Raw genomic sequence first — 110,827 nt, 5'->3', positions numbered from 1 at the left:
AGGTAGAGCGGGTTGTCCACGAACCAGAGGGTTAGCGGTTCGATCCCCGGAACGTGCCACATGCTGAAGTGTCCTTGAGCAAGACACTGAACCCCCAGTTGCTCCCAGTGCGTGGCACTGGTGTGTAAATGTGTGTGTGCTTGTGTGAGCGAATGGGTAGATGTGTCTGAGACTGTAAAGCGCTTTGAGTACCAATAGGTAGAAAAGCGCTATATAAAAGCAAGGCCATTTACCAAGATCCAAGATATTTATTTTCGTCTTTAAAGTCTCAATTGTGCTTTCTTTTAAATTCCTGGTTTGCCAGGCTGTGCAATCACATGCATACTTGAAAAAGGCCAGTGTGTCTGAGGCCAACAGTGGGTCAGTCAACATACGCTGTGCAGCCAAACAAATGTGCAACTTTTGTCGGCATAAACAAGACAATGAAGAGTTGGAAGAAGCTGATACTGTCATCCAGTAAGGAATAACATGACTTTAGCTGCCTAAAAACAGAATGTAAATTGCATTGCAAGTCTTCATGTAGAGATTAATAATTTCATAAAAATTAAACTCACTTTTCCGGTCAGCATAGTCACCGATGGTAGTCACATTCACTTGACACGTGCCCATGTTTACTACATGAGGTTAAAATGTAAAATTTCCCTTACACCACAGAATGTGGAACTGAAACAACTCCAGTCTTTAAACTGGCTCAGCACAAATCAGACCTGTTTTGATCTGTTTTTACTTGTAGCAGTAAAAAATACCTACCTTATTGCTAGCAAAATAGCATTAGGATCAAAGCACTATTGTAAGTGTGAGTTTGTGAAAACACGCTAAGCACGCTGAAAACTGTTAATGTCAGCTGAGCCAGAGGTAATACACTCCTGATCAAAATTTTAAGACCAGTTGAAAATTTGCAAGAATTTACATTTTGCACTGTTGGATCTTAAGAAGGTTCTAAGTAGTGCTTCAAAATGCAAAAAGAAGAAATGGGAGTGAGACAAGAAAAATATTTGAGTAAGCAATTTATTGCAAACAACCATTAAACTGAAATAGGCTGTTCATCAGCTGATCAAAAGTTTAAGACCACAGCCTTTAAAACCCCAAATCTTCGCAAAAATGTGGATTCAGTATCATTTTCTGTCAGGTACCCACACTGTCATGACCTCCTGATGGCAAAGGCAAAAAAGCTTTCTCTCTTTGAACGCGGTCGGATTGTTGAGCTGCATCAGCAAGGCCTCTCACAGCGTGCCATTGCTGCTGAGGTTGGAAGCAGTAAGACAGTCATTTTAAACTTCTTAAAAGATCCTGAGGGTTATGGGAAAAAAAAGTCAAGTGGTAGACCCAAAAAAATTTCACCGGCCCTGAGTCGGAGGATCCAATTGGCTATCCGTCAAGACACGGGACGATCCTCGGCCCAGATTAAGCTTGTCACTGGTGCCAACTGCAGTCCCATAACCATTAGACGGCATCCGTGAGAGAAGGGTTTTAAGAACAAAAAACGTCTTCAAAGACCTCGTCTCCTTCAACGGCACAAAATTGCCCGTTTGGAGTTTGCACAAGAGCACCAAACATGGGACAATGAAAGGTGGAAGAAAGTTTTATTCTCTGATGAGAAAAAATTTAACCTTGATGGTCCTGATGGCTTCCAACGTTACTGGCATGACAAGGAGATCCCACCTGAGATGTTTTCTACACGGCACAGTGGAGGGGGCGCCATCATGATCTGGGGGTCTTTTTCCTTCAATGGAACAATGGAGCTTCAGGTTGTGCAGAGGGGCTAACGGCAGCTGGCTATGTGGAGATGTTGCAGGGGGCATCCCTCATGACTGAAGGCCATCGTCTGTGTGGTAATGACTGGGTTTTTCAACAGGACAACGCTGCAGGTCACAATGCCCGCCTGACTTCTTCCAGAGAAATAACATCACTCTTTTGAACCATCCTGCGTGTTCCCCTGATCTAAATCCAATTGAGGACATTTGGGGTTGGATGGCAAGGGAAGTTTACAAAAATGGACACCAGTTCCAGACAGTGGATGCCCTCCGTGAAGCCATCTTCACCACTTGGAGCAACATTCCCACTAGCCTCCTGGAAACACTAGCATCAAGCATGCCGAAACGAATTTTTGGGGTGATTAACACGAATGGTGCAGCTACTCATTACTGAGTCCTTTTTTGAAAATTTTATTTCTGTTTTAGTGGGTTTTGGGGGTTTTTTGAGATGTGGTCTTAAACTTTTGATCAGCTGATGAGCAGCCTATTTCAGTTTAATGGTTGTTTGCAATAAATTGCTTACTCAATTTTTTTCTTGTCTCACTCCCATTTCTCCTTTTTACATTTTGAAGCACTAGTTAGAACCTTCTTAAGATCCAACAGTGCAAAATGTAAATTCTTGCAATTTTTCAACTGGTCTTAAAATTTTGATCAGGAGTGTATGTGTATAACATTTATACATAAAAAAAATCCATAAAAGTTGTTGCAGAGCATGAGCAATAGAGTTTTTTTTCTCTTGTGTAGACATCTAATATAGATACAAAGCAGGGGATAACTTACCTTTCTTCCTTAATAGCTCCCACTTTGTATTGTGTGGTGAGGCTGGTGAGCTGGTATGTATGTACATTTAAAACAATATCTAGATCATGGCAAGTTTATGTTGTTTTTATCATAAAGTAAAATAGAGTAGATTTTTCACTTCCAGAAACCTGTGGCTAGATGTTTCGTTCCTTTGTTGATCCACTGTGATCTGTGAGTTGTAATCCTCATGTGTAAATGATAAATTGAGGGATAATATTGCTGAAATTGCACTTCAGATTGACCACCGGAGATTACAGGATGTAAATATTTTCTTGACACTAAAACAAAGGGAAAAATTTGGATTTGTTGTTATTTAGAGGTTATTATGCTATTACCGGTCTAGTCTGCTTGAGATCAAACCGAGCTGTATGTGGCCCCTGAACTAAAATGAGTTTGACACCCCTGGTCTAAACAGTGATTTTACTTATTGTTTCTACTGCAGCAGTTCCCAGTCTGCAGGTCAGGTTTTAAGATTGTTATAGACCTGCTTGTTGCTTTTTTGCCATGCCTCAGATGATGAACCACTTTGGTATGCCATGATGGCATTCCATCTAACATCACCAGCAGGCAACATTATGACAACTGGTTGATAGCTAATACCTGTGAAATGTATTTTCCTGTTCCTATTATTTTTACAGGTTTGGGGATGTTTATAAATGTTTATGTAGCACCACCATAAGAGCAAATGTTCAGTTAAACTAAGAGAGTGCATCTCAGCAAAGCTAAGTATTTAGGAGCGGCTATTATGGTTGGAGATCTTCAAGTCACTTCTGTCAGTTGGAGTGTTCATTTTATAAAGGAGATGCATTTAGCTCATCTGAAGCTCTATATTTTTACCCTGGTTCACCAGTAGAGTAGCTTTGCATGATTTACAGTTAAAAAGAAAATCCCATACTGCCTGTTAGGCAGCGCCTCAGTTCAGCCTCTGCCTGGATACGGGCAATATTAGTTCCACTCTTTTTAGAGCCCCCTCTCTAAAAGTTTGTCTTCTTCTGATTGTGGAGGTTCAGCTAGAAAACTATAAAGCTACTAAGTAAGATCATGAACATGCGTACCAACAAATATTACAGCTGGACGTCCCTGTAATAAATGTCATGCTAATTGTTTGCTTATTGTGTGATTTAACGGTGGTTGTTTGTATAGTACATTACATGTCTGTCATACTTCTTGTTCTGCAAAGATGTGCTTTCAAAGCCAACTGGAGAGGGCAGGGGGTGTTCAGAGCAGGTGGCCGACTGAAGAAATCTCTGAGACATATGACAGAAAGACAACATGGTGCTTCGATATTGAATAGTGCAATTGCAAGCAGTGACAAGCTGGCGAAAACTGGGGCTGATGAAGAGATTGAACAGGTTATGTGGGTGTCAGAGCAAGATGACATGGAGGAGAAATAAATAGTTTGGACATCTGGTAGGTAGATAGGATGGGACAGGATAAAAAGGTGAGAAAGCAAGTGCAGAAGCTCCAAAAAATATACTCTTTTAAGTGAGCTGCAAAAGAACAAATCCTCCGACTCAGGGCCGGAGAATCTCTGTTCTCTTCTCTCTTTCTTCTGTCTGTACCCGGCTGGCCTTAGGCAGATGGGTCCCTCCATATGAGCTGGGTTCTGCTCAAGGTTTCTTCCTGTTAAAAGGGAGTTTTTCCTTGCCACCGTTGCCTTCAGGCTTGCTCTGGGGGTTTCAGGCCGGGTTTTTGTAAAGTGTCTTGAGACGATTTGTATTGTTATTGACACTATATAAATAAAATTTAATTGAATTGAATTGAACAGGTGAAATCTTTTAAATGATGAAAAAATAAATAAAAATCACGGTTTGAAGATTTCATTTATTTTCATAAGTTAATATAATGATTTTAAATATCTTATTATATAAAACATGGTTTTTAGGCTCTCTTAATGACCATGGAGTGATTACTGACACAACCAGTGTTGTCTTACTTGCCATTAGCATAATTTCCTTATGTTCACTGATTATATCAAATAGAACCAAGAAGTCATTCTAAAGACTAAAATGAATCTCTGGACAAGAAGAGTCAGTGATTCTAGGAAAAAGGCTTGTTGGTGTAAAAGGGAAGGAACTAAGAAAGTGAAAGGCATACAGGAAAGTGAAACCAATGTGTCATGTTGTGCAGCGGCACGTGACGTTGCCATCTCTCTCTATAAGAGACGACTGCTCGTTGCTATACAGCATCAGTCAAGAGTCTGAACTGAAGAGACCAGAGAGAACCTGTCAACAGCTACAACTATGAATTCAGCTGTCACCGTCTTCTTCACCTGTCTGCTTGTCTTCTGGGTACAAGGTACTGTGCAATATATTTATATAGTCAGTATACAGTATGGGGAGGATGGCTGCTGCCATCAAGGAGTGTCATTGCTATGGGGTGGGGGGGCCTGGTCTGGTCTAGGTGGGTGCTACATGTCTAAGTAAAATACTGTAATCAGATGGATATTTGTTTGTGCCTTCTGTTAATAGTTGTGTATGATATTATAAGAGTTGAGGGAACTCTTCAGACCATTTTAAGCCGAGCATCTTTAAGTTCTGTTCTGTTTCGCTGCTGACTGACTCTACAAAGATCATCTCATCACAAGGTTGTGTCTGTTCTTACCACACAGGGCAACCAGCTAACACATCGAGCAAGTGCAAGTGTCCGAACAGTTACGTCGGCAGGATGAGCCCACGGCTGATCAGGGCTGAGCCAGTCATTCACTACCCAAGTACCTTCTGTCCACGTACGGAGATTATGTGAGTTCATGAGATCAACTGAGTTATGAATTATTGACTCATCATTCTGTTGCATTCTTCAGCTCCTCACTAACATGCCACTTTCTTCTCTCTTAGTATCACAATAGCAGAAAATAAGGAAAAATGTGTCAACCCTCTGTCACCCCTTGGACAACTGATTTTGAAAAACAAATCCAAGTAAGATCATTTTACAGCTCTGACTGAATCTGAATACTCAGGGTCTCCAAGCTGAAGTACTAGTGTGAATGTTTCAGACTGCTCATTACTGACAGTATCACATGTTGATTCAGGTATGAGAAGAAAGGAGCTGGGAGCATGACGACGGCTTCTGGTCATACTACAACGTCAGACTCCACAAGACTCCACACGACATCCAAGATGTAGGACAGTGAAGATGATGCAGCGGAACTGAAACACTGTTATTGTCTTGTTCACAATCATAAATATAATAAGTGGGTGTAAGTGATCATATTGCTGTCAGTGGACAATTCCTTGTCTCCACCTATATATACTGTATATATATTAAGCCAACTACGAAAGATTTTAAAACTGACTCAAATGAAATATGGCCTCTGCTGTAAAACTAGTTTGTATTTGTATTAGAAAGTTATAAAATCTGATTTTAAATAAACACAACTGTATATTTTCTAATATCTGACCTCCTGGTGTGCTGTTTTCCATACTCCAAACTATCTGAGTTATTAGAAGTTGTAATTCAAATGAATTCTTCATGTGGTTAAACTGATAACAAAACACATACTTTATTGTTGACATCAAACTGAATGTGAAAACCATTTGAGTAAAATATCAAAGTACACATGAACTTTAAAACTTTCACACATGAACCCTCTTCAACAGTTAGACGTATCCTAGACAGAAATAAAATGAATCTTAACTGGATATAAAAGTTTCTGCAGGCAAACTCCAGAAACTCTTCTTCTAAACCTCATCACTGCGTTTTATGTTAGTTTATGTCACAGGGTGTTTAATTACAGTATGCAGAAGACAAGTCCATTGTGAGAACCTAGAAAAAACAAAGGCTGCTTTGTCTACACACAAGTGACTGATAGACTGATGTCCTAAACATCTCAGAGATTCATTATCTAATCACATGGTGTCTTTGGATGGCATTACCTTGGCCTCCAGTACTACTGTGAAAAACCTTGGTGTTATATTTGATGAGGATATGTCCTTTAAATGTCACATAAAGCAAGTAACCAGGACTGCCTTCTTTCACCTGCGTAATATCGTCAAAATTAGGAACATCCTGTCTCAGAGTGATGCTGAAAAACTAGTTCATGCATTTGTGTCGTCCAGACTGGATTACTGTAATTCATTACTGTCTGGCTGTCCAAATAGCTCTTTAAAAAGCCTCCAGTTGATTCAAAATGCCGCAGCAAGAGCATTGACAGGAATTAGCAAGAGAGATCATATTACTCCAGTTTTAGCTTCTCTTCACTGGCTCCCTTTAAAGTCTAGAATAGAATTTAAAATCCTCCTCCTTACATACAAGGCCCTTAAAGGCCTAGCTCCATCGTATCTTAAAGACCTTATTGTACCATATCATCCCAACAGATCACTTGGGTCTGAAAGTGCAGGCCTACTTGTGGTTCCTAGAATTTCAAAAAGTAGAATGGGAGGCAGAGCTTTCAGCTATCAGGCTCCTCTCCTGTGGAACCAGCTCCCAGTTTGGGTTCAGGAGGCAGACACTCTCTCTACTTTTAAGGTCAGGCTTAAGACTTTCCTTTTTGATCAAGCTTATAGTTAGGACTGGACTGGACCATCCCTTAGTTATGCTGCTATAGGCCTAGGCTGCTGGGGGACGATGCACCAAACACATGTCCTCCTTCTTTCTTCTCTCTCCTCTCTCGCATCCTCCACTTTCTTTTCTCTGGCACAGAGCTCTTGCCCTCTAATTTCCTATCTACTACTAGTCATGCAATTCTATGCTATTACTGTATAGCATGTTAACTGCTGTGTGTGTCCCCCCCCCCCCCCCCCCCCCCTCCTTCTTCTTGTGAGTATCTCTGGCCTGGAGTTGTGTGTTTCCCGTGGAGCTCTATACTACATCTGTTGTCGTGGTCTCATCAGCCTGCCCAGTCTTCATGGAATCCTGCAGTTATCCACTCCTACCTGAATGAACAATTCTCCAACCTGCCTGTGATTCCTCTTACATTTTCAGACTGTCATGTAACATCATCAGTTTGTATCATAAGATTCCACATGTACACTTTAGTCAGATATATGTATCTATGACAGATGTATGTTTATCTTGCTGTTCTCTTCTCTCTTTCTTCTGTCTGTACCCGGCTGGCCTTAGGCAGATGGGTCCCTCCATATGAGCTGGGTTCTGCTCAAGGTTTCTTCCTGTTAAAAGGGAGTTTTTCCTTGCCACCGTTGCCTTCAGGCTTGCTCTGGGGGTTTCAGGCCGGGTTTTGTAAAGCGTCTTGTGACGATTTGTATTGTTATTGACGCTATGTAAATAAAATTTAATTGAATGTCCCTGTGTTTATGAGACATTACACGACACATCTTTCCTTTATTTTTCTACACAGCACTGTCCTCAGTGATGCTCCTCCCACAGACTATATCTGCTCTCAGAATAACAAATTGCTACATTTGTCTTCGTATTTTAAAGCAAAAATTCAGTAACAACTCAATATATACCCATGTCTGAAAGTAACATGAAAAGACCAAAAGGTACATAGACCTCTAAGACACTAGTGTGTTTCACTTTAATTGCTGACCTAGACAATGGTTCAGAGTCATGTTACTTGTCTTCTTGTTTTTAAATGTTCCTAAATCCTCAAGCCTTCTGATTATTTCCAGATTTATATGAAATATTTTCAGTGCGTCAAAAATATGTATACAATTATTTCCCCTAAGAATTATTCCTGTTATTATGATGATGATGATGATGATGATTTTCAAACTACAGATTTAGTCCCTTATTGAACGTCTTAAGTCAAGTATTTTCTCATTATTTAGTTATCATATGTAATGTGCAAACAAATATAACCCACTATACTTTTAGTACACACATGTTCAGCTCTGCTTTTTATTCTGTCATTGATAATACAACACAACAAACCAGCATATCGGTGATACAGAATATGACAGTGTGTTATTACATCCTTGAATCTTTACAGCTGAAATCTTCCCATTATTTTTTCAATAAGACATGATTACCAAGTGTTACTTAATGATAAGACCATGATGTTTTGTTAGTTGCCATTAGTATAATTTCCTTATCTTTACTGTTTATATCAAATAGAACCAAGAAGTCATTCTAAAGACTAAAATGAATCTCTGGACAAGAAGAGTCAGTGATTCTAGGAAAAAGGCTTGTTGGTGTAAAAGGGAAGGAACTAAGAAAGTGAAAGGCATACAGGAAAGTGAAACCAATGTGTCATGTTGTGCAGCGGCACGTGACGTTGCCATCTCTCTCTATAAGAGACGACTGCTCGTTGCTATACAGCATCAGTCAAGAGTCTGAACTGAAGAGACCAGAGAGAACCTGTCAACAGCTACAACTATGAATTCAGCTGTCACCGTCTTCTTCACCTGTCTGCTTGTCTTCTGGGTACAAGGTACTGTGCAATATATTTATATAGTCAGTATACAGTATGGGGAGGATGGCTGCTGCCATCAAGGAGTGTCATTGCTATGGGGTGGGGGGGCCTGGTCTGGTCTAGGTGGGTGCTACATGTCTAAGTAAAATACTGTAATCAGATGGATATTTGTTTGTGCCTTCTGTTAATAATTGTGTATGATATTATAAGAGTTGAGGGAACTCTTCAGACCATTTTAAGCCGAGCATCTTTAAGTTCTGTTCTGTTTCGCTGCTGACTGACTCTACAAAGATCATCTCATCACAAGGTTGTGTCTGTTCTTACCACACAGGGCAACCAGCTAACACATCGAGCAAGTGCAAGTGTTCGAACAGTTACGTCGGCAGGATGAGCCCACGGCTGATCAGGGCTGAGCCAGTCATTCACTACCCAAGTATCTTCTGTCCACGTACGGAGATTATGTGAGTTCATGAGATCAACTGAGTTATGAATTATTGACTCATCATTCTGTTGCATTCTTCAGCTCCTCACTAACATGCCACTTTCTTCTCTCTTAGTATCACAATAGCAGAAAATAAGGAAAAATGTGTCAACCCTCTGTCACCCCTTGGACAACTGATTTTGAAAAACAAATCCAAGTAAGATCATTTTACAGCTCTGACTGAATCTGAATACTCAGGGTCTCCAAGCTGAAGTACTAGTGTGAATGTTTCAGACTGCTCATTACTGACAGTATCACATGTTGATTCAGGTATGAGAAGAAAGGAGCTGGGAGCATGACGACGGCTTCTGGTCATACTACAACGTCAGACTCCACAAGACTCCACACGACATCCAAGATGTAGGACAGTGAAGATGATGCAGCGGAACTGAAACACTGTTATTGTCTTGTTCACAATCATAAATATAATAAGTGGGTGTAAGTGATCATATTGCTGTCAGTGGACAATTCCTTGTCTCCACCTATATATACTGTATATATATTAAGCCAACTACGAAAGATTTTAAAACTGACTCAAATAAAATATGGCCTCTGCTGTAAACTAGTTTGTATTTGTATTAGAAAGTTATAAAATCTGATTTTAAATAAACACAACTGTATATTTTCTAATATCTGACCTCCTGGTGTGCTGTTTTCCATACTCCAAACTATCTGAGTTATTAGAAGTTGTAATTCAAATGAATTCTTCATGTGGTTAAACTGATAACAAAACACATACTTTATTGTTGACATCAAACTGAATGTGAAAACCATTTGAGTAAAATATCAAAGTACACATGAACTTTAAAACTTTCACACATGAACCCTCTTCAGCAGTTAGACGTATCCTAGACAGAAATAAAATGAATCTTAACTGGATATTAAAAGTTTCTGCAGGCAAACTCCAGAAACTCTTCTTCTAAACCTCATCACTGCGCCACTTAAAGCTTTTTGCACCTTTTAGATTTTGATATTTAGAATGATTTTTCCCATCAGTCTACACCCCATAACTCATAACTCCATAACGGACAAAATAAAAAAAATAAATAAAAAAAAAACGTTAAAAGACATTATTGGACATTTTTAAATATCAAAATCTCTCATTTTCAAAAACGTATTCTGCCCCTTACTTTAGTATTTAGAGGCCATGTGGGTAAGAATCTACAAATTTGACCACCTGAGTTTATGTCACAGGGTGTTTAATTACAATATGCAGAAGACAAGTCCATTGTGAGAACCTAGAAAAAACAGAGGCTGCTTTGTCTACACACAAGTGAATGATAGACTGATGTCCTAAACATCTCAGAGATTCATTATCTAATCACGTGGTTTCTTTGGATGGCATTACCTTGGCCTCCAGTACTACTGTAAAAAACCTTGGTGTTATATTTGACGAGGACATGTCCTTTAAATGTCACATAAAGCAAGTGACCAGGACTGCCTTCTTTCACCTGCGGAATATTGTCAAACTTAGGAACATCCTGTCTCAGAGGGATGCTGAAAAACTAGTTCATGCATTTGTGTCGTCCAGACTGGATTACTGTAATTCATTACTGTCTGGCTGTCCAAATAGCTCTTTAAAAAGCCTCCAATTGATTCAAAATGCCGCAGCAAGAGCATTGACAGGAATTAGCAAGAGAGATCATATTACTCCAGTTTTAGCTTCTCTTCACTGGCTCCCTTTAAAGTCTAGAATAGAATTTAAAATCCTCCTCCTTACATACAAGGCCCTTAAAGGCCTATCTCCATCATATCTTAAAGACCTCATTGTACCATATCATCCCAACAGATCACTTGGGTCTGAAAGTGCAGGCCTACTTGTGGTTCCTAGAATTTCAAAAAGTAGAATGGGAGGCAGAGCTTTCAGCTATCAGGTTCCTCTCCTGTGGAACCAGCTCCCAGTTTGGGTTCGGGAGGCAGACACTCTCTCTACTTTTAAGGTCAGGCTTAAGACTTTCCTTTTTGATCAGGCTTATAGTTAGGGCTGGACTGGACCATCCCTTAGTTATGCTGCTATAGGCCTAGGCTGCTGGGGGACGATGCACCAAACACATGTCCTCCTTCTTTCTTCTCTCGCATCCTCCACTTTCTTTTCTCTGGCACAGAGCTCTTGCCCTCTAATTTCCTATCTACTACTAGTCATGCAATTCTGTGCTATTACTGTATAGCATGTTAACTGCTGTGTGTCCCTCCCCCCCTCCCCTCCACTCCATCTTCTTGTGAGTATCTTTGGCCTGGAGTTGTGTGTTTCCTGTGGAGTTCCATACTACATCTGTTTACCCGGCTGGCCTTAGGCAGATGGGTCCCTCCATATGAGCTGGGTTCTGCTCAAGATTTCTTCCTGTTAAAAGGGAGTTTTTCCTTGCCACCGTTGCCTTCAGGCTTGCTCTGGGGGTTTCAGGCCGGGTTTTGTAAAGCGTCTTGTGACGATTTGTATTGTTATTGACGCTATGTAAATAAAATTTAATTGAATGTCCCTGTGTTTATGAGACATTACACCACACATCTTTCCTGTATTTTTCTACACAGCACTGTCCTCACTGATGCTCCTCCCACAGACTATATCTACTCTCAGAATAACAAATTGCTACATTTGTCTTTGTATTTTAAAGCAAAAATTCAATAACAACTCAATATATAGCCATGTCTGAAAGTAACATGAAAAGACCAAAAGGTACATAGACCTCTAAGACACTAGTGTGTTTCACTTTAATTGCTGACCTAGACAATGGTTCAGAGTCATGTTACTTGTCTTCTTGTTTTTAAATGTTCCTAAATCCTCAAGCCTTCTGATTATTTCCAGATTTATATGAAATGTTTTCAGTGCGTCAAAAATATGTATATAATTATTTCCCCTAAGAATTATTCCTGTTATTATGATGATGATGATGATGATGATTTTCAAACTACAGATTTAGTCCCTTATTGAACGTCTTAAGTCTAGTATTTTCTCATTATTTAGTTATCTTATGTAATGTGCAAACAAATATAACCCACTATACTTTTAGTACACACATGTTCAGCTCTGCTTTTTATTCTGTCATTGATAATACAACACAACAAACCAGCATATCGGTGATATAGAATATGACAGTGTGTTATTACATCCTCGAATCTTTACAGCTGAAATCTTCCCATTATTTTTTCAATAAGACATGATTACCAAGTGTTACTTAATGATAAGACCATGATGTTTTGTTAGTTGCCATTAGCATTATTTCCTTATCTTCACTGTTTATATCAAATAGAACCAAGAAGTCATTCTAAAGACTAAAATGAATCTCTGGACAAGAAGAGTCAGTGATTCTAGGAAAAAGGCTTGTTGGTGTAAAAGGGAAGGAACTAAGAAAGTGAAAGGCATACAGGAAAGTGAAACCAATGTATCATGTTGTGCAGCGGCACGTGACGTTGCCATCTCTCTCTATAAGAGACGACTGCTCGTTGCTATACAGCATCAGTCAAGAGTCTGAACTGAAGAGACCAGAGAGAACCTGTCAACAGCTACAACTATGAATTCAGCTGTCACCGTCTTCTTCACCTGTCTGCTTGTCTTCTGGGTACAAGGTACTGTGCAATATATTTATATAGTCAGTATACAGTATGGGGAGGATGGCTGCTGCCATCAAGGAGTGTCATTGCTATGGGGTGGGGGGGCCTGGTCTGGTCTAGGTGGGTGCTACATGTCTAAGTAAAATACTGTAATCAGATGGATATTTGTTTGTGCCTTCTGTTAATAATTGTGTATGATATTATAAGAGTTGAGGGAACTCTTCAGACCATTTTAAGCCGAGCATCTTTAAGTTCTGTTCTGTTTCGCTGCTGACTGACTCTACAAAGATCATCTCATCACAAGGTTGTGTCTGTTCTTACCACACAGGGCAACCAGCTAACACATCGAGCAAGTGCAAGTGTTCGAACAGTTACGTCGGCAGGATGAGCCCACGGCTGATCAGGGCTGAGCCAGTCATTCACTACCCAAGTACCTTCTGTCCACGTACAGAGATTATGTGAGTTCATGAGATCAACTGAGTTATGAATTATTGACTCATCATTCTGTTGCATTCTTCAGCTCCTCACTAACATGCCACTTTCTTCTCTCTTAGTATCACAATAGCAGAAAATAAGGAAAAATGTGTCAACCCTCTGTCACCCCTTGGACAACTGATTTTGAAAAACAAATCCAAGTAAGATCATTTTACAGCTCTGACTGAATCTGAATACTCAGGGTCTCCAAGCTGAAGTACTAGTGTGAATGTTTCAGACTGCTCATTACTGACAGTATCACATGTTGATTCAGGTATGAGAAGAAAGGAGCTGGGAGCATGACGACGGCTTCTGGTCATACTACAACGTCAGACTCCACAAGACTCCACACGACATCCAAGATGTAGGACAGTGAAGATGATGCAGCGGAACTGAAACACTGTTATTGTCTTGTTCACAATCATAAATATAATAAGTGGGTGTAAGTGATCATATTGCTGTCAGTGGACAATTTCTTGTCTCCACGTATATATACTGTATATATATTAAGCCAACTACGAAAGATTTTAAAACTGACTCAAATAAAATATGGCCTCTGCTGTAAAACTAGCTTGTATTTGTAATAGAAAGTTATAAAATCTGATTTTAAATAAACACAACTGTATATTTTCTAATATCTGACCTCCTGGTGTCCTGTTTTCAACACTCCAAACTATCTGAGTTATTAGAAGTTGTAATTCAAATGAATTCTTCATGTGGTTAAACTGATAACAAAACACATACTTTATTGTTGACATCAAACTGAATGTGAAAACCATTTGAGTAAAATATCAAAGTACACATGAACTTTAAAGCTTTCACACATGAACCCTCTTCAGCAGTTAGACGTATCCTAGACAGAAATAAAATGAATCTTAACTGGATATTAAAAGTTTCTGCAGGCAAACTCCAGAAACTCTTCTTCTAAACCTCATCACTGCGCCACTTAAAGCTTTTTGCACCTTTTAGATTTTGATATTTAGAATGATTTTTCCCATCAGTCTACACCCCATAACTCATAACTCCATAATGGACAAAATGAAAAAAAACAAAAAACAAAAAAACGTTAAAAGACATTATTGGACATTTTTAAATATCAAAATCTCTAATTTTCAAACGTATTCTGCCCCTTACTTTAGTATTTCTTCCCTTTTACACCAACAAGCCTTTTTCCTACAAATTTGCCCACCTGAGTTTATGTCACAGGGTGTTTGATTACAGTATGCAGAAGACAAGTCAATTGTTTGAACCTAGAAAAAACAGAGGCTGCTTTGTCTACACACAAGTGAATGACGGACTGATGTCCCTGTGTTTATGAGACATTACACGACACATCTTTCCTTTATTTTTCTGCACAGCACTGTCTTCAGTGATGCTCCTGCCACAGACTATATCTGCTCTCAGAATAACAAATTGCTACATTTGTCTTCGTATTTTAAAGCAAAAATTCAGTAACAACTCAATATATACCCATGTCTGAAAGTAACATGAAAAGACCAAAAGGTACATAGACCTCTAAGACACTAGTGTGTTTCACTTTAATTGCTGACCTAGACAATGGTTCAGAGTCATGTTACTTGTCTTCTTGTTTTTAAATGTTCCTAAATCCTCAAGCCTTCTGATTATTTCCAGATTTATATGAAATGTTTTCAGTGCGTCAAAAATATGTATATAATTATTTCCCCTAAGAATTATTCCTGTTATTATGATGATGATGATGATGATGATGATGATGATGATGATTTTCAAACTAAACTACAGATTTAGTCCCTTATTGAACGTCTTAAGTCTAGTATTTTCTCATTCAGTTATCATTTGTAGAGATAATGTGCAAACAAATATAACCCACTATACTTTTAGTACACACATGTTCAGCTCTGCTTTTTATTCTGTCATTGATAATACAACACAACAAACCAGCATATCGGTGATACAGAATATGACAGTGTGTTATTACATCCTTGAATCTTTACAGCTGAAATCTTCCCATTATTTTTCAATAAGACATGATTAACAAGTGTTACTTAATGATAAGACCATGATCCCCTCATCTCACTAAGAGAAGCACATGGAGTTTGTTGACCTGCAGAAATACTGTATTTGGGATTCTTGCGTCCTGTGTATTTTCCCTGTCAGAAACTCAATCTACTACTGCTACTGTATTTCACAGATTCCAAACCCGTCATCAAAATCTTTCACTACAGAATGACTGTCCTTACATAACACTAAAATTTAATGAAGCACATTAATGTCTGTGTGAAACCAAACCCACTACAGAGCCCGAGTTAGTGAGACTTTTTGCTCCCATGCATTCATCCATACACCTGTAACTACCAGTGATGCAAATGTATAATGTAACAGATTGTTCTTACAGTTTAGAACTATGAGGGAGGCAGCTTTCTGGAACAGAAGAGAACAGTTGAAACCTTTATGAAATATAATCACTACTGAATACTTAGTGGTATTTTAATTACAACATTAAATATATAAAATGTACTCGTACGGTCTGCATTTACATGTATGTAGCTTGAACAGGCCAATAGAGATCTCCAGTGTAGGACTGGCATTCTTATATAACACTGGATTTCACACATGTTGAAGCAGTGTCTTTTCAACATGAGAGTCGTGGAGTAAGAAATGGATTAAACTGTGTTGACGTGCTCCAACAAACATTACAACATATTATCAAATTAGAGCAAATAGTAATGTGTAAAACGTACACAGGTTATTCAGCTTGACAGGACAGCACAACAATTCAGTAATTAAGGTAATGGGACTTTTTCCAAGTTATGTCAAGTGGTGTTATTTTCAAAACTTGAATTTAAGTCGTTAAACATTTGGCCCCTTCAAATCCTTCAAGAAGCTAGTTTTGGAAATGATTTTCAGAGCAATACAATTTCAAACCATCAAATTACTTAACAGTGAGTATTCCGTAGTGGTTAAATTTCACTACTGGGTGTTGAGAATACATACCATCATGGCATTATGGCATAATTCAAAAGAATATATTTTACTCAAATACATGTCGGTTGTGAAACAAGGAAAAAAAGACGACAACTCTCTCACATTCCTTTAAGAGAATGAACTAAAAAAAAAAAAAAAATGCATTTTTAAGTGCCACAAACCTTTTTTCAAGGTTCATTCAGAATGTTGCTCTATTTGTGTATTGTAACAGCTGTATATGAGGCAGCGACAAATTCTTGCAGTGGAAACATGGCTAAACAAACGAATATAATGGGTGCCATATGAAGAGAAAAATAATACTGACATTAAAAGCACATTATTGTTACACATGTGTACATACACACACACACACAGTTGGCGATTAAAGAAGTGAGGACCAGGCAAAATGTCCTCACAACAATGGTGATCAAAAATGAGACCTTCCAAACATAGAATTACACACAAATACAGATCCAATGTAGCTTGAATACAGTTAAATCAGCTTTAGTTAAGGTATATGTTACAATGAAATATGCTCAGTTGTAGCATGCCCATCAGCATCTACAGGCTAAGAAATGTGAGTCAGGCAGTACCTTGGCACAAGGTGATATCTGGGCAGCAGACCTCCTCCTGCTGTGATGCATCTTGGGAAATGGAGTCCTGAGTATCTTATACAGTTCCTGTTGTGGATTGTTGAGCCAGCAGCTCCTCCAGCGGACGCAGGAACACCAGCATCACTGTGATGTTATCACTAGAACCAGCTGCTTTTGCGTGACTTACCAAGTGCTGAGCGACTCTTGACCCAACAGCACCCTCTGCCTGTTCCAGTGAAGCATCTCCTCCTCCTGCAGAGTCACCAGCATGCTGGAGTGCATCCAGAACCAGTTGAGGAACCTCTGAATGTTTGACTGCATCAAAGAAGCCATCGCACGCCAGCAACACATAGTCCTCGTCCCCTGACAGTGGGGTTGTTGAGCAGTCAGCGTCTCCAGATACATAGGGCTTCTGGTCAAAGTCACCTGAAGGACGGAAATGTGTGTGGGGGTAGTCTGCATTTATGAATAACGTAGAAACTTTGACTGCACCTATTTTTACATAACTTTCAAAACATTTAAACAGGGTGTATATTATGTGACAATATAACCTCCAATGCCACTTTTTCATCAATAATGGAACATTTGAAACTTCTGCGTATGTTTCACGGATTTATTGCAAACATCTCAATAAGTATAGGCATGCCAATATGCATAATACATGGTATAGTGGGAGCTGGACAGAATAAGAAGGCCCATGGTAATGCAAAAACTGAATAAGTTAGTTAAATTCATAGCTAAAAAGTACAAACCAGCCAAAGACTGGTAGAGTATCCATTGGATTGACAAAGTCAACATGCTTTTGTTAATATCCATTCACTTAAAGCTGCATGCAGAGGATTTCTGAGGCATACTTAGCAATAATGCTTTCTTTACAACTTTCTTCTATTGTTGCATTGTTTCAATAAGCTTCTGCAATATCACAATTTATTTCCATCCATGGTTCACCAAGATCTTGTATTGATGGTGGGAGAGTCTGACCACTGCACAAAGCCTTCTCCAGCACATCCCAAAGATTCTCAATGGGGTTAAGGTCTGGACTCTGTGGTGGCCAATCCATGTGTAAAAATGATGTCTCATGCTCCCTGAACCACTCTTTCACAATCTGAGCCCCATGAATCCTGGCATTGTCACCTTGGAACATGCCCGTGCCATCAGGGAAGATGGAATAACCTGGTCATTCAGTATATTCAGGTAGTCAGCTGACCTCATTCTTTGGACACATAATGTTGCTGAACCTAGACCTGACCAACTGCAGCAACCCCAGATCATAGCACTGCCCCCACAGGCTTGTACAGTAGACACTAGGCATGATGGGTGCATCACTTCATCTGCCTCTCTTCTTACCCTGATGCCACCATCACTCTGGAACAGGGTAAATCTGGACTCATCAGACCACATGACCTTCTTCCATTGCTCCAGAGTCCAAGCTTTATGTTCCCTAGCAAACTGAAGCATTTTTCCAGTTAGCCTCACTGATTAGTGGTTTTCTTAAAGCTACACAGCTGTTCAGTCCCAATCCCTTGAATTTCCTTCGCATTGTACGTGTGGAAATGCTCTTACTTTCACTATTGATCATAGCCCTGAGTTCTACTGTTGTTTTTCTTCGATTTGATTTCACCAAACGTTTAAGTGATCACAGATCACAATCAATCAGGATTTTTTTTTTTTTACCACATTTCTTCCTGGAAGACGATGGTTCCCCACTATCCTTCCGGTTTTTAATAATGCGTTGGACAGTTCTTAACCCAATTTTAGTAGTTTCTACAATCTCTTTAGATGTTTTCTCTGTTTCATGCATGCCAGTGATTTGACCCTTCTCAAACAGACCAACATCTTTACCACGACCATGGGCTGTGTCTTTCAGCATGGTTGTTCATTGCATCAGTTGGGGTTAAATAACTTGTTGTCAGCTGAAAGATAATCACCTATGCAGTAATTATCCAATAGGAGGCTGGTACCTATTTGCTTAGTTAAATCCAGGTATGCAGGTGATTTGGCTGTTTGCGCATGCTTCAAGATTCTCAAGTATTCTTCAATACTTTTCCATATTGTTCTATTTGAGATGAAATGCCAATTGATTTTCGTGAAGGTTCTGACATGTCGTATTAAAGGTTAAAAATGAATAAACAAATATCAAAAAAAGATTGTTACAATATGCTTAAATAAACAAATAAAGACCCTTTTTTAAATTTGCCTATAGTCTGTGTAGGTCAAGTAAATTAAGGTCAATGTCAAAAGTACTTGGACTGACTTACCTATAGCTCTGGATACAGCATAGGTGCCATTAACACGCCAGCAACCCATGAAGGTAAGACAGCCACCGAGATCTTCAATTCTCTGTTTCTCATCCTGGAGAACGGAGGACAGAAGAGTCAGACTCTATTATCTGGCCACCTTCTCATCACACATTGTATTTTAACATGTGCACTAAGTCTGCTGACCTTTTTTTGCCCTGGCAAAAAAAACAAGACAAACTAGAAAGCCTTCCAGGTGTCTATCCATTTACTGTACCCTTATATGCAAATGTATCTGCTGGCCAAGTAACTTCAAACCAAAGTATTATCAAGTACTTATATTAGCTAAAATGGGGTCGAAAAACACCAATACCACCAGGGAGATGGTCGCTTCATCTCTCTCAGGCTCAAATGTAAGAATAACTAGTGTAGACCCGCTTACAACAAGACATCTCATTTTACAAAGTTATCTATTAGAGCGCCCTTTAAAGAATTCACCCACTTCTGATGACTGATCTGGCTTTGTAAGATAAGTCTCATGGCGTCTCATGAGACATGGCGATATATTCCACACAAATCGATGTGTAGTTGTAACACATCCCTGGAAGCAATAAATATTTAACATGTATTTGTTTTGGATAGTCCCAATTTAGGATATAAAACATCCTTAAATTCCCAGAAGCAAAGAGATGTGTGTTTGTTTGTTATGTTATATTCCAACCTCTCTTTCTGGTTTATGGGGGTCCATGAGTGTAACAACTTGTCCTTTTCTGACCAGTATTGCCTGGGAGTCTCCCAGCCAAGCCACGGCCAGTTCCCGACCCTGGATCAGCACCACCACTCCTGTGCTGCCGCTCCGCAGACGCTGTCAACACAGACACAAAATTAATTCCAAAATTCTTCATCAACCAGTCCATCACAGGGCTAACATCCATTGATACTCACACAAGACCATTTTAGAATCATCAATTAATTTAACATGCATCTTTGTACATCTTTGTCGGAGGAAGCCCGAGCAATTGGAATACGCACAATGGGATTCCTGCAAATCAAGAATGCAATGAATCTTCTGCCAACAACAGCACCACCATGCTCCCTGTTCATTTAATGATTTTGTAATTTTTTGTTAAATGCAAAATATGCAGGATTTTCCTAAAAACAATAACCTCAAAAGTAGGGCTGTCAAAATGAACGCTTTAACGCGGATTAATCCTTGATTGAAACAGCACATTATCTTTATCGGTTCGTTCTGCTGCCTGTCACTACAGGATCAACAGCCCATTTGCGCATGCGTGACAGTAACTGTACTTGGACAAACTGCCCGAAATGCGTTGCCAGAGATGTTCGAAGTCATTCTGCGCTGCAGATGGGTTAATTGCGTTAGAATTTTTAATCAGATTAATCATGATGATGGATTAATCCACTCAAAAGTAATCCATCTCAATCGCCACTTATGACCCACTGGAAGTGTATGGCCATGTATGTTTCAGCAGTCCGTTGCCTCTGGCTTTATTTTCTTATTTGGCTGTGTTTGGGACACAAGGCTGAAACCCTTGGCTAGTGGGCATGTAACCTCCAGCCAGTTACACCATGCAGGATGTAAGGGCCAGAGCATAGCAATGAGATTACATTCTGTCTCTGTCAGTGACTCTGTCAGTGTCACAGCCATTATGTAAAAGAGCTGCAAGTCTCGTGTTTGTGTGAGAGGGCAGGGATGACCTATAAATGCATAGGACAGGATGAAACGTGCGCGTGAGTATGTAGCCTGCATCCACGCAAAATCCACCAAAGCTAATGCAGAAGTGTGGGACTGTTTGTATGTGTTTTAGAATGCTGAATTATTTATAAGTCTGATAAAAACAAAATAACGCTTAATTTCTCAGAGTCTTGCTCATTTGACCACCACTGCTCTTTCTCCATCTCAGTCATTGCGCTGGGAAGGACAGGTCAAGTCTGATGAATGCTTCCAAGTATCTCCTTAATTAGACGTTAACAGTGCAAACTTCTGTAACTATTCTAGTGGCCCTCTCACACTAGAGTAACAGTGCATGAATTCTGTAGGTCAGCTGAAACCAACAAGTACAGGATGTTGTGCAGGTTTCATGTCAATACCTCTCTTTTGGCTTTGCATCTAAACATGTCATCTGTGCGTTTGAAAGCAGTTTTGAACGCTGTAGCTGTGTCACTCCGCAGAATCTCCAGTTTACTCAGAGCCACATGGAGATGGGTGGCAGCGTAGGTGGCAGCCTCCACCCCTCCGTGGCCATCAAATACAGCATAGTAGGCACGATCTACACCATCCTAGACATGGAAGTGAGAGACAGAGAGAGAGAAACATTATTTAAGTGTTTGATAGTTAGTGCACTGACTAGCATGTGAACAGACAAGCACCATATTACATGAGATTTAGCACACTTCTGATGATGATATACAATATACAGAACATGCAAAATTTGTCCAGCTACCTTTGTTTCACATTTCTTTTTGGATGTATAACTATGTACTGTTATTCTTCACCCAAAGTCAGCTGTATTCTTTTATTCCAAGTCAAAATAAAGTTGGGGAATATTACTTGTGCATGAATATTTCTCAGAAAAGTTGCTTATGAACCGCTTTTGAGACAGCTTGTGTAGTTTAGACTCACTACACAAGCTCAATTAAATAATTTTAAAGTTTAACATTTAGCAATTAGCTGAACGTTTCAATCAGTTTATACCAAGGAGTTTTGAAAACTAAGTTGAGGCATTCATTTCGCTTTTTCTTTTTCTTATTTTCACAAGATGAAAAACTGATATGCAGTTTTGGGTGAGTTGTTTTCCACATCACTTGTTTGAGAAGGTGGGGTGAGGTGGGCAGATTTGGAGTTCTGAGTATAAGCCTGATCCGTGGGCTTTAACTTTGCTAGTTAAATACACTGCCTGGCCAAAAAAAAAAGTTGCCACCAAAAAAAAGGTCAAACATTCTAGTATTTCGTTGGACCGCCTTCAGCACACATTCACTGTGGCATTGTTTCAGTAAGTTTCTGCAATGTCACAAGATTTATTTTCATCCACTGTTGCATTCATTTTTCACCAAGATCTTGTATTGATGATGGGAGAGTCTGACCACTGCACAAAGCCTTCTTCAGCACATCCCAAAGATTCTCGATGGGGTTAAGGTCTGGATTCTGTGGTGGCCAATCCATGTTTATATATGTCTCATGCTCCCTGAACCACTCTTTCACAATTTGAGCCCCATGAATCCTGGGATTGTCATCTTGGAATATGCCTGTGCCATCAGGGAAGATGGAATAACCTGGTCATTCAGTATATTCAGGTAGTCAGCTGACCTCATTCTTTGGGCACATAATGTTGCTGAACCTAGACCTGACCAACTGCAGCAACCCCAAATCATAACACTGCCCCCACAGGCTTGTACAGTAGTCACCAGGCATGATGGGTGCATCACTTCATCTGCCTCTCTTCTTTCTTCCGACCACATTTCTTCCTTGAAGACGATGGTTCCCTACTATCCTTCCAGTTTTTAATAATGCGCTGGACAGTTCTTTACTCAATTTTAGTAAATTCTTCAATCTCCTTAGATGTTTTCTCTGCTTGATGCATGCCAATGATTTGACCCTTCTCAAACAGATTAACATCTTTTCCACAAATGTGTCTTTCAGTATGGTTGTTTAAGAAATGAGAAGCTACTCATTGCATCAGTTGGGGTCAAATAACTTGTTGCCAGCTGAAAGATAATCACCCATGCAGTAATTATCCAATAGGAGGCTCCCACCTATTTGCTTAGTTAAATCCAGGTGGCGACTTTTTTGTTGCCCAGGCAGTGTATGTCTCAGTCTTGACTTGGAATCAGTCAGAAGGGCTGAAATGACCATGAAATATCAGTTAAAGCTCCCCACAACGAAAGGTTTTCTGTGAGCATCGTCACCTCCTCTAGTAAAGTTAGATAGACGTGGCATGTTCCACATCTCGTTTTCTTACCCACAGCCACACACTGACAGCAACCCATGTGAAGGAAAAAAATATTGTTTGGTATTGGTTGATATGTAATCAGGATTCCTACAAAACTCAGCAGGGACAATGGACCAGACTTCATTTACCAATCTGACAATGACTGATTATCTTGTTTTTGACTTGAAACGCCACTATTCTTATCATGCATAGAGTGGCAGTGCAGCTGAGAAAGAGAATGGCACAACAAAATCTAGTGGAACTTCCCTTGTCCACTTGCGCACATGAATAAAAATTAACATGGTTTGATTCCATTTGTGATAGTTTATGGATGCCTCCAAACACAACTACAGCTCACCCATGCATTAGCACAATAACAAATAAACAGCAGCAGACAAGGAATACAAAACAGGCTCTCTAACACCCATCAAGGCTGGTGAAGGATTGGGTACAGAGAAGCAAGCACTCCTATGGCCCAATGACAGAACTTCCAAGAATATGAATGTCAGTCTTTGCAACTCATGTGGGACAGTTTGTATATTAATGTATGTAGTTGCAATGTTTGTATTTCCTCTGTTATGGTGGGGAGAACACTAAAGGTCACCATTAGTTGGACTGTCCACATCTCTCATTCCAGAACATTATGATAATAATACAAAGGCTTTCAGTACCTCCCTGTCTGTTATAACACTAAGATGCCTATGTCCACAAAAACAGCAAATTCATTTCTTATAGTGAGCTAATTACAAGGTATCTTAAATCCTCATGGATTTATATGTTTGTTTAATTTTCACTGTGTTTCACTGAGTGCAATGCCTTAGTGTTCATATTAGTACATATGCTATGTTTCAGAATTTCACTTGTCTTGCACACGAGCAGCTTGATGTCAGAAAATTTCCACTGGAAAGATTTTTGGCCTTGACAGTAGTAAAGGTGTCATTGTTTAGATTAAATTTATTATCCTGTGCTACTTATCAGGTAGTTTGGAGAAACTCAAGTGTGTTTCTCAGCACAGTAATTCGAGTTTGAACTGGCCCTATCCCTCCTGAATCTGTGTTTTGATGAATGTTTGCAAAAAACTGTTACAGAAGATGTAAAAGCATGCCGTATTTGAAACCTTACATGCCTCACATGCTAAAGATTCCCCGAGCAAGACACTGAACCCCAAGTGAATGTGAACATGCCTGTGTGAACGAATGGGTAGATGTGTCACTGTGACTGCAGAGTGCAATGAGTACTGATCATGGACTGTAGAAAAGAGGGAGCCATGACAACCGCTCTAAAGTGAAGCCAAAGGTCATAATCTCCACCTTCTGTTAGTGGATGGGACTTGGGCCAAACCAAAACATTGCGTAGACGTTAAATAAATTATTTTCAATGGTGGTTTCTGTCATTTTAGGTAGTTCATATGATGCTGATGTATGTTCAAGTGGCCGTTCTTCTGAGAAGTTTTGTTTTATTTAGTTATTTGACATAAAACATAAAAAAATACATAAAAAATATAGAAACAGGATGTGACATCATGTTGATTGACAGTTGCCACTGACAATCACGTGATGCCACCCCATAGGACTGAGAGTAGGAAAAGATAAATAAATAAAGTGTATAATCCAAAAAATTTTTGTAGTGGAGTAAAGTAGTACCTCCACCAGTTACAAAATTGATCAAATGCAGTATTGATCAAATGCCACCAGGAAGTCTAGAGAAAGTGAGGGTGGGTCATCCATAACACGGCACCACTCTCAAGCAGTACTGTGCAGACTCTAGCTCCATACTAGCAAGATGGCATCGCCCATATCCCCAGGATACTAGCATCAGTGTGGCTAATGGGAGAAGGTGGAGATGCATTGTCCTTTTTTCATACAGTCTATAGTATCAATAGGTAGAAAAGCACTATAGAAATACAAGACAATTTATCAAGACAATATGGATATGTGATATTGAGTAAATTCTGGAGTACACATCTCAGAAAATATATAGACAGATAACGTACCACTGCAACCCCAAATTCTCAAGACAAGACCTCAGTCTTCTCAGTGTTACCAACTGCACACAAACAGTGTTTTGTGTTGTAGTGAGAGGCTTGTACCTGGATTCCGAAGAGCTGGTTGAACTCTGCCAAGGCCACATGTTTGTCCTCCATCTTCCTCCTTGTGTTCTTGATGGCATGGACAGAGCAGTGAGTGATGCAAGAGGGGGATGGGGGCAGCTTGGGAAGGTTTTGGTGCCATGCATGAGCTATGTGTATCAGCTTGTTGAGGAAGAGATGTTGGACCCTGTCCGACTGCAGTACTGACAGTAAGATAAAATACAAATAAATGAGTAATATGGCTTCAGGTTTTGACTTTTTATACAGTATTCACTGCCATTTTGCTTACCTGTTGGTACTGATGTCTTTTTCTCTTATTTTGTTTTTATAGTTTTTGATGTACATATACAGTAAATAGTGTTTAATTTTATTAAATATTCTAGCACATGTCTGGTACATTTACAGTTAATAGTGTTTAATTTTATCATTGTTCTTAATCTATTGTTAATTGCTGCTTTTACATAATAACTTCCCTCTCAGAATCACTAAAACATATGGATCTATAAATCTGCATAGACTAATGGGAAAGGTATTACTGGTAGTGATAAACCCACACAAAATTACCACCAACTCTGCAGTTCATCTCAGCTCTACAGAGCTTTCTAAGCCTCTTTTAGCTAATTGGTTTGGCTTTATGTAACATTCACTGGTAAAGTTCTAAGCTCAAACCTGCCGCCTGCTTAGTGACTTTCAGTAGGGAGTTTGCATTTTCTTCCTTTTCTTGCAAAGGTTATCACCAGGTGATCTAGCAAGCCAAAGACACGCTAGTTACATTCAACATTAAAACTAGCCCTCGGTGTAAGATGGAGCGTGAATGGTGGTTTGTCTCTCAACGTCATAATTAACCATATAACAACATGTTTTTATGATGTATCCAGTCATTTAATTTGTTAATTTTTGTTTAGATGTATTATTTATTTATCATGCTGGATACTTTCAATTGGATTACACAGGATGAATGTTAGTACTAGGTCTTCATGCCTCACATGTGCATAGGCTTTGGACTTGAAATTAATGATAATGTTGCTATCAATGCTCTGTCATTAAGCACCATTCAGTTAATGGAAATGAGCTGCACCGGTTTCTGGTTGTTTACACAAACAAGCAAGTTTCAGCAGAAGTTTCCTACTTAAACCTCAAACTTCCCACCAGTCCCCTAGAACTGAAGAAGCTACTCGGATGAGTAGTGAAACGTCTTCTCAAGAAACTCTATAAGTCCAGTTGCCTTTTTTTAAACGATTTTTTTTAATATACTATGACCTGGATGACTGAGAACCTTCACAGACAGATCATGTTGCTCTGTATCTGCTTGACATGCAAAGAGACAACTTTTTACTGATGTGCCTCAATGCGTAACACAATGCAACTGAAAGCCACATAAACTTACAGACTTCAGTTTGCTCCTCTTCCTGGTTGCCCTCGGCTTCCTGGGGAATTTGGAAGGGTGAAAGGTCCTTCTGCAGCAGCTGGGATACTGCTTCTTGGCACAGGAGGGCACTAAGGCCTGCAGGAGAACCCCTGAACAACAAACACACAGAAATACACATTGGGAGCTGCTGGTAAATGCATAATAACTGTGAATGCAATGGAATGACATTTCTGTGGTAGAGAAGACTGGGGTTAGGAGACAGGAAGTGCAGGGAACAATGGTTTTTCTGGTGACAGGATGTAAAGTAAAAAAAAAACAAAAAAAAAACAAAGCCAGTGAGTTCCTAGATTTTCAAGTTCCTGCTATTTGAGCTTGAAGCTTCATCTGCATGTGTTCTTCAATGTACAGCCATGGACAATCATTGACACAAAATAAGAGATCTGTGTGTAAATGCCTACTTTTGGCATAACATAGGAGTATAGGGATTGTAGCCAGTATAATAAGTGTGGACACACCCATTAAATCAAACACTTAATCAAAAATAATCAACATGATCTCATGATCTAATGAAATGTGAAATGTATCACTCATGTTGGGGCTAAAGAAAATTCCACGGCATTATGTATACCATACAGTCATTGAAAGAAATGATTAGACCACCCTTGTTTTCTTCAATTTTTTTGTTCATTTTAATGCCTGGTACAACTAAAGGTAAATTACCTGAAAAATACAATGAATACGACAAAAAATGCACCTGATTACATAATAATTTATGTCCTATTTGACATGCTTAAGCTTAATTGTATTCCTAGAATATACAAGAGGCCATTTCATGTCATAAGCAGCACTGCACACGCAAAGGTCGAGAGTGGTTTCCTGCTTACATTCAAACCGTAGCACAGCTCAGAAGTTGTCAGGTCTCACATAATGCCTAAAACAAATGGATTATGTGAAGCCACAAAGGCAGCCATCTTGGCACTGCTGGAAAGTGGCATGAGTGAGAGACAGGTAGGCAAAAAACTGAAGATCTCCAAGACAGGCGTTCATTGCACCAAGAAAAAACAAGGCGAACATGGTACTACCAAATTGTTGGTACCCCACGAGATGACCATGCACTCATCCGTTCCTGTGACTTGTTCGGCAAGGACAGTTTGAAACCGACTTCTTGAAGCTGGTCTGAAGTCACACAGGGCATGGAAGAAGCCCTTCATCAACGAAAAGGCAGAGGAAGGCCCGGTTACTCTTTGCTGGGGATCACAAGGATTGCACTGTTGATGATTGGGCTAAGGTTCTCTTCAGTGATGAATCCAACTTTGAGTTGATGCCAACTTACTGGTTAGGAGGAAGCCTGGAGAAGCCTACAAACCACACTGTCTTGCCCCTACAGTAAAACATGGGGGTGGATCAGTGATGATCTGGGGTCGTTTCAGTATGGGTGGAACAGGGCAAAGGCAATTGTGTGAATGGCGAACGAACCAGGTCACATACAGGGCTACTCTTGAAAACAGTCTTCTTCCATCAGCTGGAAAACTCTTTTCTGCCTCGAATGACTGGATTTTCCAACCAGACAATGCCCCCTGCCACACAGCAATGTCAGTTAAGGCATGGATGGAGAACCAGAACATTTGAACCATGCCTTGGCCTGCTCAATCACCAGATCTAAATCCAATTGAAAACCCGTGGAAAATCATCAAACTCAAAATGGACAACCACAAAAACATTCCTGTTGCACACAATTTGTGCAACAGCAATGGGCTGCTGTGATAGCAGAACAATGTCAGAAGCTGATGGAGAGCATGCCAAGACGTATGGCTGCAGTCATCAAAAACTATGGTTATGCAATCAAGTACTAACTCCTGTGTGCATCATGTGACTAAAACAAACAGAAAAGAAAACATGGAGTGCCTAAAAGCACTGTTCTTGGCAGTACAATGCCATAGCTAATGATGTAAGAACTTAAGTGATTTTGGTTATTATCAAGAAAACCATGGAAAATGGCTAGATATCAGCTCTTAAATTAAACTCTTATGAGCTATTTTTGTTGATATCATTATATTTGTCCAAATAAATGTACCTTTAGTTGTACCAGGCGTTAAAATGACCAAGAAATTGAAGAAAACAAGGGTGGTCTAATCATTTTTTCCATGACTGTAGGAAACAGTGAAGACGGTCAACAAATAGAGAACGTATGGCACATCAATGGCAATATGAATGGTTGGAGTCCCTCCAAAATTCCCAAAACTGGGAAGGGAGACTGTCAGGAAGCTGTCAACACTTTTTTGGCAAATGCTGTGTGCTCCCCACTCTACATTCTGTCTAAGCTATGAAGTCGGATGGCAAAGACACCAGCTTTTTCTGAAGAAAAACAAATCCAAGCACAGCTAAAATTTACAAAAACATAGTCTGCCAGAATCATGCGAAAATATGTCATGCTCAAATTGTGAGACCAAGATTAAAATCTGGCCAAAATATGAAAATCTGTAGCAGGAACCAACATGGATCTCTTATATATTCAACCTAGGCCATGTGTGAGTGTGTGTGTGCGTCATGTATGCAGCAGAAATTTGTTCTTCCTCTGTATGTCCGCTTGTACAGACATGACAAAGGAATTTGTAAAGTGGGAGAGTTGAATCTTCCTTCGTGTGTGTGTGACTGTATTGAAAGCTCAAAGTCTGTGTATGTGATCCGTGTCCAAGCCTGGTATTAAAAGGGTCTTGATTAATCCAGTTCCAAGGGGTGCAGCTAAAAGTATGGGTGTGAACACGCCCAAGACACGTCAAGAATGCAAATGCAAATAGTTCTTTTCAAGGCCTGCACAAACTTATAACTCCAACCCTGGAAGCCTCCATATGCACTATAATCTCTGGTAATAAAGTTAAACAAAGTACCTACAGTAGGTAACTTTCAGGTGGCTTCTTTTACTGTACATCAGCATGACCACATCATTAATTAACCACATGCTAACATGCTTTTTAATGACCGAATCATACACAGTGTACTCATATTAAATACTCTCATTAGTTAATTCTTGTGTTGATTTATTTATTATTTAGTTGGTTAACAGCTATTTTGAAAGTCTCTCATTACTAATGAACAGACATGCACTTGCTTTTTCCTTTTCTGGCGATCATTTCTAATAGTGGTTGTGTGTTTTTTTCTGAATGAATGAGGCTAAACTGAGCTGACACAAGCAACCCACTGAGTAAGAGGTCTTGAATGTGACTGAGGACTTGTGTGTTCAGACATTACCAAAGGAATGTAGACAAATGCGACCCAGACCACCTCCAAATCTCAAGCACTGCTTGTGTTTCAAAAACGGCGTCAGGTAGAGGCTGTTTTCATTCTTTATGTTTTTATCTTGTGAAATCTGGAAAGAGGTAAGTGAAAATGCAGGTTTTATTCTGGTGGTTTTATTTTAAGATGATAAGTTGCAAGCCCTGGACTTAAGTAAACTAAGGGGAAAAAATGTTAGTTGCACTATTTTCCCACGTTTGACAGGTGAGTTAATAAAGAAATGGAAAAGGGAAAATTGATCAGCAAATGATAATATATTGCACTTTCAGGAGACTTGGGCCTAACACATTCAGCCAGATGGAAATAAAGAATACAGGAGGTCTCTTTGGTAAGCAAAGTGAGACTGCCGCATTCATACACCTATAAAATACAATTCAATATGGAAGTAATGCAAGTTTTCAGAATACGTTACTCAGATTAAATAATGTAACGGAATACGTTTTCAATTTTATAAAAATTTACATTTTTGGGCATGTATTCTGTAATGAAAGAAAGAAAGAAAGAAGCAGTCAGATTAATTGATGAAGTGTATAGGGATATACTGTCTGCTCAGACTCAGCCAGTAAAGCAAAGATGATTGGATGGTGCGTCATAGCAGAGATAGGCAATGACTGCAAACATACGGTGAAAGCAACCTGGGACAAATGAAGAACACAGAAAATAGCTGTCATTTGCAAGTAGCAAGCCGTGCTCACCAGAAAGAACTGTGTCTTGTTTAAGGTTGTTGTAAGCCTATTGATAGCCTTTTAAATAAGAAATCACAAGAGTCTGGTGTCACTTCAGTTTTCAGTGGCATTGAATGGGTTGTATCTGGAGTTTAAACAGCAGTGCATAGCTTTTTTGTTATTATTGCAATTCTGTACTATTACTGTATAGCATGCTCCGTGTCCCCCCTCCCCCCATCCCATCATCAGTTTGTATCATGTATAAAGACATAATAATCTTTGTGTATGTAAACTTCTGACTTTGAAGAAAGTAATAAAAAATTCTCTAAGAAATTCTCTCTCTCATTATTGTGGCATTTAGCAAATAGAAATAATTTTGGTAATCCTAACTGACCTAAAACAGGAGAGGTTTAGTCTGATTTAACTTCAGACAGTGAGGAAAAAAGGTTTGTGTGTCTTTTAACACAGTGTATGTAAACATCTGGTTTCAGCTGTATGTGTCTATGACAGATGTATGTTTATCTAATTTCTCCTGCTGTTCTCTTCTCTCTTTTTCTGTCTGTACCCGGCTGGCCTTAGGCAGATGGGTCCCTCCATATGAGCTGGGTTCTGCTCGAGGTTTCTTCCTGTTAAAAGGGAGTTTTTCCTTGCCACCATTGCCTTCAGGCTTGCTCTGGGGGTTTCAGGGTAGACTTTGTAAAGCATCTTGAGACAATTTGTATAGTTACTGACACTAAATAAATAAAACTGAATTGAATTGAATTGAATTATTTCAACTGCAAGTCTTGTTGTGTGTGCCTTTAATCTTATGCTGCTGTAGATTTTCTCCTGTGTTCCAGTCATTCAGGCTTACCAAATACTTATAAATAATTATGTGCCTCCTCGGCTCACCTTGCAGCCAGCAGCCTCAGACCCAGTTCCAGGCTCTCTCCATGCAGCTCTTCCATCGAGACTTTGCGGCTCAGAGGGCTGACAGGGAGCACGCTGCCTTCCTCCAGAGCAGCTGGGAACTCCTCCACCAGTTTCTCCAGGAAGCACCGGGCCTCCGACTCCATCTTGTTGAACCCTAAGGCTAAATAAATCATTTGAACAAATGGACTTTTAATGATGGACAACACTGAAAAAAACAAAAAAACTATTACAAACTATCTGATGTGTGTCTTGATTTAACTAATTGGAACACAAACTAGATAAATGATGTTAGGCTGATGCTAAATTATGATAGGTGTGTCTTGTATAAATCATTTTGTTTTTACTATTATTTCACCCTGGCATACTGTGGTGTGCATCACAGGTTAATGCCGCAGTAAGAAAGAACAGACAAAAATTCTGGCTGCATGTATGTCTGTATACAAAGAAGACAGGAGAGCAAAAGTGATTTATATATATATATGAATATCTAGGTTAGAAGAAGCAGTATATCTCAGCCTGTTTCCATACTGTTCTTTACCGTTTAGAAAATAGTAATCAGCAGAGGTAGAACAAAAAGCTACCAAGCAATACTAATTCACAATGTTTTAGTAAGAACATTCATTTACAGATGGACAAATGTGAATGAATGGGATGTGTCATGTGACACCAATACGCTCTAACACAAGACCGTTTCCTATTGTTATGGTGGATATACTGGTGGATATGATGGTATATGCTGCACGCTGACCGGAAGGTGTGGAAGTGTCACTTCCTCTGAAACATAAACGCAGTTTCTTAAAAAATAAAAATTAAGAAAGCTACGTAGGGTATACCAAACGACATGAAGAGTTACCGGAACTGTTAAGAAGGCGTAATATCAGAATTAGAATCAGAAATCCTTTGTTGTCCTTGTACGCAGTGCAACCAGAGTTGAACTCATCTCCTCTGTGGTTTTGTGTAAGAGCAAAATACAACAGATAAAATAAATATGACACTACGGTATGTCGGCTGTGCGGTAGAAACAGCAGGTATTTTGCTACCTTACAACTTACTGAAATGTTTCCTTTTCTGTGCCACATATGTAAAAAATATCTCACAGTTTTAAATGTTGAGTTCCCTTTTTATCTTCTAAAATTTATGCTGACGGCCGCGTTTAAACATTACACTGTGTTGGATGTTGTCGACAACTTGCTGTTTATGGATCCTAATTTCCCCCCCAAAAAGCAAAATGCTCTTTCTCCTTACCTTGAGCTATGTTGGAGAAGTCCCTTAACTCAACTAAACTAAAATAAAGCTGATGAAAACACGGTCTATGGCGACGCGGATAGATTCATGTAAAGCACAAACGCACACAAATCTGGGCTAGTGGACCAGGTTGTAAACTGTGCGATGCTGAAACTGCAGTCAATGTGTGGAAAAGCAGCGGTATTGAAACTGTGCGGAAACGTCAACACCCCATTGGACCGGCGATTTCCTGTGCGTCATCACCTTTCACCACGCGCCCTTCCCGCTTCCGCTACAGATTTAAAGCAACAGGCTCTAGTGATGGGAGGTCCGGCTCTTTTCAAAGATTTGCCTCTTTTGGCTGTTATTGTCCCGCGACTCTTCACAGGAACAAGCGGTTACAGAAGATGAATGAATGAATGAATGGATGAATGGCTGTTATTGTTATTGTTTAACACTTTAATTAAAGCTTTAAATGAACAACTGAACTACAACAAACAAATTAAACAAATACAGGCCAAAGTCTTAACTTTATGACACTTTTTTTACACTAAAGACTATAGTCTTGCCAACCTTTAGTGTAGGTTGGCATTCAGAAATACCAGATGCCTCACCTTGGATGTCCAGGTTTCACTCATTTCTTAATTTTTTCCCGATGCGCTTGCATCTTCCGACTCGCCCGTGTCTCTGTCTGTACCTGACCTGTACCACTACACTCACTATGTTTGGAGCGTCTAGTATAAACGAGATTATTCCCTGTTGCATCATTGGGGACTAAAAATATATATTGATGCACTCATTAAATGCTTCATCGATCAGATCTGTCCAAACAATGTCTAATTTTGTTTCCCCTTCCTGAAGCACATACATTTCTACTAATAATATATTCTTTACTGTCATTATATTTGACGAAGGTCATTAGCCAGGGGCCTTCTATGTCATTTTTATGTTTTGTTTGTAAATGCTGTCTAACTGATTATGACACATATTCATGTTTAGCACATTTGGACCGGTTAAGTTTTCGTTTGTTACTTTAAATCGCTTCAATGATTTTATTTGTCCTTGTCTTATGTCTAAATAATGCCAAATGTTTACTAATGGCAGTCATTCAAATTTCATATTTCATTTCATATACATTTGCAAAAGTATCCATAAGAATGTGGCTTAGATGCCTGGTTCTTGTCAATAATATTGTAGTGAGGAAATGTGGGGGGATTGATGATGTGCCTGACAGAACTGATAATTAATGATTTTCACCTGCGTTAGGAGGCGGAGTTATCAGGTGGGAATAAAAGAGCTGATTCAATGGCCGGACGCCGGTTGAGAGAGAGACAAGAGCTGTGTTGTCCGGGGCTGTGGCTGTGGCACTGGGCGGGAGGGTGCTGTTCGCAACTTTTAGTGTTGCCGGCAGCGAAGACAGGTAACTAGGGGAGCTGTTCCTGCGTTAGGAGGGGAGGCTAGGTGCCTCCTTTATGTAGAGAGGGATCGGGGAGTAGAGTGCCGAGGCTGAGCTTCGCGGGGCTGACAATTGCCCTGACTCCATCGCATTCCACGCCATCACACGGGTTTCTAACAGGCCCGGTTACCTGCTGTCCCTACCGGCTGCAGCTGCAGTGACTGTTGCTGCGGGAGACGCTTCCAGAGTTGTTGGGAGGCTCCATGTTTGTACCCCACGGGGGGGTCTTTTCGCCGGACCGGGCGAGTTAAGTTATCACACTCTCGTGTTTGTCTCTTTGTTGTCTCATCAATTAGTTATTGCCTTTAAGTGTATGTTAAAAAGTTTTAGTGGTTCGACGCCCTTTTGAGTCCTTCCCAGAGACGGCCTGCGGGTTAAGGGGGCTCCCTTCCTCCCCCTATCGGTAAAAGTGGGTTTTGACCTGCCTACAGTTTGGAGTGGTCCTTAAAGTTGCAGTGCATTTTAGTATCGTGTGTCCTTGGGTTGCAGTGTACCGGTTGCTGTGCATTTGATGTGTGTAGTGTAATCCCCCGAGAGTGTTTTCTATTCACTTGCAGTGCTGTGTGTTAATGGGTTGCAGGGTGGCTGCCTGGCCCTTAAAGTTGGTCTCTGTGGGGCTCCTTATTCCAGGGCGTCTAGTTTTTATGAATCGCCCTTCTTATAAATAAAGGCTATATTTTTATTATCTTTGTTTTTGTGTGAGTATTTTCTTGCCTCTGACACCGGACCAGCTATCTTTAAACCCTTAAATAGCTAAGTTTATTACAATATTTATGATCAGCTTAAACAGCTGGCTCTATTAAGACGTCTGTGACCAGATAATCAAGGTTGCTAGAAACGAGCCAATGTGAGTGTAAGCAAAAATTCTTATTAATCCAAATATGTTTTGCTGATGTGTTTCTCATTCTCCAAATATCCTCAAGTCCCATCCATAAACATAAGTGTTTGAGGACACACTCTATTTTTTTGGAGGCCATCCATTTATACTCAGCAAGAACAGTGATACAAATCAAATGATTTGATCCAAAGAATCTGAGTATAGATGATTGACTTTTGATTCAGTATTTGAAATAGTATTAGTATGTTTGTTATTGGTGGCACAACTGTCAAACAAAATAATCCAGTTACTGATTAGGTGATGTCCGGGTTGAGTAACACTAAACTACAGTCTGCCAGGGATATTCAGTGGCTACCTCACTTTGTTATCAGCTGTTTGTTTCACTTTGCTGACGGCTGACATCATCAAAGAACTCTGGAGAAAGTTGAATAATCGTTGGCAAAGTATTGCCAAAATATTTTAGCAGCAGTCATTATTCACAATCATTAACGTTTAATATATGCACCTCGGAAAAAATACCAAGGTCCAGACCACGGGGACCAGTGGTGGTTACAGCAATGCGTGTGTGGGTGCTTTACAGGTGACAGTATTGGTGATTTATTCAAAATTCAAGGCACACTTAACCAGCATGGCTTCTACAGCATTCTGCAGCAACATGCCATCCCATGTGATTTCTGCTTAGAGGGACCATCACTTGTTTTTCAATATTGACTCCAAACACACCTCCAGGCAATTAAGTATTATTTAACCAAGGTGGAGAGAGATGGAGTGCTACATCAGACGGCCTCCACAATTAAGATGAGGATGAAGGTGAAGCAGTCAACAGGTGATCAACACCTCTAAAAACCCCTTCAAGACTGTTGGAAAACTTTTCCAGGGGACTACCTCATGAAGTTGATTGAGAGAATGCCAAGAGTCTGCAAAGCTGTCATCAAAACAAAATGTGACTAATTTGAAGAATCTAAAATATAAAACACATTCTAGTTTGTTTGACTTTTTTTTTTGTTTACTACATACAAACATATGTGTTCCTTTACAGTTCTGATGTCTTCGGTATTAATCTATCATTTCAGAAAAAATAAACAAAAACAATGAATCAGAAAGTGTGCCCTAAAACAGAAATTATACAAAGTAAGCTGCCAGGGCAGCCATTTTGTCCTTGGGTTTTTTGGGATTGCCACGACGTCCCCTGCCTCGCCCACGTCCTCCTCCTCTTGCATTCCCACTCCGGTACATGGAGTGCCTCATGGTGGCGTGCTTGAGCTCCACCAGGTCCTGAAAGACAGAATCACAGAAAACGCAGCCGGTGTGTTGGGTCTCCCCAGCAGGAAGAGGAGTGCGAGTCTTGTTAAAGTCCACCGCAACCAGAGAGGCATCACAAACATCGCAGCTTTCTTGGGCAACCTAAAAAAAGAGAGAAGAAACTTAGGGATTATGAAAATTTTGAAGGAATTCTAATTTTCTCCTGTTTAAGTGATGTTTGATAAAAACTAGTGAACTTTTTGGATTGTCATTTTCCATTGGAGCCAACAGACTTAGGGCTTTTTGAGGGCCAGTTGGAGGGCCTTGTGAGACGAGAAGCATATTTAATAATCAAGTCCAACAATTTGAATGTATGCCTGAAGAGACTATTTGTAAATGTCACTCGTTATGCTGTTACTTTATGGTGAAAAGACTAAGACAAAATGTATAACAATTTTCTTACCTGCACTTTATGTGCATGTTCAAAGAAGTGCACTACCACATTGCATTTATTACAGGCCATCTTCCATTTTGGTCCAGAAGTAGGATCAAGGACCAGAACCCCACAATCACACTCCACACACTGTCCAATTCCCAAAGAGTTGAGAGAATGCTGACAGGAAGGGTGGGTACATTCATTACATCCCATGGCTGGGAAAAGCAGAGATGAAAAAAGGATCAGAATGGCCACAAAGCAATAAAACACAGATCTACTAATAAGATGGTATTATGCAGATGTACACTTGTTTTCGGATGTAGTTTGTGGTTGTCAAGATTAAAAAAAAATACAAATGAGAACATATAATGCAGTGTAATATTCCTGTAGTTCCTGATGTTTGTGGCTCAAGTATTTAACAAAACACTGGTTAGGGTGATAGGGATCATGGGTCGGTTTTGCAGGTGTACCATTAAACACATGAAACTATGGGCAAGAAAGTGGGCATATTTCATTGCTGCTTGGCTTGCAAACCTGTAAATTAATCAATAAATAACTATAATAAGAATAACAACAACTCTAGTTACTTGTCTCTTTTTTAACTGTTTCAATGAAAAATAAATGTTAAAGAATGTTCAGTTAAACCTCATGATGCACAGACATAAAACAACGCTGTTCTTGGTTTTGGAACAGCGGTTGAGATCCATTAGAGACAACAGCTGTTAAAATATTCTACGTTGCCCCAGATGATGTCAGGGTTTATGAAGCATACAGCGCACAAAACTGAGATCAGATCTGGGGACGCAGTTTGGAGACGCGCGATCGGACTGCTCAGATCAGATCTTAATGCAAGGTCTGAAACTGATGCAAAGTCTGAACTAAGAGTAAAGAGTAAACGTTCAGGTTTTGTCTTACCTTTCCTCATGTCTCTGAAAGGTGGGTTGCTGAAACAGTAAGGGCATAAGGGGTAGCTCTTGCCCCGGGACCCTGAGGTCCATAGCACAAGTTCAAAGTCATCCAGTGGACAGCGGAGCTCCTTGTACAGCTTGATAGCTCCATTCTGGGGAAGACTGTAGGTCTCATCACAGTGGGAGCAGTGTAGTCTGATGGGCTTGGCCTGCAGACACATGTTGGGTTCAAAATTAAATTAAGGATTATTCAAGAACCTCCAGACTGGACAAGTGAAACAGTGGCAGCATCTAACCAATTGCAGACCAGTGAAAGTCTTGCACTGTGGCTGTTTAATAATAAAGAAAAAAGAAAATGGCTAAAAATAATTTCTAATCGGTGTTTGCAACAACTGTTATTTGCAGTTAAATGCAGCATGCACTGGAAAGGTAAAAGAAGTTATATCTTTGACTAGGTTTATTTGAAAACTTGAACTCTCAATGCCCCATAAAGTTTTAAGTATAGGTTCTACATTGGTTCCATTGTCTGTTATATAAGAGGACGTTTGTTTTCAATATAAAACTTTTTAAAAGGGAACAGCAGAAATGGTTCTTTCTGCTAAACACCATCAAATCAGTCCTCTGCTCAGTTCTTTCCTATATATGCTTGCAGCCCTGACAATAAGGTGGAGTAAAATGATGTTCATTTCTACACCTTTACTCCAATTTGTATGTGAATAATCTCAAACTAAATCTTGAGTCTTGAATATGTTTAGGTGAACAGATAAAATTAAAAAGAAATAGTCACTGTTCAAACATATCAGACCAAAACAATATACATACATACAAACTGTGTATTCTATAATTTTAATACAGTAGGCTGACTCTGGTTGTAGGCTATGTTGAAAACCAACAAACAAGACTGGTTTATAGAAGTATCTAAACTTTTGTGAAAAAGTACTTAATTTGTAAAGAACTGAATTTGCTGTATACGCCAAAACCAGCCCCTCTGGCTTTTCTATTCATAAACATTGTTTCAATTTTTCTTTTAGAAAAATATATTATATTTAAAAATTAAATTTGCATGTCTGAAAAAGTTACAAATTTCCTTGAAACTTTAATGACGGCAAAGTGATCAAACCTTTCAAAGGGCACATGGAGCAATCTAAACACGTGAAGTCTGTATCTTCTGTAGTGCCCAGAGAATAAGGGTTATACAACGGTAACCTCGTGTTTTCCACCAGAACACTCCACTTAACAGTCATATGTAATCCACTGCACATATATTCAGATATTGTAAGAATTACAAAATGCACAGTGGCCTCATGATTCATTCATGAATTTAGAAGTGGTACTGTCATCAGGTAATAATGGTAAGGGTGCATGTCAGCTGAACTTTGAAGGCCAGAGCTCAACAGCCAGACATCATGTAGTCCACAAAGGAATATAAATTGTGTTTTGGTCATTTCAAACAGAAAAGTTTAGTAAAAAGTGTGATTATCATTATGTGTACAGATTGCCATATTGCAGAATTTTCAAAGACAGAAAACTGTTCATAAAAAGGAAAAACTTTCAGATTTCTAACTCTGTACTCCTGTTCCGTGGGTTGGTATGGTCCATATTGTGTTCTGTTATTTTACAGAAATCTATCCATTTTTCTGTGCACTTAGGCCTCTACCTGGACTCTCATGAGACAATACAATCCTGTAGGAATCACTGAAACAGTGAAACACACGTCATTTGCTTTATTTAGGAAAATCAGTGGTTGGCTATTTTAATGAAAATTCTCCATTCTCCCTAATCACTTGAAAATAGGCATTCATTGTGCCTGCTTCTTTTCAAGCTGAAAACAAAGAATTACTAAAATTATAATTTTTAATGTCCAAGAACCCAACTCCAAAAATATTTTTGAAATTCAATGCATTCCAGTACTGATCCAATTTAAATGCAGTTTTAAAAAATGCTTTGCTCACTGTTCCAACTTCCACCTACTTGTGATGTTGACGGTAATGCTAGCATGGACCCATTGATAAAATCTTGATGGCTCGAGCCACTTATCACTGCTTTCATTCTTCTATAAAGGATGGTCACTAATACTGTAAAAAAAATATCTTGGGCCCTGTTTAGGCCTCGTCTTGACATGTGCCTTGGATGATCAGATCACCAGCGGGAAATTCTAAATTAGTCACTTCACACAAGGCATCAGAATCCATGTACATAATAATGTAATAATAAGAAACTGCACCATATAGGGCCCAAACCATCTCTAGAATGTGGTTTAATCAATCGAATCTCAGTGGCCCTGTCTAAACCTGATATTAACATGTTGTGTACTAAGTTATCTGATCACAACTGGCCAGCTTTAAGCACGCCAAAAACACACTGAGATTCGATCAGTGACACCATAGTTGGAGGGGGTCTGGAATAATAGTTTCATGTGGGTGCTGTCATTGAGAGTGAGGCACTTTACAGCATATTACACAAATTGTATCATACTGCCATTCTGGGGTGCATACACAACAGACTCTGCTGTTGGTGGTTCTGAAATAGTATTAGGTAGAGATCCATTATACTATAAATTATTCTTCTACACCCCAAATGCTGTAGGCTACATGTCACATGTATAAGAGGACAAAACTGAGATAGGCTTTCAAAGTAGTTTGAGACCGATTTTAATGCTAGGTGAGTCTGGATGTATACACATATTTAAAGCTGGCCAGTTGTGGTCAGTGTGTTTTCAGTGTGTATGAATATGTACTTAGAACTGTTCACTTGTCAGTGGATTTTGTTAATGCTGGTGTGAACAGGGTCTTGTTTTCGTGTGTCTGCACTGTTCATGTTTTACAGTGTTCTTTCCAAAATTCACAGACATTCCAGAGTTGTGTTGATGATCAAATCTGCAGTTAAAAGTAGTTTCGATTTTTCTGCTGACCTGGATGTACTTCATGAAGCGGTGGCATTTTCCACAGCGGGACAGTGGCTTCCCGGTGGCAGCAATGGGGGAAAAGGAGACCTCCATCAACTCATCCATGCCTGTAAAACACAACATAGAAATAGCATGGGCCGATGTTACATAGATCCAAACTTCAACACACATTATTCATTAATTCATCTTCTGTAACCGCTTGTTCCTTTGAATGGTCGCCGGGGGGGGGCTGGAGCCTATGTGCTATCAAATTATCAGACATCTTGAGTTTTGATGGCACTGCAGCTTTACCATTTTAGCTTATTCACTGTCTGGAATAAAATTGAAAACAAGATGATTTGTGTCCAGTTTAGGGTTCTGTTACAAACGAGAATCCATTGGTCCTTTAATACAGTTGGCTTGGACACTCCAAAATGCTTTACTTTAATAAAAAAAAAATACTTTCAAATTTGCTTTCCATCAAATGTCGATCCATTGCTACTTAGTATTTCATAAAATAAAAAAAAAAACATTAATTGTGGCATGTACAAAAATGTAGGGGCTCTGCTAAATCAGTCCTTAGAGGCCATAACTCAAGTAGATAGTACAGGCTGCAAATGCTTGCTGTAGCCAGCTAAAGCTGAATTTATGTTCTCAGACAGGTCTGTGATTATTCTCAGTCATCTGTGTCATGGGCAGCCAAAACAAAAGCAAGTGGACATGTTTGAGGTTTCTTTACATTTCACCATATCCAATTAACTTCTTTAGTTCAAATACAAAATAGTAGAGTTTGGCAATATTCACTCTCATCTACCTTTAAATATACCAACCTACATTTAAATGTAGAATACTCAATAACAAATATAACTAACACTCTAGACCTTAAGGCTTAATCTTAAAGCCAGACACATGAACATTTTGAATCAGAAAACCATGCTGAATTTGTACTGAAAATCATTTCTAAAGCTGCCAATAAGGTAATACAGTCACCAACAAGTACTGCAAATTATTACAGAGAGATTCAAAAAACCAGTAACATATTCTCTTCTCCTTCTGACAAGACCATATCAATGATGCTTTGATTCTGAACATTATCACATTATAAAACAGTGCACAAATACTGTACATTCATGAAGAATTCCTTCTGGTTTACAAATTGTACTTTCAGTTGTAGAAATTGAATCTTTTATAGAATCTTTTATTTTAACTGAGGCTTCCTGTAGTCTTCTAGTAGTATATCAGTTTGTTACACTGTACCCCCATAACTACAGCAAACTTACTGGGGATGGAATCCACAAAGAAGTGAAACTTCCTCTTGAAGATATCCAGTGTATGCTGCAGAACCTGCTGGAAGTTGGCCTTACCCAAGGCAATAAGGTTCAGCTGCTTCTCCACAGCGCTGCGTATGGTGGGCAGCACCAGCTCTGCATCTGCAAGACAACCACACAGCCAGACATTGTTATTTTAACCCTTTATCAGGGAGGAATAATATTTGGGAACTCTGGCACACATTTTAAATTGCCACCTATTTTCTGTTGTATCACAAAAACCCCAGCTCATATATTTAATGAACTGCTTTTTGCAAATCTGATCAAATGGCTGCAATCAGGGAAACTGTCAGGTGGGATATCTCAAGCCAAAGTTAATGATGAAGGACATTTATGTTGTGGTTTTGTATGTAATTTTATTAGAATTTAATTTGAATTACTGGTGTTCTAATTTTATTTCCATAACTGGGATGTGTTAGCTCCACAGTCATTAAAAGTTGCTGCAACTTTTGTTTAACGCGGCTGAAAGTATTATAATATTTCCCCCACCTTATCTGCTTTCTGCCTCTGAGCCTGAGCCTGTCATCTATCCTCTTTGCTTTTAAAGGCGCAAACTTGTGCGTAACTTTGTTGCATTATATTGAAAATGTTAAAGTGTTTCAGTTTAATTCAAATGTGAGAGCACATTGTTGTGATCGTGATTATTTTGTTATATGTGCGTTCTGGTCATTTGAGCATGATAAAACATGCCACCTTTAATATGGCTATAACAAAGCTTGTTGCGTTATTATTATTCTTATTTTATTTTTTTTAACGTGTGGGGGATTGGGGGTGCGTCAACCCGGGTGGGACATAGAAGGGGTGTGCGCGGCCAGAAAAGTTTGGGAACAGTTGTCTATTGTTAAGTGAAGGAGAAAATTCAAGATCACTATATAACTAAAACAGTTTTCCTAATTTTGACCTAAAATCAGTTATCAATTTACTAAAACATGTAGTAATAATGTAATAACCATTTTTTTTTGCTGAAAAAGCTCCAGAATTTAAGTTTTACTTACTAACCACATGAGTCATTTCTAGTGTGGGGCTAAAGTCCCGCAACAATGAAAAAGGCTACAGTCTATCCTCGTCCACACGTACGAAAACAGTCTTTTCCCTCTCCGTTTTCGAGGGCATCGTTTCAAGAAATATCCGCGTCCACACAGGTCCGTTTCAGCACGACCGAAAACGCTACTTCATATTCCAGGCCTATAGGTGGCGCTGTTTCAGTTTCAGAAATTAACCAAAAACGGAGAGGAAGAGGCGGAAAACTTATGCGTTTCAGCCTTTTTGCGTTTCCGTGTGGACGGCCCCTATAAGTAGAACGACCTTGTTGCAGAGGTGCCTTATGGTCTGGCAATTCAGAGGGAAAGACTCTGGGCCGTCCACACGGAAACGCACAAACGCAGAAGTTTTGCATCGTTTTGGCCGATCGTCCACACGTATCCTGTAAACGCATTGCCCTAAAACGCACTTTTCTGAAAACGGGTCCCAGGGTGAAGAAATTCGCAAACGCAGCTCTTGCGTTTCTGTGTGGACGGCGAAAACGGCGAAAACGGCGAAAACGATGATGTCATCGCCACACTCCCGAGCAGCCTTCCACCTCCCGCAAGACGTCTCATAACAACATCAACAACAATGGCGGACTACATGCTAGTTTTCCTGCTGGAGAAGATATTGAGCCTATTAGGGTTACTAGGGCAACATATCATGCTCCTGTGCCACCACGCTGAGCAAAAAAGGCGATTTGTAAACAGCCCTCAAGATTTGTGCGCATGCTCCGCCTCTTCCTCTCCGTTTTTGGTGAATTTCTGAAACTGAAACAGCGCCACCTATAGGCCTGGAATATGAAGTAGCGTTTTCGGTCGTGCTGAAACGGATCTGTGTGGACGCAGATATTTCTTGAAACGATGATCGAAAACGGAGAGGGAAAAGATCGTTTTCGTACGTGTGGACGTGGCCATAGAGTACACCCAAGCACCCAACAGCAATAAATAGAATTCTCCCACTATTGGTTAGCAGTAAAAATGTTTTGCAGCTTTGGTTTTTCACAGCACACAGCTAGCTTTCAACAGCTAGCTACCACAAGGACATATTGTATATAATTTTGAATTTGACAAAAGTGAATTTATGTCACATTTAAAGTGGATTTATTTTAAATACTTTGGAGATGTGTTTAAACCCATAACAGACTCATAAGCACTCAGTTACACTGCTCTCAAGATCTTAACATGATTCTTTGTATTGTGGAAGCACAAAAGTTTTTTTTCACAGTTGTATACATTAGAGAAGGCGTTACCTGTCTTGTAGTAGCCATGTACCAGGACAATGCCCAGATTGGTTGGCTTCAACTTGCGTCCATTCTCTACTGTCACATAATTCCTCTGGCAGATGTTATTGATGTGGACAGGGATGCTGGCATCAGTACCTGGATGGGGAAGGATGGAGTAGAACAGTTTCTGTCCTTCCTTTGTAAATAAATGCTATTATGCACATCCATGTGTGTTGCAGACCCACTACTTTATATACAGTACAATGATTTAAGATATATATGGTTGCTAATAGCTTGCTGATCCAAAATCAAGAATGAACACAAAACCCGTTTTAAGCTTGCGGGAGCCAAAATTCACCCTTTAAAGTACTATGACTACATTTCAGCTTTTTCACTGAGAACATTTATATGCTGCTGAGAGTATCTATACTGCACTAGACAGTCCAGAATATGAAAACAATAAGTTGAGAGATGCCACAATCTATGCAATGAACGAAACTACAGAGTAGCATGGTACAATATGCTGATCCCATTATAATGTCCACCAACAATTGTGCAGTTAGTTATCACATGTTTTGTCTGTATATGCAAAAATGTGTAAATCTTGAAACACACTGAACCATGTTCAATTGTAAATTGAGGCATCAAGGACACTTATCATTATATAAAGGGGATTTAAAACCTTAAAACCTAACCCAGGTAGGATTAAAATGAAATTAATTGTGTGAGGAAATCTGGACCTTACGTTTAGGAAGAAAAAACACAAATAAAATATGTTCAATGGGGAATGTTGAAGTATACCAATGCCGTGTTTCTCCATGAGGGTGATGAGTTCTGCCTCGGTCAGGTAGTCTGGTGGGCTGGTCTGTTTTTCCACCAACTTGATCTCATCCACTGTAAAAGTGTCTCCGTGTTCGCAAGCTGGCATTTCTTCTTCCAGAGGGATACCTTGCCATGGCATCACAGTTGTGTAACCTTGAAATAAAATGTATACTTAGCCAGGATTAGGTTGCACCAGCTATTTATAAATGAATTACTCAAGTTGTGGTCTAAGGTTTTCTTGAAATTTGAGGAGCTTGTGGGTCTATCAGTTGCAGATAAATTGTTAACTGGCTTTGAAGAATCAAAAGAAAAAATTCTAACTCTGCCACATCATCAACAATCTAATCATCATCATCTCAGTCATTTCAATAACTCAGGTATCCATATATCCATTAGCTTTTTAAATATACTTACATCTTTGAGGGAAAATTTAATCGTCTCAAAGCTATTTAAATTCTGCTTATTGTAAAAAGTTGTAATATTATTGGTGAGCTTTGTAAGCTTTGCAGTCATTCACAAATTGAAATATATTGAGCAAATTGAATATAACAAGGTAGTTCTGCATAACAAAGCAAAAACATCTATGTTCATAATATCTTTACTACGACTTTTAAGGGATTGAAGATCCAACTGGACCACTAGTCCAAAGGTCTCACCATTTGGAGCTACAAATGTACCAAATGCACAGTTGGCTTTACCTGGTGATATGAGGGTTTTTCCACCACATGAGAAGGCCTCTGTGCCAATGTTGAAGTCTATTGTGGTTTGTAAATACTTGCAATCCTGACTAACAGTGGCAATGAAATGCCGTGTGATGTACTCATACAGCCGCCAGCTATCACTTCCTGTGGAATAGCAAAAGAGGAAAAAACCTGGGTTAGATCCTTTATCCTGATGTGCAGAGAGTGATTAGCTTTTCCATGGAAGTTTGGAAAGGAGCTGTGGCTTTATTTTTGCTTTAATTCATTTTTTCAATTCAGTTTTCTCGTCAATAACAATAACAAGTGTAAAAGATATCCAGAACCCAGAGTCTGAAATCCCCAGAGCAAGCAGCAAGGCGACAGTGGAAAAGAAAAACAGGAAGAACCATTGAGCAGAACCCGGCTCATATGGGGGCACCCCTCTGCTTAAGGTCAGGGTTTAGACAGAGAAAGTGGGAGAAGAGAAGGCATGACATACTAAATAGTAGTATAGTATGGATACTGAGAGAGAAGAAAACAGAAGATAGGTGCAATGCCTACAGCGGCATAACACTAACTATAAGCTTTTGCTGAGTAGCCTTTAAGTTATGTCAAGGTAGGACTCATCTATTGTGGATATTGTGCATAAAGTAGATGTCATAAGTGACATCTGTGGAGTGGTTAAAAAAACCCCTGTTTTAATGACTTCCGTCTACGTAAATGAACTTTCAACTTCAACAGTATGTTTCATTATTTGTATTGTTCTTGTTGTAGATGTTTTGTTTTCTATCTGTTAAAAAGACATGCTGTCAGTCACCACTAAAAAACAATAAATCATGAATAAGTCATCCAGAATATTGATTTGTCCAATTAGTATGACTCACCCAGTTCCATTTCTGATGCAGCACGCATGGGAGTAATAGGTGGATGGTCTCCAGCATCAGTTCCTTTCCTGGGTCGGTTTAATCCAGTTGCAAGCAGGGCTTTCACCTGATGAAGGTCAGAGGTAATAATCTTTTGGATACTGATAACTGACTTCCTATGATGATGAATACAATGAATAGCTTTATATATGCATACATATTGAATGTATAAAGGCATTAATGCTTTTATGTGTGCTTGAGCCCACAGTGACCCTCACCTCGTCTGCCCAGATTGGAGTGTTGGTCTGCTGCTTCAGTGCGCCTTTCAGGTCAAAGTTCTCTGGATAGTGGGTTGTCTCAGTACGGGGGTAGCTGATGTATCCCTGTGTATAAAGGCGCTCTGCAATCTGCATAGCATGCTGGGGTCCCACACCTCAAATATCACAAAATGTAATATTCTTAATGCCTTACACAACTGCAAACCAAAGCTTATTACCTAATCTTACCTAATCTGTTTCTCAGTTGAAATTTGTGTAATGACTGAACTGACTGAACACACATTAAGACACATTTTATTCTGTAGAACTTGAGGTGCATTGTTCCAGTGTTTTTCAGATTTTCCTACAAATGGAAATTATATCCAAGAATGAAATATATAAAAATGGAAAATAAAATTTTTTACATTAATTTTTATTAATTACCACTAAAAACTTTTGTCCTTTTCTATATACTTAAATATAGAAACTAAACGGCCATATGGACACCCGCGCTAGTTGCGTCAATTAATTAATCAATTGTCTAGCAATTTGTCATCAACTCAGTTTTACAGTACATATTTGTAACGTTCACTAAATTCAGCCTCTCAGTTGTGAGATCAGCTTTACACTGTAGTAAACCGAACATTTACATCATTAATAGACTCTAGTCAGTACATAAAGTATATAGTTGAAGCACTAATCCAAAAAGTAAAACAAGTAATGCTAAAAATCAGAACTAAACCAAGACCGATTCAATAAATCATATTACATGCAGACATATATTCTCAGATAGTATCTCTCATTAATTAAATACCTAAGGCAGAGCTGGCCACTCTTAACATCTCCACTGTGTTCAAGGCCTGGGGCCTCTGCTTGGTCTTCTCCTTCTTACTCACTGACACCACCTGGATTAAGAGAGAGCTAAATGGTGTGTTTTGCAGTGTTATTTGACCATTCACATACACTCACACGAGTCACCTGCCATGCAAGAATCTTTCCTGTCATTGGCAGGTTCTACTCTTACTTCAATCTTACATCAGAGAAATACTCTGTATCAAAGTGTATAAAGTTTCAATGATAACCAGTAGCCGTCAGCTTGGATTAGTACAAACACGGGAATAAAGTCCAAAACAACAGCCTGGCTCTGTTCAGGTTGGTCTACCTTGGAGTACTTCTAAAGCTTACTGGTTAACACATCTGTCTTTTGTTTAATGCACATTCTCATTTTTTTTGTGAACCAACATTAAAATTGCTGACATCATTATCAGACTCTAACACATCATTTAGGATATAATTTCATAGTTTTAACCTTTACAAGAATGTTATAATATAGTATTAAATAACCATTACTGTGGAAAAGTGGATTTATTGACATAAACACATGCACTGTGTGAAAGCGTACCTGGGCTTCCCTGGATGTCTTGGCCAGGTTGACAAACATCTGAGCTACATCTTTGTCAAAAACCCTCACTCTGTTCCAGTCCAGTGTCAGAGGGCTGTCCTTTCCTTTGAAAACCTGATCAAAACACAGCATGTCTGTCAGTACAGCACAGAACAGAATCAGTGTGCCAGGGGAGTAAACTGGATATTTACCTTTGCCTGGAGAACCCAGTAAGTCTCTGGTTTAAAGGACTGGATCTTGTCATGGCGTTCCACACAAAAGCCAAGTGTTGGGGTCTGGCATGGTCCAAATGAAATCAAGGAGGAGTCTAGATTGCCGTACTTGCCCTGAAAATATTTTGTCTGGAACCTGAAAAATTGTTCACCCAAAAGAGAGGCTCAGATGACATTTATTAATACTGTCAATTAGTTGCAATAATACAGTAGAGGATGGAATCAACCATACGTTGAACTTTAGTTTATGATTTTTTTTATGATCCGCTAACACCTTGGTTCATGGACAACCCGTTATGTACCTTTGCACAGTACATAACAGCTGTTTATCTGAGCAGTTTAACCAAAACTTTACCCATTTACAAAGTCACACACACACATAAATGGCTTAAGAGCTGGGGTCCAGTGTCTTGAACAAAGGCACATGGACAGGAGGACCCAGGTATTAAACTACTGTGTAACTCAACCACTGTATGTCACTGGTGGACAAACTGCTCTAGCATCTGAGCCACAGTTGCCAAAAACACCCCACCCAAGATGACTGTGTGTATCAATGCCAGCGTGAGCAGTGTACCGAGTGAAGGCACAGCCAATGCGCAGATCTAGCTCCTGACGGGCATCAACTGACAGGGCTTCATTCCGGTTGGGCTCTCCCAGGTGGTTCATTGCGTTCCAGATGTCAGTGTCAGTAATGGAGCTGAATTTGGCACGATATATGGTTTGCTCTCTGACACCCCCTTTGTTCATCACTGGCTGGATGGCATCCAGGACCTAGGAGGCATGAGAAATCCTGAGTGTGACGTATATAGAGTAACGACAAAGTAACAACTTTCTACATGATTTAAGGTTGTCACATTTGACTTTGGAAAGAGGAAATGCATAGATGGACTGATCTCTATGCATCTCTTGATTTTCACACCCAACATTACATAGGCTCTGTTATGCAGGTGTAGAGAAGTACAATAATGCAACATTCGCAGTGCACCACATGGTGTAAACATAGCCTGTTGCTTTCACAAGTGAGAAGTGCCAAAATTCCCAATCAGTCTGAATTATGAACAGCACATACTGTGAACAGTTTAGGGAATGTTTCTTCAGAAGGAAGTAATAAGGATGATCCAACGCTTCGTGCTTTGAATGACCACATTACTATATGTTATCTATTAAGATGGCTTCTTACTCAGTGAGGACAAAGACATAGAGTATATTTAAGGTGATGTATGTAAAAGTAGCCAAAGTAAACATCGATATTACTCTGGATATGGAAACTTTCAAGTTGACTTATAATCGGAAATAGCGAATGTCAAGGTGTATATAAATAAGTAATAACTTGACATGAAATGTCAGTGATTGAGAGAGATTCCATATCATACTGTGTTACAGAATGTCTATTGTATCCCCAGGTCAGAGTACACACTGGTAGCTATATGTTAGAGGCTGTAGTTGTTTGAACAATATTCCACTGCACATCAAATGATGTCTGTGTTTATCAGCACGCATAGCGCCAAACTGTGATCAAATATCTGGCTTGAGACGCATGTGGAGACACATTTTAAGGTGTGAACACGCGTACCTAGATTAATTTGTAATTTGCATACTAAACTTCCATCCAGGTGTAAATGCAAAGATTCACGGATAAGGTGCAATTATTTAGATACCGATTCCATGCTAATACCCAAGTAAATGGGGCCTGAATTACCTCAAAACAAATGTTTTCGCCTTCTTTATCACAGTCCAACCATAAAACCACGTAGTCACATCCTCTGGCCTCCACCTGACATGATGACAAAAACTTGGGGTGAGCAACAAAGAAACAAGGTATGACAAGGCATCGTCATTTGCACCTACTACAGAATGTAGTAGGTCACTAGGTGAACATACCTGGAGGAACTTGACCATGTTTAGTTTGGGGTTGGCTTCCTTTTTTTCTGTGGGAGCTTTGCTAAAGAGTTCTGCAGGGTCTACCTTGTCCCAGTTGTTGTATTTCCCTTGAAAAAAAATAATTGAAATAAAAGAAAAAAAAACAATTGACGGAGAAATTCTAATCCACCAGCATGTTATTTCTAACACAAAAATGTTTATGCATTTAAAATGTATTTATCACAGCAAAACATTTAACTTTATAAATGTATAGAATTCATTACAACTATCCTCATTTCCTAACACAGTTTATGGTAAAATGTTCCTCAATATATGAACTAATGTATGATACACGATACTGCTCACTACTGGAATGGAGAAATGTTGTACTGAATGCCTCAACTGATATATTGAGATATTTTAGACATTATAGAAATTAATGGAGCGCTGTCTCCATTCCTATAGTCAGATAATTAATAGGAGTAAGAGTATAAGACTATTTAATTTTAAGGATCCTTTAGACTGAAATAATTTACATTCAAAGACATATTTTTAATGTGACCTTCCTCTTCCACCAAAAACCATTCATCCTCGAGTGTAAGCAAACATATGTCGTAGATGTAATTAAATATAAATAGAATTTCACATTGTTTTTGTCTTCTCTATTAATTTATTGACTTGTTTTCATTTTTTGTCTTTAATTTGTCTTTGCATGTATGCTAGGACCACAAAATAAGATGCATTGTCTTGAGGTTTTAATCATTCTTATTTCTTTCAAAATTAAATGGTACCTCTACAACAACACTTTGCAACTACTGACAGAAAATGTTAGGCTTCTACATATTTTAAATATATTGTTCTATTTAGTTCATGTCATTATAATGTATTAATCCCTATTTTTAAGGATATTAAAAATACAGTTTTAAAAAATGGAACATGAAAAACATTTGGGTTTGTTGAACATCCTTGCCCTTCACAACACTATTGTTTAATTTGGATTATTCAAACTATGTAAATTAGGTGGAATAAATACATTTCAATCAAGTACATGATATGACTAGGGGCTCTACTATGGATAATACTCACCAACAAAATCCAGACTCATCACATGTCCACAAACAGAAGTCATTTTAAAGCGTGCAGTTTGGCCCTGGAAACTGCCGGTGTATTCATGCACTGAGCATGCTCCATTGAGCCCCTTGCGATTTGTGCAATTCCCTGAGGGCCAAGAAATACAGATGAGTATTAAGAATTAAAAAACAATTAGTCATTTAAATTACAGCCATTTTACACTCATTTACAGGCATCGACTCGTAAGGTGATACAAAACATTTCAACCATTTCAATGTTACAGAATGATAAAGAAAGGGATATTCAGAGGCAAAACAGTGTTTTGGGTGTGTACAACTATGAACAATGTTGGCTGTTGTCAGATAAACAGCATGAACAGAACTATGAACTTGGCAAGATACTATAGCGAAGATGGATATTTCTTAGTTAAGAGACTGTTTGCTGGTACATGGGATGTAACAAACATAAACTAAACAACTGCCAGACTTATTTTCTGTAACATTTTCTCACTGAAATACAACTTATGTTGAAGTAAACATACTTTTATACATTATGGATACAAAGCCTTTATATAGTTACACTGATTCTTTCAAAATTTGTTTTGTTAAATGAATTAAATGGTAAACTTCAGAAACTCCTCATTAAAATTACCTATATTTTGTCCTTTTTTCAAACTAGAGCCTCTTTGTTGATGAATCAGATATGTTAATTGACAGGACGTCAAAGTGGGGACTAAAACAGTTTTTGTAAGCTAAAAGGCACTGCCAGTCCTCCCATTGGTTACTTGGGCTTAATGCTAAATCTTGACGTCCTTTCTAAATAAAAGGACAAGGCTGAATTTTAATGGCAGGAACATGGACAAACTATTATTATTATTATAATAAAGGCAACCAATATGTCCCCACCCCCATTTTCATTTCCACATATACACAAATGCAACTCCCAACCTCTATGACGTGGACAACCCAATCCCCCAGTTCTTCCACCAATCCAGAAACAAAGGCCTGTAGAACTCCCCACCAGGAAAGGGCATATAAATAGATGCAGATCTAGATGCAGGTTGCACATCGACTCAAAGCAAAAGGACAAGCAGAAGAGAAAAAAAGAAGAAAGGCAGAAAGAAAACTGCAGCACCTATCAATAGACCAAAAACAAAAATAATAGAAGCTCTCTTGCACAATATCTCGTCATAAACTCCAACTATGGAACAGATCCAGGTAAGGAACCTGTCTTTATCTTTGTAGTGATGATGATTGCTTGACTATCACATTCAAGAGTAGCCGAGTATTGGATTAAAGGATAGGATGCTTTTTCCAACTTTGAAGCAACACACACACACACACACACATACAGTATTTGTTTTGAGACAGTTATTGTTGATAAAATACTTCCATCCACAGTTGTTTGTCCACTGCATCCAGTAGCCTTTTCTCATAAACATGTCAAGTTTTACTCATGAGAGGCCGTGCTAATGTTCATACTATTTTATTTCACCTGATTACTAGGTTACTACTGATGTTGTTAATGCCACCTGTACTAATCCAGCTAAAACAAGTCTAAACATCAGCCCCCACGGCCACAACAATATTGTCTGTAAAAAAACATTAGCATTAAGTCAAACTAATCATATTTGCAGTAGAAGTGGATGCAAAAATAGAATAAAATATTCATATTCCCTCATAATTCAGAGACTCTGAACACAAGGTCCATCTAATATCTTAAGCACTCAAAATATTCTGTACCAGTGTATAAAACTAATCATTTGCATGCACAAGATTTAAAAAATCCTTTACCAAACAGTGGGATGTTGTCTACCTTGACTAGACTTGTTTATGTAGTATAAATAGTAGTACCTAATCTAAAAATGTATATTATACTAACTTTCAAAACAGATACAGCATTCTAAGTCTGTCAAAATATATGTCATATGGTCAGAAATTAGATGATGGCTTACTGTACATGAGTTTTTGAAATGACAGTCATTTCAAAAACTCATGTACAGTAAGCCATCATCTAATTTCTATGACCAAAGAGATGCACACTGAGCATCTCCAGGAAACTGACACCGAGAAGTCCACATGAACATAATCCTGGTTATTCTCTGTGTCCAGCTGCTACGTGTCTTTCTGCTGTGCCTGCTAACTCTACACCAATCTCTGGCAATGCCACTGGGCAACCAGTGTTTGGATGAATCCTTTTGCACATACAACCTGCAGGACTACTACAGCCAGTTGGTCAACCTGCCGAGCCGGATCAACGAGCGCAGCATCGCGACCTGGAGCTATGTGTGAGTGGACATGGCATGCATCACTTGTCATTTAACTTACATCCTCAATCAAAGAGCTAAGTGCTGAAATGATCAAGAATCTATTAATTAACTGAAAATCTTAAGAACTGCTAACAAAGTCTGGCTTTAGCTTATCAAACAAGCTACATTGTTGACTGTTTAGCTTTTTTTTTTTTTTTTACGGCAAATCAAACAAAAATAGAAGAATAGAAGTTCAGAAAATGGGACTAACAATTTGTACGTACTGTCATTCCAAGCAAAAATAAACGGTTCCCATTTTATATCCTTGCAAAAATGAATATTCTGGGGTTTTGGACTGTCTGGCAGAATATAATCTATCTATAAATCATGTGCACAAATCAAATCACATCATCACACCAGGCATTTTATAGACAAAACAATTAACTGAGCATAAGAGCAGAATAATAATAATAATCAATGGCTCGCATATGTTAGATTCTGTGGACAGCAGAGGGATAATAAATTGCAAAAGCAACATCTGACTGAGGCAAAGGGAAGAGAATATCAATTTGAACAAAAGCACCACATATAAACAAGGTCTGGAAGATGTTTTTGTAACATTTATTTTTTTTCTTTTCAATTTAATAATTGCCTTTTTGTTTTACAAAAAGCCACACAATTCAAGCAGTAGGCCAACTCCTATAGAAGGACATTTTCTACCTTCGTGGGCTAAACAAAAAGGGGAAAATATGCGTCACGTCACAACAACAGACAGACTGTAATGTTTGGTTAGTGTGAGATCTCCACAGGTCTATTTATTAGACCGGATGAATCAGTTCCTCAGAAATTCAATGAACACCAGTTTATTTAGCCAAGGACTGTGTAACAGCTATATAGTACTGTTTATGTGACTGCTTGTCAAGCATGTTATTTATGAAAAGAACAAATGGAAGAAAGCTTCTCAATGCTCCTCATCTCTCACCAGGGAGAACATCGACTTGAACCGTGTGCCTCAGGTCATCCATGAGGCCACCTGCCACACCAGCCACTCTTGTAGGGGTCTTGAGAACGCTTTTGGACTAGAGACCATTCCTGTATCACTGAGGATGCCGGTCCTCAAGAAAAACCCCAGCTGCTTCCCAACTGCTAGCTACTCCCTGGAGTTTGAGCTCATTACTGTGGCGTGTATATGTGCCATCTCCAGGCAAAGTTGAACTGACTGTGCTAATGTCAACTTAACACTAGCAAACATCAAAAATATGTTTATTCAGAGTATGAGGTAAAGATTGTGGTTACATTCCCTTTCATTCACTGTAACTGTTTTTCAGTATAAAATGTCACCATTCAATATGTGCCTGTTGCTTATCATAGTAATTAAATACATTAATTAAATTAATTAAATACACATTAAATGGTATCATTATTGCATCCATTGTTTTGGTAGCTTGGTTGTCACAACATTTTCCTGTATTACTTGGGATCCAGTATGTATAGGGTTTAAAGGGTGGGGAACAGGGTAACTGTAAATGTATTTTCCCCAAGGTAGAGGAAATGGAGGAGAATGGTTCAAATGCGCTCCAGTCAACTGGTCACAACCATTATCGGCTGATATTGTTGAAGAATACCAATTTAAGATCATCATTCTCCGCTTCTGTCAGTCTGATGAATACACATGCTTCATTACACCGTTGCTATTGTCCAGAAAGTCACATCCACATGTGACTTTAGTAAATATTGTCTGGGCTGTCTCTGACCCCCTAGAGTTTTAGCCCTTAGATCTCATTACCTTTAGCTATCACCACCTGTATACAGACTTGGGAGTCTCATGGCCTTCTGTTATTGTGGAGACTCTACAAGAAATTGCAATTTACATATTAATCCTTACACCATCCTTTGTTCACAGCAGCACTTTGGAATAAAGGACTTTCGATTTTCCTCAACAATTTGGTGCCGTGACCCGGATGGGGATCAAATATTTTGATTGGCAACCTCTAAAATGGTGTACTATCAGTGTCCATGAGTAACTATAGAAAAAAACATATTATAGTGAGTGTAACCACATTTGGGTAAGTATTTTTTGAAGAAGCTTCAGGCAGACCCTGTGATTACCAATAGCACTTCTGGAAAAACACTTTTTGGAGCACAAAGAGAATACAAAAAGGACAAGCAAACAGTTTGGCCAAAGATGTAAAGGCAGTGCTCTACAACAACCTAAGACTTACATTAAAAAATGTATATTTGCCTGGAGTCAAATAATCAATTTAGACGAGAGATTGCCCCGTAGACCCAATACTAATGATAACATGTTTGAGCAAATTGTGAAGTAAGTGTAGTAAATAGTAGTAAATCGACCACAGATTTGCAGTTAAAATAACTAAGACCTCAACTTAACCCTTTGATGCACAACATGGGTCAAAAGTGACCCGACTGAGTTTTTAAGTGGTGTATCTTTGCAAAAAAATAATTTCATCATATAGTATTCCAGGAATTCCTCAATTAATTTGTTTTTGATCATAATACATCCTTATTTTATTTTTTACTTTTTTACTTTTTTAATAAAAACACATTTTGTGTCACTACCCCTTTAATGCGCAACATGGGTCAAAAATGACCCATATTGATTTCCTATGTTATTTCATGTATCGCTGAGTGTTTCTATGCTGAATGTTTGGAATCAATGTATTTTATCATTCACTATTCCAAGTATGAAGTACATTTTATTTGTTTTGTTTAGCACAAATCATCATCATCACTTTTATTTTCTTCCTTTATGACTAAGCGTAGCTTTTGTATGTCTACATGAAATTTACACACATGGGTCAGAAATGACCCACATGAATTTAAGTGTGAACCTTTAAAATTTGTGCATATTTGCAACCAGGAACATATCTAGGCTGCAGGTGAACATCTGGAACATCATTATAATCACCTGATTAGACATTTGATGACATCTGAAAGATAACAGTGCATAATTATTGATTCGGATTTGAGAATTTAGTAGCTACATTTCTTTTCAGAAAGGGAAATATTTTCAATGCTATTAGCTAGATAGCTAACTGTTGACATTTGATGACTTGTGAAGTAAATGTATAATAATTGATTAGAGTTTAAGTTGCCTTGAGAATTAGTCATACAATCTATGGAATAAGTAGCTAGACTACTTGTCAGAGAGGAAATAATACTGTTAGCAGGCTAGCTAGCTACTGTAGCTAGTTTGTGAAAAATGCAGGCTAACTTAGTGTTGTAGTACTCGAGACCGGTCTTGGACCGGCATTTTCAAGGTCTTGGTCTTGTCTCGGAATCGACTGCATTTGACTCTCAAGTTATGAACTTAGCTTGGAGTGAGATTTTCTTTTTTTTTGCTTTTTGACAGGGGCGAGGGTGAAGTGTGTTTGAAGATTGGCCAGTTGGCCTTACCAACAGTTTGAAATTAATTTATTTTTCAATATGACAAATAGACTAATGCTTCTGTTTATTCAGTTCGGTCTCGGTCTTGGACTTGGTCTCGCCCCTCCTCGGTCTTGGTCTTGATTCGGTCTCGCCCCCTCAAAGTCTTGGTCTTGTCTTAGTCTCGGTATGCTCTGATCTTGGTCTTGACTCGGTCTCGGGTTAGGTGGTCTTGACTACAACACTGGCTAACTGCGTGTAATAATTGTTACAAATTATTGTTATATTATAAAGTAATTTAATTCAAAATCACATTTGGATACATGGGACCCATGTATGTAAACTAGGTGTAATAACACAAAAACTATATTTTTTCATAAAATAAAAAAGGGACAGTGGAAGCATGACCTTGTACTAATCAAAAACAAGATATTAAAAGAATAATTGGGATATTTAATCATAATATCAATTGATCTCAAAAGATACAACAAAGAAAAACTCACCTAGCATGAAATCACATGGAAAATGAATGCGGGTCATTTTTGACCCATGTTGTGCATTAGAGGGGGTATGCATATGTTGTGCATCAAAGGGTTAATTAAGGGTCACAACCATAGACTGTATAAAGATGGATCTTTGAACGTCTCCTCAAAAGTGAAGCCAAAGCAAGTAGAGCTCCCCCTGGTGGTTAGCAGCAGTATACGTCACAAGCACAAGCTCCATGTTAGTGGATGGGATTTGGGTCAAACTAAAAGGATGATTTCTGTCATTTTAGGTAGTTAATATAATACTGATGCATACTCAAGTGCCCATTTTTCTTATAAGTTTCATTTTAGTTAGTTGTTTGACGCTATAGAAACAGGATGTGACATCATGATGACTACCAGTTGCCATGCCAATCCGTAAAGTGGCCCCATAGAACCATGCCAGTAAGGGAAAAAAAAAAAACATTAAGTACAGTGTACAGTCCAATATTTCTTTGTAATTGGTGGAGGTAGAGTAGAACGCATTAATCAAATGAAAACGCAAGTGAGTCTGGAGGAAGTGTGGTCATCGATAACGCAACTCCGCGTGGCTCTAAACTCGCAACATTGAGTCGCACGTACCCCGGAAAAATAGCGTCAGTTTTGACCAATGCAAGAAAGCTAAAGGCAACTCAACACTGAACTTACAATTGTGAGTTTTCTCCTGCACTTGCTTTATATGGGCATTTACTCAAAAAATAAAGCATCATTTGTTTTTTCTGTAAGCCTTTCTTAAACAAATAATGAAAAGTTTAGTCACTTTTTGATTAGCAAGTACAGTAGCAAATGAACAAACTGTACAGGGTCCACTTAACAGAGCAAGTAGGAGATTTAAAGCAGATTAAAACAATTTAAAAAGACGTTTATCAGTAAGACCCTAGAAAAGATCTGCGTGGTAACAACAGAAAAGTTGTGTTAGAATGTGTTATTTAAGCAGTCCCATATGCTGATCCAGACTGAAGATATGTATACTGAAAATGTATTCATTAATAACTGTATGAAGTGGTTTACCTGAACTGTTCTTATCTAAATCAAACCAAATCATAAGATCCAGTGGCTAATATTGGAGAGTCGACCCAGGCCAGATTAGCAGTGTAGCATAAAATGAACTCTTAGTCTGTAAAATGCATAATTTTGTTAGCATTGCTAGTTTTTTTTTTGTTTTTTTAATTCTTTGCTGAATTAAGCTAATACCATGCTTATGAGGGACAACAATTTATTATCTAGAAGTCGGTCCTAAAACCTGATATTTTTCAATAGCAGGAAACAGCATAAGTGGTGGTTTGGATTAAGCCATTTTCATTTAAAAAGATTTGGTCAGATGATGTAGCATGCAGTCTGCATTTACTGTATATCTCCAATCAAATTTTAGCTTTCTCTGTATATTCAAAACAAAGTGCTAACAAGGAGAGGTCCCCCTGTTAACCAGTTGCAAGTGTTGATGCCATTTGCAACAGAACATTCGTAGATAGTGTATAATTATCATAATAGTTCTTTGTGTTATTGTCATAGTTGCTGCCTACCAAAAAAATATTTAAATTACGACAGATTTGTAAGCTAAACACATTTTGATTTTCTTGTCTGGTACAAAAATGGGCTCTGGCTCCCCATACCGATTTTCGCAATTTCCACATTTTTTTTTAACTGGTTCTGCTCCAGCTGGACTGGCAACAACAACATTTATGCTTAAGCTAACTTTACTCTTACTGTCCAAATGCCCCCTCACACGACACTATTTATATGTATTTATCATTTATTTATAGTTTATATTGTTTGTAACACTTTTTTGTAATCTTTTATGTTTTCAGTTTTCACAAACCATATTTCTGGTGGGCTACGGAGGTACTTAAAATTAGTAGTCATTTTGAGACATCTGAAGTCGCACGTAACCTAGTGTAAGTCATTCTCTTAGCACTATGTTTGTCCTTGTAAATTCTCCATCACTTCAGTGAACATGCCAGCAACATTCGTTACATCAGTGGAAATTATGTGGTGGGAGAAGGGATCACTCTTCCCTATCATAATAAATCACTGTATAACATAACACATAACAGTATAATTTGAAATAATATAACAATATGGACCGACTATAACTTGTGTTAAGGCAAAATAAGGCAAAAGTTTCCAAAGGGTGCATCCCCCTCTCATATGCCTCCTTCCATCCCCAGACACACTAAGCTGTGTCTAACGCTTTTTATTTCTACCACTAGAATACAGGCCTCGTAAGCATATATAAGCATTTTAGTTTTTCACTCCATTGCCATAGTTAATATTTTTCTTCTTACAGTATGAAACAAAACTGCATAAGTTTGCCAACTAAAGTTTTGATCTAAACTTTTTCAAATAAAATCGGGATTGTGACAGCCCTATTTATAGTTACATAAATGTATCAGGAAAAAAAAACTTATTACTGAAACCATCTGATACAATGATGGTTTACAATGGATGGTCTGCTTGATGAGATCAACATTCTCAGGAAAACTACACAAGTACTACTGGCTCATACGATCCCACAAGTCATTCATTATTAGTTGAACAGACAAAAACCTGTATTGGCTACTGGACAGATAAAGAATGCTGCGACAATTCTAATTATTAATTATTATAATAATAATAATTATTATTGTTGTTGTTATAAGTCTTGTATTATTATTAATGCTATGATGGCAAAACATTTGAATATACCCATATAAGCCGTTAGTTAGTGAGGTTTCCTCCGTACACTATAACGCAACAGTACTTTATTTCATGTATTTTCATTTTACATGTATTCGAGAAACTTACGTGACTTTTAACTATCGTAAGCTTAAACGTGAACATGAGATGAATTTCATGCAAACATCTCAATTAAAACTCCAAAGTTAAAATGACAAAACAGATGAGCATTGTACCACAATAAATATTATAAACGTTTATAGTATAAATTATATAACATAGATATATTCGTACACACCTTTTGAGAGGATCTTGGCAATCGACTGAGCCAAGGAAGGTTTCTCTGCCACCATCAAAACAGTTCTCATTTTGGAACTCCCAGGTCCTCTAACAGCTTACCCAGTAATACCGAAGGAGCACCCCCCTGCCGAACCGTGACTGTGTCTAACCTGAACAACGAGTGCTATTAAAAACAATTTTGCTAATAACAAAACGTTAATTTTGCAAACCCTTACTAACAGGCTATACCACGAATCGTAAGAACTGCCATGACACTTGACTTACGATTCAATTCCGGTGTCACTGCGCATTGAATTCTTCTTCGGGGTTTTCCGATAGTTGGCATCGAGGATGTTGCATTACTGCCACCTATAGACTGTATATAAAAAATCTATAGGCTATCAACGATGTTTATTTATCCCACTGCGTGATAAATTAAATGATTATCCTAGATAAAAAATGGATCTTAATTTTAAAATAACAATTTTAATCCTACCGTCTATTTCTTTTGGCCTGCATCTTTGCATTAAATGTGTATTTTACAAACAAAAAGCCAGCCTAGCAATGAGCTAGTAAAGTAACTACACTTTTGTACTAAACTTTCATATTAAAAAAAATAAGATACATGTGTGTTTTCCTGTTAAGTTTGTACTCCTGCGGCTGTTTCTCACTTGTGTCTACCTGCAAACAAGAGCCAGGGACTCCAGAGTGGAGGATGACACAAGATTGACACGTACTTGAACGCAGCTCTGGACCTGTTTGGTGGTGAAGACGGACTGTGTCATTATAGATGTTGAGATGGTAAGACAGCTCCTTTCTTTCTTCCTTCAAGACCTTTCTCCAAATAAACAACAGTTGTCAACCCAATAGAATTAACAGACATTCTCTCTTGCACATCCAAACCACAATTTCCATGTACGTACTTGAGAACTTTGGAACCATTGTCTTCCAGGAAGAAATGTGGTAGGAAAAAAATCCTGATTGATCGTGATCGGTGATCACTTAAACATTTGGTGAAATCAAATCAAAGACAAACAACAGTAGAACTCAGGGCTATGTTTAATAGTGAAAGTAAGAAGATTTCCAGCTGAACAGCTGTGTAGCCTTAAACCACTAATCAGTGAGGCCAACAGTTAGGAAAAAAGGCTTCAATTCGCTAGGGACCATAAAGATTGGACTCTGGACCTATGGAAGAAGGTCATGTGGTCTGATGAGTCCAGATTTACCCTGTTCCAGAGTGATGGGGGCATCAGGGTAAAAAGAGAGGCAGATGAAGTGATGCACCCATCATGCCTAGTGACTACTGTACAAGCCTGTGGGGGCAGTGCTATGATCTGGGGTTGCTGCAGTTGGTCAGGTCTAGGTTCAGCAACATTATGTGCCCAAGGAATGAGGTCAGCTGACTACCTGAATATACTGAATGACCAGGTTATTCCATCTTCCCTGATGGCACAGGCATATTCCAAGATGACAATGCCAGGATTCATTAGGCTCAAATTGTGAAAGAGTGGTTCAGGGAGCATGAGACATCATTTTTACACATGGATTGGCCACCACAGAGTTCAGACCTTAACCCCATTGAGAATCTTTGGGATGTGCTGGAGAAGGCTTTGTGCAGTGGTCAGACTCTCCCATCATCAATACAAGATCTTGGTGAAAAATGAATGCAACACTGGATGGAAATAAATCTTGTGACACTGCAGAAGCTTATCGAAACAATGCCACAGCAAAATGTGTGCTATAATAATCAAAGCTACAGGTGGTCCAACGAAACATTAAAGCGGATGAGCTTTTTTTTTTGGTGGCAACTTTTTTTTTGGCCAGGCAGTGTATATTTTCTTAATAACTGCAAAGTAATAGAAATACAATATACAGTATATATATATATATATATATATATATATATATAGTATATACAGTATATCTATCTATCTATCTATCTATATATATATATATATACATATATATAGTGTTGTCAGTAATTTTTATTCCCTAAAACTCACATTCATTCATTCATCTTCTGTACCCGCTTATTCCTGTTAAGGGTCGCGGGGGTCTGCTGGAGCCTATCCCAGCTGTCATCGGGTGAGAGGCGGGGTACACCCTGGACAGGTCTACCAGTCTATCGCAGGGCTAACACAGAGAGACAGACAACCATTCACACTCACACACACACTTACGGCCAATTTAGAATCACCAATTAACCTAATGAGCATGTCTTTGGATGGTGGGGAGGAAGCCGGAGTACCCGGAGAGGTATATTATATTATGTGATGACTGTAAAGAAAGAGGAGAGGCATCTTGGTGGGTAGTGTAACTTGAAGCTATCAGCAGCCACAACCTTAATATAATGTACTTAAAGCACATCCAAAACATTTATATCATTATCATCTAACAACATAATGCACATAACATTTTTCATACTTACTTTTGGTACTTATGGTTTTGCTTTAGATTTCCATCTGCCTTCTCTCAATAACCCAAAGCAACAATGTGAAATCTCTGAAATTTTTTTAATAGAATTAACCTCAATAAATGTTCAGAACTGAAATCTCGAATCTCCAAAAGCATTCAGAGTCTTTGCTGTGACATTCTACGTTTTGTTCTCATGTATCCTGTTTCCTTTATAAAGCCTTATGATGTTGTTTTTTGTTGTTGTTGTTTTGTTTTGTTTTACAACACTTCTGCTGACTGTGGTTTGTTAATTTAGCACACAGTCTTTTTATAGTCCATCGAGAAGGAATGCGGTTGAAACTTATTACGTTGTCAGACACTTTACACAACTTGTACTCCCCGTCTCTTCCAGGTCAGACCATAAAGGCAGACGGAGAACCTGCATGTTGACTACTACATCACTGGAGATTTCAAGTCAGAGTTCAATGGCTCAGCACTGCAGCAAATTGAGAAAAACGTACAGGACTATGTATCTAATGTCAGAAATAACTGCTGGATTGAGACACAGACAAGTAAGTAACCGTGTTTGTAAAGTACCTTTAGCACTGCCTTACTGAATTCAGAAATAGATTTTATTTTTGTAAATCTCTGACATTGTTTCTTTGCTTGTCTCATTCAGAAACAGGCCTGCTTTATGCTGCTAAGGTATACAGGAATGATCAAATGTGCAAGAAGGCAGAGTTCATGACCATGGATAACTGCAGGGAGCTGGACAGTCTAAATAACCTATTCAGAGGCGGATGAGTTGGATGCTTATAGATGATGTAAATGTACACTACTGGTCAAAGATTTTAGAACACCACACTTTTTCCATTTTTTTACTGAAAATTATTAAGTTTAGTGTCTCATTGCACTCTGAAATGAAAGCATAGAATAAATAAGCAATTTGAGTTGAAAAAGAAATCATGGAATCAATTAATCACTTTATAGACCAAAATGTATTCTAAACTTTTGACTCATCAAAGTAGCCACCTTTGGCAGATATAACAGCTGAACACACTTGTGGCATTCTTTCTACAATAGAAATCAAATATTCTTCAGAAAGTTCTTCCCAAGTCTGTTGCAGAAGTTCCCATAAATGTGTGGCGCTTGTAGGTTGCTTGGCTTTCACTCTTCTGTCCAGTTCATCCCAAACCAGCTCGATGGGGTTTAAGTCTGGAGACTGTGCTGGCCATCTTACCATCTTGTTCTTTTTTCCTGAGGTAGTTCTGGCATAGCTTGGACTTGTGTTTTGGGTCATTATCTTGCTGTAGGATGAACCTCTGACCAACTAGGTGCATACCAGAGTGTATTGCATGGTGCTGCAGAATGCTGTGGTAGCCGTTTTGGTTCAGGGTGCCTCTCACTCTGTACAAGTCACCGACCCTGGATCCAGCAAAACAGCCCCAGATCACACTTCCTCCTCCATGTTTGACAGTTGATGTCACACACTGTGGAACCATCCTCTTGCCTACTCGACGGTGTACAAAGATCCTGCGTGATGAACCGAAGATTTGAAATTTTGATTCATCAGTCCATAATACCTTCTTCCAGTCTTCAGTAGTCCAATGGTGGTGTTTCATGGCCCAGGTGAGCCTCTTTGTCTTATTCTGACATCTTAGCAATGGTTTTCTTGCTGCAACTCGTCCCGTCAAACCTGCAGCTCAAAGTCTTCTCTTCACAGTTCAAACTAAGACTTGCTTACTACGACCACTATTAAGCTGTTGTCCTGTGAGGACGCCAGGACGCCTATCACGCAAGCTGTTAACTCTCAGAAACTTGTCCTCCAGGACGCCTATCCTTGACCCTGAATGGGTAAATAAAATCAAACCTTTTGGCTAGTAATGCAGTGCTGAATGATGCCTCTCCTTAGCAACACTGATACTGATGCCACACTTCCATTACCATGGAAACCCGAATTGAAATGATACAACTTTAAACTTTTTTCGTCAGTGAAGAGGTGTTAAAAAATATATCAACAGCAGGTATGGAGCTCCGCTAGCTGATGTGACCATTTACCGGCAATCACATCACTGCCATATTGGCAGGAAAACACACTTTTCGAATTACTATTCTATATGTCAGAATAGTCGGGGACAAGCAAAGGGGAAATCGTTTTAAAGGATTCCCAAAGATCCGCAAGACAGCAGATGTGGATTACTGCAATAAAATGTTCAAGAAGCAGGCACAGAAAACGGAGCGGTGGGATCCCTCAAGAAACGGATATGTAGCGATCACTTTAGATCAAGTCCAGAATCCAGTATTTAGTACGTTTTTAACTGACATGTTTTTAACAGACAAACTCCAAAGCTGGATGTGCATCACGAAGCCTGACTGCGTCCATTTGAACCCGGCCTCCAAGCTCTTGTATGGTTTCAGTGATTCTCTGGAGTAGGACCAAGGAAAGTTAATGAGGTAGTTATATCCAGATACTGCAGGTTAGGAATGTTGTCCACGCCTGCTGTTTAGGGTGCTTTAAAAAGCACACCTGGGGCACGATAAGGGTCCGTGATATATAATCTGTCGAGTTTTGCCTTGGACTGGTCAATTTCTGTCTGTTTAAAGTGTGCAGTAAACTCTGACGGCCTGAAATCAGCCCTGGCTGGCAAAAAAAAAAAAAAAAAAAAAGTTCTAGCTCTATTGAATTCTGAAGAGCGGGTTTGAAGCTCTGACCTTCTTTTTTATTATTCTCTTTTTGTTCTATCATTTTTGTGTTTTTATTTTGACAATTTTATTATATGATTTATTTAAGTTTGGAAATTTTATAATATATACATTTTATTAATATATATCTTATTCTTACAGAGAAAAGAAATTGAAGCACAAACAAAAACAACTGATAGTGTGTAGGCAAAGATAAACAAGCTGCTTGGCTGGGGGACATTTCATTGTGAGCAGAGCTGCAGTACTCATTTGAAGAAGACACAAGCTTCAAGGGGGAGTCTGACATGGAACGCTCACTGGAGTCATTCACTTCTGAGAGTGCCTCTGACCCTTCCTCTGAAAGTGGAGAGGACACTGTGGATCCTGCCCATCCTAACAGTGAGTGAATAATATATAACAATAAATATTCACATTGATGAATCAGATGTTGATTTAAAAATGATTGCACACATACAAAAAAAAATGGTTGTCACGCAGCTCCATAATATAGCTGGCAAATATAAAAGAATTTCATGCATCGGCATACAATGGGAAAGCGGTTGAATATGGTGGAACCCAGGCCATGACTTTACACAAGCACCTTTTCAAAGACTCATGAAAAACATCCCTCAAAAGAAGATGCTCTTTTATCAACCCTGAAATGATCAGTTCATGCTACAGAGTCACACACAGAGTCTCTCTTGCATACACACGCGCACACACACACATCCTTCGTAGTCACATGGCTCCGTAATATAAATGGCAAATTTACAAGAATTTCATACATCGACCTACAATGGAAAAATGGCTGAATCTGACCAAATACAGTAAAAATGTCAATGTCAAAATTAAATGTTTTACGTTATTGCCACGAAGGTGTCCAGAGTGCATAACAAGAATATAAATGACATGTGAGAGTAAAAGATACTGGATTTCAAAAAATGAACATAAAAGAAGAAATTCATGCCACAAGCTGTAACACAGCCAAAATGATCAAATGAAAAAAAAAGTTTAAAAAAAATGTACAAAAACGCTTGAGGAGGGCATGAGGGTTAAACATGGCTTTTCTTTCTGTGCTATACCTGGTACAAGCCAGGAAATCGTGCTTCATAGTCTCACGTTGTCCATACTCTCAAAACCCTGTTGGATGTTTTCCCACACTGTATAAGTACAGTGTACAGTGTACAGTGCAAGGCTGTCTTAAAATAATGCTCACATTGCTGCATGTAGGGCCATTTGAGACCACCTGTGAAGATACTTGTTTTACATTTGTTTTGCATTTATTACAAAACGTTTTAGTACAAATGGTATCATCAGCTCAATGAAATTGAAAAAAAATAAAAATAAATAATGTATGCTTCAGCAAGTGAGTGTTTTTTGGTTTGTTTTTTGGCAGCAGGACGAAGACCTACACAATTTCAGACAGGGAGGGAACTTTTAATGTTATGGCTCATCTGTGAAAAAACCTGATTATTGATTTCAGACACACTTAAAGAAATGTGACCCACAAACAGCACACTTTCACCAAGCTATCAGTTTGACGGTTTGATATTATTGTTACATATTGATACATATTGTTATCCTTGTTTTTACATGCACATGGCACAACATGGCTCGAGACAGTAAAATGTTTTCAGTCTGTGACTGATGAGCAACTGTTCTCAACTTTAGACACTAGATGGCAGTAGAAGACGTTGTTAGTCTCTACAGCGACTGTCATGCCGTCATGCTGTTACAAAACCTCTTGCCAGATCAGATTTAAATTTTTAGGTATTTGTTCTGTAAATGATTAATCCATAATTAGCCATTTGGTCCATATGTAATTACTAAACAATTAGAAGCTAGATTCACATAGAGAAAGAAAATGATGTGATCCCCACTTACCATTTACCTTCACTGAAATCACAGCTGTGCATCTAACCATACATCCAAGTACCCATCAGACTCATGAAAATGGGTGGGTTATCCATTCAAAGAGGGTCATTTAATTAAATGCATTTAATTATCTGCCATCCCCTGATTAAACAGATCCCACTTGCCTCACTTTGTGCTTCTCAATAACTATTTTTTCTAACATTGTTGTTTAAATAAGCAATGTTTGAAAAAGTAAAACAACACTGCTAAAAAGCATCGAGAAAACAAAAGAAATCCCAATTACAACTTATTCAACATCAGTGCTCCCAAAACCAGCCAGCACCCCCCACATAACTGACTGAGCTCTTTGTTGTTGTTATTGTTACTGTTATTTTTGTAATGTTATTTTTCTATTATTTATTTCTTATTCTCTTCCCTCTTCAAACTAAAACGTTCTCAATAGATAAATATTCTGCCACTTACATTTTATTTCTTAAAAATCCCACTATTAAACTACTATACTAAAAGTACTATTATTATAAATATAATGTAAAATACACTGCCTGGCCCAAAAAAAAAAAAAAAGTCATCACTAAAAAAGGTCAGACACTCTAATATTTCGTTGGACTGCCTTTAACTTTAATTACAGCATGCATTCGCTGTGGTGAAGATCTTGTATTGATGATGGGAGAGTCTGACCACTGCACAAAGCCTTCTCACGCACATTCCAAAGATTCTCAATGGGGTTAAGGTCTGGACTCTGTGGTGGCCAATCCATGTGTGAAAATGATGTCTCATGCTCCCTGAACCACTCTTTCACAATTTTAGCCTCATGAATCCTGGCATTGTCATCTTGGAATATGCCCCTGCCATCAGGGAAGAAAAAGTCCACTGATGGAATAACCTGGTCATTCAGTATATTCAGGTAGTCAGCTGACCTCATTCTTTGGGCACATAATGTTGCTGAACCTAGACCTGAGCAACTGCAGCAACCCCAGATCATAGCACTGCCCCCACAGGCTTGTACAGTAGACACTAGTCATGATGGGTGCATCACTTCATCTGCCTCTCTTTTTACCCTGATGCCCCCATCACTCTGGAACAGGGTAAATCTGGACTCATCAGACCACATGACCTTCTTCCATTGCTCCAGAGTCCAATCTTTATGCAAATTGAAGCCTTTTTTTCCGGTTAGCCTCACTGATCAGTGGTTTTCTTAAGGCTACACTGCTGTTCAGTCCCAATCTCTTGAGTTCCCTTTGCATTGTACGTGTGGAAAGGTTCTTACTGTCACTATTAAACATAGCCCACAGTTCTACTGTTATTCTTCGATTTGACTTCACCAAACGTTTAAGTGATGCCAATCACGATCAGTCAGGATTTGTTTTCGACCACATTTCTTCCTGGAAGACGATGGTTCCCCACTATCCTTCCAGTTTTTAATAATGCGCTGGACAGTTCATCTTCTATACCCGCTTGTTCCTGTGAAGGGTCGCGAGGTCTGCCGGAGCCTATCCCAGCTGTCATCGGGCGAGAGGCAGGGTACACCCTGGACAGGTCACCTATCGCAGGGCTAACACAGAGAGACAGACAACCATTCACACTCACATGCACACCTACGGCCAATTTAGAATCACCAATTAACCTAATGAGCATGTCTTTAGAGGTGTGAGGAAACTGGAGTACCCGGACAGAACCCACGCAGACACAGGGAGAACTCTCCACACTCCACACTGGCACATGGATTCGAACCCGGGACTTTCTCACTGTGAGGCATCAGTGCTAACCACCACCCTACTGTGCCGCCTGCGTTGGACAGTTCTTAAATCAGTTTAGAGAGATACAGATCGCTGCCAAATATATTTGAAAAGAAAGAAATGGTCGATTGCGCATGTACTTACACAGAAATACAGATCACAAGTCTGAGTGAATGGCGCGACACACACACATACTGTACTGTACTGTATAAGACAATGTCATAGCACTAAAAACAACACCATGATGTTGTGACAGGATCCACTCCAAAAGCAGTTACGCTCAGCGTTCATGCAGAGGTGGACCTTGCAGAGCACATTTTACCCTGATTTGACCTGAAAATGTTGCCTTGATCTTCGCTGGGTGAAAACTGGGCTCCTTGCCCAGTAAAGGATTCCACCGAGTACACACATCAGTCAATACATAAGCAAAGCTCAAATGGGCATTGGAAACAACACCAAAAGGCAAAAGCACAAGCTATATTGGTCAACAGAGCAATAACCCAAGACTAGACAGTTTGATCCCCAAACTGGAAAAGTGGGTCCAGTAGATTCCATAAACAAAATCTGAAGTCTAATTGATTGAGTGGGCAGAGGAGAGCTCTACTGCCAACAGAAGATCCCCACTAACTCACATGAGAGTTAAGACGTGGGTGATGACAGCAAAACAATCCCTACATACCAGCGCACACTCAGATATAAATGTTTTCACAGGCATAGCCCCCTACTGGGTAGGCTCTGTGTAGACTTATTGCAGAAGTATTTACCAAGCTGGAGGATGTCAAATACTGTAGATGCAAACTGGTCTGGGCAGAGGGTGCGAAAGAGGGTCTTCAGGACAGCACATGCTTGAGGGGATTTACCCAATAACAACAGATCTTACAGGGGTAGCTATATGAAATTAAACTTATTTCCCACACCAGCTCAAAAATCTGAGGTCAAGTAGTCTTTGTTAAAAATTGCAGACACAGTATAAAAAAGGACAGTATGTGCTTAGGAACATAAAAAAATCCTATTTACAGTTTCATTTCTGCACCCCATCAACTGTGCGTCTGATCTGTTTCTTCCACACATCTTCACAGCTAACTGAAGGGGAGTCTGAGAGAGTCAATGTTGCAGACTACAGAGTGTATATTAGCACCCACAGCGCCTCTCTCTATATACCTTGCAAACGGCTGTGGCAGACTATGTTGCTATGGCGACAGTTTCCTCCCTGATGCTGGATCAGAATAGTGCTCAGATAGTGAGTTCTGAACTGCAGGAGGAGAGGAGTGTTACAGAATTGATCCCATGCAGATAATGACAGAGCAGTGCAGAGATGCAAGCACTGATTTCCATGCAACATAGGAGATCACACACATGCACACAAAAAAATCTTTTACAGCAGCTTGCAGAGTTGAATATGGTTGGTGGCATCTGGCAGTTCTTCATAGGGTTTTATCATAAAGTAGTTTCATATAGCTTGAATCGCGATGTGGACTGACCACCTAGCCTCGCTGTCTCTAATGAGAATGTATGCTAAAAAAAACAAATAACACCCTTAAAGTGACTTGAAACTAGCACCACCTGTAACGTTAGAACCAGGCTTTTGAAATGCAGCCTACATGAGCATATATGTTTTTCTGACATTAATACAAAGGTTTACATGTGCATTCACTTTGCACAGTACATCGGTAAGTCATGGTTGTATGTTTACTATAAAGTGAGGTGAACATCTACCAAGTGTGCAGTCTAGAAAAGGTGGTAAACAAAGGTTGACCTCCACAGCCATGAGTCGTCCTACTGCTCCTTGGCAGCACCCAAATCTTTACCTATCTTTATCTATTTCAGAATAGAAACATAAAGTTAAAAAATGGGGATACAAAACTGAAACTGACAATTTAATTTGGCCCTAAATACCACACACTGTCCTATTATATTGTCCCCCTGAATGGCATTACATTGGCCTTCAGTGGTTCAAAGAACCTTTTTTTGGCCATATGTCCTTTAATTTCACCTGCAACAGTGTTGTCAACATGAGAATAATCATGTCTCAACGTGCTGCTGAAAACTGCATGCATTTGTTACTTCTAGGCTGGACTAATAATTTTGTATTTTAAGGATGTCCAAATAATTCTTTTTTTTTTTTTTTTAAAAAAAGCAGTTCCAGCTGTTCTAAAATGCTGCAGCGAGAGCCTCGTTCAGAATCAGAATCAATTTATTGTTTATAAAATTGATGTATAAGTGCCGTAGCTATATATAAAAAAGTAGAAACTATAAGATAAGAAAAATTAAAAACAACAATATGTAACAGAGTAGAAAAATAACACACACAATACTATTACTAACAAAATAAAGACACACAGAAATATTGCACAGGGTAGTGTTTTTGAGTGTTCAAGTGTTTCAAGTGTTTTCAGGTTTAGAGTTTAATGCTATGACATCTCTGGGGTAGAAGCTGTTCATTTTGGCCTTGATTGTCCTATAGCAGTTCAAGTAGGTGGTGACCAGGGTGGGATGGGTCTCTGAGGTTGCTGTGGATTCTCTTGAGGCAGCGTGTGTAGATACCCTCAAGAGATGGAAGCGGGCAACCGATGATTTTTTAGGCAGTGTTAATGACCCTCTGCAGTGCCTTCCTTTCTGCTGCCGTGCAGCTGGCAAATCACAGTGAGATGCCATAGCTCAGCACTGTCTCCACGGTGCAGTGGTAAAAAGACACAAACAGTTTCTCAGATAGATTGTTCTTCCTGAGTGTTCTCAGAAAGTAGAGTCTTAGTTTGACCGGGATAGGTCCTCCTCAATGTGACTGCCCAGGAACCTGAAAGCTGAGAACCTCTCCACTCTGTCTCTATTGATGACAATGGGCTGAATGTCCAATTTCCTTCTCCTGAAGTCGACTACCAGCTCCCTATGCAAACTGATAGGAATTAGCAAGCGAGATTACATTTCTCCATTTCTTGCTTCTCTTCATTAAATCTCTGTAAATTCCAGAATACAATTTAAAATCCTTGTCCTCACATACTAGGACCTGAATGATCACGCAGCATGTGATGCATCTTATTTTTATGCTGTATACAAGCTTTCTTGCCTGTAATTTCAACAACATAGTTTTCTGCCTCTGTGCTCTTATCTACTCATCTTTAGCTACTTGATTGGCATATACAAGTAATATGTGGGAAATTTTACTTACATGTGTGCATTCTTGAGTCGAATTGAGCACTATATGCATACCCACTATATGCTTTTGGCACAAAGTTCTATTCAGGCAACGTCAGTTTATAGACGTTCAGAACAGTTCATTAACAGTTATCCAACTACAGATGGATATTTGCTATTACAAGTCCCAAAAACCCATAAACTACACAATTCTTATGCCACTATTTATTTTTTTTCGTTCATAAAAAATATTTCATTATAGAAATCTGATAAATAGAGGGGGAAATATTTGCTGACCTGGGAGCATACACGTCTGATTTAAGAAGATAAATAATATTTTACAGATGAATTCCACTTGCTCATCTACTTTTTTTTATTAGTTTTTTTCTGATTTATTTTTTTCTGAAGCAGTGGAACACTACTAATTACTTGTGTAGTACTGACCTTTTAAGTTTTTCTGTTCCTTCAGTTTTTGAAATGATTCCTTACCTTGTGTTTTTCAGTTAGTTGTACCTCCTGTTTTTGTCTGTGCTCCTTCTAGTTTGCTCTTCCCTGAATGGTCTCACCTGTGCCTTGTTTCCTCATTAGGGGTATGGGGTGTTCTAAAGTCTGGCACTGAATAAAAGCAACGTGATTTAACTAAGGCTTTCAGTGTTGTCACAGGTAATAACAGTGGGTAACACATGTTGCGTTTTCCTGCAGTTCTTCTCTCCTGCGTTATTTCCTTATCTTGACGTTATTTCGCTGTGCTTTTGGACACACCTGATGTACCACCAAGTGCTTGTCTTTGATCTCGTTTTTTGTGTCCCTAATTTATCAATCTTTGAATAAGAATATCTTTCAGTGCTGCACTTTGACAGGAGAGGACAGCTACTATGTCACCATATGAGGGGATATATTTTGCCATTTATTCATCTGTCACGATGAATATCACTACTTTCTCAACCAGCACATATAAAATACTGGAAAACAAATACTTCGGACATCAATTGCAAATATACACAAAGCCCTTTAGCCTCAACATTTACCATTCTAAATGTCATAATATAATCTCTTTAATATTTGTTATGAATCTTTTTCTGTCTGTACATGCAACTGTATTTGTCCTGTGATTTGATACACCACAGACTGGAGACCTGTCCAGGGTGTACCCCGCCTCTTGCCCGATGACAGCTGGGATAGGCTCTAGTCCCCCTGTGACCCTTTACAGGACAAGCGGTTACAGAAGACGAATGAATGAATGAATCCACAAGGGAAACTGCCTGGTCACAGTAGCTCAGTTGCACATAACCCAATACATATGTGCCTGCCCTGCCTGCCCAACCCATTTAGCTTGTATCAAATTATTCTTTTATTATTTCTCGTTCCACAATGGTGGGACTGATTGAGTTTCGGATAGAAACCTTCATTATTCCTTTTGTTGTTAGGGCACAGCTACCTGAACTCAAAGGTTACATTGGAAAATAGTAGGGTTTTCTTTATGCTGATAAGGCCAAACACATTAATTAATTAAAAACATTAATTTTGTCATGTTGAAAGGATTATGAATGTACCATTATAATGCAATCGCACCCATAACTATAACTTAAACGAGCAGAATAACCAATAAATTGACACATTTTCATATAATGACCCAGGAAGGTTTATTGGTTATAGGTTTATTGTTAAACTATAGACAGTGCCTCTCCATTAATAGTAGGATGTAGGAGTTAGAGACATTATTAGTAGGGCTAGACCTTCGCAGATGTAATTTACATTCATGCTACTGCCAATACTGCCAAGGCCCTTGATGCTAGCTCTTTTGATTTGTTACAGGTGACAGTTTTGAAACCAATCAATTTATACTCTGAGAAGGTTAGGGGCAAGTTCTTTCGCTGTTAATCCAGCTTTAAAAAACAGCATGCTATTTATCATCATTTTAAGACTTAAAAACATACATTATTTGTTCTCAAAAGTGCATCAAAATGTTAAACCTTAAAACATCTGTTCAATGATGTTTTTGTATAATGGATATAGTGTCTGTTCCTTATGTAATGCACATGTGGATTTTAACATTCTTACACTTTTAGCGTATAACAGTTTTGATCATGGATCGGTAAGGACCATCATGGATGAGACATTTGAGCTCAGTTAGATTTGTCTCTTTAATATGAAAGTATCATGCAGTGATTTGTAGACACTGACGACATTTGACACCTCATGGATTCTGGCTGTAATCTTTTAACCTGATGCAGATTTTGTCATGTGCATGTGAGTTTGTTTTGCATCATTACATATTAGCTTCTTGAACCTTTGTTTCTGTACTTCTTGCAGTGACTTTTGAGTGCTCTTCAAGGAGGAGAGATCAAATGAAAGGCATATAAACCTGCGCCTGTCAGAGGTAAAGCAAGGAAGATGCAGGACACACACAAGGAAGTAATGCAAATAATGCACATAATGCATAACAATTTCCTCATGTGGGATCAATATAGTTAAAAAAAAAAAAAATGGGAGGAGCTAACAATCACAGACAAAGACAGGAAGTACAACTAACTGAAATACACAGTGTAAGGGAGCATTTCAAAATAAAACAGGAAACAAGCAAAACCAGACATCGAAAGTCCAAAACAGAAGGTTCAAAAGTCAATACACTGCTTCCTTCTGCTACCGGTTGTGAAACTCCAGATCTATCAAAGCTACATCACAGCTTTGGGCCACCGTGGCATGAAGTAAAAACAATTTGTTGTATCTTGGCAATATGCTGGAACATACTGATTTCCCCTACAGGAATCATAAAAGGAAAGAAATGTATGGTAACCAGCCACAAGCATTTCTATAATTTTGTATTTATTTTTACACATCCAAACTTTTTATCTGTAACTGCTGTAGTTCATTGAGAAAGAATAAATGAATTCTGGGATGAAGTGGATAATTACATATCTTTTTAAATAAATATTTCTATTGAAAGGTGTCCTAAATCACAGTCAGCTGCTTTTTGTTGCTGGACATTGGTCATGTGATACTTAACACTGTCATTTTATATGTATATTTTAAATACACATTTATGTTGTTTTACATTATAAATTAGTACTTTTACATACGTTATTTGTACATGACTGTCTGATGTGGCACCTGATTGGAGGGGCAACAGCAATTTCATATTTGGAGACCATAAAGCAGAGCACTTGTTCATTTTTTGTCTCTCCTTGAGATAATTTAGGGCCTGAGGCCAGGACTATTTAATTTTAGGAATAAGGACAAATCATGTAAATTTAATGTTTTGATGGATCAAAATTTTACACTGAGTAAGGTTTATAAATGACTCACTGCCCAAGGATTCATTCAGTATATTGCTGCTTTGGACAAAGGCTATGGTTGGACAACATCCACCAATAAAGGTTTCTTTACTTTAATTTGAGTATTATATTACTTTATATAGTACTATATAAAGTTTTTAAGTATTTATATTGAAAAAGACAAACTTATAAATTAAACTTTAACAGATATGTTGAATTTGTACGTGACCCTTTTCTTTTTTCTTCTTTGGTTATCAGGTATCTGAATGATTCATCTGCTACAACATAGCACAGTTTAGGTCAATATTCCTTGTTTGCAATGGCATAGGAAAGTCATTACAACTGTTAAATAATTAACACAAATGCAATAGTATATACTCAGCAGAAATAATACATTTCCCATGATATCCGCTAATTTGTTTATGCACAAATTTAGGATTCATTTGTGAAATAATTAATTTCATTGTCTGTTCATGTCCTCTAATTAGTGATACAGACTATACTGCTAATTATGGTCCCATTAATTGTTTAATAGGACAAAATGGTTATTTATATAATAGTCTGTACAAAAAAAAAAAAGACAGTTTAAATGTGATTTACTTCTGGTAGGCCTATAATAAATTGTGTCATGCAAACAGGCCTTTATTTCAATAAAACAATTATTCTTTGACTTTCACTGAGCAAAAAAGAACAGAAATATCAATCACACGGTGTTAACCATTTAGAACAAATCTGATTAAGGTATAAAGATAGCACAGCTGTCATAACAGAGTAAAGAAAATTCAACGAAAAGCCTTTGATTGATTCACCCACAGAGACTGAAAACAGTAGGCCGACCATCAGAAATATCAAAATTATTTTGACAAAGCTCTCGGCGTTTTGTAATTCGTTAAATATAATTTAGTAGGACACCCTGACACTAAAACCCCCGCTGTTGTGTCTGGATAGGATTTATTTTTTGGCCTTTTGTGGTTTTGTTCATGGCGTTAATCCTGTCAAGACCATTAGTTTGGCCTGTCTCGGAGTAAATGAGCTGGTTGATCTTAACTTGTTTTCGCCAGTAGTCAGCTCCTCAAACGGGTGGTCCAGTAGCTTCCCGGTATAAAACCTTCCTATGGCGGCTTCTACTGCGGCTGCGACAGGAAGACTGCCACTTTTTGTCGCCCACAGACAGAGGCGGAAAATGCTACAGTCGAGCAATTATCTTGAAAAAAAATTAAGCGAGTAAATGCAGGGTACGAAATGTAGTTTATGCAATGACACATAATAGGAAGTCGTGAAATGTCCTTAGCATTTCACTCAAGATAAAAAAAATATAGTCCCTCGTCGACGCACGTCTCAATTTTGCTTGTTGCTATGGTTACAAGCACATATACATCTGTAGTTGAGCTTGAACGTACACAGCGCGGACTGATATAATTTTGTAGTTAGGCTACATCTCCACTGAATGCAGATTATCAATAAATTATCAAATGCAAAACCTGAAATTAATAGAATTTCTATTTAAAAACAAAAATGGGGAAAGTGATTTATCTGTTTTACTTGCTTGGAGCCTGATGAGTGGGCATGGAAAATGGGCTGAAATGTGAAAAGTCCAATTTCCTGGTTTTCCTATCTTTCCACGAATGCAGCACGGTGCTCAGACCAGCTTCACCATTAGGCCCCGCCTTCTCGAATTCCAGGGGGTCAAAACCCACGCCTTTGCGTATAATACCATTCAAAACACACTGCTCTACTGCTGGAATGGGGTGGGGGTTTCATGGATTGTGACCATTGTAAGAGCAGAAAGCCTGCAGCTCATCCATAAGAAAATATAAAGTTGCATGGTCCAATAACTTACCTCACATTCTAAGCCTATTTTACATATCTAGATGTAGCATAAGTAGAAAGTTAATACATTTAAAACGGCAGCAGATGATCAATAGCATTAAATAATAGGACATCAAAAAATAATTAAGTCTCTGACATGCACACAAATATACTTATCTATCTAATATATGTATTATATAGATAAGAATGCCTTTAGAGACATAATACATAAGCCAGATCTGGAATTATTTAGAGCTGCACAACACAACACAATGTAACAACAAACAAATTAAGTGGTTTTCACTGACATAATTTCAGACATTAATCTCAACAACAAAACACACAAATCCCTGAAAAACATGCCTTGTAAGGAAAACCCCTCTAAACTGAAACAGCACAAAAACCAACACAATATTATACTATGAAGTATTATGGAGCCTCCAATCCAAATTTTTTCCAAATTTCCACCTCTCCTGAAGCACGCAGCTCACACTGTATCAACAATTTTTGATTAAATCCTTCTGCAAACACAGTTAATATGTAATTACTTATGTAAGGGTGGATTATAGAATCACACAGGACAGTGTTTTTAATTTTTATCTGTTTGAACAATCTTGTTGCACAAAGGTCCTCAAGTAGACTCTAAGAGTTTTTGTAGACTTTAAGGCTCTCCAACATTCACAATCTATGAAACCATAAAACTGTGTGAAGCAATCTTATTGGGTTTTATATTATAATGGAGTTGTTCTTTGGTGGTTCAAAGGGTAACTGGACTGTTAGAAATAAAATCATTCCATCATCCTCTGTTGAACCTGGCAAAACTGGTGCCTCGTGGTAATGTGTTGAGTGTAGTAATGATGGCCCAACCTTACTGTGACACAAGAACACAATGTTTTTGTGAGTATTCACAACCAATCTGTAGGAAAAGTTTAGGAATTACAACTACGTCTACCCACATTCCCCTAATTTCAGGGGTTTAACTGTAACTAGACGAATTAACCAAATCATATATAAAATGTTTATTTTTAATATTTTGTTGAGATGACTTATAATGACTGTCTGGCTTCACTGCAGCTCTCTTCCGTAGTTTATTCCTTTTAATGTCTTTAGTTTTGTTGCAAGCTGGATCAGGATGACATCAGGCAATGGACTCAGCTCTTTTGCGGAATATTCCATCAAAAAACAGACAAGAAGGTTCTGGCCAGCTGTGCAAAGTTTGAATGTTCTCCCTGCACTTGTGTAGGTTATTGAAGGCTTCCGTTTGCTTGTTAGGTTAATCAGTGATTCTAAATTGAGTGTGTCAGTGTAAATGGTTGTCCTGTGATAGACTGGCAACCTGTCCAGGGTATGTCCCGCCTCTTTCACAACTCTCTAGAGAACAAGCAGTTACCGATAATGAATGAAGGTACTTTCAAAAAGTTACATGAGTTACATTCGCAGCATGATTTTTGATCAGTGCCATCTGTACTGTGTCACAAGCCCTTAGACTGGGCTGATTATACAGTGTACACCTCAACCACAACAACGGGTTCAGCACATGGAAAACAGGTTGTAGCCATCAATACAATAATTGTTCTGGCAAGTGGGGAGTAACAAGTGCTTTTATTTTATATATATATATATATACACATATTTGAGATAGATAGATAGATAGATAGATAGATAGATAGATAGATATACACACTGTACTAATTTACTAGTATATTAGTATGCAGTATATTAGCATGGTAAAAAGGGCTTTTTTCACTGTTCACTTGTTTGATTGATGATTTATTTTTTTGATTGTCTGATTTGTCGTCTTTTTTAAATTTGAATAATTGAAATGTGGCGAAGTCAAATTTTCTCCCAATGACATTTTCTCTTACAAAATGTTCTGCCTCCTTTTTTCCTTTTTCCCAGTTGGTTCCCCTTCTTTGCTTAAGATCTTTCTCAGCCGAGGGCTTTATGAAGGAGCAATATTGTTCGAGCTTCAGGAATTCCATAGAATAATTTAAAACAGATGTTTCTGCCAATAGGTCAAAAAATGACTGTAACTTCCTATAACTGTGACAGTCTGTTTTAAAAGGACAAAATCAGATGGTTTGTAGTAAACTATACAAACCGACCTAACAGCTGAAGGATCAAGTAATGTTATATGTTATTTTTTTTTAACCTTTTTGGATATACCATGACCTGGATGACTGAGAACCTTCACAGACATGTTATTACACAGCTAACCATAAACAACAAATTGTCTATCACAGTAGCTCACGGATACAATTTTCCAATTTTTGAAAGTAAGGTTAAAATCTAAATTAACTTACTCTGTCCAATTAAAAAGCCAGTAGTCAATGGCTCTACTGCCAAAAGGATTTTAAGACTATCAGCAATTAAGATCTGAGGTGAAGTACCTGTCTTCTCAGTAAACTTAATGTGACCATAATTTGATTACTGACGTTTGACTTTTGACTTTTCTTCCACTCAGTGCGCACGGCTTATATGATTATTGAATGTCTGTCTCCACATACTGTAACTATAGGCAGTAACACGTAAAAGTTTAAAACCTGACAATGTCATCCACTGGAAAAAATAGCATATGCAAATTACATTTTCCCCTAGAGCCTGTGAGGGCTCAACACTGCATTGTTGGTTGTTAAGGCAGTTGATCAATATGCTGGTGATAACAACACGTATTTTTTGTAGTTTTCCTGCATATGACCATGATGCAGAAAGACTGAACCTGTAGGTGGATAACATAGACTGTATACAAATATGGACAACGCGTCTACACTTCCTTGCATTTGTCAAACTGATGTTATTTTCCTGGGGATACAGACGGGGCCATCTTGCGAGTTTGGAGCCAGAGTCTGTGCAGTACACTGGCACAGTGGAGCCATTTGGAGCCACGTTATCAATGACCCACCCACATTTCCACCAGATTCACTCACGTTTATGTTTAATTAATCCTGCACACCGCTCTACCTCTACCAGTTACAAAGTAATGTTGGATTATACACTGTACTTATTTATTTATTTCCTAACTCTCACGTTGCTGCAGGACAGCTTCATGGAGCGATTGGTATGGCAACTTGAAGTGATCATGCTGTGATGTCCTGTATCTCAAATAACGAACTAAAATAAAATGTAGCAGAAAAGCGGATAGGTTAACGCGCATCAACATTATATTAACTACCTAAAATGACAGAACCCTTCCCTGATTTTTTTTTTGTAAATTTTATTTGATGTGTAAATTTTATTTGACGTGGAGCTTATGACGTATACTGCAGCCAGCCACCAGGGGGAGCTCTACTTCTTTTGACTTCACTTTTGAGGAGCTGTTCTATTGTCCATCTTTATACAGTCTATGGTGGGGAACATGACACTGAATAATCGGAAACCTGCACCACATCATGTTTTTGCAGTGTTGATTTCAAACATGCTACACTAAGCTTGCTCTGGGGGTTTCAGGCTGGGTTTCAGACCGGATTTTGTAAAGCGTCTTGAGACAATTTGTATTGTTATTGACGCTATATAAATATAATTGAACTGAACTGAATTAAGAACTCATAAATAAAGTAAAACATTCTGTGGGATTATGGACTATATTTTGTCATTATCATTACTGTCAACACCATGAAAGTAAGCCATTGAAGTAACTTGTCACATCCTTTCTCAACATTCCTACAAGACTGAAAACACATTTTAATGGTGTCTAGAGTAGGATGCTGAAATAAACATAATAAACACGTTTAAATGATTTATCGTTTTTGTCCACTAATAGTTTATCAGACTTGCTTGCATGTGACCCAGTAAACAGGATTAAAATATTGTACTGGTAATAACTTTTTATGTACATGTTTTTCTTTTAAAACATCAAGTCCTGCTGGGTCCCTGCTATGAACGTCACACTCTTGATGTTACCAATGTCACTTCTGCCACAGAACCTCTGCAACAGCTTTTTCTCCACTGATGGGGAAGGAGTTTCCATGCAACTCTAGGGGTCTCCCTCTTTTTAACCTCACACTGAATGTACCTGGCCCCAGTATTGTAGATTTTAGCTCCATTTTTGTGTGTTGTTCATGTGCTGTTGTTTAATATATAGTATCTGTTTATTTTTTTCCATTCGTTATATATAGTATTCTTCATGTGTGTATAATGGATGTAATAAAAAAAAAAGTCTATCTATATCACCCTCAAATCAAAAATCAAATGAAATGATGATAGGCAATATATACATGAACAAATTTTATGCATGTTCTAACTTAGTTAAAAACAGACTTTATGGCCTAGAGAGATGATTTTGTTTTCCACTAAATAGTGATGTCTTTTGTGTTTTGTTCAATTTCAGAAGTAAAGAAAATGACATTACTGAGAATAAAGTATCTTGAGATGTGTACCTTTTTAAGTAAGACTATGTGGTGAGTTGTGGCCTAAATCTGCAGTGCAACCAGCAGCACAGACGGTCAACAAGAAGGTAGGCTTCAGTCAAGGTAAAACATTAGTACGCACACTCTCAGTCACCAAATGATGTCAGACATGCAAAATGCCTGTATGTCTGTATGCAAGACATTTTGCTATCACTTTTGGCCTGGAGGGAAGAAGTGGGGACCTTTCATCCATCCTTGTATATGGCTGAGGGGCCACATTCTTGCGTATAACCAACAATGATACCAAGATAATAGGATAATAGGCCTCCAAATACCTAGCCTATCAGAGGTCAATTGTAGGGCCATTACATGTATTGCGATCACAACAGGAGATTACACACTTATTTAATCTCAACTTCACTTTTATGTTCTTTGAGCAATTCACAATGTTTACGTCCCTCCACAAATATAGTGACTTCCAAGGCCAGGAATGCCAAAAATACCAACAGGTCAATAAGGGGAGTACACTTCCAGAGTCATATTCTTTATGTGAAACACATAGCCATATTCTGCAACAAGACTCATGTCCCTTTTCTTCAGTAACTTTTTTTTTCTTAGTCTGAATGCTATACATTACTGAAGGTGTGTTTTACTAAAGTGAAAGATCTAAATATTTTTTTCCACTACAGTTGATTGTAATTTTTTTTTAAATGAAGCAAAGTCAGTGCACAGAAGATTATTTTATGACAAAAAAGACACAAGTTAGAAATATTTTAGTAAATCAAAAAGGACACAGTATTTATAATATTAAAAAGTTTTTCCTCATGATAACTATAAATCCTTGGTTATAGTTCTGCTAAAAAAAGAAAAAGATATGAACTTACATGTGCCCCTTTTTAATGTTTATACTAAACCTCTGTTTTTATCATGCATTATTATGAAACCAACTTGAAAGTACGAAATATACAAAACATGTCCTTTGTGACTTAGACTAGCTCCTATGATTAGATTGTATTGTATTATGCATTTAGCAAAGGCAGAATTTGTGCTTTTGCTTCTCCCTCTTTTAATTAGGCTATTACGGTAGGTGACATGGGTCACTGTCAAAAAGCTACTGAAATGAAGTGTAATATAACTTTATTCATGTAACCTGATAAAAAAAAAGAGACCTAAATTTTACAGTATATCAACAAAGAACCACTAAGATGTAAAGATGTAAATTATGAGGGGACAGAGTAAAACTTTTTAATGATTTTTGAACAGGCAGAAAAAAAAAATGGACCCAGAACAACAGAGACGAGTGCAAGGGACGGGGAGTTGAAACTGACTTATAATGTTAGGACAAAAGTAATCAGTTGAAAAGTCTCTAAATTATGTCTACACAACATAATTACCAAAAATGTCAGTGAAAAATGTACCAGCTACAACTAAATATTGTGTCATGCTTTGTAAAAATATCATACACACCTAATCTTTCACATAAAAAAGTAGACTCATAAAAGTAAATTTCATAAATCACATGTTAGAGTATTTTTTTTTAAAATTGATTAAAAATAAAACTTTTGGGACAAAATTACAATAATAATATTGAATTATTTAATTTGTTGATATATTTTTGTTTAGACTGATGTATGTTTTAATTAGGTAATAGCTATGAAGTGAGATAGGAAAATATAATTAAAAGACTTACAGCTGAACAGAACAATTATGCTGTTGTTTTGTGTTGTCTACTGCTGGTTGCTTAAGGCTTTCTCTCTCCACACCGATTATTTATAGTTGGCATGACAATCTTTGACAATCTGAATATCTGAATGAATGAGCTTGTTTAGTTTTTTCCTTAAGCTGAGTCAAGTGTGTCTAGAACACAGTTTTTCACGTGTTACGACTGCAGAACAGAACCATAAGCTGCTGCAGGGCCACAGTATGAGATGAAAGTAGCAAACACGTCTATTTGGTAGCGAGGAGCAGACAGGGACAGAAACAAGACCCTAGTTCTTTGCATTTATGTTCCTCACATGCAAAGGTATTTTTTAATGGATTTTTTCTCCTGCATTCTCAGTTTTTGTCCATATGAAAAAGCAAAATTCTAAGATAAAACCCCTGCTAAAAGCATGCTATGCCAACAGGTAACCAAATTGCCTTAAAAGCACACTGACCTGTCAAGAAGTCAGAAAAAGCTAATATTGTATCCTGTGGTCTACCACCAATGATTTGAGTGGAAAATAGCTGCGCATTTTTTGTGTGAACATGTAAAAATTTCCCAATAGCAAGTTTAGCACCAGCACTATTTTGGCCGGAATTGTCTGATGTAAACAAAAGAGATAATGAAGTACTTTCTTCTGCCACAAGCCAAAAACTCTGATTTCCCCTTTCCCTTCCAATGGGATTGTGTTAACCATGTTTATGCAGAACATTCTCATGAATGGCTCCCCCTTGTGGCATTCACAACCTCATAGTTCATAGCATAGCCAAGTATGGTCGGAAGTGTTGTTGCCTGCCCGTTTTATCAAGGATACATTGGGGGGTAACTTGTGTGGACTTGGGAACCCAGGTAACCCAGAATTCGTTAAGTAGGCTGCTGTTCCAGATTAGCAAATGACTGTTGCCTTGTCCCCCAGAGTTGTACTTCAGAGTCGAACTTGTCAAGTCCAAACTACCAAGTACGCAAGGGTTAGTTTGCATACTGGGTATTGATAGAAGCCCATATACTCTCCATTAAGGAACTGCAATCTGAATAGTTACTAGGTAGGCTTTCCTTTTTGTTGTTGTTTTTTGTTTTTTACTGCTGTGGCAATTAGTTAGTTAGCCAGTTAGCTACAAAAAGATTCTTGTAAAATGCAATGGGTCAGTAACCTCGGAATATACTGGCTATGTTTTACATGAACATGGAACAAGCCAAGGATATGCCTGATTCCAACGATAGGGTAACCCATTATTTTTGAAAGAAACAAAAGCAACCTTTCAATAAGTAGTAGTGTAATTTAAAAAGTACTTATCTAATTAGTGCAATTGTTAAATTGTAAATGTTTTGCAGATGATCAACCATAGTGGCGCCACTCTTTATTCTGGATTTGCTGCATCCAAATTTAAATGTGATGTACTGAATCAGATAATGGACCAATTTAGTTTTTATTAATACTAAACTACCTTTTAATCCAAATTTGCTGTACTGATAAATGACAGTCCTCCAGTGCTTGCTGGTGGCATTGCTACCTGAGCTAAACAACAACAACCAACTGTTCAATGCAAAGCGGCAATGTCTTGTAAGCCCTGCCGTATATTCATCCACTGAACAGTGTGGGTGGCTGTGGCTCAGTAGGTATTGTGACCATCTGTCCACGAACCAGAATGTTCGATCCTGGTCCAAGCCACATGCCAAAGTGAGTACCAATAGGTAGAAAAGCGCTATAAAAACAAGACCATTTAACAGGTCACCTTAGCCATCATAGCAACAACAACAACAGACATTGACCTTCTTGAGAGATTTGCAGGAGCAACTACTGCTGCATACCAAGTGAACATCTTCTGGAAGTAGGTTTCCAAAAGCTCTGTTTTTAGGCACAAAATGATATATCCGTGTTTTGGAGGTGTCATTTCAAAGTGACGTGACGTGTTGTGTCACATGTGGTATATTTTTTTTTTGGTAATACTACATCAGATGAGCAAATCATTACACTCTAAAAAGAAATTGTTTGGCTCAACAAAGAAAATCAACGCAACAATTTCCATTAGTCTTTTTGAGTTCCGACAACTTTTTATGAAATTACTTTTAACCAACAGACTATACTGAGTTAGGGGAATTATCTTTTCTTCTACAATCAACAATATTTTTAATTATGACCTGCTTCATATTTGCTAACGGATAATTTTTAAGTTGATAACTCATAAAATTAAGTTGTTCCAAATAGTTTCATTACATTATTTAAAAGAAATATTTAGGTGTTATGTGCTTAATTATTTAAGTTATGTACATAGTTTTTTAAGTTGACCTCCATTTTAAAATGAAGTTGTTCCAATTAGATGTTTTCATTAGCTTAGTTGGGTTCTTTTCAAGTAGCTTTAATAAATAAATGAATTCAACTACAACATTTTTTGGCCATTAACGTTTTTTATTATTAAACTGCAGTATTTGAATATACAATACTTACAAGAAAACAACTGAAATAAGAACATAACCCACCAGTTGTAAGCATAGTTACATTTTGAAAAGCACAGTATTAAACTTATAAAAGCTGCATATATAAACTGCTATTAAGTTGCCTATGTAAAACTTTCGTAAACAGTTTGTTAAACTACAGTAAAGAATCGCCAGTCACATTAGCTTTCAGTGATTAAGAATTTTATCAGATGGACAACTTAGCCTAATATCCACTGTCAGTCATAACACAACTGAGAATGTTCCCAAATACACCAGTATAATTATTTGATATATTAAATTATACAAAATGTGCTTTCCATCAGTGTTGTTCTGGATACATGTTCCTCCATCTTAACCGCATGTTCAGTGTGGGGAAACTGAGACTTGGGGACTTAAATTACTGAGTCATCAATTTCATTAAGTTGCCAGAACTTGAAACCAGTTTAATGCCAATGTTAAGTTTATCTTAATACCAAAAATATTGAGTCAACTCAATGCATCAAATATTGTTTGTAACTTAAAAGTTTAATGTAAATCAGTAAATTACAGTTTTTGTATCGCGACAATGCACTTAATTAAGTGGTTATAACAGGTCCTCTGAATCGTTTTTTTAGAGTGTGTTCATGACAATGTGCATCATTCCAGCCATGTACCACACCTCTTGTATATAACACAGGGATACAATGCAAAGGACTGTGCATCATTGCTCAAGCCTCCTGTCTCCACTCTAGCTCCATTTTTGGTATGCAGACATCCTTCAAGGTGGCGCACTTGATTAGATTAATCAGGACGAAAAATGGACGAGACAAAGTGGCACAAAAAAGCGAAATGAGAAGGGCACAAGCTGTATGTCTAAAGTCTTTACATTTTGATTACAACTTCTTTCAGTTTTTAATGCAAAATGCTGAGTATGTGTTTTATAAGTATTTGAAATGGTTGTCTGTTTAAAGAAATTTCAAAAATTCAAACTCTGGTTAATCTGGACCATGCTGCTGTGCTGTTAATGCACATGTGTAAAATGTGAGTAGTTAAAATGCTGCTAACCATGTTGATTCTGTGCCCACGTCAAATCTCTTGCACAATGTTGAGTAAAATGTACCTTCTCCCTGAACTGACAAACAAGATTGGACCCTGGCCATTCATGACACAGGCAACACTCATAAAAAACTAGTCCTAATCGACATCTAGTTAACTTTTGTGTGTCAGTACAAACTCATTTTATGTCAGTGACATTTGCCACATTATTTTAATTAGATGTAAAGCTCCAGCCATAGGCTTAATTATTCTTTATCTATTAAGGATACATTTTAGGGGACAAACCAGCAAAACAGGAGAGAATGTCATTCATCAAAACAATAATAATAATTATCTCACATCAATCAGAGATTATCCCAGTTATAGTGCTTAAGAATCAACTAATTAAATGCTTCTGCTCAGCTTTCTAGCTTAATGCTGCTTATGGCTAATTTAAAAAGCAAAAATGGAGGTAGTTAAAAAAAGACTACAAAATATAGCAAGAGAAAACGGTCTACTCGTGTGTCATACTGAGGATTCTGCAGAATATATCGCATTCAATTTATTAATTTGTCTTTCCGGCACAAATTGAGATGTGAGGCAGTGATCGTGTGTGAAGAAAAAAAAAAGAAAAAAACATTTTCCATTTGTGTATATTTCGGAAAGCTCTCTCCTTATAAAAGACAGTTCTCTTTAACGTTCAAAGCAGAAACGCAGAACTCAGATCTCTAGTGTGGGCAGTATGTCAGTCTGATCAGTCAGCCGTCACAGCCAAATATGGGCATAGTGCTTCCTCGTGCCGCTGCTTTGTGCACAAGCAAGCACGTGCGCGCAGCACAACACGCATTAGCGGATGGAAACGTGAGCGCGCGTTCCTTACATAGCATCTAAGGCACGTCATGGCAGACAGGTTTCTCCTCAAAACGAAGTGGAGTAAAGAAAGAAAAGAGCTGCCCGTAAGAAAAGACACGGGTCAAATTTACACACTTCTAAATTAGCAGCTGTGTTCTCAACAAATAAGTACGGAGATTTTCATCATTTGCATGTGTCAAGTGCGTCGGGGTATACTAGTTAATCTACAATCAAATGTACAGCGTTCCGTGGAGATGAGGGAGGGGCAGAGAGGTACGGATGAAGGCCCTTTTCTTTCCCATTCAAATCCATCACGCTCTGTTTCTAATAAGAAAAAGTGCCCGTTTATGTGCATGTCATAAACAAATTTATCAGACAGCCCAGCCAGTGCATGTTTTACATTTGAGCACATTAGGAAAAACAGACAGTTCAACTGTTTGTGAAACACATAATGCACCCGCATCACACCGCTGGTCTCCGTACCAGAGAGGGAAAGTGTGGCTGGTCTTTTCCGCCGGACAACGCAATCATTTCAGCTCCACTGGTCAGGAATGCCAGATTTCACAAGCCGCTGCCCTCCTCCAAGCGTCTACAGCACCTCTAGCGAGTCTCGGCGCCTTTAACCTTTCCCACCCTGGCCATCCACCGCACAGGCTGCACCACCGCACATGCTGCTGCAACGGTCAAACTTTCTGTGCTTTCTCGTGCGACATTGCTTTGTATAAGAAGCAGCATATCTGAATGTAAAAGTTGCTGGACTTCACATTCCCGATTTGTTTTCCGTCATCATTAAAATGATTGCTGTCCATGGAGTAACAGACCTGCGTCTGGTGCTGAAGTAACATACAAGTAACATACCACTCCTTTGTAGCTGAAATGCATGGCTACTGTTTACAGCCAGGGTGGTCCTGGCTGTGGGCTGGTGGCTAGTCTGTCACTTTCCGTTTTCTGTCCATCTAACTGACAGGACCGAGCTTTAGTTTTCCATCTTTTAAGCACCGTGACAGGACTTTGCATGTCAAATGCCAGTCTTGAGAAATTTGTGAATGGAAAAGAAAATTTGTATTCATTGTTAAAATTAAACTATACAGTGACGTCCCTCTGGTATGTGGCCAATCCCAACAGTGATGAAATAAAATTTCCACCAATAGAGGCAGACACAAGAGCAGAAATAGACCAATGGGAAGCTGGAATGCAAATAAGAAATTTGTCTCGGCAAGAGCTGAATGTCAACTAGTCAAAGATGGAGTCCGGAGCTGGGAGGCCGTGAGGTTGCCAGTGGACGAAAAACCGAGGAGCCGTTACGCCTCATGGACCGGTATCGTGGTTGCAACGGACGTGTGTGTGAGAGACGGCTGATAACGGCCAGGACGTTTTTTCCTCCTCGGAAGTCGGCAACTTAACCGTTGAGATTCTTGTGTGTGTTGAGCTGTACGGTCCGGCCCTGCCTCCGCCAGGTACCGTTCGCCAGAACCTGTCGGCGCAACGAGAACGCTTCTTCTTCGTGGCGGAGATGGCGTGGAGTTCGCAGACAGACATGGATGTTGGTGGGTCTGATTGGCCGAAAAGAGGTTTTGCGAGCTCTCGCAGCTCAAAACTATATAGCGGCTACTGTGTGTGTGCGCGCGTGTGCGTCGTGTGTGTGTTGTGTGTGGCCTATGCGTGTATTGACCCAGTCAGAAGTGGAGGAAGAGTGGGCGCGCGTACATGTGAGAACACGCGTGATATAGCGAGTGATTGGCATTGCTCTCCAAGAGATTATTACTGGCCGCAGACTGGGATATCAAAACTAAGCACTAGGCCTATCATATGAGCTATAGGCTTCTAATTGGCTCCCAAGTGTCGGCCATTGTCGCCAGTGGACCCCAGCCAAACAGCAAACGAATCATTAACTATATGAAAACATAGTCAAGCCTATTGGTTCATTTTAGACTTGATGCAGTCGAAGATTTCTTTTACTGCACATGAAACTCTCCATGCACAGGAAATATTTATATATAAGAACATTTTATTTTTTTTTTAACGTTCCTTTTCCAATGAGTTCGTGGCTGATCGGACTGTGGTTTTATTTTGCGTAAAAGAATGTAAGAAACCTGTCTAGCAGCATCACCGTGAGCTTTAGTGTGTCAAACGTGCGTTTCAATCTTTGGAAATGTAGGCAACAATTTTACACATCTTCACAAATACACCGACCCACATGCCATTTGTTAGAGTTGCGGTCGAAAGCATTCTCCTCTTAGTGTGCTTGGTATGGCTGCAGCGTTTTTATTATTTTTACAAAAATATATGGAGAAAATAAGTCAAGAACAATTTCTTTTCTATTTCTTCTCAGCCTTATAGTGCTGTTGAGAAAAGAAGACCATGCATAGCTCACATTTCTCTGGTATAATTAAACCAGTCTAAAATGTAAACGAGCAAAGTAAAAGAAAAAGCACTTGGTCTTTTGGTGTTGTAGCATATGCTTGTTTGAACGTGGACTGATCAGCATGCATGTGTGTATATGTTTTGGCAGGAAAAACAAGCACTTCAGCTGACTATGAACTTCTCAGTATAAGAAATTACAAAGCCCCCTTCACACCCCCACCTCTTAGATTTCCTAAACAAGGAGGGTTTCACTTTGCTGATTTGGCTAAAGGGACAGGAATAGTAGGTATTAAATGAGGGTTTGTGGAATTGTATTGCAGAGTGTGCTCTTTGTCCTATATATGTTTTCTCCACCCTTCTAGGCAAAGTCCTGTTCACTGCCTCTTTTCAAAGAGGCCGCAGCCTATAGGAAGAACTTGCTTTTCATAGCATGTATGTGTATGTTTCAAGTGAGCTGCACACACAACCCTTTTTTTAGTCAGTGCAACTTAATATAACTTAATAATAAGATAATAACAACCAAGCTACTTTCTTTTGCATGGATTAGGCTAGGCATACATGATTTCTCAGTTAGCCTGTGCATGTTACACCATAGCCTTTAAAGGATACATTGTATTAAAAACCGTATAAGCCTGTTTGGTTGTTTTCACAGATGCTGGTTTGCTTGCAACATGTTAATCGTGATAGTTGTATAGCCCCCTCCCCACTTCCCCCCCGTACTGTCTTCATTGTTTAGTGAGGTTGGAGCTGACGCCTGGCATGCTGGGTTTTGAATAGAAATTGGACCGGTTGAGTAGCAGCCGTGTTGTCCAAAGCCCTTTTTCTGTTGTACTACTGTGAAATCAGATGAGCAGTGCAATATTAAAAGGGCATTGGCTGACACCCCCCACCCCACCCCCTAATACACACACACACACACATGCATGCACCACACATCCCATAGCCACCTCCACCTCCCCCCACTTCCTCCTCACAAAATTTTATTGAAATGTAACAAGGCGATATAGAATTGGTTCAGTGTTATCCTTAAATGGATTGGACTAGCCACAATTGAAAGAATTGTGACACGTCGCTTCGTCATTGTGGTGCATTGTAGGCTCAGTGTGTGGTATGGCTGCTTTAAAGGCGTTGTTCATGTATGTTTCAGCGTGCAGAGGTCAGCTGCTTTGACGATGTTGCACTACTGTACCATCCGCTAAAGCAGTGCAATAGTATTGTCATTGCATTCGGCCTTCGCAACTCTACAGCAGCAGGAGGGCAGATGCTGATTAACGGAGAAAAATAGGCAAGAAAACAGAGTCCATGGATGAGTACCAGTAGGTTATTATTTTATGGCAGCCTCATCCGTATCCTTCCTCACACAGACAAATACTTTGAGGATCAAATCTTCTTTCTGGGGAAAATCCCTTAATGTAGCTCATATTGTCACTTGACGTGTATGCAATTCCAGGGGCAGCTGCACAAGAGACAATACAACATTATTTTTTTCAAGGTTCTACCAGATTTTTATTCTATATTTTAATAAGGAAATTGAATTCAGATTGAGGTCAGACCTACAGGTGACATATTTTCAAAGGAAGCCCATTTGCCTTTTGCGGCATTTCATATCTCTCAATAATTGCTTATTAAGCTCAGAAAGACCCCTTGCACATATAGGCAATAAAACCAAGAAGAAGAACCACCAAAAAGCACTGGAGGTCTACAGGCCACAGTTTAGGGAAACAGTGGCCAAGTTCAGAAGTTCTTATGGCAGGAAGAGTCTGTGGCTTTTCTGTTCAGCCATGCTGTATTATTAGGCTGCATTTTACCCAGGGGGATATAGACCTCCTGGACCACGCCTTCTTAAAAAAAAAAAATAAAAAAAGGGACATTTTGTTCACAGAACTCCACAGGCTGTCATGTATTGTAGACCACGTCAGATTAAGTAACAAGCTATGAGATCAAATTTCCTGACTTTTATCATTTACTGTTGTGCAGTGTAGCATTACTACATGCTGGCCCACTGTGTGAAATCAGTTGTCTTAAATTCCAGATCAAATTTCATTTAGGTTCTCCAGATTTTTTTTATTAGGATCCTCATTTCATCACAGTGTACTGATGGAATCAGGATCAAGGATGAATTGAAAACACCACTCAACATGACTAGGAAACTTTTTTTTTTATGTCAAACACTGTAAACATTTATTCTCAGTGTGTGTATTTACATACATGTAAATAGTTTGTGTTTTAGGTAAAAGAAATGGCTAAACAAATGACTGTAAGTTAAACTTGTTTTAGTTATGAACATGCGTAATTTTCCAGAAAAAAAACGTATAGGAATGTGTGAGCCTTTAGGTTAATTCTGCAGTCATTTTGTTGTGGCCATGCAGACTTTGTGTGTGTGGAGCACAGGGCTCTTGTTTTCTCTCTACAGTCAGCTTTTGAAAGCATAATTTGAGTGTGCAGGCTTGCAGAAGTCACGGTGTGGGTGGGAAAAATGGGGTAAGTTTCCTATTTGGGGCAGGTCGTAGGGGGGATGGGGCTCCTTGTGTGGAATGTGGAGGGCAGGGCTGCTCTGAGTGGGGGTGGAAGGTTGGGTGGGTGGGGATTGGTTTCATCGGCCTCGGTTACTGCCTTTGCTGTGTGGGTGGGTGGGTGGGGGGTATAGGCCATGGAGTGTTGGAGCCTGTAGCATCAAATTTAGCTGGTGTTTTACAATCTGCTGTTGTGTGTCTTTAGGGGGAAATGTTGTTGAGGGTAGAGTTTTGGATAAAATAAAAAGAAAGGGAAAGGAGTATCTTCTTTTTTGCAATACTGTGCTTAGTTGCTCACTTGGTATCGCATATCAGGAAAGTAATGTGATGTTAGAAGGTAGAAAAAAATCAAATCTTTGTCTTTAGAAGCTTTAGCTTTAGAATTAGAAGTTATATTCAAGCAATACTTGAATTAGAATCTACAGGGGGTCATAGTTTTACCTCCTTTTCACTGATTTCATTTGTTTGTCCTGTTGATTTAACCATTGCACTACATGTAAACCATCAAGGCCATGCCGCTCAGGTGACTGTGTGTCTTTAAAATTAGATTGAATTATAAATACTCAAGCACAGAGTAGATAGGCGAGTTTAGATGGAGCAGCATGCAGAAGCTTGTCTTTCTCATTGTGCTGGCAGGCAAATACCAGAGTGGAATGGGTCTATATGAAGTCTAGCATATGTGGATGGTCCTCAGAGGAAAGACTAATATGGCCATTACAGCTACAATGTGTCCTTCAAGTGCTCAACTATAGCTGACTATCACAATCAGCAGTATGTAGATCCAGGGGTAAGCACGCCTTTACCGTCTTGAATTATCTCCATTATGTTCATAAGTCTGCAAAGTGTAAATGCATTTTATTGATGGCCTCAGTAACTACCTGTACACACAGCTGGTTTGCAACACCCTGTGTTCATATTGCCAACCTTTATGTGTACTGAGGTCCTCTGGTTATTGCTAAGGAATTAATATGATTGCTGTTGATCAGAGCTGAAATAGTTAGTTGACTGTTTAAAATGTGGTTGTTTTCTGGTTAGTTAATGGAACATATATATTTGTGTTTTGGTCTGCTGTTAAAATGAGCCATTAAGAGACATTACTATATGCTCCTGGAACTTTGATGGACACTTTGTTGCTATTTGGATGAATAATTAATGAAAATGAGTTTTAGATGCAGCCACAATCTTTGCAATATCCAATAAAAGTTGTAAATCTAACAAATCTAACAAAAACAAATGCATTCAGTTTAATTTCAATCTTATTTTTCCCTTGTATTATTTATTTAATTAAAGATTAATTTAAGAAATCCCTCATAAATTTCACTGAGCAACAAAGTGGTGTGTGTTTTTCTGTGTCAGTGTGACAGATGAACAGTTTTGCACTACTGTTTGTTCACTCTGTTACTACTTGACACTCATTATATTACCATTTTGCAGTACTTGCACAACATGCTATTTATGTATTCACACACTTACAACGTTCATACTTCTGACTGTGTATATATAATGGTATATATCTTTTTGTATTTTTCACTCGTTTATATTTTGTTTCATCTTGCAAACATTTAAGATCTGTTTTTAACTTTTTTGATTTGGTATATATTTTTAGTATTCTATTTATCTGTCAAAATCTTTTAAATAAGAGAACAGAATGCAGTCATTTGCAAATCATTTGAATCATTCATTTAACTTATATCAAATGTTGAATCTGACAGGTTGTATTGTTTTTTTCTAAAGTGTACGCTCAAATCGAGTTTTACACCAGCAAGCATTAGCACTTACAGTATAAGGCTGTGTTGCTTTACTTCTTCTACCAACACCGAATAGAACAGCAAGGCATTTTGAAAGTCATGTTGGAAATAGGATTTATTATGCATAAATTATCGTGAAATTTCTATAGACCTTAGGTAAGCTAATGGCTGCAAATGTAGCTGCTGCATTGACTGTACAAAATTAGAAAATGTATTTGTCATGACTGGGAGATGAGAAAATGCACTATAGTGCATGTGCTACAGCTCTGTCAATTCTGAAATATGTGAGGGCTTGCTATAGCTGAAACGTTTGTCATATTGGTTAGTTATATTACTGTGAATGAGCTGCAGTTGTTATTACTGAGTGGAAATGTATGACAAATGACATTTATAAAAATAATAATTTTTTTTTATCTTTTAGTGGTTTTGTATTATTTTTTACTTTATAGCTTCTTTACAACATAACACATTTAGAGTGATTTTACTGCAAAATGGGTAGTTTGTGTGGTTATGGAACAAATCAAAGACATGTGCAGAGGCTTATGTCCACTTCTAAAAGAGCAAAAAAGGGGAAGGGAAGAAGAGTGGAATTTATCAAAGCTGTTGTCTCCAAAGTCTTTGGTTTTAATGAGGGTCAAAATGAAAGTAGCTGTGGCTCTTCTCTTTATTATGACCCTACTGTTTTCTATCCCTGTTAAATGAAAACAAACGAAACACACAGAACTGCTGCAGAGAATTTTTTATGTACTCAAAAGAAAAATATTTAAAAAAAAATCAATAGATATCAAGTAACTCTGACTTGGACATTTCACATTAATATGTAATTTTATCTAATGACATGACATTTGCCTTATGAAACAAAATAACAAGATAATTCAGTACTATTGTATGTGAAACTTTTAGAAAATTGTAACCTGTATAATTTTTGAACCATTCAAACTTCCTGACCTCAGAGGAAATTGGAAACCTTTATATATCTTCTGTAAATTCAGGGACCATATGAATCACATGAAGACTTGGTTTCTTTTTATTTTCAGTTAATTCTTGTTGAGAAAAGATGGGAAGAAAATGACATAAATGATGCTACTGGTAGGTGAGGAACACCGGGGAAGTTACACAATAGGGATAATTTAAAATCACAATAGCAGGAGCAGTCAATAACGCTGTGTAAAAACTGTTTTAATACATGTTTTATTGCTGATAAAAGATTGGAAAAAAGACATGCCATCCCGTGTAACTGTATATTGTAGGCTAAAGCTACTCACAACATATTTGTTAGGCTGAGTATATTTTGTACAATAACTTGGAAAGAGGTCTCAGAAGGTGAACTAACGTCTCTGTTAGAAGATGAACTAACTTCTCAGTTTGAAAGGTTTTACTCTTTACTGAGTTTCAGGGGCTTAAAAATGTAATGGATAAAATAGGAGACCACACCATAACCTACACTTGAGTGCTGTAACTCAGAAGTTGATACATCTTTAACATCCAAGACAGTTTTCTAAAGCCCAAAGGACTCACTGATTACATTTCATCACAAAAGGATTACTCTGATTATTAATATAATTGAAAAAATAGCAATTCCTAATAAATTACAATAAATTATACACACACACACACACACACACACACACACACACATATATATATGTGTATGTATGTTCACAAGAAAATTAAAAGATGTAAAATTACATATTTGAGTCCCAATTCTAATAATAAATAGTACACAGAATAAGAGAACACTTGCGATGGTTCCTATTTCTGTGATAACAGCAGCATCTCTGAAAAGGCTAGCTGAATATTCGGGTTAAAAAGTTTCAACACCAATGTATAATAATTTGACTGGGCATTTTTACTACAACATAGCCAAAGAGATCCCTCTGCCAAGAATAGAGGGGGACCTCTTCCATTTATTGATGTTTCAGGGCCCCCCCCCCCCTGATGTTTGTGGGTTTGTAGTAGTGTGTGACCATCCTCATTCTCTCCTCAGACTGAGTCCTGCTCTCTGAGAAGAAGTCTGTGTCATCTTTGTCACCTTGCAGACAAGACCCTATCAATATTGCCTCTGCTTTCACTGTAGTTAACAGAGTAGTGCAATATTGCTTATAGGGTCTTGACTCTGAGGTATGGTCTTTCTCCTCTGGTGTGTTATGCAGCTGATGCCACGCAAGCATTATTCTGCACCTCCTGCTCATTTCATTCCATCATGTTAGGTTCACACTGCTATAGGCTGAAGGTTTCACTTATGTTAAATATGCAGTGTGATATAAACCTTGTGAGAATTTCCAGTATCTTAGCACTGACTCTTTCTGTTAAATTCCATTATCTTGTCAGTAAACGCTGACCTTTAACTGCATCTCCATCAAGTATTTATTGTTAGTGTACCAAAAATAATGTTAATATTCTTAGACTCGAAGTTTGTTGGTTTTTCATAACTTATTTAACATTTTAGGAATTTAAATGGTAACAGAGCTACTTCTGCTGTCCAAAGGAATTATGTTTTGTGGCAATATATACTGATCAGGTATAACATTATAATCCAGTGTTCTGGGGAAAAACTTTTGGACCTGGCATTTGTGTGGATGTTCCTTAGACATGTACCACCCACCTAGACCGGACCAGGCACCCCCACCCCATAGCAATGACACTCCTCGATGGCAGCAGCCATCCCTAGCTCAAAAAATATGAAAAACAACACAAGGTGTTGACCTGACCTCCAAATTCACTAGATCCCAAACTGATCAAGTATCTGTGGGATGCACTGGAACAAGCCTGATCCACAGAGGTCCCTCCCTTCAACCCATAGGACCCAAAGGCCCCCCTCTAACAACATTCTGTTGCCAGACACCACAGGACACCCTCAGAAGGACCATGTCCATTCTCTGATGAGTCACAACTGTTTTGGAGGCACAAGGGAGACCTACACAATATTAGGAAGGTGGTCATAATGTTATGCCTGATAGGTGTATATATCAGACCACCTCAAAATGTGGCCTATGCAGTTGGATTTCACCTGTACTAAGAGCTGTCAACTTGTGACAAAATCACCCAAGAAGCATGTTCATGCTAGGTGTAAACATGCACTGGGGGTGGTTGTGTTTTTCTGATTGTTTTCTTTGTTTGTTTTTGTTTTTTTGATCATTTATGTCAACTTAGTTGTATAGGTAAGAGCATGCTTTTTCAACTCTAGCTCTATAGAGTTTAAATGTAATTAAATTAATAAAATTAGCAAATGACATTTGAATGATTCTTTTGCTAAAAATGAAATTGTGAAACGTGGGCCGACAGGACTTGTCTTTTTTTTATTTAATGTATAGGTTTTCTTCTCCACTGACATCACCAAAATGAATCCACATGTCGCCCAGTTATTTGTGCAAGAGAAAGACTTACATGTAGACGTGTTGAAGAGGAAATCCTGCTCTTTGGCTGCACTTTGTCTTTTGGGACACAACTACAGGATGCTCTTTGCTTGACACTCTTTCCATGTTGCACTACTGTGGAAGATGCAGCAAGCAGTGCAATAATGAAAGGGCATCAGTCAGCTGGGCCTAACCTTCTCCACATGTACCTCACCCAGCTCTCCTCTGACTTACGAGCAATGAGCCACAATGCATCGGTAACTCACTCTTTTCACTGCCTCTTCGCCACCTTCATGTTGATATCATCACTGTCACTTCAATAAAAGGTACATTCATGGAAAAACTGGTATTTGTGTGTTTTTTCCTAAGCTACGATAATAATGATGTAATGCTTGGGTGCTCATAAATAATGTTATGTCTCAGGTACATCCAAGGCAACAGTGTTGAGCAATATATGTGTATGCAGTGTGAAATGCGCATAATGAATGTGGTGGGTTGCTTGGGTTACTGGAAAAAAAGCCCATAATGAAATAAAGTACATTTCTTTTGGTCCATGCGGTGAAAATGAGATTTCTGAGTAAAATAAAAACAAAAGACACACAAAATAAAAAAGTGGGGCACAAGAACTCTCAGCAAAGCGAAATCTCAGATAATCCTGAAGCACACAGTGGATAAAAGGTTTGGTAGCTGTGTAATTTGGGTTGTGTTGTTCACTCGAGTTATACTTTTTTTTTTTTTCTCCATGCCTCTTGTATTATTTAGCCATTGTGTCAGATTTTGTTTTAGATATCCATCACTGAAAATAATCACCAAATCTAAAAGACAGAACTTAGTATTTAATTTTAAATAATCTATTGATTTGTCACAAAATCAATACAGAATCTGTCGACTTAATACTAATACACCACTATTCAGCTCTGTTGTAGCACAAAGCTTCATCCTACAGTATATAAATTAATTAATTAATTAATAATTGTTGAAATTGATGTATAGTTGTTTAAATTGATGTAGAGTATGTTATATTATTTTGTTTCTGAATGTGTTTCTCTTTTTTAGTTCATAAAGGGGGTTTTGGTGTAGAAATCTTTCTAGAGAAACACCAACCTATTTCATCATCAGCCATCATAAATGCACAGTCTTGGTGTGTCTCTTATGTAGGACATAGTAATTGTCAGTTAGTATAAGCAGTATCATTTCAAGCAGCTTTCCACAGTCGCTGGACTTGCTGTCAGGCATAAATAGAGCACTTCCTCCTCAGATGTGGGTGGTCACATTTACATTTCCTCTGCTCTGCCTTCTGGGACTGATGAGTGGAGAGCCTGAGAACCTCCCTCTGCCCCCACAACCCCACCCACAACTGCCAACCCCCAACCGCCCATGAGCCCCCCCTCCCCCCCTCCACACACACACACACACACACACACACACACACACACAACAAAGTCCAGTTAAAGGTCAGCAGCAGTGCACATTGCACTGGAGTTGGAGGGAAAACTTTCCTTAGAAGCTGGGACACCAGCAATAATTCGGAAACATACTTGCAGCAAGACGTTCGTTGCTTCTCAACAGAGCATATTTCTCTCCTGTTACTTTACAAAAAAGTATTAAAAATATTTACATTTTAATAGAATTATTTTTGGTGTGTAACATCTCATAAAAAGCCAAAATAAATATCTGAATTCATTCCCAACCTAAACACATTATTTCTGTGAAGTTGCAGAATTGAGTATCTGAGCTCAGCGCTCATTGGCTGAACTTCGTGTGCTCTTACTGCGTGTGAAACCACCAGTATAACCTGAGTTATACTGGCTATTATTTAGTTATTGTAAACCTTTCTACAAAGCATAAATGAACTGAATGTTTAACAGATGTTCACAGAGGCAGAAAGTAACACAATGATCATATGAATCGCTGTATACTTCAGTTTCAATACAAACGGCACAAAGGAAAATTTGAATTGGCATATTACAGACCATTAAACACCCAGGTTTATTTGTTGTTGTCTTTATTGTATTTGTTTGTTTTACGTCACCACTGGGATAGTTTCACCATCATGCTTTCTTTGCAACTCTTTAATTCAATCATGATGAAATGACACCATCTACTGGAGATTTTGAAGGCTGACACCCTTTACAGGCCACTACTCATCAGTCCCAAGTGAAAGATCCTTAGTGAAACCACTGGTTTTCTTAGGTGAATCTTGGTTCTGTAAACAGAAGTATCATCTGCGTGCTTTTCATTTATTCATGACTGAACAGGCTTAAGAGAGTTATGGTTCATCATCTAAACAAAAACTACAAAAAGCATCTGATGGTCACAGGTGTAGTCACTATGAGATAGAACTGTACACACAATCAAGACACATATTAGTATTCAGTTTTCAATGCAATTTTATTTATATAGTGTCAATAACAATACAAATCGTCTCAAGACGCTTTACAAAACCTGGGCTAAAACCCCCAGAGCAAGCCTGAAGGTGACGGTGGCAGGAAAAACTCGCTTTGAACAGGAAGAAACCTTGAGCAGAACCCAGCTCTATGGAGGAACCCAGCTGTGTATCTCAGTATCTTTGCAATAGTTAGATTTTTACACAAGCAATGATTTGTTCCGTTAGGCATGACTTGAAGTGAGGCTGTAAACTAAATGTACTTGTTAGCAACTTTGTGTGCATTTTGTTAATGTTGGTTTCGAGGTGTCATAGCTTTAAAAGGCGGTAAGCTATAAGGAGAATCTTTGCCCCAGGGCCTTTCCTTGTTTTTGTCTCAGAAATTTCTACACACAACAGATTTAGCCTGGGAAAGCAGTGTGCCCTCCTCTATTGGACATGTGAAAAAGTTAGGCCGTCATATGAAAGCCCACGCTTTGTTTTGTTATGTTTTGTTTTGTTTTACGTATTTGGACTGAGGGATATTTATTATCAATTTAAACAATACTGAGAGATTCAGGCACATTATTAGGGCAGCGTTACTCAGCATTTTGAAGGAGGCTTGCACTATTTGATCCTCAGACATTTAATTTGATGTGCTCCTGACTGTTGAAGTAAGAGTGAACACCATGATGAGATCAAATGAGCAAGAGACCATCAGAAAGAAGACTCTAGCAGCTTATGAGTCTGGTGAGGGATTTAAAAACATCTCAAACGATGTTGAAATCAGCCATTCGGCTGGGAGCAGCTGTGGCTCAGTAGATGGAGCAGGGTTGTCCACAAACCAGAGGGTTAGCGGTTCGAATGTGCCACATGCCAAAGTGTCCTTGAGCAAGACACTGAACCTCCAGTTGCTCCCAGTGCATGGCACTGGTGTTTGAATATGTTTGTGCTTGTGTGAGTGAATGAATAGACTGTAAAGTGGTTTGAGTATCAATAGGTAGAAAAGCGCTATATAAAAGCAAGGCCATTTACCATTTACCATTTACCATTCCACTCTCTGAAGAATAGTCTACAAGTGGAGGACATTCAAAACAACTTCCATAATGCCCAGGTCTGGTCATCCAAGTTCACCCCAAGAACAGACGGCAAGATGCTAAGTCTCCAAACCCCCCCAAAATGTCATCACAGGACCAACAGAAGGCTCTTGCTACTGTTGATGTGAAAGTGCATGACTATTCAGAAAGACTGTGCAAGTTTAACCTCCATGGGATATGTGCAAGGAGGATAACGTTACTTTTGTCAAATAAACATAAAAGCCAGAATGAAGTTTGCCAAAGAGAACGGAGACAAAGACCAGGACTTCTGGAATAATGTTGAGTCAAAAATTTAATTACTGGACACCAGAATAGAAAACATGTTTGGCATAAACCAAATATAGCATTTCAGGAAAAGAACCTCATCCCAACCGTGAAGCATGGAGGTGGAAGTGTCATGGTTTGGGGATGCTTTGCTGCAGGACCTGGCCAGCTCACCATCAACATGACAATGACCCAAAACAGAACACTAAATCCACCAAGGACTGGCTGAAAACTAAGAAATGGAGAGTCCTGGAATGGCAGAGTCAAAGCCCAGATCTTAATCTCATTGAGATGCTGTGTGGGACTTAAAAATGGGCTGTGAATGCAAGAAACTCCTCAAACATCTCACAGCTGGAAGAATTCTGCATTGAGCAGTGGGTCAAACTTTCCTCAGACCAAGTGTCTCACTGAAAGAGGGTAACACTTGCTGTTAGAGGGTAGGGTGACCTAACCTTTTCCTCAGCAAGAATATGCATTTTTGTTTTTGCTAAAACAATGTTATTTTTTGTTGTTTACCTGCAATAAATCATTTTCTTTTCCAGAGATGAATAAAAACAATGTTAAACTCCGATATGTTAACATTTCTTAATAATTTTTTCATGTAGCTGTACATGTCTCAGATTTAGTAGCTACAACAATTTTCACTGCAGATAAGATAAGAAAAACCTTTATTCGTCCCACAATGGTTGTTAATTATTTTCTAACAGGATGATTAAACAAACTGATGTTGTATGATGCCAACTTTGACTGTGGAGATTTGGGAAATCTGAGAAAATAAATAACCCTGGCATCAGTGTCATCTACGCTTGGACAATAATACAACGTGAAACGAAGTAAGAAAGATGAGAGTTCCCATGAAAGTTATGACCCATGAAAGTTATGACATCCCACTGAAGGAAATGAATCAGTTCTGAAAGCCAACATTCATGATCAAGCCTCAGATATTCAATCTTCAGTGATAAAAATAGAGAAAAGCACCACAGCGTTAGATATCAAGGCTGATAACTGACTTTTTAAGTTAATTTTTTATTTTTTTTGTTCAGACGAAAACTAATTAATTTATCAATTTTTTTGCTGTAATTTTACTTAATTATGCATATTGGCTTTTTGTATTTACAATGGTGCAAAGGCCAAAGCCCACAGCAAAGGGAACTACCACTGCTACTTATCACATAAAACACTGTTCCTAAACCACCGGAAGATCTTATTTACAGTCCAACCTTTTCTTTCATTACATATCTCTATCAGCAGGTAACACATTTCTATAATGCTCACGTAGCAGCTAGTTTGGCATGACCAAAAGCGCAAGTGCTAAATTTGACTAGCTGTTTCACATATATTGCAGGTATTGTGTGATAATTTACTTACAAGTGGCTGAAGGTAGTATTTACTTGCGAAAGGGGTAAACTGCAGTCACAACAGAAAAAATGTGAAAGTAAACAAAAGTAAACAAAAAAGGGAGATGAACCTCCATGTGGTACTGCTGGTACAAATGGTTGTGGATTGTCCAGGATCTAAAGCATCTCTTTTAAAGGATTATGAATAATGAAAGCAGCAGGACAGAGTGGCAAATTGATTGGAATAACTATGCAAGGCAAACAGACAGCACATACGCTACAGACACTGAAGTGAGCATCATAACCACCAAACAGAAGTAAATGCCGAGTTAAATAAAAAATAATAATAATAATTGTGAAAATTCAGTTTCTGGCCTTATCCCTCCAAAGCAGTTGCACTAATGTTTCAACCTAAATGTATCATGGAAGCAAGATATACAGTATATCTACTAAAACATGAGTTTTAATTAACACAGTATATATTTTTTTGAATTCTGGGATTCAGGACAGTTTTTATGCAATGTTGTTAATGTAGCTTTGATTTTTCCCTATGAAACTGACATACAGTATCACTGAACATTTGCAAATAACAATTCCTGCTCATCTCAAAACACCCTGAGTTTCACATGTATAGAGATGAGTCATTAATCAAAAACTTTTCATCACAACATGACACATTCAGTCCAGGCAAGCTATAAAACAAACACAGCAGCAGGAATCCACAGACTGTGCACATAAGTTCATGCTTTGTGTCTCCTAGTGAGGATGTTACAGCTCATCGTGGTGAAACAGCTCCTGGCTGGGCTGAATGAAGACACCCTCCATGGTGCGCCACCAATTGTGCTGGCTGGGGGAGATCATGCCGTGCACCTCGCGCTGTCCACGAATGGGGTGGCCATACTGCTCGCCTGTCACACTCAGGAAGACGTCAGTGCCAACATGTCTGAAGCGCACTGCCTCATCGCGCTCCCAGTATGTGCCATCACACTGAACCATCCATACATCCAGGTCATCGCCCTCGCCATTCTCTCCAAAGGCACTGACCTCCTGCATACAAAACACATCAAATACATAGGAAAAGAAAGTGATTTGAACAGTGGCGAGAATACTGGTGAACAGACAGACCTGCTAGAGGTCCACCTTTACCTGAAATGATCTGTCAACAAATCCTTCATTCCAATCCAAATCTACAGTGAATGTATGCAACTAATAAGTAGTTTGTGTGCACCTGAGCCAGATTGATCTTATTTCTTTGTACCATAGCGCTCCTCCGTTATCCAACTATTGAGTATAATAAATGCACAAATACAGCGTGTGTGTGTGTACCACTGTCTGACCTGGTTATTGGACAGAGGGGAGCTGAAGTGGTGCGTGTGGAGGTTTCTGCCGGTCTTCATGTGTGTGATGCGGATGGCCTGACCACACTGAATGGCCACCCCACGCTGACATGGATGGCTGGGCTTCCCACGGATCTGCCAGTAACTGTTGGCATCATCTGCATTCTCCACTCCAGTTACAGACTGCTGTCCACTGCCTACCACACAAAGGTTTGAAATCAGTTTGAGGTTCAATATGAGGAGCCCAAAGAAAACCACCAGTTCTGTGATGAGTGGACCACCAACTTCACCTTCTCAGCTGATATCTCTGCCCAAGCTCACTCTGACATTAAATCAATGTCACATCCGTAAATAGTAAACGGTCTTGTATTTATATAGCGCTTGTCTATCTATTGGTACTTAAATCACTTCTCAGTCACAGTGTCACATTTACCCAGTCGTTCACACAAGCACACAGATTCACACACCAGTGCCATGCACTTTGAGCAACTGGGGTATCAGTCTCTTGCTCAAGGACAAGTTGGCATGTGGTACATGTGCAGGGGATGGAACCGTTAACGCTCTAGTTTGAGGACAACCCACTCTACCTACAAAACAACAGCCGCCAAATCTATGTGGTTTACGAATAGATATTAATGTGACTAATACAGTGGACTGATTTGAGCAGCTACTTTATTTAGCAAATTATTCAGATTCATTCATTCATTCATCTTCTGTAACCACTTGTTCCTGTTAAGGGTCGCGGGGTCTGCTGGAGCCTATCCCAGCTGTCATCGGGCGAGAGGCGGGGTACACCCTGGACAGGTCTCCAGTCTATCGCAGGGCTAACACAGAGAGACAGACAACCATTCACACTCACATTCACACCTACGGCCAATTTAGAATCACCAATTAACCTAATGAACATGTCTTTGGATGGTGGGAGGAAGCTGGAGTACCTGGAGAGAACCCATGCAGACACAGGGAGAACATGCAAACACCACACAGAAAGACCCAGTTGGCCCATGGATTCGAACCCGGGACCTTCTCGCTGTGAGGCATCAGTGCTAACCACCTTTCCACTGTGCCGTCCCTTATTCAGAATCATAGCCATAAAATTGTAATATCCAAAAAAAGGGCAACTGAACTGAAGACGTTTCACCACTCATCTGAGTAGCTTCTTGAGTTCTATATACCATGACCTGGATGACTGAGAACCTTCCCAGACATAAAGATGTAATGTTTTCTAAATATCACTGTAGAGAGTCAGAGAGTATGTTTGGAATGTCAGGTGGGAGAGTGTTCCAAAGGCATGGTGAAGAGCGACTGAATGTTCTAGAACCCATGGTGCACAGTGGGGCAGGCGCTGCAGTAAGTTGGGTGGCTCAGGAGGATCTGGGAGTACGTGAGGGTGTGTAAAATTGGAGTAGTACAGACAGATATGATGGAGCTTGGTTTGAATATGTTACAACATTTAAATAAATACGGTGAGACATGGTGGAAATATGGCAACTGCGCTAAGATCGTTATTCCCCATGCCGGATAGAAACACAACCTTTCTAAAGCATGTATACGCAACAGCTTGCAAGGCGAATGTTTATTTCGGTTGAATTTTAAGTTACTGTACTTGTTCATCTACCATTTCAACAGTGCACTTCCATAACATACAAGAGGTAGGGGACCTTGAACTGCTGTCATAAGGGTTTGCATTTTACAGAGGGCTGTTCCCTTGATCTAGCAACATAGTTTAGATTCGGTACACCTGTATACTCTGCTTCATTGATGCTTGCAGAATGAAGGTAGGGCCGAACACACAGGTAATGCAAATAAACTCGCTGCAGCTAGACGAGATACGCATTTGTTGTGGGTTTAAATGACAAATCCAGGTGTGAGTATTACAGAAGCACCGAGAAACGTTACCTGAGCCGTATTTGACATCGTGGGAATGAAGGCGGACGTTGTGTCTGGTATTGAGCAGTTTGACCAGTGAGCCGCAAGTCACGTAGTTGAACTCCGAGTCTTTACCCTCACAGTTTGACCACAACAGCAGAAAAAGCAGCGACCTGACCAACCGGCGAACAACGTAAATCATGTCCATCTTTGTGTGCCTGTTCTTATGACCAGCAGACACTGACAGGATGATGACGAGCGAATAAAGACACGTTTGAACCTCACGGCTGGTTTCAACCAATCGTCGCTTGACAAGTACGTAAATACGGAAGTAAATGTCGACATTGGTGACATTGTGATTGGTCAGAGCACCGCCGTCATGGTAGCTGGCGGTAAACCGGAAGAATAGGTTGCCGGGCTCATATGTCTATGGACGGGCTGATGTAAAGCAATGTTGTCATTAAATAAGGGTTGCCACCTTTCAGAAATTAAAATAAGGGACGCCGACCACGGCTCCTGTGGGCCATGACCACCACAAGCTGACTCCTGTAGGGCAGGGCGCCCGCAGCAGTGGTTTGTTTCATTTTGTGCTGGTGTTTTTTAGTAAAGGGGTGATCAAGAAAGCAATTAAAGCTTGAAATGCTTTATTAGAAATGAACACATTCTCTTATAAAGTGCAGTTAGTTAAATCTTAAATGAAATCTGTACCAATGAACTTTTATAATATAAACAAAATGTATTTATTTATTAACTGTTAATCTATTAGTATGATTTGTTTTTTATGGCTATATTATATATATTTATGTTGGCTAATAATACTGTGTATTATATAAATGATCATTCATTCAACTCAACATCCTAAACCACACATGTCAACCTCAAGGCCCATAAATGTATCCAGCCCGCAAAATAATATTTTATATCTATCAGAACTGGCCAGCATGTATTTTGCGTGCGCAGGCAGTAGGCTACGTCAATCAGCACCCCCTCCCGACTTTATTGACAAACTCGTCAGTCTCATGGTTGCCTTGGCAACCACTTGGCGCTCAACTACTCAGTACAGCAGCATGGCGCTCTGAAGTCCGTACTGTTGACCAATAAAAGCTCTAGCCACAAGCATTAGAGCACTAAATACAAGAAATATTTTAACGGAGATTAGTAACGCTGATAACTGGCACAGCGTTCCTACGTTTTTGTGTAAGTAAGAAATACCAGTTACCAGACCAGTTAGCAGACAACGGGTTAAATCGGTTAGCCTGTTCCATGGTTGCACACACGGCAAACAGAAAACTTACTATAAACGACAACACCACTGCAGCTAAACACCATCTGTTAACACCAGTGATGGGAATAACGGTGTTAAAATAAACGGCGTTACTAATGGCATTATTTTTTTCACTAACGAGTAATCTAACTAATTACTATTTTCTCCGTTACAATGCCGTTACCGTTACCAACACTGAAATGTGGTGCGTTATGTTGCGCCATCTGCCCGCCACAAGAGCTGCAAAGGTGTTTTTTTTTTCCCTCTGGGTGGGCTGGGGGGTAGCCACATAAGTGATGACGATTGGCTAAGGTAGGGTAAGATTTCATGGTAAGGCAATCAGCGGCAGGGCAGTGTTCAGTTGGGCGGGTGTTGTTTACACACAAACGCGCGCATAGCAGTATCACACAAGCGATCAGAGATAGCCTGCAGCAATGGTGAGTTCGGAGCATTCAGAGGTAAAGTTGCCGTTTTGAAGTTGGAAGTATAGGCACTACTTTAACCTCATTGAGGTAAAAGGCAAGAACGTACACGTGAAGTGTACATTACGCTCAGAAAAAAAATCTAATTCTTAGACGTATTTAAACATATATATTTTTTAAAAAGTAACGCAATAGTTACTTTCCCTGGTAACTAGTTACTTTTATAGTGGAGTAATTCAGTTACTAACTCAGTTACTTTTTGGGAGAAGTAACTATTAAGTATAATTAATTACTTTTTAAAAGTAACGTGCCCAACACTGGTTAACATACACGCTAACATACAGACACACAGAAAGTGTCCGTTAGCCAAATAACAGCAGCATGTTTAACACGGCATTAGTCGTTAACTTAGCACAGTGGTTAGCTATGCTGACTGAGTTTGACATCACTGTCCTTAATCGAACTAGGCAAAACCCCAACCAGGTAGGAAATCAATCATAACATAATGTCCCATACTGTATCAGTCTCAGGAGATGATCGGGGTATGAAGAACTTTGACAGTGATGCTTAAGGATCACTGTCAAAGGTCTGATCAGTGTAAACTGTTTCATGGAGCTCTGCTGCCCCACCCTATCGCCCAGATCTTTCTCATAGATCCTTAGTTGCAATACATTAATTTATATATCATCCAAATTGTTGCATGGCTTTACAGAACCCAAAGCCTGGGTTATAGCCTACATTTGGTTCTTAATAAGAATGGAGATGCAATGGGTATTCACACTGCTGAAGGAATGTGGTCAGAAGCAGTCCAGATCATCCCTAGATGTGGCCAGAATGCTCCTGTTCTCAGGTTGCATTAACATCTGTCCTGAGTAAATGACCACACACACCATGGACACAATTGTACAAGACTGAGTTACTGGTAAACATAATTATTTTACTCAACATAAGGGCTCTGGTTGCACAAATCAGAAAGTAAATATATGAAAATCACAAAACACTTGAAAAGATCCATTTCCACCTTCCAAGTTTAAAGCACTATATGAGATATTAAGAATCAGCCTGAAGGAAGTCATGTGTGTTGTGTGTTTTCACAATCATATTAACATACTGATGTTCTTGCAGGCATGACAAACTATATGTAAAGTCAGTTTAAACTATGAATTGCCATGAGATTAGTGAATTAACATAAGACAGAAAGCCAGGCAGAAAGATACTGACTAACTATTTTTGTGTCATGGGTAAATTGTGGATAGTTCACATCACATGCATAGTTAGCATTCCACAACTCACACTCAGGGTTATGTCTCATTTTTGCTGTTCAGTAAAACACCATGATTCTGGAGACCTGGCCAGTGTGTTAGGAGGAGCGTATTACCATCATTGTCAAAGATCCAATTGATTGTGTAAAAAACGTTGTACATCATCATTTATCTGTTTTTATTTTAGTAAAAAAAAAAAAGCAGAAATGTTGAATTATTTTCACTATGCTTATGATCAGAGGCATATGTGTTGTTCCATTATTACAGACTAGTATATGTCATTGTTCAGGCAGGATATTGTTTTGAAACCCTTTTGATTTTTTTAATGGCAGCAAATAGTCACACCTGTTTCAATTGGTTACAATGCATAATGTGTAAAATAAACACACCATTCTGTGTTACATATTTTTGGCTTATTTCATGACAACTCATTACCACACATTTTAAACTTCTTTTAGACCTGTATTTATGAAAATAAACCCAATTTACATGATATTATTAGTTATTTGGGATGTCAAGCATTTGTCAGGATACCCCAAGGTCAGAATTGACTGATGCACTTGTTTTCATAAATAAGAAAGCAAAGAAATATAATTTGCAAAGCGCAGCATTTATTTTAAAAACTTCCTTCTTTGACCTTCTTTATAAAATAATATACACAGAAAGACAGTGCGAGCGTGTGTGTGCATGAGGGACAGCCCGTTAGCCCCTGACAGGGGGCTGTAATCCGTTTGCAGCTGTATACACTGGTGACCTGCAACAAAAGTAATAAACAAATCATTCAAAAATGAATTCTTATTTCACACAAGAATGCAATACATTGACCTGAATGAATATCGATAAATATTACATGAAAAAAGTGCAATACCTTGTCGAAGTTGTGGACTCCCCTTTGTTCTTGTTATAATCAAGGATGATCTTTTGTCCACTGTGGTGCTACTAAAAGCAGTGTCCTAATGCAGAGTGCTCATGAGAAGCAAATTATTTTCTGTCTTTGGGGCAGTACGAGACAAGAGAATGTGTCCTGTGTCCACGCTGTCTCAGAGTGAAATGTGAAATTCCCTGAGGATAATCTCAGTTTTTTGTTTATAGTTATCTTGTCCAGAATTGGAGAAAGGCAAATCACAGGTGTGAAATTAACATGTTTACAAATGTTTAGCATTGACATTTTGTGTTGTCTGAAGGCCGAATGCACATCAGAGACTGGAAATATTACACTGCATGTGTGTGTCTGTGTGTGTGCGTGCGTGTGTTTATAAATGTGTGTGTACGTGCATATGTGTGTGATTTTTGGTGTGTGTGTGTGTGTGGGTGGATGTGTGTGTACGTGCGTGTGCATGTTTGTGAGTGTGTGTGTATGTATGTGTATACATACGTGGGGGTGTGGGGGTGGCTGAGTGGATGGGTGGGTGTGTGTGGGTGGTTGTACATGTGTGTGTGTTTGTGTTCATTGTGCTGAAAACCGCAATGGTGTGACCAATTGCACCACTAAATATAACTGGGTCAAATTGGCCCGGGAAGACAACCGGTGTTATAAATCTTGATAAAACACCAAAGTTATGAAGAAAACCAAAGTTATGACAGTTTACATTTTGAAATTGGGTCAAATTGACCCCGAGACAGCAGGACGGTTAATGTCATGCTATTCAAATCTAAACTGGAGGAAAGGTTTAGGGATTACAGCTATTTAACATAATGCCCCCTATTTTTCAAGAAACCAGTAGTAGTAGAAACCAGTAAGTAGACTGCTGAATCTTTTTGCCATGCAAAAGTGATGATCAGTAGATAGAGTGGATTGTCCACCAACCAGAGGGTTAGCCAAGTCGATCCCCAGTATATGGATCACATATCCTTGGGCAAGACACTGAACCCAGAGTTCCTCCCAGTGTGCATTTAGTGTTAAATTGTTGAATATAGAGTCTGAAGCATTCAGGAGAACATTAGTAACTTTAACCAGTGTCATCTTTGTACTATGAAAATCTGAAAATCTTCAAATAATTTAGGTTGAAATGGTCATAACCGACAACAACATTTTCTAGAATTCTGGAAATAAAAAAGGATGGATATAGGCCTATAGTTGGCTAAAACATCTGGATCTATGTTACGTCACTAGGTGGATTTAGGGACG

At 38.8% G+C, this 110,827-nt stretch overlaps 5 protein-coding genes across 5 annotated transcripts; 2 read left to right on the top strand and 3 right to left on the bottom strand.

Moving 5' to 3' along the window:
• The first annotated feature begins 4,605 nt into the window (after nucleotides 1-4,605).
• Nucleotides 4,606-5,979, top strand: LOC311492526 (C-X-C motif chemokine 10-like). Its single transcript, XM_084550816.1, has 4 exons — nucleotides 4,606-4,853; nucleotides 5,167-5,296; nucleotides 5,393-5,473; nucleotides 5,587-5,979. The coding sequence occupies exons 1-4, from the start codon at nucleotides 4,799-4,801 to the stop codon at nucleotides 5,678-5,680; spliced, it is 360 nt and encodes a 119-aa protein (XP_084406942.1). The 5' UTR covers nucleotides 4,606-4,798; the 3' UTR covers nucleotides 5,681-5,979.
• Nucleotides 5,980-8,315: 2,336 nt separating this feature from the next.
• LOC311492370 (C-X-C motif chemokine 10-like) lies at nucleotides 8,316-9,877 on the top strand. The gene is made up of 4 exons (XM_084550633.1): nucleotides 8,316-8,886; nucleotides 9,200-9,329; nucleotides 9,426-9,506; nucleotides 9,620-9,877. The coding sequence occupies exons 1-4, from the start codon at nucleotides 8,832-8,834 to the stop codon at nucleotides 9,711-9,713; spliced, it is 360 nt and encodes a 119-aa protein (XP_084406759.1). The 5' UTR covers nucleotides 8,316-8,831; the 3' UTR covers nucleotides 9,714-9,877.
• A 5,349-nt stretch (nucleotides 9,878-15,226) lies between these two features.
• Nucleotides 15,227-32,811, bottom strand: ppm1f (protein phosphatase, Mg2+/Mn2+ dependent, 1F). The gene is made up of 8 exons (XM_084550846.1): nucleotides 32,670-32,811; nucleotides 31,404-31,584; nucleotides 26,572-26,702; nucleotides 25,185-25,387; nucleotides 21,258-21,446; nucleotides 19,867-20,010; nucleotides 19,167-19,260; nucleotides 15,227-17,334 (listed from the first exon to the last, which is right to left on the bottom strand). Exons 2-8 carry the CDS (start codon nucleotides 31,565-31,567, stop codon nucleotides 16,985-16,987), a joined length of 1,275 nt encoding a protein of 424 aa, XP_084406972.1. The 5' UTR covers nucleotides 31,568-31,584; nucleotides 32,670-32,811; the 3' UTR covers nucleotides 15,227-16,984.
• A 2,662-nt stretch (nucleotides 32,812-35,473) lies between these two features.
• top3b (DNA topoisomerase III beta) lies at nucleotides 35,474-60,521 on the bottom strand. Its single transcript, XM_084551996.1, has 18 exons — nucleotides 60,268-60,521; nucleotides 51,171-51,302; nucleotides 50,106-50,212; nucleotides 49,924-49,998; nucleotides 48,799-48,995; nucleotides 48,204-48,360; nucleotides 48,013-48,126; nucleotides 47,425-47,515; nucleotides 46,632-46,786; nucleotides 46,375-46,480; nucleotides 45,509-45,655; nucleotides 44,790-44,963; nucleotides 44,016-44,144; nucleotides 41,693-41,842; nucleotides 40,440-40,540; nucleotides 37,536-37,737; nucleotides 36,648-36,835; nucleotides 35,474-36,346 (listed from the first exon to the last, which is right to left on the bottom strand). The coding sequence occupies exons 1-18, from the start codon at nucleotides 60,335-60,337 to the stop codon at nucleotides 36,065-36,067; spliced, it is 2,577 nt and encodes an 858-aa protein (XP_084408122.1). The 5' UTR covers nucleotides 60,338-60,521; the 3' UTR covers nucleotides 35,474-36,064.
• Nucleotides 60,522-99,961: 39,440 nt separating this feature from the next.
• Nucleotides 99,962-106,026, bottom strand: sdf2l1 (stromal cell-derived factor 2-like 1). The gene is made up of 3 exons (XM_084550845.1): nucleotides 105,782-106,026; nucleotides 103,883-104,079; nucleotides 99,962-103,592 (listed from the first exon to the last, which is right to left on the bottom strand). The coding sequence occupies exons 1-3, from the start codon at nucleotides 105,957-105,959 to the stop codon at nucleotides 103,314-103,316; spliced, it is 654 nt and encodes a 217-aa protein (XP_084406971.1). The 5' UTR covers nucleotides 105,960-106,026; the 3' UTR covers nucleotides 99,962-103,313.
• Nucleotides 106,027-110,827: the final 4,801 nt, after the last annotated feature.

Source organism: Chelon labrosus (assembly GCF_963514085.1).
Source record: "Chelon labrosus genome assembly, chromosome: 9".
NCBI classification, from domain to species: Eukaryota; Metazoa; Chordata; class Actinopteri; order Mugiliformes; family Mugilidae; genus Chelon; species Chelon labrosus.
The sequence above is the reverse complement of the archived record's forward strand: the minus strand, read 5'-3'. Positions and strand labels throughout refer to the sequence as shown.

Coding starts and splice junctions, on each gene's coding strand:
- LOC311492526 (XM_084550816.1), top strand. CDS start 4,799: ATGAATTCAGCTGTCACCGTCTTCTTCACCTGTCTGCTTGTCTTCTGG. Junction 4,854..5,166: donor GCTTGTCTTCTGGGTACAAG/GTACTGTGCAAT, acceptor CTTACCACACAG/GGCAACCAGCTAACACATCG. Junction 5,297..5,392: donor TGTCCACGTACGGAGATTAT/GTGAGTTCATGA, acceptor CTTCTCTCTTAG/TATCACAATAGCAGAAAATA.
- LOC311492370 (XM_084550633.1), top strand. CDS start 8,832: ATGAATTCAGCTGTCACCGTCTTCTTCACCTGTCTGCTTGTCTTCTGG. Junction 9,330..9,425: donor TGTCCACGTACGGAGATTAT/GTGAGTTCATGA, acceptor CTTCTCTCTTAG/TATCACAATAGCAGAAAATA. Junction 9,507..9,619: donor ATTTTGAAAAACAAATCCAA/GTAAGATCATTT, acceptor ATGTTGATTCAG/GTATGAGAAGAAAGGAGCTG.
- ppm1f (XM_084550846.1), bottom strand. CDS start 31,567: ATGGAGTCGGAGGCCCGGTGCTTCCTGGAGAAACTGGTGGAGGAGTTC. Junction 21,447..25,184: donor ACCAGCTCTTCGGAATCCAG/GTACAAGCCTCT, acceptor TTCCATGTCTAG/GATGGTGTAGATCGTGCCTA. Junction 19,261..19,866: donor CCCATAAACCAGAAAGAGAG/GTTGGAATATAA, acceptor TCCGTTCTCCAG/GATGAGAAACAGAGAATTGA.
- top3b (XM_084551996.1), bottom strand. CDS start 60,337: ATGAGAACTGTTTTGATGGTGGCAGAGAAACCTTCCTTGGCTCAGTCG. Junction 46,787..47,424: donor AGTGGCCAGCTCTGCCTTAG/GTATTTAATTAA, acceptor GTGATATTTGAG/GTGTGGGACCCCAGCATGCT. Junction 36,836..37,535: donor TTTCAGAGACATGAGGAAAG/GTAAGACAAAAC, acceptor TGCTTTTCCCAG/CCATGGGATGTAATGAATGT.
- sdf2l1 (XM_084550845.1), bottom strand. CDS start 105,959: ATGGACATGATTTACGTTGTTCGCCGGTTGGTCAGGTCGCTGCTTTTT. Junction 104,080..105,781: donor CGATGTCAAATACGGCTCAG/GTAACGTTTCTC, acceptor TTTGTGTGGTAG/GCAGTGGACAGCAGTCTGTA. Junction 103,593..103,882: donor CCCCTCTGTCCAATAACCAG/GTCAGACAGTGG, acceptor TTTTGTATGCAG/GAGGTCAGTGCCTTTGGAGA.